At 40.6% G+C, this 144,179-nt stretch overlaps 1 protein-coding gene across 1 annotated transcript; it reads right to left on the reverse strand.

Annotated features, from left to right (window-relative positions):
• Nucleotides 1-93,148: 93,148 nt before the first annotated feature.
• LOC128835219 (SRRM2 protein homolog rsr-2-like) lies at nt 93,149-95,425 on the reverse strand. The gene is made up of 2 exons (XM_054024980.1): nt 94,879-95,425; nt 93,149-93,810 (listed from the first exon to the last, which is right to left on the reverse strand). Exons 1-2 carry the CDS (start codon nt 95,423-95,425, stop codon nt 93,284-93,286), a joined length of 1,074 nt encoding a protein of 357 aa, XP_053880955.1. The 3' UTR covers nt 93,149-93,283.
• Nucleotides 95,426-144,179: the final 48,754 nt, after the last annotated feature.

Raw genomic sequence — 144,179 nt, forward strand, 5'->3', positions numbered from 1 at the left:
GAAGACCAGGGCTAATCTGTTATGTTAACATCTCACTACCACCATTGTAATCAGACATGTAGCTTGGTGAGCAAACATGCTCCCTCTTCCACTTTTTTAACCAAAGCAACTGAATGTGACAACAACTTCTTTAACGGTCAATGCTTCTTTTCACTCAAAAGGCCTAAGATGATTTCTCTAAATTTTGAACAAAGGGTCAGACCTTTAGCTGATATAAGTCAGCATACCTCTATGGTTTCAGTAGAAGCAGGCCAGTTTACACCAGCTGATGATCTGGCCTATATATTTTATATTTCAGAGGAAAAACTCTATCACAATATTCTTCAGCTAGATTACGCCACCAAAAGTAGGAATCTTACATGTAACATCTTTTAAAAGGTTGGGTTTTTTTAGTAATCTAGAGCATTCAGAGCACTTAAAAAAATGTCTTGCATTCTTAACACCACACCGGAAAAACACACCTGTAAAAGACTTCCTTATTTTGGAGTTCCAGGATCCTACAGAAGGGTTAACTCACTGCAGGTGAACCACCTTGTGTCTAAGTGAGGCACAGCAAGTTCTCTCTGTTGGGTAGGAAACTCCCTCAAGACTGTCACTAGATGTGCTGGGAAACCACTGAGAACAACCCCCCTGCCAGAGCAGGTTTCCCTCCACTCCCATCTTGCTGAGCTGGACACACCAGTTGGCTACAGCACAGACCAAGAGGTTGGATCATTCCCCCCACAGTTCACAGAAACTTAGCCCAGGAGCTTCTCAGTTAACCGGGACCCAGTATTTAGTCTTTATGGGAGCCTAAACCCCAAATGAATCTGTTTTACCCTGTATAAAGCTCATAAATTGTTCACCCTCTATAACACTGATAGAGAGATATGCAGAGCTGTTTGCTCCCCCAGGTATTAATTACTAACTCTGGGTTAATTAATAAACAAAAGTGATTTTATTAAGTATAAAAAGTAGGATTTAAGTGTTTTCAAGTAATAACAGACAGAACAAAGTAAGTTACCAAGCAAAATAAAACAAAACACGCGAGTCTAAGCCTAATACAGTAAGAAACTGAATACAGGTAAATCTCACCCTTAGAGATGTTCCAATAAACTTCTTTCACAGACTAGACTCCTTCCTAGTCTGGACCCAATCCTTTTCAGACCAATGTTGTGGTTTATGGCCTGGGTCCAGCAATCACTCACACCCCTATAGTTACAGTCCTTTGTTCCTTTGTTCCAGTTTCTTTCAGGCATCTCTTTGTGGTGGAGAGCCCATCTCTTGAGCCAGCTAAAGACAAAATGGAGAGGCTTCTAGGGCTTTTTATATTCTCTCTCTTATGGGCGGAAACCCTTTTGTTCTTCTGTGCAAAGTCACAGCCACAAGATGGAGTTTGTAGCCACCTGGGCAAGTCACATGTCCATGAATGATTCAGCTTTTTGCAGGTGGATGCCATTGCTTACATGTTAGTTTGAACATTCCAGGAAAGCTCAGATGAGGATTGGCATCTCCCAAAGACCATTGTCAGTTAAGTGTTTCTTGATTGGGCACTTACTCAGAATAGTCCTTTCTCAAGAAGCTGACCAAATGCTTCACTGATGCTACTTGGAATCAAACACATTGAGATACAAGTACATAGCCAATATTCATAACTTCAAATACAAAAATGATACACACATACAGATAGCATAATCATAACTAGCAAATTACAACCTTTCCATAGACACCTTACTTGACCTCCTTTGTACAAGATTTGGTGCAACTATAGGACCTTGGTTGCAACAATGATCTATACGGTCACAGTTCATGTCAATAACATCATACACTCCTCTCTAGGAGCCCTGATGACGGTCACTCAAGTTGTCTGCCTCTTCCCATGATTCAACTTTGTGGCCCGTTCCTGTTTATTCTCACCCCTTCTGTGTCCAACAATGTCCAACAAAAGCATATGCCCTGCCCTTTGTCCACTGAGCTTTCCTTGATTCTGGGTCCAGTGGTCTGTACACATTTTTCTCGGGGTTTCATGGAACCTTATCAGTGGCTAGTAGGAGAAGTCAGGCCCATCTTCTACCCCGGGTTCCAGTACAAGCACTCTAAGACAGGTAGTTAAGGTTCATTCTGCCAGACTCCTTGCTACCACATACCTGGACTTCTTCCTACCAAGCCTATGAGGAAACCTCTAAGTTAATTCTTCTTTCTGAGCCAGGACTCACAGAGCTCTCCCCTGAATCCCCCAATAAATCCCCAACTAAAAGTATAAACTTAAAATCCCGCTTCTGCTCTCTCCAGGCTTAACCTTTCATCTCTCTCTCTCTCTGTTCCTTAACTGACCATCTCTGTGTTCTCTCCCTGGAAGTCCAGATCCTGCCCTATTATCAGGGATCATCACTTGCTTGCTTCACTCCAGTGGCTATTCTGGGTCTCTTCAGATTTTTGCCTGACTTTGCTACTCAGGAGAGGATCCCAGGGGCAACCCTCCCCTGGGCAACCTCTTTGCAATTTCTCATCACTCTGGCTCCAGACAGGGACTACAAATTTTCTCCTTTAGCCCTCTTCTACTCTGGGCTTCCTCTCTTTATAGAAACCATGAAGCTCCTTTCTCAGCTCAGCTTCATCTTTAATTCAACTGGACCCACCTTCCAGGTGCAACCAGGTGGGTTAATTGACCTCTCTAGGCTACATTAATTCCCTATCACAGATATATTTAAGTTAACACCAGTGAGCATGATGCTGTGGAATCCTCTACACTATGTCTGTAGTGGATATATCCATTATAATCCAGTGACTTTCAACATGAGTGGAGTTCTATCATTAAAAAATTCTGATTAACAACTTTAGTCCCGGTGCCAAAGCCCACTAGGGTATAAAATTCAAAATGCCATTCCTGTCTCTGCCTGGATTAAATGCTGTATTTTTCTCATATTCAAGGTAGTAAAGATTTCTCATGTTACTGAACCAGAGTGTCAGGGCCTTTTATGTGTTAGTTTTGCATTAGAACAAAATGATGACATTTTGTTGGGGCAGCAGGAATGGAACTATATGTGGAATTACATTAAATATTCTGTGGTTCCCACTACAGCTGAAGATATTGCAGTGGTGACAATGGCAAGCAGAAACCCTGACTTTCAAGAGCAGATACCTGACCTTTTGCTTTTCTCTCTGGATTTGCAAATTGAGGTCAGTATTACTGACTATGTCACTTGACTTGAGGCTGACAAATTCTCCTCTTCCTCCCCTTTCCCAATGGAATAATCCTAGGAACAGTAACACAAGGGATGTTTACAGGCCCCACACAGGGACAAAGGAAGGTAAGGTATAGTACTAGTGCAAGAGGGCCTCACCTCTCAGCAGCTGTGGCTCATGCTCCAAGTTGAGGATCTGTTCAAAAGGGGAATCTGATAGTGAAACGGGGGAGGGAGGGAGGGAAGGGAAGGGAAGAGGAGACTGTCTGAAGGGATAGAGATAGTTTGCAGCTTTTGGAGGCAAAGCGATCCACAAGACTGGGCATGGACCATGTGTAAAATCCAATTAGGAGGGAAGGGGCCTGACCCTTTTCCCTCCCCCATTCCCTACTGAGGGAAAATAACTGGACACTAGGAAAAGAGCGGAGGAAAGCTTATCTGGCTGACTGAGCTGCTGATTAGGAACCCCTTGCTGGAGTGCAAGGAGCTACAACTGTGCCCCAAACCGAAGAAAGAGTTAAAAGATGGGAGGCTGGTCTAGTGTACAAGGAAAAGGTGACTGAGACACACCATGCATCTCCTCCTTGGACCATGGGCTGGGACCCAGTGAAGTGGGAGGGCCTGGGTCCCCTTACTTCCCCCATACCCATGGAATTCAGGGCGGGTGTTGACCAATAGCTTGCCTACTGCTTACCCCGAGTGAAGCCTGCTACAATTTGGCTGATAATGAGGGCAGTCTGAAGGGAAGATTTCTTTTAAAAAAATAAAATAAAAGGGGAGGAAGCTCTGTGCAAGGCTAGGAAGGTAGGGATTTAAAGATGGACATGGACAAACTGCTTACGTGGGTTGGGTAGCAGCAGTAACAGCAGCAGCAGCAGACCCAACTGCTCCAGCAGCTAGCTGCTCAGCAAGTCTTGCTGCAGAAGCAGTAGCAAATCATTGGAGACTGCAAAAGAGTAGGATCAGAAACAGCAGCTGGTACAATAGAGGGCCACTCTGTTAAAGCCCCAGAGCATGCCATGCAACCTGGCACTGGGGGGGCACCAGTCCAGGACCCACATTGAGTGTCCCACTGAAACTAACAAAAATAGGGCAAGATGATGTCCCCAAGGTGTTCCTGATAACTTCTGAGAGGGTTGCCATGGCAGCCCAGTAGCCCATGTATATAGCTGGGCCACTCTGCTAGCTTCACACATAATAGAAACAGCATAGGTTGTACATCGGAGCCTCAATGTGTGATCTGTACAAGGTTACCCTCAGTTTAAGGTGATCATTTTGGAAACCGTTAATTTTTTGGCTCAGACTTACCGCCAGTGATTTTGATGGGAAAATTTCCCACCTGAGGCACAACCATGTGTAGTGGCCCAAAGTCTAGAACATTGTTGGTAGTGGCTCCAGCCAACCAAGAAAGAAGGAGTCCAAGTATCTAAAAGAGTCATGTTGGAGCAGTTTATCCAATTTCTACCAACCGGAGAACAGGAGTGGGTGGTGCGGCACCATCCTTAAACATTCATAGAGACCATAACATTATCTGATAATTATCTATTCATCATCAGGCCTATAGCACAGAACCAAGGCGTGGCTCGACCCTACTCCAGATGATGCATGTCACAGAAGGTAGGACAAGGAAGGGGGACATGAGAAGGGCATGAAAACTTGACCCTGGTAAGGCCACGGCTGCAGATGAATGGTCCATTCTGAATTGTTCATTTTCAGACTGGAGAGAGGTAAATAGTGGTGTCCCTCAGGGGTCTGTACTGGGCCTAGTCCTATTCAATATATTCATAAACTATCTGGAAAAAGGGGTAAGCAGTGAGGTGCTAAAAATTTATGATACACAACTACGCAAGATAGTTAAGTCCCAGGCAGACTGGGAAGAGTTACAAAAGGATCTCTCAAACCTGGGTGACTGGTCAACAAATTGGCAGATGAAATTCAATGTTGATAAATGCAAAGTAATGCACATTGGAAAACATCCCACCTATACATATAAAATGATGGGGTCTAAATTAGCTGTTACCACTCAAGAAAGAGATCTTAAAGTTATTGTGGATACTTCTCTGAAAACATCCACTCAATGTGCAGCAGCACTCAGAAAAGCAAACAGAATGTTGGGAATCATTAAGAAAGGAATAGATAATAAGACAGAAAATATCACATAAATCCATGGTATGCCCACATCTTGAATACTGCATGCAAATGTGGTCACCTCATCTCAAAAAAATATATTGGAATTGGAAAAGGTTCAGAAAAGGGCAACAAAAATGATTAGGGGTATGGAACGGCTGCCATATTAAAAGAGATTAATAAGACTGGGACTTTTCAGCTTGGAAAAGAGATGACTAAAGGGGGATATGTTAGAGGTCTATAAAATCATGACTGGTGTGGAGAAAGTAAATAAGGAAGTGTTATTTACTCCTTCTCATAACACAAGAACTAGGAGCCACAAAATGAAATCAATAGGCAGCAGGTTTAAAACAAACAAAACCTTTTTTTTCACACAATGCACAGTCAACCTGTGGAACTCCTTGCCAGAGGATGTTATGAAGACCAAGACTATAACCGAGTTCAAAAAAGAACTAGATAAATTCATGGAGGATAAGTCCATCAATGACTATTAGGTAGGATGGGCAGGGATGGTGTCCTCAACCTCTGTTTGCCAGAAGCTGGGAATGGGCTACATGGGATGGATCACTTGATGATTACCTGTTCTGTTCATTCCTCTGGGGCACCTGGCATTGGCCACAGTTGAAAGATAGGATACTGGACTAGATGGATCTTTGGTCTGACCCAGTATGGCCGTTCTTATGTTCTTATGTTCTAAGGGTGGTGGGTGGGGACATGCCCTCACCAGGACTCAGGCAAAGGAAGTATATCTAGTCCTAAGAGCCCCTCCCCAAAGCCAGTAAGTGATGCAGGAGACGAAGATGGGCCCACCGCCCTAAGCAATGGGGGCTTTCTTCATGTGTGAGTAACCAAGTCACTTCTGCCAAGACTGCTTGGAAAGGATTAATAATAGGGCTGTCAAGTGATTAAAAAAGTAATTGCACGATTAAAAAAATTAATCATGATTAATCACATGATTAATTGCACTGTTAATAATAGAATGCCATCTATTTAAATATTTTTGGGTGTTTTCTACATTTTCAAATATATTGATTTCAATTACAACACAGAATACAAAGTGTACAGTGATCGCTTTATATTTATTTTTTATTACAAATATTTGCACTGTAAAAAATAAAAGAAACAGTATTTTTCAATTCCCCCGTTACAAGTACTGTAGTGAAATCTCTTTATCATGAAAGTTGAACTTACAAATATAGAATTATGTACAAAAATAACTTCACTCAAAAACAAAACAAAACAAAAACTTTAGAGTCTACACGTCCACTCAGTCCTACTTGTAGTTCAGGCAATCACTTAGAGAAACAAGTTTGGTTACATTTGCAGGAGATGATGCTGGCTGCTCCTTGTTTACAATGTCACCTGAAAGTCAGAACAGGTGTTTACATGGCACTGTTGTAGCCGACATCACAAGATATTTACATGCCAGATACGCTAAAGATTCATATGTTTCTTCATGCTTCAACCACCCTTCCAGAGGACATGCGTGCATGCTGATGACGGGTTCTGCTCAATAACAATCCAAAGCAGTACAGATCAACGCATGTTCATTTTCATCATCTGAGTCAGATGCCACCAGCAGAAGGTTGATTTTCTTTTTTGGTAGTTTGGGTTCTGTAGTTTCTGCATCAGAGTGTTGCTCTTTTAAGACTTCTGAAAGCATGCTCCACACCTCGTCCCTCTCAGATTTTGGAAAGCACTTCAATTTTTTAAACCTTGGGTCGAGTGCTGCTTTAGAAATTTCACATTGGTAACTTCTTTGTATTTTGTCAAATCTGCAGTGAAAGTATTCTTAGAACAACATGTGCTGGGTCATCACCTGAGACTGCTATAACATGAAATATAGATGGAATGCAGGTAAAACAGAGCAGGAGACATACAATTCTCCCTCCAAAGAATTCAGTAACAAATTTAATTAGCGCATTATTTTTTCAATGAGCGCCATCAGCAGAGAAGCATATCCTCTGGAATGGTGGCCGAAGCATGAAGGGGCATACAAATGTTTGGCATATCTCGCACGTAAATACCTTGCAACACCAGCTACAAAAGTCCCATGTGAATGCCTGTTCTCACTTTCAGGTTGCATTATAAATAAGAAGCAGGCAGCATTATCTCCCATAAATGTAAACAAACTTGTTTGTCTTAGCGATTGACTGAACAAGAAGTCGGACTGAATGGACTTGTATGCTCCAAAGTGAGCAGTGTACGTTTTGTATTCTGTGTTGTAATTAAAATCAATATATTTGAAAATGTAGAAAAGCATCCAAAAATATTTAATATATACTATTGTTTAACAGTGCAATTAAAACTGCGATTAATGGTGATTAATTTTTTTAATCACAATTAATTTTTTGAGTTAATCATGTGAGTTAACTGCGATTAATCAACAGCCTTAATTAATCACTTTCTCGGTTCAATGTTTAAGTCACAAATATCTAGGTTCAGAGATGTAGCAGATATGACGGATGGTTTCCGAACTAGACCTCTCACTGGTTTTCAGTTCAGAAGTCTAATTTTTAATTATCTTTATAGGGAATAAATACATTGGCCAATCTTTTAATTAATAATTATTCTGTCTGTCTATGTAAACTGACCATGTCCCTAGATCCAAATTATTTCTCTGTTTCCCCTCCAAAGGACAACTGTAAAATTAAAGGAAAATGTAAAATCCTCTCCAAATATCTATCCTTATTTAAAGCTTATGGTCTCCCCTTTGTTAAACAGTGAGGAAATAATAAGACCACATGGGAATTCTGACTAGTAGGGAAGACCCACAGTCACTTTAGAATTTGCTTCTGATCTTACAGAAACCTTTTTGCAATGATGGATTTTCTCTGTGCTGCTGGTATAAATAACTCATCTGTGATAATATCCTTAATTAGAACTTTTATTTACATTCAGACTTTTTTTTAAAGTGTCCTTCTTTGTTTTAGCAAAGTAATCAGATGAGGTAGTCCCTGCTGACAGTACCCACACAGACCTGAGGCACTTAGCCTTCTGCTGCTGCTTCTCCCAATTGTGCCCTAGAATTAATCTCCCATTTGACAAGGATAGACTCTGCCTCATGAGGTTTTCTACAAGTCATCATGTTTGCAGCGTTAAAGATCATTAGGGTTGCTGTATACATGAGGGGATATTTCATTCCTTTAGTCCTCAGTTTAACCTTTTCTGCTTTAAAACAAACAAACAAAAACTTTTTTCTCTCTGTGTTTGGTAGGAAAATTTCTGGCAGATTAAACAAAATCCCATCTTCCATTGTACTCCAAACTCGTTTTTCTTTTTCTTTTTTTGGTAGCTTCCATTATCTTCATCTTGTGATCTAAGTTACTTCCTGATTACTGCTTTAGGTTGCTCATCCTTCTCTGGCCTGGTCCCCAGAACTGGTCCTTTATAAGGACGGGATCTTGCAGCTGACTGTGTGTGTCCATGCTTAGTTTTGTTTACAGGTCACAGTATTAAGGATTCTGTAGAAAACTTTTCAAGGACCATATAGGACCCCATTCTTGTTTCACTTATGCTTTAAGAAATACGTCTACGTCCCAAGTGATCGGGGCTCTGCTAACCTGTGCCTGAGCAGATTCCCTTTGCAGGATTTAGGCCTCAAAATCTTCTCTCTCTCTCACCAACAGAAGTTGGAGTAATAAAAGATACAGCCTCACCCACCTTGTCTCTCTACTAAATAACACACATTCAGAAATTAATTTAGATTTAGAAGGGGGTAAAATCAGGCCCTAAATAGCATTTAGGTAACTTTGGTTTTAAAATAAGCAAGTAGTAAACATCCCCGTTTACCCGTCCCTCCCCCAATACAATTGTCTTTCTAGCAGCTACTGAATTTTTTAGAATAGGTACTTTGATCAATCACTGTTTTTCAAAAGATCCACAATTATTAAATTGTACAAAGTTCTGACATAGTGACGTCAATATGGGCCTCATCCACAACCCATTGATGTCACCTCCATGGACATGGCATATAGGATCATGACCATCTATGATGCTTGTAGATTAAATAAAGAAAGACAGAATCTCCTGAAGTCCATTATGTTCCCAGCATACACAGAGAGACTTTACCAGTGGTTCTCAAACTTTTGTACTCATGACCCCTTTCACATAGCAAACCTCTGAGTGTGACCCCTCCTAATAAATTAAAAACACTTTTTTATATATTTAACACCATTATAAATGCTGGAGGCAAAGAGAGGTTTGGGATGGAGGCTGACAGCTCGTGACTTCCCATGTAATTACCTCGTGACCCCCTGAGTGGTCCTGACCCCCAGTTTGAGTTTAGATAAAATCATAAAATACTCTTGCTGGAAGGTTGCAATGTATCATTGCTTTATTTCTAGAAATCAGAATGGTAACACACAGAAAACCCCCAAACAGAGAAATAAAGCAGGCTGCTCCCTAAAACAAAAAGGCACAACTTAACCCATGTCACTACGGGCTGTCTCTCTGCAAAACATACTCTGTGAGGCCCAGATGCAGGGCCGGCTCTGGCTTTTTTGCCACCCCAGGCAAAAAAGCCTCCTGCCGCTCCCTCCATCTGCCCCCCGCACCCCCTGGCAGGGAGCGCAGCAGGGGCGGGCACCAAGCCCGGCTGCGGCCCCGCTCTCCCCGACTGGCCGGAGTGCCAGGGGAGGGTGGCCCCGCTCTTCCCTGCTGGCTGAAGCGCCAGGGGGGAGGGCGGCGAGCCCGGCCACGGCCCCGCTCTTCCCGGCCGGCCAGAGCGCTGGGGGAGGGCGGCCCCGCTCTTCCCTGCGGGCCAGAGCACCGGGGGAGGGCGGCGAGCCCGCCTCCTGGCCCCGCTCTCCCCAGGTGAGCGCCGCCCCCCTCCAGGTGCCGCCCCAAGCACATGCTTGGAGGGCTGGTGCCTGGAGCCGGCCCTGCCCAGATGACAAGCTTCCCTACAGAGTTTGCTAGCCAGCATGCAGGACCTGGAAACCCCTTGAAAATTTAAAGTGATAGCTTACAATTTTAACACAGGTTTCTATATTGCACAGTATTCAATCAAAGAGTTAACAATAGCAATTGGCAATTTCAGAAGAAAATTAATGAAACTCTTAAGTATGTATATTAACCAAATACCCCTATGCCTTTAAATGCTATAACTATTCTATAAAATACCTTCATTTCTCTTTTAGAAAAAAAAAATCTGGTAGATGTGATCTCTATTAGCTTCCTTAATAATATGCTGATTTCACAGACTATTATTTTAAAGTTTCTCTTTTTTTTATTTATTTATTTATTTTTAATTATTTCATACTGTGTGTTTTAATAGGTTTTCAAAGAATTTCTTTTTCCTTCCCTGCAACTGAGCATTTCTGGTTTGTGAAAGGTTTTTTGTTAATGTTTCCAGCTGTGTCATAGTTTTGTAAATTATATCAAAGGTCATTAATTTTTGTTTGTTTTCCCCTATAAGTCTACAGAGATGAGCTTTTAAGACTTGTTTTTGAAAAAATGTTTTCCTTTCTTTATTTCCTGCTGCTTATATGAGCAACTCAATAAACCTTTTAATGAAGGTGGCTGAAATATTTGTTCTCTCTTTTTTAAAAACATTAATTTTACTTTTAATGCTGACAGCTTGTTAAATACTTTTTTCTGTAATTTTGACATTTTGTGAACTTGAATTTGCCCTAATAAACAGTCCTGAAATCTTTACCGTCAGCAACATCTCTTGAACATGCAACTGAATTATTTGGGGAAAACAATAAAACTTTCAGCCTCACATTTTTTACAAGGCAACTGTGGAACCTAGCAGAGATATTGTAATCTTGCTCCAAAGTCTTTTAATTCAGCATAATATTCAGTACATTTCTGGTGTTGAAACATGTAAGTACTTGGCACTTTGAAAAGACAACCAGCATACAATAGGATTTTTCTGTGATCATTTTGCTGGTTGTTGGCTTTTTCTTTTCTTATTGGGGATGATGGGGGACAATCATAAGCTGTTTGTCTGTTCTAAAATTGGAAAGTGACAGAATTTCTTGGCTGGGGTTTTCAAAGTTCCCACGGGAGTTAGGCACCCAATTCCCATTAAAACTCAGGTCGCTTTGAAAATCCCAGTCTTGTGAATGAACATGGGCCCAAAGTAATAATTTATCCCATTATTCACCCTTCCCACCCCGCCCCCCACACACAATTTTTTTTTTTAAATTGGCACTTAGATAAAATGGGGCTCAGATCAGAACAAATTGTAGTGTTTTAAAGCCATACTGAAATTTTGCCCCAAATCAAAATGTACCACTACTCATGCTGGATTGACATCCTTGGAGGTGAAGTCCACCATTATCCTCAGATCTGCTATGATGTGAGCAGCTGCATGACAAGCTCTCCACACTAAATGAATATGCTGCAAACCTGTTCTAATGATGTCACCACCTCACTGTTGGGCATAGTGTAAATTACTGCCAATTTTTTTGAGTTCTGCTATTAGCTTCAATAGGTCTTATAGCCTGAGAAAATTAATAAGCTCTTATATGGTAGTGACTTCTGGTCACTACTGACCTTGCCAGATCCAAGGCAATGTCTTTTGTCTTAAAATTTTCATATCCTGGTACCAATCTCCTGAACTATTCATTTCCCTGTCAATTCCATTTTAAATTTTTGATTGCAAGCTTCTCTTTTCATATAATATTTATGATTACTTCCTTTATAACATTATTAATATGCTTGATGCCAGTAAATATGAAGTTTCCTTGAGTATCTGCCAGTAATACTTTTATATCTTTAGTAACGTGGTTAAATCTATATTTTAATAAGCACTCAGATATAGCTCAGCCTCAACACAAGACATGTACAGTGATTTAAGGCAGAGATAGGTCAGGATTAAAATAATCAAGTATTTGTTAGATAACACTATCATGAAGAATCAACTAGGCCACCATGTGTTGGATGCCAAATCCAGGAAGTATCACCATTCTGAATGACAGTGCAATAATCAATCAGCTTTGACAGATATGGGAGGAGATATCCTTCCATTTGGGGGAGGAAAACACAATATAGGAAACAAAAATCAAAGAAAACATTGGCTAGTTTTTCATTAACTAACAGTTGATTTCCTACCCTTATCAAGGAATGAGAAATCACTCTGTTGAGCCAGGCTCTGAGATTTGCTGCCACAGGTGTTTTTGTTTTTGCAGAATCGACATGTACTCACTCTCCTATGGTCCCTAAAGAACCTGAGTTAAGTGCCATGCAACATCTTTGAGATTGATTTTCTTTGCTTTTGCTCAATTTAGATTCTTAAAGGGTGATCAGATTAGAATTACAAAACTTCCAGCCTATCAAAGCAAACCTAAGTGTCTTTGTGAAATCCTTTTTATTTTAAAAGTAGGTTTGCAACTGAAAGAATCACACAATGTGCCAAATCTAACACAGTGGTATCTGCTTGTACCAGTGCTGAATTTGGTCCATCTTCTCAAAACAGTCCAGCTTTTCTATATGCTTGAAACACAGAACCCAATTTAAACCATTCTTACCATTTTAAAATGCAATCAAATGAAATGAGAAGCAATTGTGAAGGTAACAAAAAAAAAAACAAGTTTTAAATATATCATAGCTTTTTTGCAAATTCATTTCAAGGAGTTTATTTATTATCGTGGATATGATGATATTTGCCCAATGCCTAATGTGTACTACAATGAACATTTAAGAAGTATAATGTATTTAAGGAGTTTAAATCCGATTAAGTATAGTTAGCTCAAAATTTACTATCCATTTTCATTGATGTAAAGCTGGAGTAACTCCACTGATATCAATGGAGTTACACTGTAGTAAAAACAATGCAAGCAAGAAGAAAATAAGGCAATAAAATCATAGAATCACAGGACTGGAAGGCCCCGCGTACTGGTAAGTCCCTTATGTTACTTTCATCCCTGCCCAAAGCAAAGTCTTGGCTACCCTGAGACCCTCTGTCTTACAGCATCACGGACCTCTTCAAATGTTAATTGGGGAACTAACTAATTTACTCTGCTTAGCATGTATACGTTTTGTTCTCAAAGGAGTCACATGTCCCAGAAATATGTCCTGTGGGCATTTCATTACTGGTTTTATAATTAATATTTCAGAAGGAACTGCAAATCGGAGACAGACCAAATATCAGTTGATGTTTACCCTCTCATAAATCATTCACTTGAGCTCCTGGTGTGGTGTCATCCAAAAGGGGTTATCTGCCCCGGGTCAACCTGTACCAAGCCCACTGATCGCATGTTTTTGCATTTTCTTTACTTTGTGAGCTGGTCAATCAGCTGACATGTTTCAGTCTCATGTTGAAACACACACACAGATAGAGCCTCAATTAATCATTCAAGTGCAATTTCAGCACTCTCAATACATTTCCACACCAACTGTCTGATGCTAGAAAAATCCTGCTCCCAGAATCCTTTAGCCTATTCAGACATCCCAAGCCACACCAAACTCATGCTTACAACATTCATTCATATCAGTCACAGAAATTCATAATAATTCAGCACCATCCCAACATTCTCCAGACTAAACAAACCCAATTTTTTCAGTCTTCCTTCATAGGTCATGTTTTCTAGAACTTTAATAATTTTTGTTGCTCTTCTCTCCACTTTCTCCTGAAATGTGGCACCCAGAACTGAACACAATACTCCAGCTGAAGCCTAATCAGCGTGGAGTAGAGCGGAAGAATTACTTCTTGTGTCTTGCTTACAACATCTCAGAATGATGTTTGGTTTTTTTTATTTTTTATTTTATTTTTTGCAACAGTGTTACACTGTTGACTCATATTGACCCCCGATCCGTTTCTGTAGTACTCCTTCCTAGGCAGGCATTTCCCATTTTTTATGTGTGCAACTGATTGTTCCTTCCTAAGTGGAGTATTTTGCATTTGTATTTATTGAATTTCATCCTATTTATTTCAGACCATTTCTCCAGTTTGTCCAGATCATTTTGAATTTTAATCCTATCTCCAAAGCACTTGCAACCCCTCCCAGCTTGGTATCATCTGCAAACTGTATAAGCATACTCTCTATGCCATTATCTACATCATTGATGAAGATATTGAACAGAACCAGGCACAGAACTGATACTTGTGGGACCCCACTCAATATGCTCTTCAGCTTGACTGTGAACCACTAATAAATACTCTCTGGGAATGGTTTTCCAACCAGTTATGCACTCACCTTATAATAGCTCCATCTAGGTTGTATTTCCCTAGTTTGTTCATGGGAAGACAGTATCAGAAGCTTTACTAAAGTCAAGATATACCACATCTACTGCACCACCCCTATCCACAAGGATAGTTATCCTGTCAAAGAAAGCTATCAGGTTGGTTTGACACGATTTGTTATTGACAAATCCATGCTGACTGTTGTTTATCACCTTATTATTTTCTAGGTGTTTGCAAATTGATTGCTTAATTCTTTGGCGAGGTCCACACTACCCGCCTGATTCGGCGGGTAGAGATTGATCTTCTGGGATCGATTTATCGCGTCTCATCTGGACGTGATAAATTGATCCCAGAAGCACTGCCCCGTCGACTGCAGAACTCCTGCTCACCGAGAGGAGGAAGCGCTGTCGACGGGGGAGCTTGCCTGCACCACGAGGACCCGCAGTAAGTAAACTTAGTTCGATCTAGGAAACGTTTCCTAGATCGATCCCCCGCCCCAGTGTGGACCAAGCCTTTGTTCCATTATCTTTCTAGGTACTGAGGTTAAGCTGACTGGTCTATAATTCCCCAAGTTGTCCTTATGTCCATTACGATGCCAAATCACAGTTGAACACTACAATGCAAATGGCTTGGTACTACTAGCCTGGAAGAGTCTTTTGGGGGTGGAGGTCCCCTGTAACATATGGGAAATGGGTTCAGCTGCATGGCTAAGGTTGGGTTCATCTAAATGTTGCAAATTTTATGTATAAATAGCACACAAGCTTTAACTTCCTTGGGTTTCCTCTCGAAAAAGTGGACCCTTCTGACTTGGTTTAAGTAAAAGTTTACCTTTTCAGACAAAAAAATAAAAGAACATGCATATATGCATGCATATTTTCATACATAAGATAAATGAACATGGAAAAGGGTATTTGTTCATGCAATTTCTAATTATGTTTTCAAATATCTGTTTTGCATGCATAGTAGTGAGGTTCTGCATGAAAAACAGATAATTGCAAGAATAATTAGAACTTGCAACCCATACTGATGTAAATGCAAGGATGAAAGTGCTTTTATTACATGTGGTCCTCTGTTTTTAAAATATTTGTCACTTTGTGCTATTTAATGTAGCTTCATTTCCTTGCTTAAATAGGTCTTATCCTTTGCACAACCTTTTAAAAAAATCTGTAGGATGTTTCTTCTTTAATATTGTTTTAGGAGCTATAAGAGTATAAGGACAGTTTCCTCGAAACCACTCATGCATAAAATGAAGTTAAACACAGCCCTGACCCTTTATAATGGATGTCATATAAAAGGAGCAACAAAACACAGTTTAACATAAAGCATTCCTTTATTTTTTCTGTTTCTGAGTAACTGTACTGTATTTGTATAAGAGGCCTAAAACACCCACTATTTTGGCCTACTAACCAATAAAATGGATTATGTTGTAAATCTTTAACTTTCATGTCATGTCATACATTAGAGTGCACTAGTGTTGCTTTTGGTGTCATGGTTAAATAGAACACATTGCACATCTGTGAATTATGTAAAAAGACCCTCATAACTCTCTTTTAGCAACATCACACTGAAATTCTTCACTTCATTTACAGGACAAATGCTTATTACACACCCTATTTATATACCTCTATTATTGATGTGATACATTTTATGCATCAGAATATAATTATTATATAATAATTAAAGGCTTAAATCCTACCCTCAATTTGCACTGCATTTATATTTTTAAAAATAATTTAGTTTATAAAGTCTGTAGTAAGCCAATACGATATGGCTGGGAAATGAATTTGTTCAGTCAAGTAGAATTTTCTGCTGTGCTGAGCCCTTTATTTTTCACGGAGTTAACTTTCCATTAAAATAAAGCATCTGAAAACCAGCCACCTGCTCTATAAGACCAACATCAAACATATTTAGAGAACTTATTTCTACACACAAAAAATCCAAAAAGAAATATTACAGTTCTATATTACTTTCAGTTTCATGTCTAATTGTTAAGCAGTGCACCTGGCAGCTAAGATTTTAAGCACGTCTGAATACTTAACTGGCTGTCTAAAGATGCCTGACATATAATATCAAGCACCCTGTAAAAGTAACTGACATAATAAAAGTGTGGGTAAAACAATGTCTTTAACAGTATGGATATGGCTTTAGGGTTGTTTCCTCTTTTTTTTTAAGCCACTTGTATCCTACGAACCCAATTGTGGAAAAGAAATAGTCCAATTACATATGTTTTGCAAGGATCTAACTAGTGGTTTTGGTGTGATCTCTTAAATCCTCCCTTCCATTCCCCCCCGCAAAATCCCTCATTGCAAGAGTGACTACTAGATAGATCTAGTCTAAAGCATTACCTCCAACAGCCTTCCTGTGTAACATTTATAACATTGTGAGAGAGAAGGAACTGCAGTTAAAAAATCTGTCTGTGGTACAACCTCTTCCTGAATTTCCATTCTCCAAGGCCAAGAAAAGGGTTAGTGGAAACAAAAACTGTAAGAGACTATTATTACCTATCCTATTTCTATAGTACCCATCACTATAGTACCTTAGTGCAACATTTCATATCTTATATTGCTCTTGATAGTGGCCTAGAACACTTAAAGCAGCCAGAGAAAGGCTGTTGTCCTGGTATTTCGGGCAGGATCTCCATACTGGAAATTTAATGTATGTAAATTTTCCTCACAAGATTTACAACTAAGGGCCCCAGTTTTGCAATCAGATCTGTGCAAGTAGAAGGCTTCATATGTATAGAGTTCTACTGAAGTCAATGGGGCTCTAACAAGGGATAGAGGTGAGGTCTTCTCAGGACAATACAATTTCAGAATCAGGGACGAATTTTTCAGTCCTGAGTTTCAGAAAGATTGGATGACATTCCATATTTGTAATACTTACCGTATCTGAGCCAAACCATTGATATTGTTCATCCATCACTTCTATTTACCAAATATATTGGAATCTCTTTTTATCGTAACACAGCAGTGACCTGTAGGTTAGTTGGGGTTTGAGTTATAAAAGCTTCCACCTGTCTAAAGTGCTCCTAGGTGCTACAGTAATTCAAATAATAAAGCCAGGCAGCTAAGTTTAGTTGGACTGAAGGCCCTTAAATGTATCTGTGTGCTTTTGTAATACCGTAAAGCTACCCTGTATTTATAATCATATATCAGAAACTACTGGAACACAGTTTAGATCTGCTTTAGAAGCCCTTTGACAAAAACAAAAACCAAAAAACCCCACAACATGAAGGCATGAAACACTGTGACACAGCCAGAAATGATATAGTGAAAAATGGAACTGTATGTGTATGGGGAAAATATAACAGTTTGCAATGACTTGTTTATGAACACAATACAAAGTAATGTCACAAATGTGTATATAACTAGCATGAGGTTAATGAATGCTTTAAGCTCTCTAAAGCACAGTTTGATAGTCTTTCTTAACGCTGAAAAAAACCCACCATCAACATAATTAATACCAACTAGCAATCCTACTGGCTGTCTAAGCTGAGAATCCAACCAATCCCTCCAGGTTAGATTTGAGGCACATTGCTAGAGCAAGGTGAAGAAATTTTCTGCTACTGTCCCTACAGAAGTTGACCTATGGACCTCTTCACCTCCCTTTGATTTAGATCCAGATCTGGAATGGTGCTAAGCACCTGTAATTTTCATTGGTTTTAATGAGAGCTTCAAGTGCTGAAAATTATTCAGGATATTGTCATAATAAGTCAGTGGGAGTGGAGGGTTGTCAGCACCTTGTAATCTGGCATTGATTATTTAAATTTGGTCCTTCAGCAATCGGGTGCCCAAAATTAAAGGCCACTTTTGAAAACTAGACCATAGGAGCTCTATGCTTCAGGATCCCTGTTAAAATATATCAGAATAATATTATTTCACTACCTTCGGAAAATTCACTGTTATCCTTAGCTGAAAAGCTGCTACATATGTTAAAAGTTATTGTCATAAATTATATTATTATTACAAGACTGGCACAAAGTGGTTTTGTGTAATCATCTGATTTTCTGTTATAAAAGGCAATCTGCATTTCTACCGTTCTCTGTTTTAAAGCCCCTCTTGGGCTTTAATTTTTTTCTGCAACCTCCTCAATAGGAGATGAATGAGCTCAATGGGATATTGTGGGGAGTTTTGTCTTCCTAAAAAAAAAACAGATGATGATGTGTGCAGGAACTGAGCAGAACATTAGAAACATGAGAAATTAATATTTACTCCCCCGATTTCTAAATAAAAATCTTGTAATTATTACAGCTTTTGCTAGGCTATGGCTCTACAACATTGCGTAGAGAGAGATCTCATGGGAGATTTGTGCAGAATCCTCATTCATAAACAGACAAAATATGCCTAAATTATATAAGCTCCAAGGTGAATCAAAGAAAATGGCATGCAGCAAGACTGAGCAGCCCAGATGGCCCATCAACAGTTAATTAAGTGGCAGACCCAGAAGCAGCTCTGATGCTGCCAATACAACTGCCTGCAGAGTCTGCCATGGACTCAGATTTAGACTGCTGGATGAAAATATTCTGCAGATTGGCAATAGTCTTCTGTGATACTCATCTGAAAAACAGATAGCGTACATTTCATAATCTTTGTCTGAGAATAGAAATAAAAGCAGGGAAATGGATGGCTGAGTCGACTTGTAATAATGGGATATGGAGCCATTCACCATCACCAGTGTGAATCCAGCCAGGTCAGTAGGGACCAAAAGTCACTAGCATTTATTAGCTGATGCTCATGTGAAGTGACTTAGTCTCAGACCTGAAGAAAAGCTGTATGTAAGCTTGAAAGCTTGTCTCTCTCACCAGCAGAAGTTGGCCCAATAAAAGATATTACCTCACCCACCTTGTCTCTGAAGCAATCTCATTCTATTTCAATGTTGGACATGTGTTCACATCACAAGAACCCAGCATCCTTTTTTAGCAATCTCAGGATAGAGGCCAAAGGTTTGAATGGGCATGAAGACTCAGTTACCTAGGCATTCCTAGAAATGGACTCTACAGAACAAAAATGAGGCACTTGGGTGAGGCAACTTGTGGAAGCTTGCACTATTGCTGTCTGTGCCATATTAGCTCTGGATGGTGAGTTCTCCAGAGCTGTCAATCAAAAACCTTTAACAAGCAATACAAAACTCTTGCTCTTTTTTGCTGCCCACTGTTTTTGTCTCCTTCCAAATACATCTCCAGGCTTTCTAGCATGAAGCCTTATTTTCCTGGAACCGCTTCACCCTTCCTGGTCCATCTTCCAACCTGATGGGGCACTGGCGGAAGCCCTTGAGGGTTCATTACTAGACTTGTTTAATATTTGGGATGTTGTTTACAAAAGGAAAATATTTTTTTTAAAGCAAGTGACATTTATTTTGGGAGGTTGGACCCAACTCTTCTTCATAGTTTTTTGTCTGTTTGTTTGGAAATATGACTATGTTCCCCATTCATCTCATCCTAGCATGAATTAGAAAATTGCAAACACAAATCACCACACTTCAAAATATGAATGTGCCCACCCTTATTCAATTTAGAACAATTAACAAATTTGTTCTTTGTCTCAAATTCATGGAGAAAAATGTTATATATTACTTCTGTAAGTAGGAAGAAGATGTGTGAATTGGTCCATAAGTGAGTTAGGGATGCCTCCTTTGACAATTTGTTTCACATATAAGAAAAGCCATCATGAATATTTCAAAGGGAAGAACTCTTTTGCTTCTTTTAAATATTAATGCAGCAAAGAAACAACATTAAATAACAGTTAACAACATATAATGTTTCCAGCTATTAAGATATGAAAGTACAAGAAAAAAAAACAAAATCATGAATATGAAGTACCTAGTATTCCTTATGTTTTGGCATTTTTCCCTTGCATTTTTAATAAAATCATTTTTTACCCAGAATTTATGAGAAGGAAGTTGTATGTTCCTTCATGGAGGATTCATTCCATTATGTCATCTGACAGAGGCTAGTCAGAAAGACAAAAAAAGAACAAGACATTGATGATTTGAGACCAATAGCCCTTTATATCTGGTTTTAAACCTAGTCTGTAAAAAAGGAAGAAACAGGCAACCTCTCATTCAAAGAGAGGGGGGGAAGGAGAATGATATTTGATTTTGAGTCTGAATCAAAACTCAGCAGCTCATCTCAAGATTCAAACATGATAAAAAGAGGAAACCACCAAAGAGAAACTATCCCTGTATGTTCTGTAAGAACAACTGACATTCAGATATCAGGGTGGTAAGTGCAGTAACAGTTTAAATAGAAAAAGTTGAATTTGAATTACAGGAATATATTGCCATCTTTCCTACTGCTTCTGTGCCCTGTATAAGAGGGGAACTCTCTAGGCAAAACACACGTCCTGAAGAAAAACATGATACTGGATTTCATCCTAACAAAAACACAGATGCTAACGAACAGTGATTACGGAGAGTATTCCTCTTCCACTGAAAGATCACTTGCACCTGGAGTTTTCAACAATCCCCAAAAGGCAACCTTTTATGTATGGCACCTTTTTCAGCCTTGTTTGGATGATACAGCAAAAGCTATTTGCTGAGTTTACAATAAAAGAGTGAACAGCAACAAGCCTGGAACCTCTGATGGCACATCTGCACTCAGCTTCCATCTGCAAGCAATGCAGACAGTGTAGTATTCTTCTGATTGATACCAATAAGAAAGCTAGCAGTGAAGCCACTAGTATTGTTGCAAAGATCCATTGTACATTTCTTTTCCTCCTCCTCCAAAAAGTAATGGATAACAAATAACAAAAGCAAAATTTGGGTATGGCTCTACTATCTGTGTCATCCGATCCAAAGCCAATCTTCCCAAGGGTCACATGTGGGGGGGGGGGAAGGCAGACACTCTTTTGGGATAAAATTCCCTCCCCATTTAAAGTCCATGTAATTAGGTTCTAACTCATTTGAAATATGAAACGGCAAGGGATGGAATAGCTTTTCTGATATCCAACTAGAGCTGGTCACAAACACTTTGCAAGGCCTACAAAACATTTTCACAAAAATGTCTATAAGCATTAATGAATAAACAAAGTTCTGCCCCACTCTTGACCCTAAAAAACATGGTTATCCACCATGAAAACATCACATTATCCATTAATATACTTAAATTCACAATCTCTAATTTTATAAATTAAATACGGCCCCTTAAAATTAAGGACAGCTGTCTGTTCATGGCCTGTCCTTCACAGAAAACCAGGCTTTGTCCTGGAATTTGTAAACCTCAGCAGAGTGGAGACCTGAAGGATCCACTGTCCAACTGAGTTGGTGAAACTGGCAGCAGGTTCAGTGAACACATATGCACCTCAGGGACCGTTGCCAGGACAGTGTTACCAGTCTGCCCTCCATGAAGCCTTCCAGTGAGCATCTTCCTAATCTCACACAGAATCATATGCATGTGGAATCTGAGATTTTAAGGATGACTGCAAGTGGCACTGCAGTCCATATGCAGGCTGCTGCTACTGACCCAAAGTGGGGCCGGCATCCACGCTTCTGCTTATCCTCCTATACCACAGGTAAACCCTGGATTGCAGCAGGGCATTAGGAGAGGGGGAGGCAGAAAACTAAGGACTGAGAGGGGCTGTAATAGAGAGAATGGAAACATATAGTAAAAAGAGTAAGGAGGAGATATGAAGGTGAGGAGGGAAGCAGGAGAAAACTGAATCAAAATGAAAGGGTAGAGGACAAAGAGGGGGAAAGGGAAAAAAAGAAGAGACAACACATAAAAAACAGGAAAGAGGAATAAACAGGCTTTTTCCCCTTTTCTATCCTTTATCTTGCCAAACCTTTCCTGACCCTAAAGAAATGTGCGGTCTTTTATGAGACCTCATACTCTAGGACAAGTGTTTTGATTTATGCTTCCAAAAGCAGTTCAACCTACTATACATACAAATACACAGTAACATTTCAGTGTGACTCCTGTATCTGCTGGGGAGAGCCAAACAGATGGTTTAGTTGCTCTAAACAGTTTTAATTTCTATGTAGTTAGTAGAGGTACCTGGAAAATAATCCCATTTGTGAAATACTTGGAGGTTTCAAGGGCTGTTTTTGGCCTGCTTTGGAACCAAAATTAGATACTTAAAAAATGTTCATGAACCAGAAGTGGAGGGGGAGAGGAAATAACTACTGTTCTAGAGTCAGTCTCAATTTCTTCTGTTGCAGCTGTTAAATATTCAGCGGGCTGCAGTGAGAGAGACTGACTCTCTAGCACAGTGATTAGGACACTGACCTGGGAGGACCAAGAATTTGAACATGGGTCTCCCACATCTCAGGTGAAGTCTCTAGTTATCAAACTATTATGGCCTCTCTCATCTTTCTTTCCTTCCTCTCCCGCCCCTTCCCCACTCTCCCCTCCTCACCCCCTCCCACGACTACCATCCTGGACTTGAGAAACATTCCAAACAAATTTTTAATTGAACCCGATCTATTTCTGCAAAACATTTACTTTTTGACAAAAAGGCATTTTTCAATGGGAAAGAAATTTCCTGGAATTTTTTTCAACCAGCTTTATTAGATCATTCCCAAAAAAGATTAATTTTCAATTAAAGAAGTGCTCAGGCTTAAGCAATTTTTTTTTCATTCATAACTGATGCAGCAAGCCCAGAGGTACTGGAGCCGTGAATTGCCAAATCCTGGCACAAATTAAGCACTAGTTCCCTAGAATATCTGTGAGGATCCGGGGAGAGCATGTTCTTCTGCTTCTGTTATTGAAGCCAGCACCTCCCCTCCCTAGGCTTCAGAGTTTGAGCTACATCCTGAGCCACAACTTCACAGTGCTATCTACACAGCTATTTTTTGAGTGCCAGCGTGAGCCCTGCAAACTGGAGTCTTGCTGATATGTGTGTAACTTAGGGTGCAGCAGCAGTGTAGGAGCATGCCACAACACCTTCATGATCCGTTTTACTGTTATTTGTTCCACTCTGAACCTTTATATGGATTAAATCACAATTGTGCAGAACTGCCTATGTGCTGCTACTTACAAAACCCCATAAGATTTTACCTAGTCTTTGGTTAGGAATGGTGTATGGGGTTTTTTGAGAGGAAATCTACAGCAAAGGAAAGATACATGGGAAGGATTCTCCATCCAACTATGAACCACATATGCTGCTGTGGCAAAATACAGGGGCTGTTAAAGCCTTTTAGCTGACCAAAAGAGACAGCCTACTGTAGCTTAACACAAGCTCCCTTACAAGCTCCATTGTAGAGAGTGTAGCGGTTGTGTGTGTCCACAGTGCAGCATAGAATCGGATAACCACAAAGCTACTTTTTCCTCTTCTTCCCTTTGACTGCACTTCTCAGCCTATGTGCCTTCCCCACACATAATCACTGTTATTTATCTTCTTGTTTGATCCAGAGACCCCTGCTGCACCAAATGCTCCATGGCTCTTCAGATATTACCAGGAATGTTAAACTGGCTTAGTTTTCTCATCAGTTTAAATTTATGCTCGTGAAGAAATGAGGATAGCTAGACTAGAGATGTAGGGAAGGGAGGAAATGAGGAGCTCAGGTATGTGGGAGGGGTAGGAATCATTGGTACTCTTATCTTCACTCAGCCTTCCTTCTAGGATTGGATTTAAGAAGGGTCCTTCTTTGCTTTTCTAGAAGCTTAAGTTTCTCAGAGGAGTATTTTCTATTCCTTGTTTGCTATTTCATGGAAATACAAATGGTTAGCAAATGCAATCAGTCAATAAGTATAAATGCTAATCTGATTAAAAATGAAATTCAGTAATGGCATAAAAAAGATCAGAAATGACTGGAGTATAAGGAAGCAAATTACGTTTCACTAAAATCTTTCTATTGAGTAGATACTAAGCACAAATAAGTTTTACAAACTCTCCGTCTATACATTTTTCATGGGAAAAAAAAGCCTGAAATAATTTTATACTCATTTTTAATAGAAGAGTATATCTGAAGGGAGATGACTTTAATATACAATTAATTGATTCAGCAAAGGAGAAAAAAAGAATGTGGTTCAGGAAATGAACAAGCATATAAACTATTTGTTTTCTTTTAAAGTCAGCTGTAAAAACTATTCTAGGTTTATGTTTATATGTCAGATGTACTTATGCATCTTCCTGTTTATCTTCTATGTATAATTCAAGTGCAGGTGTGTGATGCTTCTTTTTAATTCAAAGAAATGCACTCTCTCCAAATAAACATCTGACTTGATAGAGATGTGTATAAAGTTTATTTTACTGTTCTCATCTTGTGTGTGCATCTTTGCATGTCTTCATGCAGCATATTAATCCTGAAAGACTTTTAAACTGTCAAGACTAGAGTTCAGGCTTTCAGATTTCTTCTACAACTGTTAAAGAAGTGAACTATTCTTAAAATTTATTTATATAATATAAAAAATAATTATATATTACAGGCAGAACTAGCAATGCCACGTATTCTTAAAGTTGCCCAACACTTCCCATTATAACAGCTTGTTTTCAATTATATATAATTTTGCCAATGGAGATTTGAAAGAGTTTGGCAGCAAAAATCTCTAAAGGTTCTGTCCTCACTGATCATGTCCAAAGCTCTCCCCACATTGTGACTGAGCATGCTTCATTCCCTCACAGCTCCTACATGTGACCAGACTGTGCAGGAACCAGCCCCAGAGAATGATTGAGCATAGTCGAATCTAGGGCTACAAGGGTCTAACAGGGCACCCCCTGCAATTGCATCTCTTGACTGCTGTGGGCTGGGGCAGGGCCAGACACTACCACTAGCACCAGGGATCCTGTCTTCCCTGTGTTTTCAGTGACCTCCCTACAGGCACCTAGACAGTGAAGGAGAAGAATGCAGAGAGGACAAGAGACAGATGTGGGGGATAAGGAGTAAATTGGGACAAGGACCATGGGATGAGTGAAACTGAGAGCTGGGATAGGGGAAGACAGGGACTTGGAGACAGGGAGGGAAACAAATGGGTGGGGAAGGAAGGAGACTGGGAGGCACTTTTGGGGTGTGAAGAAAATAAATCAATTAAAGTTTGTGAAGTATTCAGATACTATAGTGATAAACATCATAGAAAAGCCCGTGAGGAAATTAATAATTCTGTCCTCAGAGCAGGCTTTGAATAGTGCGCAATAAATAAGGCCTAGAGCCGCATACTGCACAATGAGGATAAAACAAAATATTGAATAATTGTTCAATAATTGAGCACTGATCAGCCTGAGCACTGAATGAGGCAGTGGTCCTGAGGAAAAAATACTATGTGATTATGTATTTAAAAGCTATATCATAATGCATAGGCACACAGGAGCTGATTTAAGATGACACATAAGAGTTAAAATGAAATGTTTCGATAACTTCTCATAAAAATAAATAAATGAAATAGATACATTCCCCCAAGACATTTAGATTTTGTCAAATCAGCATTTTTTGACAGGAAACTGTTCAGCCATCTCTAATTTGGGGCAATTTCAGATTTATTTATTACAAAATTTCATTAAATGAATTTTTCACAATAAAAAAATATGTGAAATGTTTGTTTTCATAGCAAATCCACTCTAAATTTCACCCATTTTTGAGTGAAACATCAGGCTTCTTGTCTAAAAGTTAGCCCCCTATTTAATAATTGTAGAAAAGTCAAAAGTCTTCAGTTTTGCAGCCAAATACAAAAAAACAGATTCTGATATTTTCCATTTCATTCATTAGGCCCTAACCCAGAAAAGCACTTCAGCATGTGAGCAGTCCCATTGACTTCAAACAACTCATGAGATTAAAGTTAAGCGTGTATTTAAGTTCTTTGCTGGATCAGTTCCAGACTCCCCATCACCTTTCAGACTCGAGCCCAAAAGCACATGCTTACCTTCAATCATGTGGTTGACACCTATTTACCTCAATAGGACTACCCATATACTTAAAGTTAAACAAGTGTTTTGCTCAATAAGAGCCTTGGTCTGTTAATCTTTTCTGATAGTTTCTGGATTACTTTTCACTAGCAATATGGGTGGGAATGGCAAGCTAAAGAGGATCAACACAGCATCCAAAGGGTTAAGAGTTTTCCTATTATCACAGGCAGTTTTTAAAGTAAATTCACTTGGTTTAATAGTGTAAAATGATTTTATTTCTATTTTTGTTGTCAATAGCTTTTATTTATTTTATTTTATTTTATTTTAATGAGTAATGCAATAGAATACAGCTTTTCGGAAAATGTTTAGTGATGAAAGCTGACGAAAGTCTTAATTAGAATAGAGATCATTTTAAAAATAAATAACTCCTTTTTACCATGGATTTTATGATAGAATGTCTCTTACTTGGCTCTCAAGATGAAAATGATAGGGTAGCCTGTACTACAATATGCACCTTTAACCTCTGTTTTATTGAGCTGGAGGTAGATTTGTGTTTTTCCCTCTCATAGAATACATTTATGAAATAACAAAGCTTAAGAACTGAGCCTTCTTCATGGATGACTCACTCCCCTGCATCATACTTCTCCCAGGTAAATTACATTTTAATAACATTAAAAAAGCATAGAACCAGTCTGACAAGCTGCTTGCATGTATACTTGCAAGAAGATCAAGAATTTCATCTATGTGCTTCTTTTGAAGGTAATGGGCACCACAGTGTTTTACATTATTTCTAATAGCATAGGTCTTAGAATCTATAGTTATGGGGAAAATGTTGCAATCTCATAAAATGCTGATTGGCCAACTCTGGACCTTCTGCATCATCTATAGAACCACTGTTCAAGGCAATGTTTTATGGAATTCTATCAAACTTGTTAATCCCAGAGATTCAAACTTGCACAAGGGTACTTTAAGATTAGTCATTTCTTGTGAAGGCTGATCCCCCAAAAACTGGGTCTAGAGAAGAATTCTAAGGTTTGGATTCTTACCTAGACTTGCCTGCACCTCTGTTGTTGAGAAATTGAGCTCTCTTTCAAGACTTCTTGTGCATTTTTTTCCAGACAGATAGTAATTACTGTGAGTCAGATTCTCTACCCTTCTGGAACTCCATTCAGATGCAGTTTTCCACTACCAGAGAGTTTCTCTGCACAGTAGGAATTCTCCACTGGCCATTTTCCACCAGTGTGTATTTCCTTTGTGTCTCTTGGTTGGCAAAAAATGTGAACTTAGTGGAGTGGAGAATCTGGACCCATTAGCACAGCCTTTGTCCCTGTATTTCACCACTTCAGCTATTGCTTTGAAGAGTAAGGTATGAAAAATAAAAACTAAACAAAAAGATTAACAATTTCTTATTGAAGTCCCCAAAAAGGTTTTATTTCTTGTATTGGATAAAATCTAGACTGACGATGATTTGTCTGTTTCCAAAACTCTGTCTGTTTCCTGTGCGAGGTAAACTCAAATCAATGTGGATTTTCTTAGTGTACAATTGAACAAGCATGTACATGGGACACTATCAAAAATTAGAATAATAATTGACAGCAAAAGGGTCAAAGTAGTGTAAGAAAACAAAATACTGAATCAAGAATGAAAAAAATGGAGAGCAATGTTTAATTAACATGGACTCCTGGCTCTTCAGAATCCAGCTAACTAGTGTAACGAGAATTTATTCAGCAGTTAAAATGTGCAAACATATGCATATTATTTGAAGTTGAATACTTCAGGTCCAAAAGCTACACGTACTGTGGTCAGGAGAGGTATTTGATCTCTGGCTCATGGACTCTGCAACACTGTCTGGAGTGCCTCATGACCATCACTACCTACCTCTGGGCAGAGTGTCAAAAACAGGGCACATACCCCAAACTGGTGGTATGTTCTATAAGTAAATTTCATCAAACCAGTAACAAATGTGAACTCCTGGCTCACTATAACAGAACCATAGGGCTAGAAGGGCATGCAAGGGTCATCTAGTCTAACCCCTGCCAAGATGCAGAATTTGTTCTGTCTAAACCATAGAAGACAGATGGCTATCCAGCCCCCTTTGGAAATCTACAGTGAAGGAGATTCCATGACTTTCCTAGGCAGTTTGTTCCATTGTCCTACTGTTCTTAGAAAGTTTTCCCTGAGATTTGATCTAAAACTGCTATATGTAGTTTGAACCCATTGCCTCCTGTCCTGCCCTCCATGGCAAGAGAGAACATTTTTTCTCCACTTTTTTAATGGCAGCCTTTGAAGATTGCTATCATGTCCCACTTAATCTTCTCTGTCCCAAAGTAAATATACCCAGTTCTTTCAGCCTTTGCTCATATGGTTTGCATTCCATCCCTTTGTCGCTTGCCTCTGTATCTTTTCCAGTCTCTCTACATCCTTTCTATACAGCAGTGACCAAAACTGGACACAGTACTCCAATGGAGGCCTAAACAGCGCCAAGTAGAGCAGCACTATTACCTCCCGTGATTTATATGCTATGCCTCTGTTAATGCAACCTAAAATTGCATTTGCTTTTTTTGCAACAGCATTGTATTGTTGACTCATGTTGAGGCTGTGATCCACCACAATTCCCAGATCCTTTTCAGCAGTGCTGCTGCCAAGCCAGTTATCCCCCATTCTGTATTTGTGCATTTGTTTTTCCTTCCCTAAGTGTAGCACCTTACATTTATCTTTGTTGAATTTCATTTTGTTGTCTATAGCCCAGTTCTCCAATTTATGACGATCCCTTTGAATTGTAGCTCTATCCTTCAAAGTGTGGGCAATCCCCCTTGCTTTCTGTCATCTGCAAATTTGATCAATATGCTCTCTATTCCTAGATCCAGGTCATTAATAAAGATGTTAAATGATATCAGACCCAGAACAGATCCTTGTGTAACCCCACTTGCAACCTCCGTCCAATCTCACACCATTCCATTAATAGTTACTCTTTTTTTGCAGTTATTTAACCAATTATGTATCCACTTAATGGTAGTTCCACCGAGCCCGCATTTCTCCAGCTTACTTATCAGAATGACATGTGGGACTGAATCAAAAGCCTTGCTGAAGTCCAAGTATATTTTGTCCACCACAATTCCCCTTTCCACCAAACTAGTTACTTTGTCAAAGAATGAAATCAAGCTGCTTTGACATTATTTGTTCTTGGTAAATCCATGCTGGCTGCTAATGATCACCCCTTTGTCCTCCAGGTATTTACAAATTGAATATTTTATACATTGCTCTAGTACAGAGGTCAGCAATCCCTTTCAAAAAAGAACAGCCATTTTTTTGTTTTTTTCTTTGACCAAAATATTTCAAGAGCTGCATCACATGCAAAGCTACTTGTAGAATTAGAATTTATCAATGAATAATAATTGAACATATTAAAGTTATTACTACCCACCAATACTTTTAATGTGACTTCTGCCATTTGAATTTGCATATAAACAGGAGGGGGCTCCGGGCTGGGGCAGGCGATTGGGGTGCAGGAAGGGGTGTGGGGTCTGGGAGGGAGTTTGTGTGCAGGAGGGGGTTCTGACCTGGGGCAGAGGGTTGGGATGCAGGAGGGGGTGCGCGGTGCAGGCTCTGACCAAGAGGCACTTACCACAGGTGGCTCCCAGCCAGCAGTGCAGCAGGGCTCAGGCAGTCTGCCTGCCTACCCTGGCCCCACGTCATTCTCAGAAGCGACTATCTACTGGCACATCTCTGTGCACCCCTGGCAGGGGGGAGGCAGCTCCATGTGCTGTCTCCACCCCCAGCACAGCCCTCATAGCTCTCATTGGCTGGGAACCGGCCAATGGGAGCTGTGGGGGCGGTGCTTGCAGGCCCGGGCAGCACACGGAGACCCTCTGTCACCCTCCCCCATGATGCATCGCCGGCTAGGAGCCACCTGTGGTAAGCGCCTCCTGGCCAGAGCCTTCACCTCAGACCCCCTCAAAAAATGGCTGCCCACAAGGGGGCAGCCAAAGAGCCACATGCAGCTCTGGAATCACAGGTTACCAACCCCGGTATAGTAGCTTCCCAGGTGTCGAGGTCATGCTGACTGGTCTATAGTTCCTGGCTCCTTCTTTTTCCCCTTTTTAAAGATGGGCACATCAGCTCTTATCCAGTCTTCCAGGACCTCTCCTGTCATCCATGAGTTTGCAAGTATTATTGTTAGTGGCTCCAAGATTTCTTCAGCTAATTCCTTCAGCAACATGGGTTGAATAACATCAGGTCCTGATGACTTGATTTCATTCAAATTAGTCAGAAGACCTCTGACGTGTTCTTTACTTTTCCTGATCCGCATCCTTTCCCCTTTATTGTCTATGGTAACTTCACCAGTCATCCTCTAACATGTTATTTTTTTGTATGAAGACTGAAGCAAAGTAGACATTGAGCAGCTCTGCCTTCTTATCGTCCATTACCAGCTCAACTTCTCCATTGTGCAGCAGACCCACACTGTCCCCGATCTTTCTTTTGTGTCTGACATATTTATAGAACCCCATCTTGTTGTCCCTAACATTTCTTGCCAGCTGTAACTCAGTCTTAGCATAGAGTCACAGACATTCCCCTCTCCAGTCAATAGTACCACCCAGACAAACTGGACTTAGTGGTAAATGGTCACTTAAACCAAAAATTCACACCATATTCAGGATGGTTCCAGTCGTAAGCTTACCCCAAATCAGTTGATGCCTTAGATCTGACACCAAAGAAAACACCTATATCCCATCCTATAATAAACTATCTAAAAGTTTATTAACTAGGAAAAGAAATAAGAGAGTTATTTGCAGGCTAAAGCAAGGAAACAAATACACACAAATGAGTTACCACCTAAATCCTAAAATGACAGAGTTGTAGTGATCTGTCAATTCAAAGTGTCTTTCAGGGTGGATCCAGGAGGCAGCTCCTGTTGATCTCTGGCTTTAGTTTGGTGTCTCTAAGCCCCACAATTCAAACAGGGAAGAGATGGAAATTTGTCCTGTGATATTTTATTTCCTTCATTCAGCTTCCAAGTCCACAGGACAAGCTTCCTTGCACAAAGCGTTTCCAAAGTGACCAAACCATTGTATTGAAATGTTACTTGATGGCCCATTTGATTTTGATAGTCCTTCTCACTGATTTCTATGCCATGGGTCACAGTTTCAGAGCAAACATTTTCAAAGTTATAGAGCAAAACCTACATATTGTCTGATAGCATGGAATACAGATGTTACATTCAGCAACTTACAAGCATTTTGTAGAGTCTAAACACTAAATACAGTATTATAAGACTAATACCTATTTTGAGCAAAACTAACATGCAGGTGAACTGATCTGATCTCCAGTTATGAGTTTGTCAGTTCTTAGCTAGGGCCTACAGCCTGAGCAAGAGCTGGCATCTGGCCTGCCAGTGTCACAGACTCATTTCTACCAGGGAAGATCAGGATTAATCAGATAGAACTTTCACTCAAGGTATGGGAGACATTTCTCTTACAGTACAGGTCTGAAATTGATGTCCTTTAGGGAAGGGTTCAGGTTCAACAGATTTAGCTGAAACCATTCTTCTGTAGCTTCACTACTCCTATTCATAATGCATAATCTTAATGATCATATACTGTATTTAAAAGGGGGAAAGGAAATCCACTAAAGCAGGTTTAAAATTACTGGCACAAAATGCTACATACTGGTGTTGCTGGATTTATGACAGCAAATAAGGGACAGATATTAGTTTGTAATAAAATATTTAAATACCTTACCGTGGAATCCTAATCCATGTAATGTGTAAGGGTACAGAAGTTGCTGACATTCCAGAAGATGGCAAAGAAGCAAATGTAAGGCAATCTTAACCATAAATGGAAGACTAATACTACATTAAGACAATTCTGCACTTTACTAGAAAATTGTCTTGTTCCTGTCGATTATGTGTTGACACCAGCTGCTTCTCTTCTAATGAATAAGGGATAAGACACATTAATATTCTTTGAATGTGTGGAGGATTTCTGAACTGTGGGAGCAGAATATATTTTAAATGTAATTTCATTACTGAAGACAATTAACAATTGATTTTGGATTAGTGGTAGGACAAACAGATTAAGAAAAGTTTGTGTACCTGGTTATTTGTGGGTTTAAATGGATAAAAGTGTCTAGGGAAGACACCTCTTTTGTCTGTTGTATAAATCCAAATACATAAATACATAGATAAATTTAAAAATTCAGCAATAGAATTTGTAAGTGATGGACCAATTTCAATAGGATTGAAAAAAGTGTTCTACATAACTGGGCTGGAAATTTCACAAGAAAAACCTACCATGATAATTTAACACTTTTATTTCTACTCCGAAACATGAAAGTTATTCCAAATTTTAGTCAAAAGCCTAGATCATTTCCGATCTGTGCCATCTATTCTAGTTGTTGTAGAGCTAGTCATTTTGTGTTTTTTTAATTCTGAATTTTTTAAATGAATAAAGAAGGATGACATTTTTCATAAAATGTTTGTGAAAAAAAAAGTTTTCCAATGAACTCTAATCATTAGTATTTAGTTGACCCTAGACACAAGTATTTATTGTATAACTTATTGTTGAAACAAATAAAATAATAATTCCTGCGGGAATTTTCAGTTGCCTCTTCATAAAGCCAATTCATTGTAATCAGTATTTTGCAGGGAGTGGAAAACTTCTCTGCAGATTTCTACATGAAAAGACAATTTGGAGCTGCCTTTTATTGCTACTTCAGAAATTATGCTCATAACTATTATGGCCAGTACTATTATACATAAAGTATTTTCCAGAAACAGATTCTAAAATTATATTTCCAGGAATGGTGTTATGATCATTTCTAAAGCACTAGGGCTGGCCCGCACATAGTTCTCCAAAATACATTCTGCTGCAATTTTTGAAGTTTCTATTGCCACTTAGCTTGGTGATGAGTACATGGGCTTCTAATTGAATCCAACTTCATGTCTATCTTAGTTGAACATTCAATAGTAGTAGTGTCAAAACTTTAATTTCAATTTGGCCCCTTGGAAGTTTCTTGGGAAGACACATTTTAAACAATTCTCTGTTATAACTAATAATTATTAGTGCCATACTCATTAACACCATAATCCAGCATCAATCTTTAATTATCAGACCAATTTGTTTCGTGTTATTAATATTTACAATTTGTATAGAGTCAGATTGTGATGTCTTTACTCAATCTGAATAGTGCCTACTCCACTGAACCACTAAAGTACAACTCAATGTGAATAAATGCATATTGCTTTCCAATACAAATTTAGACTGATTTTATGCATGAAGAGCTTTCAGTCTCAAAAAATTGATAACAAATAGGTGAAGATGACTAGACAGGGACAGAGAAGAGCATAGGGTGCGGTAGAGAATAATTTTTCAATAGAGTTTAGGATAAATTGGAGAGGTGTTTCAGAATGTTCAGAGAGAAGGAAATTGCAGTAGTCATGAATGAGAAGATCAAAGTTTGTACAAGGGTTTTACTAATGGAGATGAAATTAATAAGTTTTTGATTTTGGAGATATTTCAAAGATTAAACTGCCAACCTGTAGTGACAGAATATGTGAAGTGAGGGGAGGCAGAGGTGAGAAGAATCAAAGATGGATCAAAAGATGCAATTATGTGGGACAGTGAGGATTATGGAATGTTATGGAGAAAATATGGGAGAGTATTTGGGGAGAGAGATAAGATAGTTCTGAACATGCTGAGTTTGAACTGGCAGTGTGTAAACTGTGAGAAGATGTCAGAGAAGCAGTGGGAAATATGAGTCTAAAAGGGAGCTAAGGGAAGGAGGTATACATTCAGAAGTCTTTGGCACAGGTAACTAACTATGATCTAGAGTACCAAGAATACCAGAGGGCCAAGGAAATACCCCTTTGGATCATCTCCAAGCAATACAAGGAAGGAGGAGGAGAGAAAGAGATCCTAAAGGAGTGATGAAGAGCACTTAGGGAAGTAGGGAAGTGTGGAGTCTCTAAAAGCAAGGGGAACATCTAAAATAATTGAGTGATAGACCATGTCAAGTGCTGAGGATGGACTGAGGAAGGTTAGAGTGGAGAATAGGCCTTGAGTGATAACTTAATTATGAGTTTCAGTTGAGGGACTGAATCTAGGTGAGGATCAAGAGGTGTTCAAAGCAGCAAGGGCCAAAGCACATATTCTGACTTGAATTCTTAATGTAAATGTTAGCCATTGTGATAGTAAAAACCACTCACTAGTCCCATAGGAGACATATACTCCAAAACCCATTGGGTTCAGTGAGAGTTGTTCATGTAATTGCAGTGCAGCACTTAAGGATATTGTGGATCTGTGAATTTAAGCTTTACATTCTGGTCTCTCATCTCCTCCATAATGCAAAACTTTTGGGTTCACTTAGAGTTAAAAAAAAGAAAAAAGGACCAATATATATATATATATATATATATAGTGACAGGGTCGGGCCAGATCGCTACAGGAGAGTGATCGAAGGCAGATATATTAGCCCCAGGTTAAGCAGGTCCCTTTTCCCTGGGTAAGGTAACAGGGGCAGTTCCAGAACAATCAGGAACTTGCTGGAACCAATTAAGGCAGACAGGCTAATTAGGACACCTGGAGCCAGTTAAGAAGCTGCTAGAATCAATTAAGACAGGCAGGCTAATCAGGACACCTGGTTTAAAAAGGACCTCACTTCAGTCAGTGAGGGGTGCGTTGTTAGGATATAGATATTCAGGCCTGTCTGCAAAGACCTATACTTTAAGAATTTAGGTGTATTCTTATCACTAAGCTAGTTATAGAGGTATAAAAGAAAGGGCCTTCTCTTACTGTTACAGTCTGAGCCTTGTTCTTAGGCTAAGGCCTTCGGCTAAGCAGCAGGGCAGCCATAAACTGGGAAGTGTCTGGTCACATCCTCACATTCCAAACTAGTCACATTGAAACAAGGTGCTATTGGGCTGTTAGGAATACAATCCTGTCCTGATATTCCTATCACCTCCAGAGAAAGGGAAGAGCCTAGAAGATGTAAAAGGAAACTTAGTTTAAATAATAAATTAATGGAGATATCCTATCTCCTAGAACTGGAAGGGACCTTGAAAGATCATCAAGTCCAGCCCCCTGCCTTCACTAGCAGGACCAAGTACTGATTTTGCCCCAGATCCCTAAGTGGCCCCCTCAAGGATTGAACTCACAACCCTGGGTTTAGCAGGCCAATGCTCAAACCACTGAGCTATCCCTCCCTCCTGGCAAGAACTCACTTATCAATAGCTGGGATGTGCAATCCTCATTTCTGTATTGTTCTATCACTGTAGTCTCCACTTCCCTATTGTTTGTCTGCATAATCTCTGTCTGGTTCCGTGATTGTTTCTGTTTGCTGTATAATTAATTTTGTTGGGTGTAAACCAGTTAAGGTGGTGGGATATAATTGGTTAAATAATTATGTTACAATGTTTAAGGATTGGTTAGTTAAATTTCAGTAAAATGATTGGTTAAGGTATAGCTAAGCAGAACTTAAGTTTTACTATATAGTCTGCAGTCAATTAGGAAGTGGAGGGGATGGGAACAGGGAATGGGGGTGGGGGAATTGGAATCATGTGTTGCTAAGGGGGGGAATGGGAACAGGGAATGGGAACAGGGACACAGGCAAGGCTCTGTGGTGTCAGACCTGGAAAGGGGGACACTGAGGAAGGAAACAGGAATCATGCTTGCTGGAAGTTCAGCCCAATAAACATTGAATTGTTTGCACCTTCAGACTTCGGGTATTGTTGCTCTCTGTTCATGTGAGAAAGACCAGGGAATTGAGAGGGTGAAGGAATAAGCCCCCTAACATGCACAAGGAGCTGTGAGTGAGAGGGTGTGCTGCTGGAGGACTGAGGAGTACAAATGCTATCTGGCATCAGGAGGAAGGTCCTGTGGTGAAGATACAGCAGGTGTTGGGAGGAGGCCCTGGGGAAGTAGCCCAGGGAGTTGTAGCTGTCACACAGGTGTTACCCAAAACACTGCAGACAGCTGTGATCCACAGGGCCCTGGGCTGGAACCCAGAGTAGAGGGCGGGACCGGGTTCCCCCTATCCCCCCAACTCCTTACTGGATACAGGAGGCGTTGACCTGGACTGTGGGTCCCACCAGAAAGGAAGGTCCCTGGCCTGTTCCCCGACCCACTAGGTGGACCAGCAGAGACTGCGGGGATTGTTCTCCTTCCTTTCCCCCATGCTGGCCAGTGATGAGGTTAGCTGAATGAACGTCAGGTTTGAGCCACTAGCAAAAGTGGCCAAACTGAGGGCTGCTGTGAATCTCTGAGGCGAGCAAATCCGCCAATAAGCGTAGGAGCCACCAAGGCAAAGGAGGAACTTTGTCACTATATATATATATAAAGCTCATTTGTAAGTTAGCTACTGCCAGTGCTATTTGTGAACACAAAATTTCCACAACTGAAACAAGTCTGGCACATTTTTTTTTTTGACATTTGGCTCAGAGACTAGTGTATTTAGACAAGTCAGTCAGGGATGGTGAACAGATACCACCACACAGCACTCTTTACACACTTTAAGGATTGAACTGAAGTGGAAATATCTCATTTTATGTAACTGTGCACCCTCAGGTTTTCGGGGAGGGGGGAATAGCTGGAAATCTTGCAAGAGGACTATTCTAGAAATGAGCCTCAATAAAATACCCTGCTATGCCCTATGGCCCCAAGATTATATGATCTGATGGTCTGGGAGGTGGTTAGGATTCCCTCAATTATGTTGCACATGGCAAAAAAGTCCTAGATGCGTATATTTCTTATTTTTCTTGTTGTTTGTTTTTTTGAGCCTCACTCAGATTCACTGGTCTCTGTGAGCTACCCTGCCCTGCACTAAGTTGCCTCTCTGCATTCAGCACTATGACAGAAATGGAGCTGCTATGCAATAATGTTATGAATACTGCGAAGTAACAAATTTAGGAACACCGTATGTGACTTTCCTGTATGAATGCATCAACTAGTTTAATACAGGGCTATGGGAAGAACAAACAGGGAAGCAGCACAATGGCTTTCCAGATAAGAACATCTAGGCATACACTGGAAAGACAATGGGGCAGGCTGTTGGCTTTAAGGATCCTGTCTCCTGTCCTAAACGTTGTTTTCTCAGAGCTGGGAGTTGCCAGATCAAAGGCTATAAATAGTTAAAAACAGTACGGTTTCCTGCAGAGATGGGGGAGGTGAACTGCCAGGGCTGACCAGGGAATGTCATTGAGATTTGACAGGGAGATAACATGACGTAGATGAAGGCTTTGTGCTGGATTCTACTGGGAGTTAGTCCTTCCTGTGGTAGATGGTTAGTCACTTGCCAAGCAGATATGTATATAGGAAGTTTTATTATTTTAAGAGATGTTTTCTCTTAAATGTTTTTGTTCTATATCAATGATACTTTACCTTAAGTAGGCTGTTTGTTCACCAATTACTAGTGTCATTGCAGAATCTGAACATGTCAGACTTGTTGAGGTAATCACAATTGATACACAGAAGACCGCAAACCTGTATCTGCTCTGTGAATGGGAGAATTACATCATCCCATCCTGAGAGATAGGTGATGGCTAGAAGCGTGAGACCTAGAGGAGGTGCTTATGGAGAGACCAGGAGGGGACTGAGTAGTAGCTTGTCCAATAACTGTGATAAGCAACATGTACTTCCCCGACCCCAATAAGCCAACTTCTGCTACGGCTGAATATTGCTCCTATTTCAAATTCTGTTGTGGTTCAGATCATTCATCTAACTTTAAGTATGTATTGGAACTTCTAATATGAGCAAATCCCAAAGCCCAAACTTTTTGAGGTTCATCAGCACTACATTTTTTTTCATTTCCCTGAAAAAGCCCAAGGTTATTATGCAAAGCTGATATATTGCCCTGCAGATTCATATTTGCTGAACATGTACAGTCAAGCTGTGCAGTTAGTTGTACCATTTCTTAACAGGTAACAGACAGAAACCCTTCTTAGATGAGCAATGAGAGCACTTAAGGCTGCTTGGAAGCCACCAAGAGCAGCATCTATTATTAATAAAGACAACAACTTCTTTTCACTCAGAAAAGTTTGGCAAAGATGATACATTGTCTGCATAGCTCATCTAGCCCTCTCACACCATCACAAAAATGACTAAGTGCCTTACTTAAAAATTCTAAGATAGCTGAATTAAAAGTTAAACTAATTTATACAACATGCTTTGATGACTGTGGCTTTCACTTTCCTTTACTTTGTTACTGGCACTTTAATTGCTCGCCTGGCTAGTGATTCAGGGAGTTCTATTAAGGTATGGTGCAGTCGTGGGAAGTTCAACTTTCTAAGTTAATATATCCCACTTTTCCAAAATACATACTATTGCAGAAAAAAATGCAACAACATGCAGAAATTCACAGCCTACCTTCAATCCCAGTTTTTCACAAAAGCAAAGCTAATAGCATCATACTGAGACTGATATTTGAAAAGACATTGTGATGAAAAATTATTCTTTGCTGCTGGCACAAGCTACCATCTGGTAACTGGGACAAATTAATTGGATGTCATGGTTTCCTTTGTAAATAACAAGGACTTGAAGTATTTGTTAGTGCAAGCTTTTTATTGTTACCCTTTTTCCTTAATAAATGTTTATAAATGCCCAGATGATGACAAAAGCTATCCATATTAAAGCTGCTGTTTTAAAGCATCAGCCTCCTTTGCAAGAGAATGGTGCCTCTAGAATAATTTTTCACTTCTACTAGTAATCAAGGAGAAAAGAAAAGCTAGAAAAAGAAGACTCAAGCTAACTTGTCAGTGCAGAAAATAACTCTGGTAACTAACAACCTTTATGCTTTAATGGTCTGAACTTGCACCCATTGAAGCCCGCTACATGACTCATATTGACTTCAAAGATACAGCATAATTTGAGCACTGGCAAATCTTATATATACACAGTATTCCATCTTCCCCTCTTTCTAACCATCTTAGGTTTTTCCATAGGTTTTTCCAACCATCAACTTAGATTAGTATTTGTTTTCCTGAGTTTTGGTTGCAGACGTGATTTGTATTAGGCTGGCATTTTAATTGTTATTGTAAAAATCTGTTTATTATAAATCATTATACAGCAACCCACATTGAGAGGAGGACTAAGAGGGGGGCTTTGTGGTTAACATAAGAACAGTAAGACAGGTTATAGGTACTACATAGATGGAACTCTACCCCACATGGGCATTTAGGGCTAGATTCACACATCAAAATTGTAGGGGTGGTAATGCTGAAGCCTGGACTTAGGCATCTATCTCCATGGGGTGGGGGGTTAAGACAGACAAAGAGCCACCTAGCATGCTTCAGGGAGACACCTTGCTCTGCTTGGGATTCTCAGCAGCAAACAATTTAGGAGTTAGGTACCTATTCCATTAATGAAACAATCTGGGGTAGGAGGAGCTTCCTCATAACTTTTAGTCCAGGGGGTTCGGTTCTCACCTGGGATGTGAGAGGTCTCCCCACCATTGAAGTCCAATCTCCACCCAACAGGGAGAAGGTATTTGAATAGGGAGGTGTTACTTCACAGTAGGGTGCCCTAGTCACTGGGCTGAGGGATATTCTGATGTGGGTCTCCCAGAGTATCTCTTGTTGAATAAATCATATTAAAAAGTCATTGGAGCAAGGGGACTGTATCCTGGGTCTCCCACATGTAGAGGGAACGCAAGAAGGGAGCAAATGCAGTCATGTGCCCCCACCCAGATATTTGCCAGGGTGGGAGTTGGGCTGAGCATGGCTGAGGGGGACATGCCTGGGAAAGGCACCAGCACCTAGCGCTCCCACTGAGCTCCACTAGAAGGCATCTGGAGCATGGAAGAAAGAGATGGCAGTGCAGCTCTGCCAGAGGGGGCAAGAGGAAGCCTTCTGAGTCCCATCCCTTCCTCTTCTACAGCTGCAGTTACCTGCTCAGCTCCAGCCTTTGCCACACCCACAGTGAGGAGGTAATGGGAGAAGTAAGTCGGGAAGGAGTTGGGGGTAAGGTGCTGCCAGCTTGGAGCGGGTGTGGGAGGAACAGGGGATGTGGGAAAGGGACCAGAAGTGATGTATGGGGCAGCCACATGCCCTCCCCGACCCTTTAAAGTGTGTCCCCCCATCATCAAAAGTTATGGGTCATCTCTACCCATAATGTTTTCCCCACCAGGGTGCAGTCATTTACCTGATTGCACTTGTTCTCTCTCTGTCCCAATTATTTTTTTCATTATCTATACACAATGGAACAACTTCTATAGGAGAGATAGAGGGAGACTAACATCAAAATATTCTGTAGCCCCGTGGCTGGTGCACATCCCTGAGAGGTGACCAATACCTGTTCAAATCAGGCAAGCAGAGGGGATGTGCTGTAACTGTGGCGTTAAGAGAATGAATAGAAGCTTCAGAGTCATAGAATATCAGGGTTGGAAGGGACCTCAGAAGGTCATCTAGTCCAACCCCCTGCTCAGAGCAGGACCAATCCCCAGACAGATTTTTGCCCCAGATTCCTAAATGGCCCCCTCAAGGATTGAACTCACAACCCTGGGTTTCGCAGGCCAATGCTCAAACCACTGAGCCATCCCTTCCCCAGTGTGAGAGCTGACACTCAGGTTTAGGATAGACTGACCTGAGTTAAGATGCTGTGTATATGTGTTAACTGTATATCTAATAAAAACTGCTAGGTTACTAGCAATGATTTATTATTAAGACTAGTGGATTTACCTGAATATAAAACAATAGAGGGGTCATCCCACATCCCAGGCAAGTACCCTACCTCCTGGGCTAAAAGTCAGAAGGAAGGTCATCCCGGCCCAGTCTTTTTTTGTAACTTTCTCTATAGTCACCCCATTCTGTAGGCAAGTTCTGACCACATGTACCAGATTGTGCCCCACAAGAGAGTTAGGTGGAGGAATGCCTAACTTCACTTGGTTCGTGCTTTGCACTGGAGCTTAGGTGCCCAAACACCTGGTGTAGGGCTGCAGTGTGCATGTGCACAGGCAGAAATATAGACATCCAGGGACTTTTACTGCATATATTTAGGCCCCGAGCAAGTTTAGGTGTCTACAGGGCTTGGGGGCAGGTGAGCAGGGACATTGTGAATCCCAGTGAGGCCTGATTCTGGGATTTAAGTGCCTATCGTGGCAGTTGGTGCCTGTTGCCCTTACATCCAAATGGGGTCCCATCAAAGCCAATGAAGTCCATGAAGAATAAGGGTCCATACCAATGTGTTACTTTGTAGGAAAATGGTGAACCACTGTATTATTGTCCAATGTATCTATTAATGGAACGGGCTGCTGCCTACCTCTGTACTCCAAGGTTATCTTTTTTTGTCCCATTAATCAATCCTGTCAGGATCAGCAAGAGAAAGAACCCCACTCCTGCAACTATTCTGATAGGACCCAAAGGCTAAAGACAGCAGATACTTAAGTACTGAGTGCACTCAGAACCCTGCGATTCTTACCCTGTCCTTTCCCCATAAACTTAGCTGGAGCACCTCAGTCTTCACTAGAACAAGGTTAAAGTAATTAACCAAAAACTTTAATTGTGTGGTTGCACAGAACAAACTGTTATCTCAAGAGCTCATCTTAAACAAAAAAAATCTTTCATCTCCTGACCTAACATAGCTGTGAGATCACTCTAAAATACACAAATACATTTTTAAAAGTTAAAATAGCATTAGCCATCTTATTGAAGTACACAGAGCAGTTTCCTATCAGAGAGGCCCTAAACACTGAGTGATCTTAGTGTGCATCCCTCACTCATCCATCTCTCCCCCCGGGCCTAGATTTTTCAGCTCAATGTTTTTTTTTACTTTTTTTAAATTTAAATGCCTTTGTTTTTTTAATAGTACTGTAGCTTATCTTCTGTAGACAGAACTCTCTGCTCTTATCTCACAAGATGCAGGAGCAGCTACCATATTATTCTTCCCGCACAGTAACTTTCCACTGAATCTTAGAAACGATAATGCAGTATTTCTATTAGCCAATACACAAAGTCCTTTTAAAATAATTTGTCCAAGCATGGCATTAATTTTAGTGAAGATTTGCATAGTAAAACTAACACAGTAATGGAGCTTAAGAGACTGTTAAAATGTTTCATCTCAGCAAAAGTTGCCTGGAGAAATTTATCATTTAGGCCCCAATCCTGCAATGCATTCTGTGTGGGTGAAAACCAGCACCCACACTGAGCCCTACTGAAGTCAGGACCCAAATTATAAATTTCACTGGTTTCAGTAGGACATTGTGTAGAGGTAGGGGTCTTCCTGCATTACAGAACTGTGGTCTTCTCTGACTTCTCACAAGGATGAACAATATATCTTTTTTCAGGAGTTAGAAGTTAATCAATACCTGCAGGGTCACTTGCAGTCATGGGGTAGAATCCTGACCCCAAAGAAGTCAATAGGAGTGTTCCTGTTGACTTCTATAGGACAAGGATTCCAGCCATAAGTTCTAACTTCAATCTTCTGTAATTAGAGCTGGTCATTTTTGTTTTAATTTCAATGAAATCTCATTTCAAAATTTCCTTCTATAATAAATTGCAATGTATTAATGCTTATTCTCTCCAGTTACCCAATGGAAAACTAAGGCACAGAATGGTTAAATGACTTGCTCAAGGTCACAAAACCTAGATTAGAAACCAGATCTCCTTATTCCAGGTCCCATATTCTAGCTCAGAGGTGGGCAAACTATGGCCCGCGGGCCACATCCAGCCTGCGGGACCCTCCTGCCAGTCCCCTGAGCTACTGGCCTGGGAAGCTAGCCCTCGGTCCCTCCTCTGCTGTTCCCCCTCCCCCGCAGCATCAGCTCACTGTGCGCTGCCGGTGCAATGCTCTGGGCAGCGGGGCTGCGAGCTCCTGCTCCTGGGGCAGTACAGGAGGCCTGACCTGGTGCTCTGTGCTGCACGGTGGTGTGGCTGACTCCAGCCGAGCGGCGCAGCTCTAGCACCACCAGCCACCAGTGCTCCAGGCAGCACGGTAAGGGGAGGGAGTTGGATAGAGGGCAGGGGAGTTTGCGGTGGTGGTCAGGGGGCAGGGTGTGGATAAGGGATGGGGCAGTCAGAGGGCAGGGAACAGGGGTTGAATGGGGGCAGGGGTCCCAGGGGGGCAGTCGGGAAGGAGAGGAGGGGTTGGATGGGGCAGCGGGGGGCAGTCAGGGGTGGGGGTTCTGGGGGCTGTCAGGAGAAAGGGAGCAGGGGGGGTGGATGGGGCAGGGGTCCCGGGGGGCTGTCAGGGAACGGGGGGTTGGATGGAGCAGGAGTCCGGGGGGGGCCATCAGGGGGCGAGAAGCAGGCTAGGGTCAGATAGGGGGCGGGGGCGGGCCATACCTGGCTGTTTGGGGAGGCACAGCCTCCCCTAACCGGCCCTCCATACAATTTCCGAAACCCGATGTGGCCCTCAGGCCAAAAAGTTTGCCCGTCCCTGCTCTAGACATTACATAATACTGCATGAAGGAACAGCAAAAAGGACAGTCATTCACAAGCTTTGTAGCAGCATGAACAGCCCTCATCCATGGAGGTTTTTCTAAATAGTGACTGCCAATCAGTCCAGATTTTGTGGTGGTTTTATGCTGTAGACACATATCATTAGAGTATAAACAGACATTGCTGATTTTACTTTTACTTGTGATTTACATCTTTGAACCCATGAGAGTCAAGCTGATTGCATTAGAACTAGACTACTTAGCCCCTTTGCTATTTAATTCTTACTCTGTTCTCTACCCTATGCACCTTAATTCAGGTTTATAAGATCCATATGAGAATTAGGCAATGCTCACACAATGTTTTTAAGTAATCCTGGCATCTAATTTTCAATACACTTCCATCTAACAGCTTTAGAAGCTTTATGAACTTGCTATGAAGAAAATGGATTGTCATTAACTTACTTGTGTTGTTAACTTAATAAAATTTAACATCCAACAAGCTTCATTGGAAACAGAATGCTTGACAAATAAAATTATGACTTGAAAATGACACATATCTCCTCTTTGGGTGGTTAAACAAGTTGAGTTGAAACAATCTCTGGCTCAGATTGTATATTTTCAGGAGAGAAATTCAATTTTTGTTTATTTGGGCTGACAGCAAAGTACTTTCAAATGTTATATCTTTAAGCAAGAGATTATAATCTCGAAGGCTTTTATGTGTTTCTGAATTGCCTCACAAAATGTGCAGTGCATGAGCCAATCTAATGTGGTTACTGTGGTCATGGACTTTTCCAAGGATCCAAGCAATAAGCATTATGAGTGAGGTTTCTCCCAAATATCACATCACTGTTATAGCCACTGTACAAAGGCCAAGGAACTTTTGCAGAGAATAAGGATACTGGAGGATATATGCAATCCATTTTCAGGACAGATAAATTATATGGTTCTTATACATGGTACTCATAATATTCACTAGGAAAATTCATACAGGGTATTAAATAGCTAAAATGATGGCATGCAGTAACCAGTATGGAAGAATTTGTTTGTTTTATTTTTAAATTTAACATTGGGTTATATTACTTTATTAGCAATAGCATCCGTTATTATAGCCAGTTGGGTTGTCATAGAATCATAGAATCATAGAAGATTAGGGTTGGAAGAGACCTCAAGAGGTCATCTAGTCCAATCCCCTGCTCAAAGTTGTGTTTGTTTTCTTTGGAGAAATATGTATAGGAATGTGATTTGACTTTGTGAGGTGGGTGGACTGAAAGGGAGTGACTAGCAAAAGGAAATTGAAAATATCGGATGTTGCCTAAAAGTTTAATGCTATTTGATGAAAAACCAGCTTAAAAGAACTGTCAGTTTTATATTGGAACCTCTAGTGACTAAGTGAAGAGAAATAAGACATTTTAATGACAGCCAAAGGGCATGCCTATGGCAGAAAGTCTGAATATCACAATTTACCTGCACATCTTCCATTTATGTATTTCTGCAACTCAAGTGAAGAGATGCCAAATAGCCCAGCACTATGGGCCAAATTTATTCCTGCTGTAACTCCATTAACTTGAACTTCCCATTTTATATATTTCATAAAATAATACAAATGCAACCCATCATATGAGTTGCAGGCTTAACTAGTTACAGTAATAGATTCTATTGCTAATTTTGTCAGAAGAGCCCTGCCAAGCTGTTGCAGTGCTCTGAAGTGGTTTGGGTTTTGTTGGTAACCTGGAGTCTGGATTTTTTGGTCATTGGCTCCCCGTGCTGGCAGCTTTCTAGATTACTGTGAGTGGAATCCAGACTCTGGATCCGTCAGTGTTTTAAGCCTCCAGAGTTTGAACAGAGTCCAGGCACTGTCTTAGTCTTGGGGTCCCAAGGCATACTATCGGAGTTCACACCCTTGGTCTAGAACCCCTTCCGGGAGCTGTGACCACACAGCCCAGCTGCCTAGCCTCTGGAACCAGTACTGACATTTCAGACTCCTCCCTGTAGCTTAAACACACTAGATCCCAGAATCCCACTGATGGTGTGAGGCTTCTGGGTTATTGCTTACTTCTTTCAGGAGTCAGGTGGTAATTGTGGCATATAAAATGCATAGACAGTTTGCATAGATTTCTGCAACACTGTTGCACTTTACTCAATCACATAAGAATCCACATACAAAATAATGAAACTACAAACATACCCACTCACTATAGTTAACGCTTCCTTACGGAGTCTTTAGGAGGAACATCTGTGTTCAGGTGGGCATGGTTCCTCTTTTGCCTCATTTGAATCTTTCAGCAGCGTCTCCTATCTTAAGTGGGTAAAAATGGCTGGAAAGAGAGAATCAAATAGAATAACTTCTGCCCTTCCAGTCCCCCAGTCAGGGGACTCCCTGGTCATCCTCCACAGTTGATCAGAGTCCTGTGAGGTGTCTTTGTTACTAGGTCCCCTGTCCCCTGCGAAATCAATTCCTCTGGGAAGGGGTCAGCCTTTTGGCTAAAGTGATTACATTCCAATGAAGAACCATTCAGATTAGACAACCCTCTATTGTCAGCCCTGTATCTGACTGGAGTTTCACTCCAGTAAAGAGGCAACAAAAGGTAAAGAGACTGACATCCGAGGCTGAGGCTTAGTAAAGATACATAGAGAGAGTTCATAATCTCACACAGAACTGATATTTTTTTGCAGATAGAGTCCCCAAATTTTCACAATGCCAAATTCAATCGTACTCTAATTCCTTGGAATAGAGTTACATTCATTGCTTTCACTAGCGCTATGGCAATTTACACCAGCTGGAATACTGGCTGAATAATAGAGTTTTTGCCACAGTACCACGTTAGCTTTTTCAGGGTAAGTCTATACTTACCTCCGGGTTTGGCGGTAAGCAATTGATCTTCTGGGATCAATTTATCGCGTCTTGTCTAGACGCGATAAATCGATCCCGGAAGGGCTCACTGTCGACTCCGGTACTCCTGCTCTGCGAGAGGAGTACGCGCAGTCGACGGGGGAGCCTGCCTGCCACGTGTGGACCTGCAGTAAGTACCTTGTATTTTCAACTAAGGTACTTCAACTTCAGCTACGTTAGTCACGTAGCTGAAGTTGCATATCTTAATTCGAACTGGGGGGTTAGTGTGGACCAGCCCTCAGAAAAGTGCTATTCAAAACAGAGTAAACTTGTTGAGTGCCCATCATTTGAACTGGGGAATACAGTGGAAAAGTAATTAAAAGTCATTAACATTTCCAAAATCCAATAGAATATCAAACTGCTAAATGCAATTTAAACTACCTGTACCACAAACTATACTACAATGATATGCTATGAATGTTATTCGGTGGGGAAGAAGTTAGCAGCTTTAGAAGACCTTTTTTTTTTTTTTTTTGAGAAAGAGAGAGAGAGAGAATTCAAACAATGAAGATTAGTTTATCAAATAAATGCAGGAATGAGAGCATGGGTTGGAGTAACTCTTGACAAAACCCATATATTAAAAATAGTATGTACCCAAACACGAGGGAATAGGGTATTCAGCGTGGAAGGCCTGATTATCCTCTCATTTACACATGTAAATATGGAGTAACTTCACTGGAGTTAAGGAAGCTGCACAAGTGTAAAACCGCTATTAGAGCAGAATCACACGCGTAGTTTACAAATCCTTTTGTCTATGACTCCATGCTTATGTTTAGGGAAAACAAAAATTAAATAACTGATTTCTAATTCTCCAAATACTTCCTTATACTAATAGAAGAAATTTAATACAAAAAGTATAATGTGAAAAAGGTTGACAATTTCTCCAAATGATTCTTCTTGACCGTCAGTGGGTGTGACTGCTGTGTTCTGTGAAAGAAAGAAAGAAAGAAAGGAAGAAAGAAAGAAAGAAAGAAAGAAAGAAAGAAAGAAAGAAAGAAAGAAAGAAAGAAAGAAGCTTCCTGAGAGATTTGAGGCAAATTTCAGGTAATTTACTATAAAGGAAATTAAAGTAACATGCACAAAATAGTTGACAGAGCAAAGATTAACACTGTCACTTTACCGATCTCTATTTTTAGAAGATGATGGAATGAAACAGAAGGAAAAGTATTTGGATAAATAAATGAGACACTCTTTCTGACAAGCATAATTCTTTTTTACTTATTGAACAAGAATAAAAACTCCAACAGAGTTTGGCAGGAACTATGCAGAAGAAAGCCAAGAGTAAGAGATGTGTTATTTATGCTATGATCAAATCATTTTTCCTGAATGTCTTGCCGTATAAAAGGCAGAACATTTTACAATTGAATATTATCCAATTTAAATGTAATTGCTTGTTCATGTGGAGAAGCTACAGCTGAAGTGGATACCAAGAGTGTTATTTATGAGATCTCAATAGCAATCCATTAAGAACATAAGAACGACCATATTAGGTTACATCAAAGGTCCATCTAGCCCAGTATCCTGTCTTCCAACAGTGGCTAATGCCAGGTGCCCCAGAGGGAATGAACAGAACCAGGTAATCATCAAGTAATCCATCCCCTGTTGCCCATTCCTAGCTTCTGGCAAACAGAGTCTAGAGACACTGTCCCTGCCCAAGCTTGCTAAAAGCCATTGATGGACTTATCCTCCATGAACTTATCTAGTTCTTTTTTCAACCCTGTGATAGTCTTGGCCTTCACAACATCCTCGGGCAAGGAGTTCTACAGACTGACTGTGTGTTGTGTGAAGAAATATTTCTTTTGTTTGTTTTAAACCTGCTGCCTATTAATTTAATTTGGTGACCCCTAGTTCTTGTGTTATGAGTAGGAGTAAATAACACTTCCTTATTTACTTTCACCACACCAGTCATGATTTTATAGACCTCAATCTTATCCCCGCTTAGTCATCTCTTTTCCAAGCTGAAAAGTCCCAGTCTTATTAATCTCTTCTCATATGGCAGCTGTTCCATATCCCTAATCATGTTTGTTGCCCTTTTCTGAACCTTTTCCAATTCCAATATATCTTTTTTGAGATGGGGCGACCACATTTGCATGCAGTATTCAAGATGTGGGCATATCATGGATTTATATAGAGCCCATGGATTTATATAGAGGCAATATGATATTTTCTGTCTTATTATTTATCCCTTTTTTAATGATTCCCAACATTCTGTTCTCTTTTTTGACTGCCATTGCACATTGAGTGGATGTTTTCAGAGACCTATCCACAATGACTCCAAGATCTCTTTCTTGAGTAGTAACAGTTAATTTAGACCCCATCCTTTTTATATGTATAGTTGTGAATAGAATGTATATGTATATGTATAGTATGTATGTAGAGAACAAGTAGGAGCAAAAACTGCCATACCTTCTCATCCCCCAAATTTGCTATCAATCCACAATCCACAATACAGCTGAAAGGTAAAACTATCACTCTGATATTATACAGTATGTGTATTAGACAAAAACATTTTTGCCTTCCCCCCTCCTCCCACTACCTCATTTCTACTTCTATTACACAGTTAAATTAAAGGAGTCAGTCTGGAGAGCTCTCAGAAGAGTGCTTTTCAACTTTCCAAGGCCCAAATGTGAAACACAATGTGTGGTAAATATGCAAAATACATAACACAAATAATGTATTTGTGTGGAAAACTTAAATGGAGATGGGATTGACTCCTTTAGTTTCAATAACCTCTGTTTTGATAACCTCTGTTTCATGACTTTATTTTTCATGTAAATGGCTTTTATTAAAAAAAGTAAGGGGACACCCAATTGGGGTGGAATGTAGCTAAAATGAATGAAGTCCCTTAAGATTCAGGAATTTGAGAGGCATGTTCAGAGGTTACTTGAACACAGAATCAGAGGGGTAGCCATGTTAGTCTGAATCTTGAAGAAGAATCTTGCATCTGAAGAAGTGAGGTTCTTACCCATGAAAGCTTATGCTCCCAATACTTCTGTTAGTCTTAAAAGTGCCACAGGACCCTCTGTTGCTTTGAACACAGAAGTGATCAAATTCAAAAAGGTCTATCATTTTTATTGTTTTTCAGAGAAGTTTTAGTCTTAGCTTTAAGACTACATAGACTTCCCAATAGCTCTAAAAATAAAATAAAATAAAATAAAAAAATCATGGTATGCTGCGTAAAGATTCTATTCTTTGTAAAACAATTTAAATAGCACATGGTTATGTTTTGCAGTTAATAAGAAAGCTATTTATTCAAAGGAATTTGTTCTTAAACAGGTGATTGTAATACTGTATTTCAAATATATGCTCATCATACACTTGTTAATTTTTGTTTACTGCACAATTATTACAGCTTTTAAAAAAAACATTATGAATGTCTAGAATCATAGAATCATAGAATCATAGAATATCAGAGTTGGAAGGGACCTCAAGAGGTCATCTAGTCCAACCCCCTGCTCAAAGCAGGACCAATTCCCAGCTAAATCATCCCAGCCAGGGCTTTGTCAAGCCGGGCCTTAAAAACCTCCAAGGAAGGAGACTCCACCACCTCCCTAGGTAACGCATTCCAGTGTTTCACCACCCTCCTAGTGAAATAGTTTTTCCTGATATCCAACCTGGACCTCCCCCACTGCAACTTGAGACCATTGCTCCTTGTTCTGTCGTCTGCCACCACTGAGAACAGCCGAGCTCCATCCTCTTTGGAACCCCCCTTCAGGTAGTTGAAGGCTGCTATCAAATCCCCCCTCATTCTTCTCTTCTGGAGACTAAACAATCCCAGTTCCCTCAGCCTCTCCTCATAAGTCATGTGCTCCAGACCCCTAATCATTTTTGTTGCCCTCCGCTGGACTCTTTCCAATTTTTCCACATCCTTCTTGTAGTGTGGGGCCCAAAACTGGACACAGTATTCCAGATGAGGCCTCACCAATGTCGAATAAAGGGGAACGATCACGTCCCTCGATCTGCTGGCAATGCCCCTACTTATACAGCCCAAAATGCCGTTAGCCTTCTTGGCAACAAGAGCACACTGTTGACTCATATCCAGCTTCTCGTCCACTGTGACCCCTAGGTCCTTTTCTGCAGAACTGCTACCTAGCCATTCGGTCCCTAGTCTGTAGCAGTGCATGGGATTCTTCCGTCCTAAGTGCAGGACTCTGCACTTGTCCTTGTTGAACCTCATCAGGTTTTTTTTCGGCCCAATCTTCTAATTTGTCTAGGTCCCTCTGTATCCGATCCCTACCCTCTAGTGTATCTGCCACGCCTCCTAGTTTAGTATCATCTGCAAACTTGCTGAGAGTGCAGTCCACACCATCCTCCAGATCATTAATAAAGATATTAAACAAAACCGGCCCCAGGACCGACCCTTGGGGCACTCCGCTTGAAACCGGCTGCCAACTAGACATAGAGCCATTGATCACTACCCGTTGAGCCCGACGATCTAGCCAGCTTTCTATCCACCTTACAGTCCATTCATCCAGCCCATACTTCTTTAACTTGGCGGCAAGAATACTGTGGGAGACCGTATCAAAAGCTTTGCTAAAGTCAAGGAATAACACATCCACTGCTTTCCCCTCATCCACAGAGCCAGTTATCTCATCATAGAAGGCAATTAGGTTAGTCAGGCACGACTTCCCCTTCGTGAATCCATGCTGACTGTTCCTGATCACTTTCCTCTCCTCTAAATGTTTCATAATTGATTCCTTGAGGACCTGCTCCATGATTTTTCCAGGGACTGAGGTGAGGCTGACTGGCCTATAGTTCCCCGGATCCTCCTTCTTCCCTTTTTTAAAGATGGGCACTCCATTAGCCTTTTTCCAGTCATCTGGGACCTCCCCCGATCGCCATGAGTTTTCAAAAATAATGGCTAATGGCTCTGCAATCTCACCCGCCAACTCCTTTAGCACCCTCGGATGCAGCGCATCCGGCCCCATGGACTTGTGCACGTCCAGTTTTTCTAAATAGTCCCGAACCACTTCTTTCTCCACAGAGGGTTGGTCACCTTCTCCCCATGCTGTACTGCCCAGTGCAGCAGTCTGGGAGCTGACCTTGTTCGTGAAGACAGAGGCAAAAAAATCATTGAGTACATTAGCTTTTTCCACATTCTCGGTCACTAGGTTGCCTCCCTCATTCACTAGATTTGCATACTGTGTCTATTTCTTTGTATATTAAATAATTTTGTTCAGAAATCAGCTTGTTTCCATGGCTGTGTTGTTCTGGTGTCAATTCCTCCTCTCTGGTATTTTTCAGCTTTTCTGAATTTTCCACAATTGAAAATTCAATAAATAGTGGTGGGGTGGAGGAGGAAGGTTGTTTGTCTGCTGTTGCTATCAAGCTAAGGAACTGAAGTTATCAGAAGCAGTAAGGACAATATAGCTACTTTTTCTTGTGTTAGTGCTATCTCTCACAATGTGCAAGCATGCACTAGAGAGTAAAACAGATAAATCCATCAAAGTGCAAATCACAGTATTTTGTTTTTTATTTTCCACTGGCAAAGATACTGGCAGAGAATGATGGCATTATATATCAAATGCATATGTATGTGTGTATATATAATCCATATATGGGAAGAAATCCTGGCTCACTCAAGGCAATACCAAAACTCCCAACTACTTCAATGTGGATCAGGATTTCATCCATATAATATATAAATGCACACCTATATATATATAATACATACAAATGTCTACCTGTAACGTGGAGATGTGTGTGCATGTATTACATACAAAATAATACTTGCTGATTCATAACCCCACTGGTTGGATGCGGCATAACTGTGTAGGTTCCTGAACTCACTTGGTGCCTAAATTTCTGCTATGAAACTTCCCTGTGCACTGAGGTTTCTGCATCTGGACACATGCACTACTTCATGCCTAAGCACAAACATAATACCCAAATCAAGTGAAGACAGGCTTTGTCTAGGGTGACCATACATCCCGTTTTGGCTGGGATAGCCCCTTTTTTAAGCCCTGTCCCGGCCGTCCTGACTTTTTTTGGCAAAAGTGGGCATTTGTCCCATTCCTTCTTGCCAACTTGATCAGCTGACAAGAGCAAATGGGATAAATGCCCACTTCTGTCAAAAAAGTAGGGTATGGAGGAACGTGTAGGGGCGGCAAACGGCAATGCCAACCTTGCACAGGGGGAGAGACAGGGCTCGGGTGAGCAGCGATGCCAGTCCCGCGCAGGGGATAGGGGGCCTTGGGCGAGTGGCTTGGACCAGCCCAGGATGGGTGTGCACGGGCCAGTGGCTGGGGCCAGCCCTGCTTGGGGGAGGGGCGGGGGAGGCTCAGGCTAGCCCCACACAGAGTTCCCATTTCCCTTTGGGAAATATGGTCACCTTACCTTTGTCCCACCTACCTTGCCTATAGGGCCTGATCTAGTACGTATGCTCAGAGCACACCTAACTCCATACAAAATGGCCTGGGGGACGGAGAGAGGAGAAGACTGCCCCTCTTACAACCTTCAGCCCAGTGGTTAGCACACTCACTTCGGATGTACAGACTCAAGTTAAATTCCCCTACCTACCTGATGAGAAGGGATTTGAACCTCACAGATGAGTTCCACAACCACTGGGATGTTTTGACATGGGTCTCACTCAGTCTTTGTTGAAGCCACTCTATTTTGTGTAAAGTAAATATTATTTGAGCCAAAGGAAGAGCTAGAATGACTGTGTTGTCCAGAGTTTAGATCACTCAACTTAGCAGTGGAAGACCCCTGTTCAAATCCCTTTTCCTTATTAGGCTAAGGGGGAAATTGAAAAGGGGACTCCCAGAGCATGGGTAAGTGATCTAGCCAGTGGACTAAAGATTATAAGAGAAGAGGCCACTTCCTCCTGCCTAGCAGCCGTTTTGTGTGGAGTTTGGCATGAAAAGACTTAGTTACCTAAGCTTCCTGATTCCAGGAGAGGGGCTCCCCACTGTGGATCACAAGCAGACATTGGTGCCCAAATCCAGGCTTCAGGGAGGTGCTTAATCCTATGAGGGGGCAGGTTTTAGGACACATCTCACCTATTGTCTTGGCTAATTGGCTACCTTAGGTGGCTCTCTACCTAGTGTTCTGGCTTTTGTGTCTCCTTTTCTCAAGCACCTATCTTTCCCCATGTATAGTATAAAGTACCTAGACAGCTAACTCAGGCTTTGTGGATTCCAGTGATTTTCAAGGCATCTAAATGTTAGGTGTTGCAGCGATCAGTGTCACAAGGGCCTTTTGTGGATCTGGGACAGGGTTGCTTTCTACTGTTTTTACTCTGAAGGTCCCTTCCCCCTGCTGACTGATTCTTGGTTACAATGTTCTGCCTCAGTATCTTTACTCCTATTACTCTTCCTGTTCCTCTTTTTCCCTCCACAACTCTTCTCCACTCCCCTTTCCATTTTTCTCTTCAATATCTCCCTCTCCCTCCCTTTTTTCCTGTATAGCCATTCTATAGTAAGGTCCTCCCCACCCCAAAAAAGAAAAAAACACAGAGATCCCTTTCTCCAAATTGTGGCACTAACACAATGTTTGCAAACCATCAGACTGTTTGCTTTGCTTATATGTTCTATTTGTAGAACTAGCTTGTAAGGGGTTAAGTGCCTGCTATTCCCACTTAAATGTGAGTACAAAGGCACTCTTTATCTTTTCATACCTTTTCAGCAGCACCTTGCAGGATTGAGTCCTTAACAACTTTTCATAGTAAAGCATCAATAGTGTTAAAATACCCAGAAACATATGTAATCCCTTATAATAGCTCATTATTATGTTTCTTGCATATGGAATACTTCCACATACTCTATAATATTTCATTTCATTTACTTTGTTCAATTAATTCAGCATTAAAATGTAAAGGCTGTTAGTAGTTTAATTGTATTTTCTCATACAAGGAAACAAGATAAATCCCACAACAACTGCTCTCCACATAACATTGTCTTTGGCATTAAAGGTTGTACCACAAGGGCAGGCTGTGGAAGCCCTTGTTGGTATCACTCCAAAAGTCTCAATGGCTCTTCCATCTTGATCTCAACAACATCTTTGGAGAAAGATTGTATTTACAAGATTACCAAGGGAAATTGTGTATGAACTCAGGAGATTTCACTGGAATTATAATAGTGACGCCATGTACTTAACTGGGATCAGCAGTGCAAAGGTTTTTTTTTATTAAAAATAAGTTAAACAAGAAAATATAATACAGGCAATAAGGACTGTGAGCTTCTTTTCAGAGAGCAAACAATTTTGGACAAATCTGCTGAAAAATTGTGAATAAGGTGTAAATTATATTAATTTGGAGGGTAACATATGGGACTGAAGTTGGGGAGTGGGGGTTCTTATGCAACATAGGGGATATCAAACTTCTCATATCCACAAATATAGCTACATTCAATTTTCATCAGAAATTGTTCATGTGAATTCAAATTTCAATTCATACAAAGGAGTTTAACATTAACATTCTGAGGTCATGACATATGGATCTTTAATGCCTGTTGGTTGGCTTACTACATTATCATGTGTGGAAAAGTTAACTGTGATAGTGCTACAATCTCTTGCCAACATATCATTAGTAAGGAGGTTAGTAGGAATACTTTCACTCCAATTATCATTCCAGCTGCTTGTCAATGTCAGTTGCATTAACACAGCTGAGTCTTAGACTAAACCCTCAGATGTAATGAGATGATTATTTGGTGTTTTCACTACAATCAATGACTGGTTCATCCACCTAGAAATAATATGAATTCTATTTATTCTTTTCTTAAGAAAAAATATCTCTTTATATAAGTATATGTATAAATATGGGGTTCCATCGTTTTTTGACATCATGTATTTGAAATAGACATGACATTTGAATTATGAAATAGACAAGACAATATTATTAATATTATTTCCAGTTAATTCAGCACTAGGTAATGAGAAGAAAACATGGCAGTGTTCCTAAAAAAAACCCTGCCTCTCTCTATAGTCCATTCTGTTACTATAGCATTGCATCACAACCTATGGCCCTTAAAGAATATGTTAAACCTATTAATGCACTTATGGCTTCAACCTCCAGAAACATGTTTGCTAACTTATTAATAGTTGCTTAATTTATTTTAATACATCATAAAAATAAAGTGGAGGCAAGTAAAATAACAATACAGCACCAAATGTAGTTAGTCATTGGTAAAATATGTTCTACTATATATAGCATAAGACATTTGTTTCCAACACTTTGGCTCAAATGTATGATACTTTAAGGAAAGCATATTAAAAATATATTGCCCTCTGTGTGACTATCTAGATTAGTAACCTGAACGGCAGATATTGACAGAGGTGAAGTCAAGATCAGTATTCACCTCATGCAACAACAGTTCCTCATACTTATTAAAACAAGAAAGTGTGTATTATTATTACAGATATGTATTGTTACAAGGCTAGAATTTCATCTAAACGGAACTCCTTCCTCATCCCTGAGCCCTTTTTAAATTAGTGTTCCAAAGAGAATATGAAGTTAGAAATTGAGAAACAAAACCAAACAACAAACAACAACAACCACACTCTGGAGATGAATAATAGTTTTATCAGAAATCACCATAACCTGTTAGACTATATTTGCTTGCAAATGTGACCTAATGGGTAAAATTATTATGAACTTTAACATTAGTGATCCCTGAGAAGGCAAGCAATGGTCTTTACTAATTCATAACATATTTTTCTAACCAAACATTCCAGCATTTTACTCATGTGAGTAAACAGAATTTAGAATATGTGCCTATTTAATAAAAAATGAAGGTAGTGTGATTTAAATCCATAGATTTTAATTGATTTAGGTCCTATTTTCACAGCCCTTGCTGTAGCACACCTTAAAGTTGTTTGAGAATTGAGTTATATTTTAACATAGTTTAGACATCATTAAATTGTCATAACTTGTGTTCGAGGATTCTGACAGCCTAGAGAAGAGTTTCTGAATCCTTATCCACACTAGCTCCCCAAACTGTATTAGGATCTGATGCAGTGACGATCAAATTGAAGACAGGTGAGGTTGAACTGATTTTATATATAAGGAGTGAAATAGCTGCTATTTTTTATGGGTTTACTTGAAGTAGTTAACTAATACAACCATGACCTAAAAAAAAAAAAACAGGGATAGAGGTAAGAAAAATGAAGGGGAGTTTATCAAAAATATTGAGATAGGAATTTCTTTAGACATTGCTATCAAGTGAGATAGTGTGAAGAGGGGTTTCCAAATTAGTGCCAACGAATTTGGCTTTTATTCTGCTTCTTTGTTTTGTTTTGTTTTATGTCTTTGTATAAAGTAATTTAATTAAACCACTCAGGAAATATTAGCTTCACCATATATTGTCATTTATTATAATTCTCTGGGTTACTCTGCTAAAGAAGTCTATTAACAATTAATGTGTGTGGCTTTCCCTATAGGTAAGAAACTTAAATATAGAATTACTGTCTCAGAAGAAAAATAATTGTTATTTCAAGATTTAGGAGGATGACAATAAAATCACAGATTTAAAAAAAATCTATTTTTTTTTAAATCTAAATCCAAAAGTGAAAATATTTTTTGGAAATAACTTGAAAATCTTCCACAGTTAAGTCTAGCAGTATGAAGATGAATGACATCTGTGATAAAATGGAGGAGCAAATTATTATTCATTAATATTGCTATAAACTGGGAGCAATTTTGTTATGGAATGAGTTAAAACCTCATTGAGATTGATAGGTGTGCACTCAGTCTTCATTTAACATAACTGTAAGGATAAGCCCCCACCTAAGACAAAAGGAATATGGGAACCCACCTAAGAACTTTTGCTGAGTATTGTTTGTTTGTTTGTTTTGGGGGGGGAGGCACAACAGACAAAAACAGGGATAGACTGTGAGACAGACAGGAGCAGCTGAAAGCATGGTGTCTGGTAGAAAACTGGGGAGAGGTTTTTGGGTCGGGGTGAAGGCTGAAAAGCATGTTATTGGTGCTATGAGTGAAAAAGCTGTTTCCTGCTGTATGAGACAGGACTTTATACATTGTAAATAAACAAAACTATAATCAAAATTATACCTATCACCAATTTCTTCACCCAGCTGGAACATCCCCAGGACCCCATACTTTAACTAGCCACTTAGGTTGAAAAGTGGCAACATTATTAACAGTTATAGCATTTAGAGCTCTCAGCCAGTTTGGGACTGCATTGGTAAGGCACCATATGAGCATAAAACAGGAAATGACAAGCATTGCCATAAAGAGCTTAAAATCTATTGGACAAGACATAACAGGTGAATGAGACAAACAGGTGGGTGGGAGAAGTGGAAAGTGGTAGAGGGATTGAATGAAAGAAAGGGCAGGGTAACAAAAGCAATAGGATGTTTAAGCACAGGCTAGCAGTATGATCAGTTCTTAGTTGGACACAATCACGATCTGCCTAGCTCTTATCAGATGGAAGTTTTCTGTAGATATTACAGTGAGGTGATTTTTAAGGAGCATCTGGAAGGAGGATAAACTGGTGGCTTTATGGAGCTTTTCCCATGCAGAAGAGTTAGCAAGGGACAAAGTGTGAAGGTGCTTATGGAAGAAGCAGGACAATTAATGGCTGCAGGCAGAGGAGAAGTGGTTATTAACATAAAGATACAGTAATTGGATGAATAGAGAAGATAGGTCTAAACTGTGGAAGCTTTTAGGATGATGACAATACATTTTTGTTAATACAGTGGAAGAGCAGGAGCCAACAAAAATACCTTGGTCCTGATCCAGCAAAGCATTTGGGTACATGCTTAGCTTTAAGCATATGAGGAATCCCATTGGAATTAATGAAGCTACCCATGTGTGTTAAGTTAAGCAAGTGGTTTTCTGGATCAGAGCCTTAGAGGATGTCTACCCTAGAAGCACTACAGCAGCACAGCTGCAGCTTTACCTTTGTAGAGTAGACCTTTGAAACAGTGATGGAAAGTTGTTGTTTTTTCTGTCAGTGTAGTAAATCCATTCCCTTGCGAGGCTGTAGCTAGGTTGATGGAAGAATTTTTCTGTCCACACCTAGTGGTGTCCACACTGAAGCTTAGGTTGACTTAACGACATCTCTCAGAGGGTTGATTGTTTTCATACCCTTGAGCAACATAGCTAACTGAAGCTAAGTTTTAGGTGCAGACCAGGCCTTAGGAATGGTGTAGTCAGAGAGATAATCAGGAATGAGGGCAAGATTGCAAGCATCAAAGCCAGAGAGGAGAAGAACAGGTATCTGTACTATTGTGCATCCCCTCCATATAGTTTTCTACTGTGACAGGTTAGTAGTCAAGTAATTCAATATTCAAGTTATTTTCCTAATTCCTTTCAACAGTACTCTAAAGTAGATAAATATCCTGTTCTAAGAGATTTGAAAATTCCTGATGCAACGTGTTCACTTTTTCCTTTCTCTTGACAGGTAATAATAAAATCAGTCTCTAAAGTGATACTATTTGAAACGTACTACACACATATACACACCTTTTTTAATGTCAAGTATGTGAAAAAATGTGCAGGTTTGCACATTATTTAATGACATTTTAAAAGGTTGTAGAAGGTAGTCATTTGCTTTGATGTCTTTATTACATCATTTTGACCATATAAATTCCTTTCCTTCCCCCCACCCTTAAATAGCAACTGTAAATAAGAGAGTGCAGCTTATGGCAGGAGATTCTGTTTATGATTTTATCCTGTCACCAAAGACTGGATTGTCCAGTCCCCTAAGGTAATTTTGTGCTTTTTACGCCTATGCATCACACAATGGTCTTTACTTGACCAAAGATTCAAGTAGAGAATTCCTCCTGTGCAGTGAGATTCTTTGTTGGTTTAGAATAGGTGGAGGTGGGAGATCTGCCTTCTATGCCAGCTGTTCCCATATTCCTGTGTACACACAGAAGAGGGAGCATATCAGGGGCAGGAGTAGGTGTTGCAGAATTGAACTCTACTATACCCAGTCCTGCTCTGGCAAAAGGGACTTTTCATGAGCAGCCTAATTAGAACAGGAGTCCCCCTGCTCTAACTTATGCTGGGGCAGGGCAGCTTTGAATCATGGAGCTGCGAGTGGTTCCCTACAGACACCATTCACCATTACATTTTAACATTGTAGAGAATTATCACGGAGTGAGGATCCTCCATGCAGTAGAGAAGTGGGGCCCAAGTATAATAACGTCCTTGGTTGCTTCACTGTTTCTAGCAAGCAGGTGTTCCAAACTGAGACGGAGGGCCTAGCCACAAAATGCCTTGTTTCTTTATAAAACTTAAAAAAAATATATTAGGGAAGTTTACTCCTCCTTGTTCATGATTTAACAACAACTTATTTAAATTATTGGCCCTTTTGTTCCAAAGGAATTTTCTGGTGTATTTCCCTTAGTTTGTTTAGAAGAGAAGAGGCAAATAGGTTGTAACTTTTATGCCAGACAGTGATCATTTTGATGTAGTCTAGTTGCCTACTCTTCCCTACAATGGTAGGTTTGAAGTGTAGTTGCACCCTCTGAAGCTTTTATAATTGGGAGGCTTTTGGCGAGTGAAACAGTATTAAAAAAAGCATTAAAATATTTTATTTCCAAGTTTCCCCAATAGGAGGCTCTATTTCAAGGTTACTGAGCCCCCTACTAGTAGCTAGGGATGACTAGATGACTGATTTCAGGACTGCACACTCTATTCATAAAGGGCCCTGAATAATCAGGTTCTGTGTGGGTGTGGTTGAATTTTTCCTTCAGTCCAGATATAAATCAGCAAGTGCAGTGCTGTGCAAAAATAAAAGATAACAGGGAAAGCAGTTAACCCATACTTTTTAAACACCAAGTCAATGCTATTGCTGATTTATCTGAAATGGTTTGTTCCTCTAAAATCAGTCTTAATTGATTAAGACCTTGGAGGTGGAGGAGTAACAGAAACATTTGCTATCTGGGAGAGGTATTAAAATAGAGTGGAATCAAAGATGGGGTGTCTAGCAGATTAACACTATTCCTTTCCCTCCACAAAAAAAGAGGGCATGGGCAACCTCACATCGACTGGAGTGCATCTATAATGTATGTTATGATATTCCCCAGGAAGGTGAGGCTGGATCACAGATCCCCTAAATGTCTCATATGGGAATGGAGGAACTGGGATGAGCAGCAGAAAGTCCTCCAGTCAGAGTGAGTAGATTCTGCAGGTGAACTGAGATGGATTGGAATCAGGAGGTGGCCCCACCTGAGATTCAAATTATATTATAAAGGACTGGTTGAAACATGCCCATCCTCTTGTTCCCAAATGATGTACCATAAACAGGTTGTGAAGTTAAGCATTTGTTGGTTCCCTCCCTCTCTAGAAAGGAATTGAAGACTACAATATGATAAAAAGGAGTTAACCAGTGTAACGGAAGCAAGGGAGAGAGTTAGAATTAATAATTAAGACACTGAAAAGTAATTTAGCTGGAGAGGGGAAACATAGGGATAGGGAAGTTAAATGAGCCAAAGGGAATGAGCTACAGACAAATAACCAGCTGGATTTAAATAAGGAAATGACCTTTCAAGTAATTAGAAGCTTTTCATGTTTATAGTCTTCAGTTGAGGAAGGGCAAGAGCAAGAGGAAAGAAACTAATTCAGCAAATCAACAATTAGACACCTTTGATGGGTAGAATTCCTATTGGAAGCAGTAGTACATTTTATTTCCATTTGACTTGGTTGCAGTAAAGATAATTATTGGAGGTTTATTTGCATTGGGTATTGTTTTGGAAGGAAGAATTATGGAGAGGGAAAGATGATGTGTGCCATGGAACTGATGTGAACTGTTCAGTGGCAGGAAGGATGAAGTATCTTTGATTGCACAAAAATGGTAGACAGCATAATGATATACTCATTCCCAGTTCTAAAATCTGACCACTTCAGATTCCACCTGACATCCAGCAGATTCCAAATTGGATTGTTACCATATAAGCTTGCCTATTGTTTTAAAATGCTTTTTTAAAATCTCTATGATACTGATGACCAACTGCATAACTCTGATATGGAAAGGTAAGACACTTGTGCAGCATAAAGATAGCCATATAATGTGTTGACTTGTCAAGTTTCCTAAAGAAGCCAAAGGCTTTTAACAAAATAAGTTCCACCCTATTCTTAATTGGTTCTAAATGATCCAGGAAATCTTACCCTTCCAATCATCTGATTTCTTCTATCTGAAGATTTCATGCTATAGGTTTTTTATTTTTAGTATCACAACACTGATTCACCTAATAGTTCTGTATAGTAATAAATTAAAAACCATGACATCAAATTAAGCTTTCTGCAGACAACTGCTGAAGAGAGGAAGCTCATAGTTTAAATATGGAAGGCAGCACTCAACAAGGCATGAATGGATATGAAATTCTATTTAATCCGGTAATTGTTTTGAAGTTTCCTTGACAATATAGGCTGCTATTCTTAGGACGATTCTGAACCAGGCTGCCCACTCATGTAGAGACATGAGGAGGTACAATCCAGAGAACTCACCAAACATCAGATCCCTTCATGGGTGGGGTGGTATTGCAGCAATTCTGCCTCAGTTTCCCCTGCCAGACAGATGTTTGATCCGATGATGATCAGCCTCTTCTCATGATTCCATCTCTCTGGCCAGGTCCTTCATAATCTGGCCCTTCCTGGGGTAATAAAGGGTCTCACAGGTCAAAAGTTCCTGACCCTGTATCAGGTCATCAGTCTCAACCTGGGCTCTACAGTTCTTGACCTTCTTCCTCAGGAAGGGTTTCCTATTCCCCTTTCTGGGGATGGTAGGGGAACCCAAACCTACCTTCTACTCTGCATTCCAGCCCAGGGAGCCCTCTGTCTAAGCAATTAAAGCAGGGGTGGGCAAACTATGCTAGCAGCCAGATCCAGCCCACCAGCCATTTTAATCCGGGCCTCGAGCTCTCTCTGGGGATCGGGGTTTGGGGCTTGCCCTGCTCTGGCACTCCAGCCACTCCATGAAGCTCCCAGAAGCAGTGGCCTCCCCCCCCCTCCAGTTCCTATGCATAGGGGCAGCCAGGGGGCTCCACTCTTCATGCTGCCCCCACCATTCCCATTGGCCGGGAACCATAGCCAATGGGAGCTGCAGGGGCGGTGCCTGCGGATGGGGCAGCGAGTAGAGCCACCTGACCATGCCTCCACATAGGAGCTGGAGAAGGGACATGCTGCTGCTTCTGGGAGCCATTTGAGGTAAGTGCCGCCTGGAGCCTGCACCCTTGAGCCTCCCCCCGTGCCCCAACCGTCTGCCCCAGCCCTGATCCCCCTCCTGCCATCCGAACCCCTCGGTCCCATCCCAGAGCATCCTCCTACACCCAAAACCCCTCATCCCCAGCCCCACCCCAGAGCCCTCATCCCCAGCTGAACCACTGCTGGGTGAGTAGAGGGCAATACGATTATCTACTACTGCATGGGACAGGCACAGAATACAGCCCCAATTTGGAGCAGGGAAGGAATTATGCTAAGCACTAGGGCTGGTCAGAAACTGGGATTTCCATGCCAGGGAAAATGTTGGTATTTCATTTTTTTTTGTTTGTTTTGAATCAGAACCAAGAGTCAACATTACAAAGTTTCTCACAGAATAAAAGCTTTATAAAAATCAGTTCAGGACCATTGAATCATTTTGTTTTGATAATGTCAGAGCACAAGAATGTAATACTACATATTATATATATACTGTATATGTTATTTATACAGTAAAAGCTTTGTTATCCAGCATGTTGGGGAAATGGGGGGTGCCAGTTAGTCAAAAAATCCAGTTAACTAAGAGTTATACTTATCAGTGGAATACCAATTTTCAAAGAATTGGAATACAATAAAATGAATAAACATTCCTATTCTTTCCCATTTCAAGACGTGTACAAATATCTATTTTCTGTTTTAATGCTAACACAACTCTCTTGCACTTCTCTCCTTTGCTTTTCGCTGGTATTTTGGATGCCATAATAGTAAGTTGGCGTTGATATTTTTACGATAAACACAGGACAATACACTGAGTAATAAACCAACCTATCACAATGGCGGATACAAACAGAACAGCATTAGGCTCTTCTCGGCTAACTCGAGCGTAGTCCAACGGCTCTCGGAAATACTCGGGTCTCGAATAGCTTTGGCGTTGATTCCAGTTAGCTTCGGCATCGGTCCCAGTTACTAGATTGAAGATTGGTATTGGGAAATATCAGAAATGCCAGTTTCTAGAGCTTTCCAGTTGGTAAAGTGCTGGGTAATTCAGCTTTTACTGTATAAAGCTGTTTGGCAGAACTCAACTTTTTGTTCTATGTTGTACAATGCCTAGCACAATAGGGTCCTGCTCCATGACTGGGGCTCCTAGGAGCCATGATAATACAAACATAAAACAAAAAATAATATTTTAATATAATGTGAGTCAAATTAAATGAATTGATGTAAGACTGTTGAATCTAAAAAACTGACATTCTTGAAACAAAAATGAAATCATTTTAAAAAATATCAAAATTGACATGTTCCTGCTAAATGTTTAGATTTTGATCAAACTGCATTGTCTGACAGAAAACTGTTTCATGGAAAAAAATTGACTGGCTTTCCTATGCACCACTCCTGGGTTTGGATAGATTTTTTTTAACCAGTCTAGCCCTCAACTTTAGCTTTGAATGAAGTGGTAGAAAGAGAAGAGGAGGAAAGGAAATAGGATTTCAACCATACTTCATACCTGAACATACAATGACAAGTCAAAGACACTACTAAAAACAGTGAGTGAAAGCTATGCACTGTAGCTTTCACTGTTGCAGCTTAGCTTGTGCATTCTGTCAGAGACATGTGTCTTAATCTGTGTTGTATTGTCATGTCAATGCAATTATATGAGACACAAGAGGTGGTTTACACACTATGAAAGAAATGTCAACAGACCTTTCCTTGTAGCATTCAAGTTTAAAAGGTGACCAACTCTAGATTGTATCAGTGAGAATTGGACATAATCCCAGAAATACATGGTTTTGCACCAAGTCATGAGAAGGAGAATGGCAGGTTATTATCTACATTCATTGATGCTGTGTCTTGCTTTAGCAAAGATAAATTAGAAGAATTATTGGAAGTTCTTTTCTTTTAGTAAGTCACCATGTAGCTATACCACCTCAGGCACTTATCTCTTTAGCACTAGCAAGCTATGCAAGGTTTGATTGGTTCAGTACTTATCTGACCTCCAATGACATCTAGGTGATACAGGAGGTAGTGCTAATAATACAGGTTGCTGAAGAAATGCATAAGCAATAATGCTTTAAATATATAAGAGCACTGTAAAACAATAATCTAAACTCAAGTATAGCATAAATGGTATTGTATTGCTGGAGGTTCTGTTTTTTTTTTTTTTTTATGCGCCATAAAAGCTGCTGAGAATCTGTGGTTATTAAAAATACTGTGGCACATTTTTGCAAGTATAGAAGTGTAAATGTGTAATTATAGTCAGCTTACATTTCCCCTATAGTTTTGTTTAGATACAGTATTTTTACTGCTTCCCTTCCCAATAATATTGTTGTGGGCTGTTAAACCATTGCTATGTTAGCCCTGAGATGGCTGCATTTCAGTAATGGATAAATAAGCCCTAATGTATATTATACTTGAAAATTGCTTTGTGATTAAAGATGCTATATACAGAATTCCCAATCAATTATCACTAAGTCTGCCTACTTAGAGCTGTTATTTGGGAAGTGCTAACAGTGCATCATTGAAGTAGCCTTTCATGTCTAAAGACTCTGGGCCAATTTCAGTGTTCAGTGTAAGCAAAGGTGAATTTGGGCTGATGCATTTACATTCTAGATGGTCATTTCCAAAGATATTTGGTTTTTTGGTGGACACAAATCCACGTCACAGAACCATGCCCTAGGTTGACATGATCTCAGTGACCTTGAAGAGGAATACCATGAATGCTTAGGTCAGAAGTGAGGTGCAAACTTGGAAACGCCTGCTTGAATTATGCTTGGCTGTAGTAAGCTGTATTAATTCTTCATTTTCATGAGCACTAAATTCACATAAATTGTTTTAATTGTTATTTTAACATTTCAAAATAAAGACATGAAGTAAGAGCCCATTTCTAGAATCTGCCAGACTGAAACTATACCCACTTGGCTTTAAAATAAGATTCCAAGAAACCTCAAAATCTACTCCAATTTAGTCCTACAAGTGGATGCAATTTATCTAGCCCTTTTCCTTTCCCTTACAGAGTGAAATATGAATCATGGGTATTCATTGTATTACACTTGGGAAGGAAAAGCTGTTGCAAGATTGACAAAATAATTATGTAAATAACTGTCAGATTCAAAGAAAGAGTAATAGATGGAAATACTGCATAACATTAGAAAGTTGATATATTTAATGTTAACCTCTGCAGATTTATGTAATATTTCACATATTGCAGAATGGTTGTGGAAAGCGGAACAAATCTGGCAGAAAATGTGTGTGGTTGAGTCTTTTTTTAAAAATGGTAACCAGCTAGTAGGTGGTTCCACTGCATCAAATTCTCTGGTGATGTAAATCAGTGCAACTAGTGACAAAAAAGGAGCTGTTCAAATGTACAGCAGTAGAGGATTTGTCCCCATGTTTCTTTGGCAGACTATCTAAAGTGTGTGGCAAAGCAGCCACTTTTCAAATTTGCATAGATTTCAAGAGAAACACAAATGTCTGATTTTGCCCACACACCCAAATTATTTTCCCTTAGTTTCCCTATTCTTCCAGTGGGGCAGATAACCTTTTATTGTCCTATGGAACACAACCTTTCTCTTTCTCTTCACTTTGGCAACCAGGTGGTTCAGTATTCCTAGCTATCTGACTGACAGAATTGGGAATAAGTGTTCTGCTACTTCTGCCTGAATTTACACAGAGCCAGTGGAGGAAAAGGAGAGTGAGCTAAGCAGCTGTCAGTATGTTTTCTCCTGATCTGCACAGTGAGAAGAGGAGGGAAATAATATATAAGACTATGATGGAGTGTCTGCCACACACAATGCCTAACTAGGTAAAAAGGGTCAATTAACCCAGTGACAGGGAGAGTCAGGGCTGATAAGGCCTAATGGCTGATGAAGGTCATATAAAATGAGGTCTAAATTAGCTGTTAGCACTCAAGAGATAGATCTTGGAATCATTGTGGATAGTTCTTTGAAAACGTCCATTCAATGTGCAGTGGCAGTCAAAAAAGCTAACAATGTTGGGAATCATTAGGAAGGGGCTAGATAATAGGACAGAAAATATCATATTGCCTCTATATAAATGCATGGTACGCCTATATCTTGAATTCTGCATGCAGATGTGGTCACCTCATCTCAAGAAAAGAGATATTGGAATTGGAAAAGGTTCAGAAAAGGGCAACAAAAATGATCAGGATTATGGAACAGCTTTCATATGAGGAGAGATGAATAAGATTGGGACTTTTCAGCTTGGAAAAAGGGAGGATATGATACAGGTCTATAAAATCATGACTGTTATGGAGAAAGTAAATTAGGACGTGTTATTTACTCTCTCATAACACAAGAACTAGGCATCACCAAATAAAATTAATAGGCAGCAGGTTTAAAACAAACACAAGGAAGTATTTCTTCACACAACACACAGTCAACCTGTTGAACTCCTTGCCAGAGAATATTGTGAAGGCCGTGCCTATAAGAGGGTTAAATAAAGAACTAGATAAATTCATGGAGGATAGGTCCATCAATGACTATTAGCCACGATGGACATAGATGGTGTCCCTAGCCTCTGTTTGGCAGAAGCTGGGAATGGGCTACAGGGGATGGATCACTTGATGATTACCTGTTCTGTTCAGTCCCTCTAGGGCAGTGGTTCTCAAAACCGGTCTGCCACTTGTTCAGGGAAAACCCCTGGCGGGCTGGGCTGGTTTGTTTACCTGCTGCGTCCGCAGGTTCGGCCAATCGTGGCTCCCACTGGCTGCGGTTCACTGCTCCAAGCCAATGGGAGCTGCGGGAAGTGGTGCGGACTGAGGGATGTGCTGGCCGCCGCTTCCCACGGCCCCCATTGTCCTGGAGCGGCGAACCGCAACTAGTGGGAGCCGTGATTAGCTGAACCTGTGGATGCAGCAGTAAACAGACCGGCCCAGCCCACCAGGGGCTTTCCCTGAACAAGCAGCAGACCAACTTTGAGAACCACTGCTCTAGAGTACTTGGCATTGGCCACGGTCAGATATATCAGGATACTGGGCTAGATGGACCTTTGGTCTGACCCAGTATGGCCATTCTTGTGTTCATAAAGAGAAGAAGTTGGTGGTAAGAGGGTGCTGCCTGAAGGAACTCTGCAGTCATTCCCTAGAGAGGATGAGAGTTGGTAAGACAAGGAGTCCTAGAGGGTAGCAAAACATGGGATCCTGCCTAGGAATACAGACTCAGGCAAGAACCTGAGAGAGGGTGAAGAAGCCCCTGGAAACAAAGGAGGCTCCAGTGGTAACCACCGGGTGGGCCAGAAGACTGAGAAAAGGAGGGTGGGAAAGACTGACTGGGTATGAGATTGGGTAGACCATAGTCACTGAGGCATAAGGTCCCTGAACTAAAACCCAGAGTAGAAGACAGGCCTGGGTTTCCTTGCCAGCTACTGGGGAAGTGGCATAGTCTGAGCAGTGGAACAGAAGACTGCCTGAGATAGATTTTCCAGTGGGACTTTGATACCCCAGAAAGAGAAAGCCATAGTGATCTGTCCCAAGGGCCAAGCCACAGAGAGGAAGCAATCGACCAGAGAGAGTGAGAGAGAGAGAGAGAGAGAGAGAGAGAGAAAGGACATGCGCACATGGGGTAGAGCAACCGAAGGAGGGGGCATCAGACTGTTTGGTAGCTAATCCCCAGATGAACCACAATATAAATTTAGGTTGCTAGTGTCAGCAATTAAGGCCTCACATCATAAGAAGGTCTTGGAGAGAAAACCACAGGAATGATGAAGGAGAAGATGTGGACTGGAGCTGATTAAGGTGACAAAGCCAATAGACCTGGATAACACAAGTGGAGTGGGACTTATTGCACCTATGTATTTCTACCATGCTGCCAGTGTGCCAAGCACTTTTCAGACCGGTACTGTCCGTAGAGCTATAAGGGAACACAGACCATGTTCGTGTTTTAAAAATAACCCAGAAAGTGCTTCTATTCCTCACCCAGATCACCTTGCTATATTTATGCTTGCTCAGTCTTTCTCTATATGAATATCATGCATTTTTGTATTCCTTATCTCCCTGACATCATAGGTGCTGGAACTAGAAGTGCTGGGGATGCTGCCGCAATCTCTGGCTTAAAGTGGTTTCCATCATATACAGAGTTTACAAATTGGTTCAATGGTTCTCAGCACCCGCACTATACAAATTGTTCCAGCATCCATGTCTGACATAATAAACAAATGCCAAATGTTATCTTCCTGAATGCACTGGGCAAAGGGAGCTGGGAAACAGTTCTGCTCCCACGGCAGCATCTCAGAAGTTGACTATACATGGGCAGCAACAGAGAATTCTTCAGCTTTCTAGAAGAAATGTCTCAGTCCCTAATGTGCCAATGTTAGGGAATCTCTGTGAGTTTTCCAGTTACATAACACTATAGGGATCAACCCACCCTACTCAGTTACAGGTCAGTGAAGCCAGGACAAGTTCTGGTGCACTGACTGGGAGATAAGTATTTCCTGTCCTGAGAGGAAGTGGCTCTTCTTGATGACCTCTTGAGGACTTGCAGAGGGGAAGGAGAAACCACCATGCCAAAGGTGAGCATCTTGCTTTGAAACAGAAGATAGAGGTTTCTTAGCGAAAGACCTAGGGTAACATTTTCAAAGGTACCTAATTAATTTAGGAGCTTAAGTATTGTCTACATGAACAACTAGATCTTGGCAACCTGGGGTGTGAGTCTACCATATGCTAGCCTGCCACTGTCTAATTGTCCATATACACTGTGCTAACGCTCTTTAACAATTCATTAATGTGCTTTGAACTGTTTCAAAAAGGACTCAATCAAAGTGCTCTAACCAACTGTTAACATGCGTCAGCAGGGTGCACATGGACAATTAGATTTCTGGGATAGATTCAGACCCCAGCTTGCCATGATTTAATTGTTCATGTAGACAAGCCTCAAGTCTCATTCAAAGTCAATGGAACTTAGGGCACGTCTTCACTACCCACCAGATCAGCGGGTAGCAATCGATCTATTGGGGATTGACTTATCGCGTCTAGTGAAGACGCGATAAAATCGATCCCCAATGGCTCTGCCGTCGACTCCAGAAATCCACCGCGGCAAGAGGTGGAAGTGGAGTCGACGGCGGTGCGGCAGCGGTCGACTCGCCGCCATCCTCACAGCCAGGTAAGTCGACCTAAAATACGCAACTTCAGCTATGCTATTCATGTAGTGTAGACCTAGCCTTAGACTCCAAAGTGCCTAAGTTGTTTTTAAAAATGGGACTTGGACACATGTAAAAATATTACCCTTATCTGCAAAAACAGCATCAGCCTATGACCTTAGAATGGATTTGAAGTGATGTTCACAGTTTTGGATAGCCTATCTTGATTTTTTCCATGGATTCTGGATTTCACCAAAAATACTCACGCAACTTTAATTATTACATTATTAAATTAAAGGAAAAGCCCACTGATTTATATCTAAACTTTGAATAGATGAATATATACTCAGTGTATAACAGAACACGTGAAACCTTTGGTTAAAAAGAAATAAATCAAGGGGTTGGATAGTTTAGATTTTCCTATTTATAAAGACCTGGATAACTTCCTCAAGGCCAACTGTCTTTCTCTTGCTGCAAATTTGCTGTTATTTGGGAGCTCAGCAAGACTGAGTATCTGCGATTGGGTCCTGATCTAAACCTTGCAAAGTCAATGGAAAGCCTCCCATTGATTTCCGTGGGCTTTGCATCAAGCAATAGCAGATATTAGGAGTTCCACAGGAGTAGAATTGTATCAGTGCAACCCCAGGTTGAGAAATGACAGCCTTGTGTTTAAAGTGTTGGACTGAGGCTCAGGAGATTTGCTCAGATTCCCATTTTTTCCATAGACTTCCTATGTGTCCCTAAGTGTGTCACTTTAATCTCTCTGTGCTGCAGTTTCCCCATCTGTAAAATGGGGATAACATTTCTTTTCTCCCACCCTTTGTCTGTCTTGTCTATAGACTGTAAATTCTGAGTAAGAGATAGTGCATGTGTTTACATGGTGCCTAGTACAGTTTTCAATTTAAGGGACTTATTATTACTATAATATGAATAACTACTAACAGGAGAGAGAACCGACCTTCAGTTGCATGGGAGTTTTTGACAATGAGGGAATTTGGAATTCTGGGGTTTCAATGTATTCTAAAATACATTTTTTTTTCAGATTTCACAAATAGTAAAGATATTTTGAGAAATACCTATAGCAATTTTATTATTTATGTAGTACAAAGGCTCTGACCTTACTTCATTAAGGCTACTATTTCATGCAAAATATGTCAGTGGTTATTTCTGTTAACAAACAAGATATGACAGATCTTTAATCTTTGCTTTCATGTTCTATTTGTGTCTGTTACCTCAGACTAGTTCCCAAAAACCATTTGTTACCATACCCTTCCTTAATCCTAAGAAAACACTCTTATTCCTCCTTGGAATAGCAATGTATGTGCCTTAAATTATAAATATTTACCTGACAGACATGCTTTTGTTTTGTTTTATAAACAGTACAAACCCAACAATAGTTTTGTTTTTGACTCTTACATTGAGAACATTACAACAAAAGTGCCGCAACATTTAAATAGAATGGAGCAGGTATTTCTTCAAATGGTTTCCATGAAAATAGACATACCCTGATATATTCTTACCCTGAATCTATATCAGGTTTTACGTTCTCTTCATTTTTCTATTTGTGGGCTTTCAACGAATACAGGATGAATAGCAGAAGAGTATTTTATTGTATTCACAAAATAGATACAACACAGGCAGTAGCAAAGGAAGCTTTCCAACACTATTAACATGCCTGAAGCCTGACGTTGAAGGAAGCACCTCTCAGGTACGAGGTGGTAGTTCAGAAACTTATTTTGTGGCCCAGACATGTTCAGAGTAGCTATTTTATAGGATTTAATTTTATTTTTGAGTTCCTCTGAGAGTTCTAATTTTGCTAAAGGGGACAGTAACCGTTTAAATTGTCAGTTGAGATCAGGACTACAGTGCATGCATGTCAGTGGGGTAATTATGTTGAAAACAGTGAGTTACTCTGTATGAAGTTGCAGGTACAGAATACACTCACACGTAGCTTAAGCTGCTGCATTGTCACTCACTAGAATGATTGGAAATATAGATATTTACCATACAAGATACATTTGAGCCACTCCTGTTAAATAAGAGTTGTTCTGTATTCTTGCAGCATATATTAGATACATTATGGAAAATATCAACAATGTACACTTCTGATATGAGAGTCATACTTACTCTTGGTCTTTCATTGCCAGGCCTGTGACTGTAACGAAGATATTTAAAGTGATGAAGAGAAATAAGGAGTCTTGAAAAAGAACTGTGGGGGAAGGAAGCAGTTCTTGAAAATAAAAGTGAGCAAGAAGGTAGCAGGGTCTCGTTAGATTCCCAGTTCTTCATTTTTTCTGTTGGAATGAGACTATGGTAGAAAAAAACAGTTTTTCTCTCAGTATTTCTTCTTTCAATACCATCCAAAAGGGTGTGAGAGGGAACAACTTCCCTCTTCACTTGCATCAAACAATTTTTCTTTCCACCTCAAAATCCCTTTTCAGACTCATTAGCCAAGATTTTCAAAAGGGACTAGTGATTTTGGATGACTCACTGACCCCTTAAAGGAGCCTGATTTCTCCTCTTTTCCAAGCTGAAGAGTCCTAGCCTCTTTAATCTCTCCTCATATGGGACCCGTTCCAAACCCTTAATCATTTTAGTTGCCCTTTTCTGAACCTTTTCTAGTGCCAGTATATCTTTTTTTAGATGAGGAGACCACATCTGTATGCAGTATTAGAGATGTGGGCGTACCATCCATTTATATAAGGGCAATAATATATTCTCAGTCTTATTCTCTATCCCCTTTTTAATGATCCCTAACATCCTGTTTGCTTTTTTGACCACCTCTGCACACTGCACGGACATCTTCAGAGAACTATCCACAATGACTCCAAGATCTTTTTCCTGACTTGTTATAGCTAAATTAGCCCCCATCATATTGTATGTATAGTTGGGGTTATTTTTTCCAATGTGCATTACTTTACATTTATCCACATTAAATTTAATTTGCCATTTTGTTGCCCAATCACTTAGTTTTGTGAGATCTTTTTGAAGTTCATCACAGTCTGCTTTGGTCTTAACTATCTTGAGCAGTTTAGTATCATCTGCAAACTTTGCCACCTCACTGTTTACCCCTAAATTAATTTAGTTAGCTTTCCATCACTGACCTCAGCTCTAGTGTTGTGTCTTTCTTGCCCTTCAACGCAAACAAAATTAATGAATACTTTAAAATATATAAATAAACATAAATGATCTGTCTTTGTAAAAAAAAAGTCTCTCCCAACAGCATTTTTCCATTCCTTTTGTTTACTGTGGTTCTACTTCCCACAATTTCCTGTTATGTTTTCTATCTTCTTTGGATTTTAAGCTCTTCCTAACAAGGAACTGCATCTTTCTGGCTGCTTGTGAAGCACCCCAATGGTGCCATATAAATAATATTACCTAGCTCTTTTCATCAGCAGAATTATCCCTGTTTTACACATGGGGAAACTGAAGCACAGAGCAGGGAAGTGATTTGTCCAAGATCATCCAGCAGGCCAGCAGCAAAGCCAGGATCATAACGCACGTCACCCAATGCCCAGTCTAGTGCTCAACATACTAGACCACGCTGTCTCTCAGTGATGGTGTTTATAGGTCAAATAACCATGTACATAAGGAAGGTTCACCACTTAACAGTGAGGAAGAGCAAATTACAGATGACAAGAAGGCAGTAATATTTAATAACTGCTTTGCATCATTTTAATGCAATAATAGTTAACAAGGAGAGGAGAGGTTACATGGCAAGAGCAGGAAAGAACAAAGTAAACTGACAATATAGGCATATTCAAACCCAATGTCTTAAAGAAATGAGCAGAAGTAGTATCAGAACCACTGGCAATTATTTCTGAGTACTTGTGGAGTGCAAGTGATGAGGGCCTCAAAGATTGGAGAATGACTAACTCTGCCAATTGTTGAGAAGGAGAAACATGAGTACTTCATATTTACAAGCTAATGCATTTAATTTCAATATCTAGTACATTGCGATAGTAGTTAGTTAAGTAGCCAATTTATAAGCAGCTACACAAGAATAGAGTGTTTAAAAAGTTTTAATAAATCCACTTTGCCTTCTAACAAATAGCAGATTATCGTCTACTTACTTTTGTTTGATAACAACTAACTCCACAGATAGTCCTGCTGATTACTTGTGGAGTAAGGGGCTATTCTACAAGCATTGCAATTAGAATCAGGCTCTTAATATTTTTTTCATTCATAGAGGTGAAATGACAAGTTTAGTGCATAAAGAGAATACAACAGGACCTTGATTCTTATGGCTGGTCTATACTACCACTTAAGTCAATGTTACATTGATCTAAGTGGTGTACATACTAAGAGAGTGCAGGTGGAAGGGGCAGAACGGGACAGGGCCACAGGCGGAAGGGATGGGGCGGAACCACGATTCCAGCTCTGGGGCCCCCCACTTGCTCTGGCCCAGGGACCCAGGAGACCTTAATCTGTCTCAGGACAGGGGACAAGTAATTGGAAGCCCCAGGAATCATGCCTTGACTTCCTTTGATGGGAAAGAAATTCTAGTCTCCCGCATTCTACAGATCATAGGCAGGATTCTTCTTCTCCCTCTGCTCTCCCTGCTCATGGAAGATAATAAGAGTGTAGCATTGCAGCTCAGGTCTGGTTTGGATTATGTGCAAATTTGTGGCTTGATTCTAACTAGTTTTCTCATCTCTGATCCTCACTGGCAAGCCTCAGAACCCAGCCAAATCTATATTCCTGAAGATAATTAAAGCATCTGTACAAACAGTGAAGAAAAATCCTCCAAATAAACTAAATCACTTCTACACAAACCTCTAAACCTCCCTCAGTGTTTAACACTTGCAAAACTTCACTGCTGACAAACCAAAAATTAATCCTGCTCCTGTTGCTTTTCAGTAAAGAAAGCACTTGTAGACCCACAGCATCCTGCCTGCAAATTAAAAAAAAAAATCAGCCATTTCAGCAAGTCTGAGCTAGTTGGAGATTCACACTCCCAACTCTCCTCCTCCTCCCACCAGCCAATTGCACAATAACAAACAAAACCATAAGTGATCAAAAGCCAAGGTTTTTTCTGCCCCCCTGGCAATTATTTCTAAACACAAACATGAGATCAATGTGTAATACACTAAGAACTGACACTCACCCAAGCTTCTTAAAAATGTGGTACATGGAAAAAATACAGATTAGCTTGTTGCTTGCCCATCTGTGGGTGAAAAAGGTGGGGAGAGGCCACAAGGTGAATCCCTCATTGTCTGCTTACTTTATCATGCTCCTCTCACATCTTCATGCTCTCTGTTATCTTGAACCTCCCAGTTCCACTGTTGATATATAGTAGGAGGACCTTGCAATCAATACAGAAGCCCCTGCCATCCCCACGGAGAGCTTGGAATCTTCACAGTTGTGATCTCTATACCTGGTAATCACTGGGATCTGCAGAACTTGGAGGATATGCCCAGTCCCATTCCACACAGATGTAAACTTTCTGGATGGGAGTTTTTAGAGGAAACTGAAAAAGCTTTGCTGGATCAGAGAAGTGAGTGGAAGAGCATCAGTCCAAGGTAGCTGTGAAATTATTGTTTTCCTATTAAAAACAAATATTTTCATCAATATTTTTTCTTTCTTTTTTTAATTATTTGTGAAAAACTGTTCAGCTTTCAGTTCCCCAAAACTGGGGTAAAATCATTTTTTCAATTAAAACCCCACTAACATTCTATATAAATGGATTTATTGCGGGGGAGGGAGGGCAGATTCTGTTTTGCTGAAAATCCAGTTTTCGCTGGAAAAAGTTTTCACAGATTTTTTTTTTTTTTACCAATTTTAAATATGAGGCTGGGAGAATGCACAATCCTGCACAGAACTGTTGGGGACAGTTAATAACAGTAGCTTAGAATGTAGGCCATAAATTAGTGCTAGAAATGGGAAGTTCACAACTTCAGGCGATGAAGTGACTATACATTGCTTAACATGGGCTGACTGGATATAAGTGGGGATACAGAGGGAGAAGCAGTGAGAGAATTAGGAGCAGCAATGCTGTGGTAAAAGATATGACTGGGAATGATGAAACATGACTGATCATAGAACAGAAAGGAGATCTGATAGATCAAGACCAGAGAGCAGGATAGATCAGGTGTCAACAGGCTGATGATGTTTCAAATGTGGGAGGTCCCCGTGTATTTTAACAAACAACCAGTTGCCTAAACCACTGCCAACTATTGTGATGGACTATCAATTATTTTGTTTATTGCTAGGAAAAGTTAGTTAGTAGATCTTTGCAGTAACTTATCTTAGTGAAGGCAAAGCCAGAAGGGAGGAAAGGTGAACCTGACCCTCTGTGCCCTTTTTCTTGGAGTGTGGGGGTGAAAGTCTGTGAAAAACAGGCAGTCTGGAAATGTGTACACCTCCCAGACTAACGACCCAAAAACCACAAAACTGCATCCTGGTTTTGGCATGGCTTGTAACCTTTGCTTTTGCTCCATTTGATCAGCTCTGTAATACCTTTGATTGACATGTCTCTGTAACTTTGGGGTATAAAAGGGGAATTGGGAGTCTGGGTCAAGCAGATCACTTTGCGGACACATCAAGAAGATCTTCAGCCGCAGACGGACCGTTGGCCACTGGAACTCTATGGCTGAAATCACCCCGAAGAGTGCTGCAAACTCCTGAGGAGTATTTTGCAGTTTGGGGTGATCTATAGCCTATTGTGTTTGTGACTTTGAGTAAAGGTGTTCTAATGGGAATATTGGAGACAAATAAAGTACTGGCTTTAAGAGAAAGCAGGTGGTTTTGATTTGTTTGTGCCAGCCATATAGCAGATGGAGTTGCTGCATCTCCCTTGGTCTGTCCTGATACCGACTCGCAAAGAGTAAAGTTACTGTGAGCTTGGGGTTCAGAGGAACCTAGGATAACAAGGGTTACCAAGAGGTTTGGGTTCAAGGGGAACCCCGAGTAACACCCAGGACAGTGTCAGTCAAGTCATAGAAGATGGAGCAAAAAAAATTTAGTTTAGTCTGAAATTAAATGGCTTTTGTCCAAGTCATCACTGTCCAGGCAATTTATGGATATCTTAAGTGGATTTGACTGTATATAATTTCAGGGTGTTGAGTAAGAACCATGGTGTTGAGTGTTTTTCTTGGCTTCGACTGCTACAAGGACAATATTGATGCCAAGAAAAACACTCAACAATACATTGTTTATGTATACACAAACATATACATTACACAGATGTGCACGCGTGCACATACCCACACACATCCTACACACTACTCCATGGTAAATAGAGACTTTCTAGTATTTTCCTGAAAACTGTAATATGAAAATGTACATTCCATTTCACAAGACACATACACTTTCATACTGCTAAAAACTGTCAGTCATTTCAAACACTCATCAAAAGCATAACAGAGATAATACTAACTGGCAGCTTGTCCACATTCCAAGGCTGTCATCTCACTAATACCTGCACAGGGTTCAGTCAGACCACTTTTGCAAACTGCATACCTTGGAAACCTCATCAAATGAATGTCTGTTCCCTGCCCCCTCCACTCACACCCTTTCTTATAAAAGAAAGTGCTACCAGAGTTTTATAAAAGGAAAAACATACATTAAATTGCACAACCATGCACCTGTTAAATGGACATATAATACTAAACAGATATTATAGTAAATCAAAATATCACCAAAATGAAACTATTCTGAGAAAAAAAACAGAAGAGAAAAGAGCTGGAGAAGTGTAGCAGAAGTAGGAGTTAAAATATGTTACATTGTTTGCTTCCTTCTGTACCTTTTCTCTGGCTCTCTACATAATTCTACCATCATTGTCTTACAGACTTTCTCCTTCTGTAGTTTTACTTTAAAAGTTTTATATTGGACAAGAGATAGAGAATAATTCAAATTAGAATAAAATAGTTTATTGTCAAAATGGGAAAAGAAAAAGAAATGAAATGCAAATTTAAAATATTGAGCAAGGCATAAAATGGGTATAGTGTAGTACAAACAGAATATTCTTATGCATGGGCAGCAAAAAGGAGTATACCACTGAATTTCACTAATTAGGAATATACTAGCAGAAATCACTCATAATTTCCCCACTCAACTGGTAGGTAATGATGCTGAACTTGTGCAGAAAGGGCATAATCACTGTGCATATGTTAAATATCTTCTCTTTCCATGATACATACAGAATTGTCCCCCTCCCGATTAGCTGCCTTGCAAATGAGCAGCCAGGCAGAACTAGAGCTCTGATATATATATATATATATGATATGATACAATATGACATATGCATTTTCTCTGCAAATAAGAATAAGTAAAAGCCTCTGAGGAACTTATTTTTTAAATAGCTGTTTAAAATGAATAGTATTGAAATTCTACACATCTCTGGCCATATCCCTTTCCTACCGATCCAACTACATCACTTCACTGACTTCTCGTTTTCTGTATAAAGTTACAGCTTCTTCTCACTTTTCAAGCAATATTGTACATATACCCCCTGTACATCTCTGCTCCCATCTCCTTCTACACATCTCCCAGCTCCCATTTGCTCCACCGAAACATCTCCCCTAGACTGCTCTCTTTATCACCTTTGCTGACTTTTGACTTTGTGCCATCTCTTACCACACAACTTGGAACAACCTCTCAACTACTATATATCATGTTCTCTCGCTCTCCTCCTGTAAATATCTACTCTATAATGTGATTGCTGTTTGTGGCAGGGTCTGCAACTTTAAGATATTCAAAAAAAAATCTATTCAGAAACATCAAAATGTTTAGAGTCAATAATCTCAAATGGTTTTCTTTGATCAGTGAGAAACATTTCATTTCAATAATATAGAAATGAAAATTAGATTTAAAATAGGGCTGTCAATTAATCACAGTTAACTCATGCGATTAACTCAAAAATTAATTGCGATTAAGAAAATTAATTGTGATTAATTGCAGTTTTAATCGCACGGGTAAACAATAGAATACCAATTGAAATTTATTAAATATTTTAGATGTTTTTCTACGTTTTCAAATATATTGATTTCAAATATAACACAGAATACAAAGTGTACAGCACTCACTTTATATTATTATTTTTTATTATCATTTTTACAGTTCAAATATTTGTAAACAAAAGAAATAGTATTTTTCAATTAACATCATACAAGTACGGTAGTGCAATCCCTTTATTGTGAAAGTGCAATTTACAAATGTAGGGGTTTTTTTGTTACACAACTGCACTCAAAAACAAAACAATGTAAAACTTTAGCACCTACAAGTCCACACAATCCTACTTCTTGTTCAGCCAATCGCTAAGACAAACAAGTTTATTTACATTTACGGGAGATACTTCTGCCTGCTTCTTATTTACAATGTCACCTGAAAGTGAGAACAGGCATTCACAGGGCTCTTTTCTAGCTGGCATTGCTAGTTATTTACGTGCCAGAAAGGCACACTAACATATAATCAAAATCATAATCCACATCATCACAAAATCAGCAATGGAAGGCCCACAACAAAGTAACCAGTCATAAACAAAATAAAAAATAAAATAAATCAAATCTAACTTTCCATCCCAGACATTACAGATGTGCTAGATTCTACAGGAAGCACTAAATTTCAAGAGAAGCTGTTGCTAGCTCTTCCTTCTAGAAGAGAAGATTATCTCTCTGGCATGTACCCCTCCCCTGCCATTCTATACAAGAGAAAATGAATCAAAATTTTGTTTTGTTTGAACTAAATTTCTGTCTTTCTTTTTGAAAGACCTTATTGTATTAAGTTTATATATTATTGTGGTCTGGTCTTGTACATAACCTCTCTAGAGGGGAGATGTGACAGATGTGAGACCTGAGAATTCAGAAGACTATATTGAACATGTACCAGAGAAGCATGGACTTTTGGGACAATAAGTAAGTTGTTTTCCTGGGGCATCCCTAAGGAGAAGTTAATGCAAATTTCCCAACTCCAGTTGTGCAAAACCCCAGCCTTTTAAAGCTGCTCCCTGAGGAGAGGGTAATTGTTAGCTGATTACCTGTTAGAGCAGGCCAATATCAAAGGCCTGAGCTGTAAAAAGAAATGGCTGATCTTCCCACTCTTTGTTTTATATCTAAGGCAGATTAACATGTAACCCTGGGGAAAACCCAGTTGTGGGTTTTTTACCTATCAGAGCCCTAGGTTGGAGGTGGGGGTGACCTCTAGTAAGCTATTTTTAGTACATGTGTAGGTTCTTTTATTTTAATATGTTTTGTCTGTAATGATTCTACCTTAAGAATAAACATGCTTGCTTGGGAGGAGCTGTGAGGTAACTTATAACTGCAGGCAATACACTGATCATAGCTTTTGGAGAGAAGGCAAAACACAGGTGCTGGACTTTTAGGCTGTCTGAGTACATGTAAAGCAGTGGTTCCCAAACTTGGTTCGCGGCTTGTTCAGGGTAAGCACCTGGTGGGCCGCGAGATGTTTTGTTTACCTGGAGCGTCCGCAGGTCTGGCCACTCGCAGTTCCCAGTGGCCGCAGTTTGCCATTCCCAGCCTATGGGAGCTGTGGGAAGTGGCGCAGGCTGACCAGGAATGGTGAACCGCAGCCACTGGGAGCTGCGAGCAGCTGCACCTGCAAATGCTCCAGGGGCTTACCCTGAACAGGCTGCGAACCAAGTTTGGGAACCACTGATGTAAAGGCACACTCACCTCTTGAGCACCTCTGAGCAGCAGGGGGCAGTAGCACTGTCCTTTTCTCACCCCTGCTACCCCTGCTACCCTCTGCAGGCTGCTGGACAACTTCATCAGGTAGTCAGTAGCTTCACACTCTGACCACATCAAAAAGTCCAAATGAACACTTTCTAGGGTAGCAAAGAGTCCAATAACCAATTAGTCTCTTTTCCCTCACTACAGTCTACAGTCCCAACTCTGAGCCTTTGAAATTCAGTCCTTTGTTTGGGCTCCCAAATAAGCTATGTCCCCTTTTGGGTGACCACTTTACCTGTGGCTGGTAGGGGAACCCAGGCCTGCTCACTGCTCTGGATTGCAGCCTACAGACTACACACAGCAGCCACCTACTGCTTATTCCAATACTGTGCTGCTATTTCCCTGGGCCTCTTCCTACTTGGCCCTTTTATTTCCAGCCCTATCTCAGGGCCAGCATCATCAGGTCCTTCTCTATCTGCAATTCCAGCTATACCAGTTCGTCAGCCATAAACTCTGTCTGAGTGTTGGACTCCTGTAACCAGAGAGGAGCCCCCTTCTTTACTCTTCTGGTCCCAGCCTTGAACTGATCTGCTAAGGCCCTGCAGCTCCTTTTACCTGGACCAGCAGGAACCTGACTGGCTGTTGCTATCCCCTCTAGCCCTTGAAGAACCAGATCTCTGGGGTTTCTAAAATGGTAGCCTCTCAAGTTCAAACCCACCTTTGCTGCTTCTTTATGCCAAAATTGCTATTTCCTGGGGTAGGGTGTAGTAGGATTGCAAGGCCTCCTGTAGCCTTAAAATCTCTGGTCAGAAGAGAGTGAGATACAGGTTTCCACCCAAGAGAGATGACAATTGGGAGCTGGAAGCATAATGTGGGTGCCCTTGGTGGACCACATAGGGGAACACAGGTGCAGTTGCCCTTAAACTGTGACTGACTGTATTCCATGGTATTGTAAGCAAACTTATTTTAAACGTAGTGGAAGTGATTTTTATCAAATGATGGGGCACATTCTGTCCCCCATGCCAGCCTCTATATGCTGCTCCAGGATTCAGAATTTATCCAAAATTGGCTGAAAGAGTATAGGTGCAGTGTAGGATAGCTGTAAGCAGTTACCCTCTGCCCCCACGCCCAATTTGTGGGCTGCTCTGATTCATGCCGGGGTAGTTTTGGACCCCACAGCAGGTCAGAATCTCAAGGGCATAAAGTTGGTGTCCTGCCACCTAGCCTCTCTCCCTACGTCCCCCAGCGGTGTAAGTAAGTGAAGGTGCAGAACAGAATCTCAACCTACATGTTCTGATGGGAAAACAAACCTCAAAAAGTCAGAAGTTCAGAAAGCATCTGAAATCTAGGTGATGAATCCTCCCTCCCATTATGATCCTGGCCACTGCTGCAGATAGTTAGCCAGGTAGAGGTTACTTCTCCTAGCAAAGTCACTATGTAGCACAATTTGGAAGGCTGTCAGTGCAAAATTTCACCAACAGAAACTATCCAACATCAGAAAACATTATGACAATATATCTGTGTGTAACCCTCCTGGGTGTGGTCTTCTGTCCAATCTAGTGGCAAAGAGAGAGAGAGAGAGAGAGAGAGAGAGAGAGAGAGAGAGAGAGATATCGCCCAATGACATCCAGGGTCTGTCGGTGTTACAAGTGGGGGCTCATCTGGGATTTCAACTGGGAAGTCTCTGAAACTCGTGACACACTTTCTCAGCTAGGGGAAGTATGTAACCCACACACCTCCTGGCTGTGTTGTTCTGTCCCATCTGGTGGCACTAAGACTACTTAGAGAGAGAGAAATAGATTAATGAGTCCGCTCTAGCACCTGAGCTAAGAGGCAGTTGGCTTTTAGCTCATGCTGTAGAGGCTCAGGCACTAAGCTCCAGAGGCCCCAGGTTCAATCCCACCCGCTGACAACTGGGGTATGTCAGTGTTACATATGCACAACACAAATTCAGTTTTTTCTGCCAGTGCAACATATTAACATATTCACTGGTGCATTTGTAATTCAGTCTGATTATGTTAGTGCATGTTGAATACATCACACAAAAATGGCTAATATAAAAGTACCAAGATCATCTTGTGTCTACCACTTTTATGTTGCGCTAGCAAAATACAAATAAAATAAAGTCTAGGCCTTGATCCTGTAAGTTGCTTCACACAGATTTCCATGGAAGCCATTCATCTACAGGAATGTGGCCTTAGACCAGGTCTACACTATATGCCTTTATCAATATGGTAATGTCAGTTAGGAGAATTTGGGGATTTTTTGTTAATGACATTTCTATATCAGCAAAAACCCTTGTATAGATACAGTTATGCCAGATTAAAAGTGCATTTGCCAGGATAGCTTATTTTCTTCAGGGAACTAGTATAATTATACAGGAAAGCACTCTTGTCAGAATAAGCTTCATCTCCACTAGAAGGATACATTAGGCCTATGAGCGTGCTACAATTTGGACCCTGATCCTGCAAACACTCGTGCATACATATTTTCAAGATTGGGGCTTTCGTGATGTAAAAGAAAATAAACAATTTCATTTCCTCTATACATTTTAAGAGCTTCCCAAATTATGGAAAGAGAAGTGTCCAAGGCACAGCTCTTAACATGAGTTCTAATGGATAAAATAGTTTGGATGTGCACACCAGTAAGACCAAAGGAGCTGTGCAGGAAGAAAAATACACAGTATCAAGAAATAACTCAATTTTTCTTTGTTTCTTTTCTTTTTTTTCCTTTTCTCCATTAGTGTGAATAAAAGAGAGAACATAAATTCTAAGCTCTTTATTTCTAGAAGTAACTAATTATATCACAACTTGTCTTCTTAGCAAAATAAGTTCTGAGATCGAGCCTCCTCAACAGCGTAATTGCAGGGGTCAGTTCATGTCACCATTGCTGTTCGATGTCTATATATGGAGAGCTGGTAATATAACAAGCTGTTCTGTAACTATTTATTCAAACATAAATTGAATTTCTGTTGCCCTTACCATGTGGTTCACCTCTTTGAAACCATTCTGACAATTCCAATTAATACATGGATAGACTTCAGATGGTGTCTCCTTACTAGAGCTGGTCAAATTATTTGTTGCTTGTTATATTCGTTACAAATGTAGATCCCCTTTTTGGTTAGTTAGTTATTTTCAAACAGGTTTCCTTGCTGAATACTCTAGACATATCTTTTTCAGACTGTAGGGTATTTGTGAACTGTTTTCTTTATCCAATTGCTATTTGTTATTTTTGCCAGGTGCTTGGTCATCTAAGTCACATGGTATTGTTTCTGCTCCCTGACTGCTGACAAACATTCGAAGCAGGAGGATCATGAATAACAATTAGTAAGTAGCCAACTTCCCATATGATGTTGTCAGATGAGCAATTATTCACGCTGAAATTGGCAAATATTTTCTCAAATAACCAGTAGCTGTCCAATTATAATCATCAACAAGTAATTAGATGATAATGGCAAATGAACCTTGCGGGTTGGATTCACAAATCGGGTTATTCACTTTCAACCAGCTCTGGTCCCTATTTTCAAACTACCTATAGTTGTCCAAGAGATGGAGCAAGGAACAAAAGCTACTGAAGGGGGGAAGGGATAGCTCAGTGGTTTGAGCATTGGCCTATTAAACCCCACTTTGTAAGTTCAATCCCTGAAGGGGGCCATTTGGGGCAGAAATCTGTCTGGGGATTGGCCCTGCGTTGAGCAGGGGGTTGGACTAGATGACCTTCTGAGGTCCCTTCTAACCCTGATATTCTATGATCAGAGAAGAAACTGTCTATGAAAAGGAGATCTGTGCAGACAGATCAACTACTGTATATTAATCAGAGTTGCATCAATAATTAAATAGTATTACAGTGCTTAGGTTAGATCTTCTGGTATAGTTAACATATACTATTGGAGGAACTTATCCACAACTCCAGACAATGGAGGATATCATTTCGTAAAAAAGAATTTGTTCCAAATACATATGGAGAATTTTATTTTCCTTATTTCTTATATATGGTTTCCTTTTCATGGCAATTTTTCTGCTCTCTTCCTTATGATTTCCTTGTTGCTGCTACATGTTTGCTAGCTAGGAAAATAGAATTAATTTGCTTTTACCTGAAAGGCCCTGATAATTTCTGATGTGCATTTCTTCCCCTTTTCCACAATATACTGGCATTGCAGCAGCCTATAACTGAAATTAAACAAACATGTTGAGATACCTGAGTAAAAAATTTTTGGAAGGGATTCTGAAAGGAAGGCCAAATACAAAATTTCAAATTCACACAGAGAAACCACAGCAATAACATGAATATATATGCAATTTAATCACATTGTAATAACTACATTGCAAATTAAAAAAAAAAAACTTTGATGTACTAGATAATAGACAATTACCTTATAGAATAATCAGTCCTGTTGTGTTTGTCTAAGTCTGTACAGTGCTTCACATTTATTTTTGCACAGCAGTGTTTTATTCAGTGTACATTAAGAAAATACTCACATACTCTATTTGTTGAGGTAAGTTGTTTTTGCCTGAGGTTTTTCATTGCAGTCTGCCTCAAAAGACAAGAATGTCCAGTTTTAGAAAACAAATCAACAGGATTGTTCAAAACATACTTGTGTGTGACTAACAGGGTCTCTAGCTGTTACCAGTCTTTGTAGCCCTACCACTTTTAAAGAATCTATAGCATAGAGCTTTACTAGTCCTCAGTGACTTCTGTTCGCTTTGCACTATGCAAAGTGGATTAACCTGCAATACAGGACAGACTATGGATCATATGAAATCTTAACCTTGTGCCAGGGCCACCAAATGGCTCTTCATGGTTCACAGTCATGTTAGTCAACTAACCTTGGCCAAGAGGACTAATTTCAAGTAAACTTAACCTGACTCATGGTTTCTGGTGGAACTGAAACAAAAGTTGATATTTTCACATCTAAAATAAAGCAAAATCTAGTTGAAATTCAGATGATTTGGGACGTACATTTGAACACAATAATTCAAAGCTGAACTCCGGGAAAGCATCTTCTTTAGCTTCTGTAGAACCTTATGCAAATTAAACTCCGGCAGCTTCTCTGTAACTTACATAGTACATCTCAATGTAAGAGAGTTTGGCAAATAAGCAAGTCAGGCTTGCTTGTCACTTATTTAAATAATTTATAATGCATCTATCAAAGACAGCCATGTACCATACATAAGCCACAGTACTTTAAATATCTGAAAGAAAAGCCAACCAAACGAGATACATAATCTGACTATGTCAAATATCTAGCAAATGAACTAACCTAACCTCAGACAAGCCACCCCACCTCAGCTAGGAAAGTGTGCATGCCAACCCCAATAAGTATATCAACAACTTCCTTGATCTCCTATCTATCTCTCATCTGAACTAACTTCCTTACAGCAAGGAAGCATCAACTGACCCTTTGGGGGATAAAAAGGTTAGATTAAAGTGGGAAGAAGGTGGGGGAGGAGAATAGAAAAGTAAAGTTTCCCAACTTTGGATACCTCCTAACTCTAGATATCCCCATCCATTTTATTTTACGTCTCTCTTCTAAATTCCAAGATCTCCAGGACAAAGATTATCTTGATATTTGGGTATTATATAGGACCAAGGATATTTTCAGTGCTAACCCAAATAATAGCAAATATATAATAAATCCTTTGGATCTGAAATAAATGCTTTTGCCCATCTGAGTATAGTTATCTGAAAGTATTTTGGGATTTTATTGCTACATGATCATGTGATGTTTTAATATGGCTTCTAGGAATCTACAGAAAAAAATATGCTGCGTGATTGTTTTTTCATTGACTTTTTCATTATTTGTGATTTTAATGCTGTCTGCACAATCATCATAGCAACAGTGTGAAACAGAAGAGTTTAACATTGTAGATGAGTTTCTGAAAATTTAGATGTGTTTACACTGGCATTTTATGAAGATCAAATATTTAAATCCATTATTTTAGGTCTCATTTTATTTTAGACAGAAGTTAAGAAGGATTCCATGAAAGATATTTAATACAATAACAGAAAGCAAAAGATAAAACAGACGAGTGACTGACTCCTCCCAATGTCAGTTTATGCAGGCTTTTCATTACTCAGAACAATCTACTTTATTAGAATGCACTGACAACCTTTGTTTTCAGCTAAATCTACACGCTGCCTTCAAACAACACATTTACTCTTTCTCAGAGGCATCTGGATTCCAAAGCTTGGGTTGAGGACACCAGAGTCCAAGGTCTAAAATTATCCAAAGGGCAGGTATAGTGGAGGTAGACACAAAGCAGATTTTCATTAACTGCTCTTGTCTGTGCACCTCAGCCCTCCAGTGGGGTGACAGTGTATTTTTCTGTTCAGGCTCAGGCTCATTTAGGTTTGTGTCTCTTCTAAGCAAAGCCTGCCAACTCACAAATTGTGCCAAACCTCAATATAGTTCTAGGAGGTACAGTGGTCTTTAGCCCTCTAAGAAATGAAGCCAACTAACTTTGCATGTATTACATCTCTTTGATTAGAATAATTGTCGTTGGCCTCACCAAGCATTGATTTGTAGTCTCAGAGGTGTAAAGTCAGGGACTAAAAGATAATTATACCCAACTCCCGTGTGAATAGTTACATTAAACGAAAGTAATGAATTAAATTACTAATGTGTTGAAGGAACATTAATATTATACAGCTATTCAGAGCTAGCTTAAAGCTAGCTTTCCACTCATGCAAAATAATATCTTAAACATTTACTCCATGGAATAACATGTCCATAAAACCAAGTGTCACTAAAAGCTAAAGCAGATTGTCAGCAGAAGTTAAATATGAAACATTCCACAACATTCATTTTTAGACCAGTTTTGAAATGTTAAGTTACCCCCTAAAAAAAGACTCCATAATTTCCTGATGATGCTCCTTTTTGACAGTGAAAATGCCTTACCTATCACTTCAAGTCTTCTGATCCTCTAGGTGGCCTTTAGGGGGAATCCTGCCCACCTTGCTGAGAGTCACTGCAGGTTTTTAAGTTTGTACTGCTACACCGCACAGCCTAAAGCTTAGTGCAAAGAATATGATGACAGATTCCTTAATCAGTTTATGATGAATCAATGTGTATTGGAATGGGACCACCAGAATACTTATTTTACCACCATGGTGAAAGAAGTTTTTTACTTTTTTAACTTGGGGCAAGATGGTGGTCAGTCATCTGCTGGCAGATAGGCGAACGGCTTCCATGAAGACACTTAAAAGTTCCTCCCCATATGTATAAGTGGGGAATTTGCAGGAGGAGGTGGAAATGGGCAGAGTCTTTGCAGCTGTACCTGTTGTGCCCGGTATTGGGCAGACACAGAGTGTCATTCATAAATCATGGGGTGGAACCAGGAGGCAAACTCTGACTCTGCTTCCTACTGTGCTCCTCGGGCAGTGTAATAACTCACTGCCCGATATGCAGAGTTTGTGGCAAAGCCACAATTCAGCCTATATGGCCTTGTTTTGACAGTATTTACTGTTCTACTTTGGTTTCCTACATTTTTATTTGCCATTAACTTCCACACAATCTTTCCACTACCTATCTCTCTTTTTTACATTTGATTCTGCACAGCTCTTGCTTCTCTCTCTCTTTTTTTTAATCCTGATGCCAGCAGTTCTACTCATTGACATCAGTTTCAGTTCAGAATTAGTGAACGGCCGGTCACCTTTAAAAACATTTCTATAATATAACACATCATTATGTGTCCCTGATTCACTGTCTCCTTTTTCCTTTCTGTTCACAATGGGAAGTCCTGTGTCCTCACACTTCCCAGGTAGAGTCTTTCTTGTATCATCTGATTCAGTCAAAAGGGAGTAGCAATGGCTGCCCGAAGAGGCTGCAGCATCTAAGGAACGAAAAAAAAAAAAAAAAATCTGGTGCAGTTTAGGAGGAACTGGCACAAAAAGGGGAGATAACAGATGGTCTGGGTAGGAGCTTCAGCCTGTAGGAAAGAAGAAAAGAGAAAGGGTCAGTTAAGGAGGTGGAGCTACAAATATTATTTTAACTTTTTTTTAAAGATTCAATTTTAACACCTTTGTAAATCATAGCTGTTTACTAGCACTAGCCATCTCCTTTATGGAAACAAAGCAGGTTTTTTTAGAAGAGGAAAGAGCCACTGAAAAGGGAACCCAGTTGTTATCCTTCTAAGCCCCTCAAAATATATTCTCAAGTGTTTACTCTTTGCTTGTAAAGCCTTGCAAAGTGAAATCTGTGCATGTTGGCCAGCTCATACCCAGCACCAGGCCTATTTTTAGAATAATTTTAGCTCACTATGGAAAACAGTTGAGTGCATTTTCATTAAGTCTTTTAGTTTCCATGGCAAATGGGGCAATTATTTCTGCTGAAACTGATGGCTTTTACTTACACTTTCAAAATGCTTTTCATATTATGCTGATATTATGGTCCAGAAACAAATGCACTAGAGGTCTATTGTTCACAGCAGGTTCTCAAACTGAAAGGTATACCAGGTCAATATGACCTTGCAGTTAGGTTCATGGAAACAGTGCATGACGTATTGACGTCAAATGACAGACATTCTTCTTAGCTTGAAACAAAGGCAAAGATCTTGATTATTAATCACTAAGAAAAGGAAAACCTGAAACAGGAAAGCTGGGGATTTAACTTTGATTTTTTGAGACCCAGTCCAGTGTCTTAACCACAAGGCCATATTCTCTAAAATAGTGAAACCATAATTATAACATAAAAAAAATCAATACATAAGGACCTATGAGTGCACAGGTACCGACTTCCCAAAGTGCTGTGTGGGGGGGTGCTTGACCCCCCAGCTCTGCCCCAGACCCCACTCCCACTCCACCCCTTTCCCAAAGACCCCACCCTTTCCCACCTCTTCCTGTGCCACTCCATCCCCACCCTGCCTATTCCTGCCCATTCCACCCCGCCTTTTCCTGTCCAGTTCTGCCCCCTCCCCCGAGTGTGCCATCTCCCCAAGTACCTATCCTGCCCCACCTCCTCCTGCCCCCACTCCACCCCCACCTCACCTTTTCCTGCCCCCGCTCCACTCACACCCCACTTCTTCCCACCCAGTTCTGCCACCTCCTCCGAATGTGCCACATCCCCCCATATAAAGCCATGAATAGTCCTTGACTAGAATAGCATTCTCCCACCAACTTTGCGGGGCACTGGGATGACCTGATCATTGCAAACGGACCTGTAGCCCCTTCTCCTGGCTTGGCTGACCCTACTGTTTGGGGATCCTTTCCCTGGCCTAAAGGGGCAAGCAACACCCCCATAATGGTCACTCCACCAGCAGACACCCCATGCAGCCCAAAGTAGACCTTAAACCATGTGGAAGAGTCATAGGTGAATTTCTCCCATGAAAGAACTCAAAACTGCATTTATGACTTATGATTTCTTTCTTTGTGCAGTGGATTTATTCTCCCATGGAACAATTAAGGAGGCTTCATGCCCTGAATGCCTCAAGAGACCTGGCAGTGGCTCGGTGCTTCCATCCTACTTCCTGGGTGATTCTAGCACCCTTGCTAGCATGTCTCCCTTTAGGGGAAAGTTATATGGAATGTAAAGGAAAATAAACAGGTTTCTAAAAGAAATTGTTCTAAAAACATGTAGAATTAAATAGACAATGAAATCTTTGCTGTACAATTCTGTTGGTTGGTTTAAAAATTCTACAGAACATTTATCATTCTTTACTAAATTATACAGGACTTTGCCATCAGGGTCCTGTAGGAGCCACATGAGCAGATATGTCTTATGGCTATGGTCTCCAAAACCCCACGCATGTGAGGGAATCAGCATAAGTTAGCATTAACTTAGCGATGGATATCTGCGGTGATGAAGGGAGAAACAATTTTTCAAATAGCACCATCCCACAGTCTTTCTGCCCTCTTCCCTTTGCCCCCCCCCAAAAACCCATGCCATATGGAAGGCCCTTCATTAATCTGAAACAAGTGGGCAGCATGCTGTGGAATGGGTTCTACTCCTTTCCTCACTCCACAAGACATATCTTCATACCTTCCACTTGGGCTTAATTGGGCCAAAAAATCATCACCTAGCTCTCAAAGACTCCATCACTTAAAAAATAACAAGTTTGAGTCTTCTTCCACTGAAGTCAATGGGATCAGGACCCATATATTTGTAAAGAAACTGAGTTTTGTAGACATTCTTTTTTTGGTTACTTCCATCAATGTTTCTGTACGGTGTATTTGATAGTATAACATGTTAGAAAATGCAAAGACCTATGTGCAGTAAGCAACCCTTTAACTGAACAGTAATGGTATTTAATGAGCCTTACAAGGGGCAGTGCAAATTATTTGAAATGGAGTTTAATATACCTCTATTTTGGTGCATGATTCACATAGTCATATGCCAGCCTTCAAAATTACAGTCAGACTCTGGGCCATTATTATAAGGAAGTTGTGGGAGATATTTTGAAATTTGATGTGTGTATTAGGAATAAAGATCCAGCTCTCCCATTTCTCCTTTTCTTCCTCCCACACACACTTATTCATTATCCAGCTTAGCTGCATTGTGTTGCAGTACAAAGTCCACCTTGCTATCGCTAGAATAAATTATGCTTATTGTCAGATAACATGGACCCTAGAATAAGGCAGATCCCCTGGCTGGCACTGCATTTTTACAATATATAAACATCTGTCCAGCAAAGATCCACCACAAGCAGAAAGCTGCAGCAAACTTATGATGATTGGGGTCAGTTTCTATAACATAAATACAAATATTCTCTAATGCCTCCATTTCACGATTCATCATTCATGATTTAAATAATCTACATCAATCACAATGAAGAAACATAGGTGTAGGATGGAAGTATATTTTGGTCTAAAATGGCAGACGACATTCCTAATTAATGCCAGCTGAAAAGTATAATCAAGACTAGAGGCATTTTGTCTTTCAGACTCTTTCTATTTTTATTTCTCTGTCTCTCTCGTTGTTGACAGGCAATAGAGGCAGAAAAGACATTTTAAACAAATTTGGTTTTATCTGAACTTCTGATATACAGATTTACTACTTTTATTGTTTTAGATTATTTTTTATTTCATTTTATGTTACATAGAAAGGACTAAGGGTATGTCTACACTACGGGATTAATCCGAATTTATATAATTCGGATTTGAAAAACAGGTTGTATAAAGTCGAAATGTATGCGGCCACACTAAGCACATTAATTCGGTGGTGTGCGTCCAAGTACCGGGGCTAGCGTCGATTTCTGCACCGTTGCACTGTGGGTAGCTATCCCATAGCTATCCCATAGTTCCCGCAGTCTCCCGCGCCCATTGGGATTGTGGGTTAAGATCCCAGTGCCTGATGGGACAAAAAACATTGTCGCAGGTGGTTCTGGGTACAGCCTCACCTCCTCCCTCCCTCCTCCCTCCCTGCATGAAAGCAACGGACAGCAGACAACCATTTTCGCGCCTTTTTTCCTGGGTGAGTGAACACTGCAGACTCCATACCACGGCAAGCATGGAGCCCGCTGAGCTCAAGACAGCAGTCATGAACATTGTAAACACCTCGCGCGTTCTCGTGGAGTTTATGCTCAGCCAGGACCAGAAAAACGAGGCGAGGAGGCAGCGGCGGCGGCAACGCAGCGACAAGCATGATGAGGACATTGACATGGACATGGACACGGACACGGATACAGAATTCTGTGAAACCACGGGCCCCGGTGCTTTGGAGATCATGTTGTTAATGGGGCAGATTCTATCCATGGAACGCCGATTCTGGGCAAGGGAAACAAGCACAGATTGGTGGGACCGCATAGTGTTGCAGGTCTGGGACGATTCCCAGTGGCTGCGGAACTTTCGCATGCGTAAGGGCACTTTCATGGAACTTTGTGACTTGCTGTCCCCTGCCCTGAAACGCCAGAATACCAAGATGAGAGCAGCCCTCACAGTTGAGAAGCGCGTGGCGATAGCCCTGTGGAAGCTTGCAACGCCAGACAGCTACCGGTCAGTCGGGAATCAATTTGGAGTGGGCAAATCTACGGTGGGGGCTGCTGTGATGCAAGTAGCCAAAGCAATCACTCAGGTGCTGCTACGACAGTTAGTGACTCTGGGAAATGTGCAGGCTATAGTGGATGGTTTTGCTGCAATGGGATTCCCTAACTGTGGTGGGGTGATAGACGGAACCCATATCCCTATCTTGGCACCGGAGCACCAAGCCACCGAGTACATAAACCGCAAGGGGTACTTTTCAATGGTGCTGCAAGCACTTGTGGATCACAAGGGACGTTTCACTAACATCAACGCAGGCTGGGCGGGAAGGGTTCATGACGCTCGCATTTTCAGGAACACTACTCTGTTTAAAGGGCTGCAGCAAGGGACTTACTTTCTGGACCAGAAAATAACCGTTGGGGATGTTGAAATGCCAATAGTTATTCTTGGGGACCCCGCCTACCCCTTAATGCCATGGCTCATGAAGCCGTACACAGGCAGCCTGGACAGGAGTCAGGAGCTGTTTAACTACAGGCTAAGCAAGTGCAGAATGGTGGTAGAATGTGCATTTGGCCGTTTAAAAGGTCGCTGGCGATCATTATTGACTCGCTCTGACCTCAGCCAAAGAAATCTCCCCATTGTTATTTCTGCTTGCTGTGTGCTCCACAATCTCTGTGAAAGTAAGGGGGAGACCTTTATGGCGGGGTGGGAGGCTGAGGCAAATCGCCTGGCTGCTGATTACGCGCAGCCAGATACCAGGGCGATTAGAAGAGCACACCAGGAAGCGCTGTGCATCAGAGAAGCTTTAAAAACCAGTTTCATGACTGGCCAGGCTACAGTGTGAAATATCTGTTTGTTTCTCCTTCATGAAAACCCGCCCCCTTTATTGACTCATTTTCTGTAAGGAACCCACCCTCCCCCTTCCCCCATCTTTCTTTCAAACCAAATAAAGTCACTATCATTTAAAAATAATTTATTCTTTATTAATAGATTAGAAAAAGAGGGAGGGAACCCGGGTGGTATTTGGGAGGAGGATTGCTGGGAAGGAAAAAGCCACAAAGAAAAGGTTAAAAAAATGACAGCCTTTTGCTTGGGCTGTCTACTGGGGTGGAATGGGAAGGTGTACGGAGCCTCCCCCCCCCCGTGTTCTTACACGTCTGGGTGAGGAGGATACGGAACATGGGGAGGGGGGAGGGTGGAACAGGGGCTGAAGCGGCAGTCTGTTTTCCAGCAGCCGTTCCTGAAGCTCCACCAGACGCCGGAGCATGTCTGTTTGCTCACGCAGCAGCCCCAGCGTTGCATCCTGCCTCCTCTGGTCTTCCTGCCGCCACCTCTCATCTCGAGCGTCTCTCCTCTCCTCACGTTGGTCCCTCCTGTCCTCACGTTGGTCCCTCATGTCCTCACGTTGGTCCCTCATGTCCTCACGTTGGTCCCTCCTGTCCTCACGTTCACTGGCTTCTTTCCTATACTTTGAAACTGTTTCCTTCCACTCATTCAGATGAGCTCTGTCACTGCGGCTGGATTCCATAATTTCAGAAAACATCTCGTCTCGCGTTCTCTTCTTACGACGCCTTATCTGTGATAACCTTCGGGATGGAGGAGGGAGGCTTGAGGAATTTGCAGCTGCTGTAGGGAGGGGAAAAAAGAGAGAATTGTTTAAAAAGATACATTTTGCAGAACAATGCTTATACTCTTTCACGGTGACCAACACTATTCACATTACATAGCACATGTGATTTCTGTGCAAGGTCGCATTTTGCCTCTTAATGCTGAGTGCCTGTGGCTTTGCTGCTAGAGATCACAGGTCTGGGCAACAGAATTCGGCTTGCATGCGGCCATGGTAAGCCATTGTCTTACAGCTTCTGCGCCCTCCTTTCCCACATACCAAGCATAGCCTGTAGAGTGCTGCGGTTTTTCTGTTAACATTCAGCAGCAGCAGCAGAAAACAAACTAACCACCCCCCCTCTCGCCATGAATTCTCTGGGATGATCGCTGTACCCCTCCCCCCCACCGCGTGGCTGGTATCAGGGAAGATCCCTGCAGGCACCAAACTAACCACCCCCCCCCCCCGCCGCCGCCCTCCCGCCATGAATTCTCTGGGATGATCACGGTACCCCCCCCCACCGCGTGGCTGGTAACAGGGAAGATCCCTGCTAGCCAAACGCGAAAAACTCAGGGCCAATTTCCCATCTGCGCTTGGCTAACTGCAGGGAAGGATTTATTTTCCGCCACAGGCAAACAGCCCAGTAGGAACGGCCACCTCTGTCCCCTTAATTAAGTTCCCGTATTTCAACCAGGTTACCAGGAGTGATATCACTCTCCTGAGGATTACACAACAAGATAAAGAACGGATGTTGCTTGAATGCCAGCAAACACCGGGACCATACGCTGCCAGGCTTTGTCAGGCAATGATACCAGATTACTTGCTGCAAGCATGGCGTGGTCAAGTGTCCTACCATGGAGGAGGGAATAAGGATGCACTGCCCAGAAACCTTCTGGCAAGGCTTTCGGAGTACCTCCAGGAGAGCTTCATGGAGATGTCCCTGGAGGATTTCCGCTCCATCCCCAGACACGTTAACAGACTTTTCCAGTAGCTGAACTGACCGCGAATGCATCCCAAGTCCTCAGGGCAAAGTAATCATTAAAAACCGTTTGCTTTTACAACAAGTTTTATATTTTAAAAGGTAAACTCACCTGAGGTCCCTTCCATGGGGTCAGAGTCTTGGGTACTGGCTTGGGAGGCTTGGGAGGGTACTTCAGTCAGGGTGAGAAAAAGATCCTGGCTGTTGGGGAGAACGGAGTGCTGTGTGCTCTCTGCAAGCTCATCCTCATCCTCATCCTCCTCCTCTCCCCCATTGGCAGAATCCTCAGGCGTCGCTGATGAGACTATCCCCGACCCAGAATCCACGATCACAGGTGGGGTAGTGGTGGCAGCCCCCCCTAGAATTGCATGCAGCTCGGCGTAGAAGCGGCATGTCCGCGGCTCTGACCCGGAGCGACCGTTTGCCTCCTTTGTTTTTTGATACGCTTGTCTGAGCTCCTTGACTTTCACGCGGCACTGCTCAGAGTCCCTATTGTGGCCTCTCTCCATCATGCCCTTGGAGATTTTTTCAAAAGTTTTTGCATTTCGTCTTTTAGAACGAAGTTCTGCAAGCACTGAATCCTCTCCCCATACAGCGATCAGATCCAGTACCTCCCTCACGGTCCATGCTGGTGCTCTTTTTCGATTATCAGCCTGCATGGTTACCTGTGCTGATGAGCTATCTGTGGTCACCTGTGCTCTCCACGCTGGGCAAACAGGAAATGAAATTCAAATGTTCGCGGGGCTTTTCCTGTCTACCTGGCCAGTGCATCCGAGTTTAGATTGCTGTCCAGAGCGGTCACAATGATGCACTGTGGGATAGCTCCCGGAGGCCAATACCATCGAATTGCGGCCACGCTATCCCTAATTCGAAATGTTAAAATCGATTTTGGCGCTACTCCGCTCGTCGGGGTGGAGTACAGAAATCGATTTAAAGGGCCCTTTACATCGAAATAAATAGCGTCGTTGTGTGGACGGTTACAGGGTAAATTCGAATTAAAGCTGATAAATCCGAATTAAAGTCGTAATGTAGACCAGGCCTTAATCTTGCAACTATATAAAATCCCTTTTCAGGCAAATTCCCATTAAAAACTAGTGTGAAATTTTGCCTGAGTAAGGACTGAAATCCATATTCCACCCTCATTGGGAGCACTGCACACTGAACAATGGTAAAATGTGACCTGAGCAAAGACTGTAGGAATTGACCCAAACTATGTAAAGATAAAACGGAATATTATCATTCCATCTACTGAATAGCTACATGCCCCTCACACTCTCTGTAGAAGACAAATGCAATTCAGTCTCTGTGTTATTATAATAAGGTTACATTCTTGTCTCATTCATTGTGTTGAACATTTATTGTTGTGAATGGAAGTACTCTGTAGAGATGAAGAAAAAATATTGCCTTATGAGCCAAATTCTCCTTTCAGTAGCACCAGGTGCAACATCACTGAAGTCAATGGCGTTACACGAGGGTAACTGGAGAAGAGAATTTAGCCCAATAGATAGATAGATAGATAGATAGATCTTGTCTTAAATAGGTATTGTCAAACGTGACAGAACTATAGTTCTAAAATGTCTCTCTTATGAGAAAATCTAATGTGTAATGTCATTCATTAGAATGTAATAGGGCGTAAACCAAAAGGGTTTTATAGAAATTTAATTACTACACAAACTCAAAGCATTTAATAGAGAATGATGTCCTTTCCATAGTTTTGATTTTTTTTTTAAAACAATTATATATCAGGGATATAATTTCCTATTAACTTCTGTATGATGGCCCAAAAAGCCAATAGAAAATGTTCAACTTCACTGAAATTCTTCAGCCTTTTCTGTAAGGGACTCCAGACTGGCATCTGTTAGGAACCAAGATCACCAAACCTGCCTCTCTTCCGATTCCTTGCTCAAACTTAAAACATGAAAAAATGGCCAAAGACTGGAGTATGCACTGAGACTCACTTGTTGCTATCCCCCTGACCTCTTACTTTATGTATGTTTGAGGAGCCCAATATGTTCTGTAATATAACTAGTATAGACCCAACCTTACAGAAGTCGTTTTGCAGCCAAAACTCCCACTTCATTTTTAGCTTTGCCTGAGTGTGAAACAAGTGAAAACTGCAGTACTTGACTCCAAAAAGTTGAGGAGATTTTGTTCTTCATTTTGATTAAGACTCTTGCACCATATGTTCCAAATCCTGCAAAGTACAGCACAGCTCATAAAGTCAATTTATTTAATGATTCTGCATTAGATAAAAGGATCAAATTAACATCAATTGAGCAATTTGCAATCATTTTAAATAGGACCCTAAAAAGTAAACTGAAAACTTACTCAGGTTACCTAAACTAACACCACTTACTAATTTGTTCACGTTACTGGGTTATACTTTATAATCTAAAAAGCCAATTAATACAGCTGTCATGCAAAAATAAAATATTGAAGTTTCACATATACTTAACTTTCAGCTTAATGATAAATTGTATTAATATTTTCCTCTCAATAAATCTAATCGAAAAAAAATACTTAGTTTAAGATAATTTTATTTCTCTGTTATCAGCTAAAGCAGTCTTACTTCAGGTTTCCGCTTTCCAGTTTTACTAACAGTGGGAGGGAATTTCCTCCAACTCCTTATCAGCTTGAACCACAACCCCTGCACTGATTTCTGGTTCACTGACAAATTACACTCCCTTAATCCCCATCCAGGAAAGTTTTAATGAGTGCACTTTTTTTATTTTGTACTCAGGACTTTGAAATGATACGGCATATGACAATTTTTACATTTATCCAAAAAGTGAAACACAAACTTGCAGCCACAGACTAAACTTCTTGCTAAAACTCAGGGGACACTTGCAGCTTAATATCTGTCAGAAGCATCTAAACTTCTTTTCCTTTCACATATCCAGTCTGGCTTTACTATTATTATTTATATGATGGTTCAAAAATATTATCTCAGTAAATTATTCAGTAGTTCTCAGGGGCATTTAACTAACTTCTAAGAAGGATAGACAGGTATTCAGCTTAAGAAGCAAAATTAAAGAAACTATGTATTAAATATACCCGAGGGAACATTACACTCTGGTAATTTTACTGAGGGGTTCAAAATTGCAAGGCCAAAGGAGAAGTGGTTTGATTCTATAATAGGAGTCTATGACATGAAAGCCTTCGTTAAGCTCCACTTTGATATCCTGTCCCTATATATAGTTCTTTCTCACTGCTGTCAGAGGCAAGAAATGCTGTAAAGCATATTTTTAATGATTTGTTATTTTATGCTGGTTACTTATTGCAGCTGACCTTCATGTCTGGTCATTTAATAATGTTGATTTGCAGGATTTAAAGATCCATCATGTATATTTCAATTTACTGTCAGCATACCATGACTCCACAACCTTCCTTACCCAGACTCAAAAATTAAAAATATTTAATGTACCTACCCCGTTAAGTAAAAGCTACTACAAATAAGCTAATACTAAATGTTGTATATTTCATGAATTAACATAATTCCCTCCCCATTATCATAAAAAATATATGATTTGGTTTCCATGCCCAGCACAGGCAGTATTCATGCAAGTCCCAACTTCAAATGGCACTGTTTGTCCAGCTGTGTATGACTTCCTACAAGGCCTATAGCCTCTTCAATTCACAGTCTATTAGATGCTTCACCATTTCTTACACAAAGATACAATATCCACCATTGTTAACTGTACCATGGTTGCATTCCTTTAAGTCTTCCAAATGCACACTCCTACTACCATCATGAACCTACTGAATTTGTCTGCATTTGCATAGTCAGGGTGTGGCTTCATGAAATGGAGGAAGAGTGGGTAAAACTCAGCAAAAACTATGGGAGGAATGGAGAATCCATTACTATCAATATTGTGGGCTGGGAAGAATTTGTTTTTGTCCCCTCAGTTTTTGAAAAATTCTTGCATTATGCCTTTGCTGGCCAGCTAGTGACAATATCTCAGAATTGTCCATGATGACCCACAAAGTCTTGAATCACTGTGGAATGGTAGCGTTTTCTGTTAATAAACAGGTAGTGTCCTGGGCTTCTCTGAGGTGAGCACAGAATGGGTATGTGCATATCCTCTATAACTCCAGTGGAGTTCAAAAAGACTACTGTTCAAATGTAATGTAATTAATGCAAAACAATATGTGTTTATGGAAAATAGATCCTGTCACACTAACCTGATATCTTTTTTGATGAAGTTACACATCTGGTTGACAAAGGTAAAGGTAATAGTGTTAATGTCATATGCTTAGACATCTGTAAAGCATTTGATTTGATAATGCATGACATTTTGATTAAAAAACTAGAATTATATACAATTAACATGGCACACATTAACGGCTGGCTAACAGATAGGTTTTGATATGTAGTTACAAATGGGGAATAGTCACCTAACTAGTGTGTTTCCAGTGGGATCCCACAGGGATTGGTTCTTGACCCTAGACTATTAACATTTTTATCTATGACCTTGAAGAAAACATAAAATCATCACTGGTACTGTTTTCAGATGACACAAAGAATGGGGGACTGGTAAATAATTAAGAGGACAAGTCACGGATTCAGAGCCATCTGGACAGCTTGGTAAGCTTGGCAAAAGCAAACAATAAGTGTTTTAATATAGCTAAATGTACGTGTATACATCTAGGAATAAGGGATGTAGATCATATGTACAGGATGGGGGACTGTATCCTGGGAAGCAGTGATTCTGAAAAAGGTTTGGGGGGGTCAAGCCAGATAATCAGCTGAACATGGGCTCCCAGTGTGATGCTGTGTCCAAAAGAGCTAATGAGATCCCGGGATGCAAAAACAGGGGAATCTCAAGTAGGAGTTTAGAGGTTATTATACCTCTATATTTGGCACTGATATGACCACAGGCTGGAATACTGTGTACTGCTCTTGTACCCAAATTTTAAGAAGGATGTTGATAAATTTTAGAGGCTTCAGAGAAGATCCACAAGAATGATTAAAGGATTAGAAAACCTGCCTTATTGTGATAGACTCAAAGGGTACGTCTATACTTACCTCCGGGTGCGGTGGTAAGCAATCGATCTTCTGGGATCGATTTATCGCGTCTTCTCTATATGCGATAAATCGATCCCGGATCAATCCCGGAAGTGCTTGCCTTCGACGCCGGTACTCCTGCTCCACGAGAGGAGTACGCGGAGTTGACGGGGGAGCCTGCCTGCCGCGTGTGGACCCACAGTAAGTTTAAACTAAGATACTTCGACTTCAGCTACATTATTCAAGTAGCTGAAGTTGTGTATCTTAGTTCAGAGTGGGGGGGTTAGTGTGGACCAGCCCAAAGAGCTCAATAAATTCAGCTTAAGGAATAGAAGGTTAATTGGTGACTTGGTTACAATCTAAAAGTAGCTACTTGGGGAACAAATATTTAATAATGGCTCTTCAATCTAACAGAGAAAGGTATGATGCTCCCATGGCTGGAAGCTGAAACTAGAAAATCCAAACTGTAAATAAGGTGTACATTTTTAATAGTGAGAGTAATTAACCATTGGAACAATTTATTAAGGGTCTTGGTGGATTCTCCATCACTGACAATTTTTAAATCAAGAGTGGATTTTTTTAAAAGATATGTTATAGGAATTATTTTGGGGAAAGTTTTATGGCCTGTATTATGCAGGAGGTCAGACTAGATCAGGGGTCGGTAACGTTGGCACGCGGCTCGCCAGGGTAAGCACCCTGGCGGGCCGGGCCAGTTTTATTTAACTGCTGACGTGGCAGGTTCGGCCAATCGCGGCCCCCACTGGCCGCGGTTCGCTGTCCCGGGCCAATGGGGGCGGCGAGAAGCGGCGCGGACGAGCGATGTGCTGGCCGCGGCTTCTCGCGGCCCCCATTGGCCAGGGACGGCGAACCGTGGCCAGTGGGGGCCGCGATCAGCCGAACCTGCCGCATCAGCAGGTAAATAAAATTGGTCCGGCCCGCCAGGGTGCTTACCCTGGCGAGCCGCGTGCCGAACATTGCCAACCCCTGGACAAGATGATCACAACTATCCCTTCTGGCACTGGAATCTATGAATCTATAAAATCCCTAAGTAACCTTGCACATATTTTCTATCTTAATCACATGTCATATTTCACCTGTGCTTATCTCATCACAAGGAAATTCTGAAGGAGGAAGGGAATTTGTTACTGATTTAAAGAACCATAACAAGTAACAGAGATAAACAGCACTACGTGCCATAAAAACAGGAACACATGGATCCTGTCACCAATTCCAATTATTATATACACAACAAAGAACGGTTGCTTCCAAAAGCAGCAGAACAACTAAATTGTATATAAAGGTGCTAATAAATATATTTCCAAGTAGAAAAAATATTAAAAATATTCCCTGCTTCCAAAAACATTCAAAAGAAAAGTCTTAAGATATAACTACAGCATCCAACTCACCTGTTACCAGCTCTTCAGAAAGGAATAATACGGAGTTCTGCATTACTGGATAATACAGTTCAACACTGCCAGGTGACAGTTAATGGATAGTCAGAGACACAGTAACCTTTGATACCAGAGTTCAGGATTTCCTGCTGGTCAGCACAAGCAGATGCAGTCAATTCCCTCTCTCCCCCACTCCATCTCCTTAAATAAGCTTGGTCTTTCAAGAAAGACACATTACTTGGAAATATGTAATGAATGCTTTGTAGGGCTAGAAAGGGTAGTTAGGCACAGTACCTGGAACCCCCTTGTCCATTTTAGGTAACAGAACTGGTCATCAGAGGTGGAGTGAGCAATACATATGTCCGTTTTTCATGTCCTAAGAGAAATGGGTACTGAAGTTATTGGGGCTTTGTAGTTTAGCCCTTGTATAAAGACCAGGCAATCTACATTACTGCAGATATTTTCCAGGAAAGTTTATTCTTGTACGGTAAAAGGTAAGAGTTGTTTCCCTCAGCACATTGTCTGCCTAAATTGTTGGAGTTAAAAATAAGGAAAACTACTGTGTGGAAATCCATCTCAGTCTCTTTCTTTGACTTTATTATGCATCCAAAGAAGTGGGCTGTAGTCCACGAAAGCTTATGCTCTAATAAATTTGTTAGTCTCTAAGGTGCCACAAGTACTCCTGTTCTTTTTATTATTACAGGTAGACTGAGCATATGGTGGCCAGATTTACAGGTGTGGAAACCTTGTGTCAAGATTGGTGTGGAAACTGTAATTGAGAATTTCCTGACTTTTTTGCTTTTAAATTCTAAACCTTAACTTTGAATCAATATTTTTTCACTGTTGCTTACCTTGTTTTGTTTTAAAATCTGTTGCACCATCACAGGTACATAAAGAAAGAACACTTTCATGTGCTTGTGTAGTACAGTGGTTGGTATTACAGTGAGGCTTTGCTTCACAGACTCAGTGACACGTTTGCAGTTCTCTTTGACACTCTTGCCAAACTACACTGTGTTATTGCAGATTCAGCAGTGAAGATCTACTTCTTTTACACGGTGGTTCTACTGCATAGCCAGTAATTATTCAGGCTCACTGTCACATACCATGGCCTTTTCATTTTTGCTGAACCATAAACATTTCTCTGTTTGTTATGTATAAGCAATCGGTTTGCAGTGAAACTTTCATTAAATACTTTGTGATTGTCTAGCACCTCTCATCAAAGGAGCACACAGTACATTACAGAAATGTGTGTTTATTCACCCCACTTCACAGATAGGGAAGTCAAGGTACAAATCGGTTAAGAGGCCACCCTATTGAACCCATCTCAGGGCTCAGCATAGGTCAAACGCAAAATGGAGTTTTGCCTTTTTAATGCATGGCTCCAGAATTTCATGCCAAATCTTCTGATTCCAAGTGCTTTGTTCCAACTAAATTAATGTTGCCTTTCACGTATACTGGAGCAATAACTTGGTTCAGCAAATCACATCCTAGATTTTTATTTCCAGCAGCACATTCTGCGGTTTCATTTCTAATACTAGAATTTATAAATCCCTGAAGTTGTTTTAATGTATCAATTGTATTGATAAGGAAAATAATTATATTTGTTGAATGCTCATCCTTTTAAAAAGCTGGATCTCACAATGATTCAAATCCAGTTTATCCAATTAACTTATTTCCAGTCACATTTAAGTAAGCCTTATTTACTTTTTAATATAAATCTGCTTCTGAAGAAGGAATAAGCACATAAGAACATAAGAATTGTCATACTGGGTCAGACCATCTAGCTAAATGTCCTGTCTTCTGACAGTGGCCAATGCTAGGTATCCCAGAGGGAATGAACAGAACAGGTAATCATCAAGTGATCCATCCCCTATCACCCATTCCTAGCTTCTGCCAAACAGAGCTAGGGACGCCATCCCTGCCCATCCTGGCTAATAGCCATTGATGGACCTATCCTCCATGAACCTATCTAGTTCTTTTTTGAACCCTGTTATAGTCTTGGCCTTAACAACATCCTCTGGTAAGGAGTTCCACAAGTTGAATGTGTGTTGTGTGAAGAAATACTTCTTTTGTTTGTTTTAAACTTGCTGCCTATTAATTTCATTTGGTGACCCCTAGTTCTTGTGTTATGAGGAGTAAATAACACTTCCTTATTTACTTTCACCACACCAGACATAATTTTATAGACCTCTATCATATCCCCCCTTAGTCATCTATTTTCCAAGCTGAAAAGTTCCAGTCTTATTAATCTCTCTTCATATGGCAGCCGTTCCATATGCCTAATCATTTTTGTTGCCCTTTTCTGAACCTTTTCCAATTCCAATATATCTTTTTTGAGATGAGACGACCACATCTGCATGCAGTATTCAAGCTGCAGGCATACCATGGATTTATATAAAGGCAATATGATATTTATTTTCTTTCTTATTATCTATTCCTTTCTTAATGATTCCCAACGTTCTGTTCTCTTTTTTGACTGCCGCTGCACATTGAGTGGATGTTTTCAGAGAACCATCCACAATGACTCCAAGATCTCTTTCTTGAGTGGTAACAGTTAATTTTGACCCCGTCATTTTATATTTATAGTTGGGATTATGTTTTCCAATGTGCATTATTTTGCATTTATCAACACTGAATTTCATCTGCCATTTTGTTGCCCGGTCACTCAGTTTTGTGAGATCCTTTTGTACCTCTTCTCAGTCTGCTTGGGACTTAATTTGTGAGATGTGAAATTTTAATAGCCTGTTGATTTTAAAATGTGACAAAAAAAGTAGACTTTTTTCAAAAAACAAACCAAAAACATTCATTTTTCTGACCCAGATGGCTTGCCTTATTTACTTTGCTCTAATTTGAGACAAACCTTGAGCATCTTCAGACTACAAAGGGATCAGAAATGGTCTTAGAATGACATGGGTCTTTCAACCTTAACTATGCAGTCAACATGACAGTGACTCCATTATCTATGCTTTTATGAGAAATGGATGCAAACAGATATTGTTTCCTCAGAATTATAGAAGACCTTGGAACCTTTTCAAAGTTATATTTATTCCTGGATAGAATTAAAGAAAACAAGTTTTTGTCACCAGCTGACAACTCCAAGACAACCAAATGCAAACCGGTTGTATTTGGTGTTTGAACTGTCTTTTTACTGAGAAGTCTTATTTTATTATCACATCCAAAGTTAAGAGCCGCTGCACATGCACTTCAGTGCACACAGGCTTGGAAGAGACTCGGGACTCACATTTTTCAGTCTGGTGGATACTGCAGCTCGTGTGACATTTAAAGAGTTTTCTCTGTGGGAGGGAAGGGATTGTTTGGATTGCTTAGAACATGCTCTTGCTGGCTTATTCTCAGCACAGTGTTTGTATAGCTGGAGGTGGGGTAATTATTTCTCCTGGCAAACAAAGACAGTCTATATTTATTTGGTTTCTTTATTCTTTTGACTGAAAACTACAATGGCTACTGGCTAGAAGACTAGTGATCTCTCTCTCTCCCCCTTCCTGTCATTCTCACATGTCTTCATAGTAGAGTTAAGAACTATAACTAAATCAGTCTTCTCACAGTTTGGTGGGTGCTTATGATCTAATGCTGAAAAATGTACCTCTTTCCCCCCATGCTTCACTCACCCACAAATACTGATACATTTTATTCTCTCCCTTTCTGCAAGGAGTCTACTGAAGTATAAGATACGAGTCATTACCAGTAATCACATTGTTCCTGTCAGATAGTTGCAGACATTCTTGTCCAGTAATCCATTTGTCTCTGTTGCACTATGGTAGGAGTAGGTATAATATCATTTGCCACTACTCAGTGATAGTTGGAGTGCAACAAATATAATGGAGACAAGAGGCTAGATATTGTTTGAAAACTGATTGACAAGTATCTTTTTGTACTTTTTTTTTTAACCTGGCTTTCATCTACTGCTGTACAATACATGTCCCTGTAGTACCTTTTTCAACACTATGAACTAATCATCTTAGAATCTCCCATAACTATTCTCTGTGCTCTTTTTTTGTCCCATTATTAATCTCTTTATGCATATAATCTTGTTCTTCCCTTCCCAGCTCATCTTTCATCAGGGAAATGTTCTTTACTATTCAATCTCTATGTATATATCAGGTAGCGAACGCTCCTATTCCTACAGTTCCCTTCTCTGCTTTTTAATTTAAAAGACACCTGTGTTTCTTTGTGATGCATAACATCATATGTCAAGTTACTTTGTTAACTATCATAGATGTAAATACTCTAGAGAATATCAAATAACCCCCTTTCTTGTTTTCAGTGCATATTAGCTGTAAAAGCAGATGTGAGAAATATGACAATATATTTGGGAGATATTATTGAATTAGTTTTAAGGAGTCCATTGTATTAAATGAAAAGTTTATGTATTATTTTGGGCCTAGATGAACAAAGATTATATTGAACAATGTGGCAAACAAGAATGAACTTTTGGGACAATACGTGTGAAGTGGATTTCCTGGGAAATATCTAGGGGGATATGTAGATTCTCCATGCCCCGTCACCTCCAATTATGCAACAGCCCAGCCACTTGAAGCAATGCCCTGAGGAGAGGGTAGTTGTCTGCTGATTACCTGTTCCCAAGATCAAAGGTCCAAACTGTCCAAAGGATGGCCCCCCAGATTCATGGGGTGCTTGTTCTGAGCTACAGCTGTTATGAACTTGTAACTACAGAAAAAAACCTTTGTGCCATTTGAAGGACTGATCACCTCCCGTAACCCTCATAAAAGCTGGGGGTGATCTCTGGTAAGCTTATTAGCATGTGTGTAATGCTTTCACCTTAAAAATAAATGTGCTGGATGAGAATGGGTTGTCTGGTAATTTAACTGGGAGTTACATTTTATAGCTTTTTGAGCAGAGAGAAAAGCTAGCCTGCTTAGGCAGTCTGATTTGCTGCGAAACTCACAGTATAGGCACGGAACTGTGCAGCCTGAAAACCCCCTGGTCAGGTGGGAGAAAGACATGGGTCTTCTCCCAAGCCAGGTGATGGCTGAGGAGCTGGGAGACTAAAAGTGGGTGCCATTTCTGGACAGCTGCAGTTGACCTGAACTGTGAAAGCAGATATCCGTTTTCACCTAAGGATATACTATATTATCTGTTGGTTTATGGCCCCAGTCCAGAAAAGCACTTACACATAACTTTATGCATGTGAGTAGGCCCACTGAAGACAATAGGCCTACTCATGTGCTTAAAGTTATGCACATGCTTTAATGTGCTGCTGGATAACAGGATATTCCTGGAACATGACACATTCTATTTTTGATGTTGCTGGTTATATTTAAAAACAGTTTTAGTTTTTCTAAAGTACTTTTAAAATAACCAACATATTTTCTTGTCAGCACCTAGCATTATTTAGCATGTGCATTTCTTTCTATTAGAAAAAGCCACTGTCTGCTTGAAATGCAACAAGTCTGGTCTGAAAACAATCAAGTGAAAGTCTTTTTTTAAAGAAACAAAACAACCATGGATACAAATTGTTAATGTCATTCGTAACTTCATGCTGCTGGTTGCTTTGCAAAACAAAGAAGTTTAATACAAAGGACCCCTGAGGCTGTTGAGATGCCAACTCTAAAATATGGTAATATTGTCTATATTTTGATATTGGTTTGCTAGGAAAATCCCTTTTAGATGATGGCTTTGGCAGAACAATGACACAATAATTTGTAGCAAACTATCTCCTGGTATGAGGAAAAATGAATGTCTGTGTAGCAGGTAATGAGATTAAACGAGAACACAGGGACTTCCTTGAAACAAAAAATCAAAATGTCACCATGAAGTGTCAGAAGAAATTCAGGGAGTACAGATTTACAGCGGATTTCATGTCAAAAAGCAGCTTTTAAATTTAAACAGTTTGAGGATTAATAAAGTCTGGGACAACAAGTTGTGACTATATCCATATAGTTTATATTCTGACAGATTTTTAAAGCTGACAGTAATGCCTTTGGGCTAGGGTGGGGAACTCTCAGCAGATACAACTAAATCTTACTTGTTAAATGAGTTGATAAATCACCCAGCTAGCACAATTGAGCTGAAGGTTTCATTTATGCTGTAGCTCTCTCTTCTCCCCCACCTCCACCCCCACCCCCACCCTCCTTCACACACACATTCAAAGGGGGAAAAAACTGACCATTTAAAAATATGAAGTTCTGCCATTTCTAACAAAAAATACCTACATCTATCTTTATATATTATGACAGTAGAAGATTAAACCACATATAAATAATTAAAACATATAGTATGGTTAGAACTACTGATCATGTGACAATCATATCTATAGACCAGGGGTTCTCAAACTGGGGGTTGTGACCCCTCAGGGGGGTCACGAGATTATTACCTGAGGGTCGTGAGCTGTTAGCCTCCACCCCAAACCCTGCTTCGCCTCCAGCCTTTATAATAGTGTTAAATATGTTTAAAAAAATTATAAGGGGGGGGTCGCACTCAGAGGCTTGCTATGTTAAAGGGGTCACCAATACAAAAGTTTGAGAACTACTGCTACAGACAACTTTTCCAGTTCCCACTGTTGTTCAGCTGATCACAACTGGAGTCAAAGGAAGATAAAATATCATATTGTGTGATGGCATAATGCTTTTGCTCTGACAATGTTTGAATCAATCAATTGAGTTTAAAAGAAAACTAATTTGTGTAAGCTCCTTTCTTTCTTTATTCAGGTTTTTTTTACAGAACGTCAAGAATAATTACTATAAAAAAACACCGTCAATTTAGTACCATATGCAATATCTTTCCTCCTCCTCAAAAAAGGTGATAGGATTTTTTTTTTAAGAAATCAATTATTTGGGCTTATGTAATGTCAGCCATATATAAAAAGGAAAATAAAACAGCTTTATTTTCTTAAAAACACTACTCCGTGCATTATAAGCCAAGCCCTACAAAATTTTCTTAGACAAAATTCCCACTAAGTATAAGCACTTAAGTTTAAATTTGAAAGAGACATTACCTGTACAATACAGTGCAGATGAAGATATGAATTTTGGCAATAAATATCCAAATTGCATTACATTAACATTTTGGAAGATATTATCCTTTTGATATACAGAGAATAGTATGAAGCACATAAATCCTTGTATCGTTAGGAAAATATATATCCCTTCTTAGTCAGTGGAGTATTTGCATTACTGAATCTTCCACTTAATGGTAAAGTTTGAAAAGCACATCCAATTTTTTTGCATCCACAATACAGAGCACACAATTTGAATATTTTTTTTCACATAACCACAAGTACCCAAGTTGCATATGATAACTGGGTAACTATATACCTAACTTCTTTATTTGCATATGCCAATAATCCTTTTGGCACAAAAATATGAGTTTTGCACATGTAAATGGATACATGCATCCAAAATCAGAGGCTCTCTATATCTTCAGTTATATATCAAGTTATTTGAGAATGGGTAGGCCAAGTATAGTGGGGAATCAGATATTTAAAAGACCTCGTATCGCATTTCACTGATCCTATACATAATCAGGGAACTGTTAGTATACAGTTTTTCCTAAGCAGTCATTAAATATTAGCGAAAGGATTTTCAAAGGCACTTGAAGACATCAAATGTCCACCTTGCACTGGGTTTCAGTGGGTCTTAGGTGCCTAACTCCGAACATCCCAGCCTAGGCACAGAAATCCAGATACATTTCTGGCTTTCAGTTCTTTTACTGCTTTTCATTTCTGTTGATGATAATGGAATTGCCTGATGAACATCAAGAAGTCAAGTAACGCAATGGAGTTCCATGTCTGGACACCATTTATAATATGAGCTGATACAAAGCATTAAAAAAAAAGCAAATGAATATTACTTACTTTGGAATGCTCTCCTAGGAAGTTAGCCAGATGTCTGTTGCTACAGTAGATTGGAATTCTGGCCTTAGGAAAGAAGGGAAGGTAATTATCTCTCAAAGTAGTAGCTCTTACTGATTCTGTTTTGACTTTACTCTTTTGAGTCTGGCATTGAGCCAGTCTGTCTGTCTGTCTCTGTTATGTGTTTTACTTTACTCAATGGATAATCTTGGCTGTTTTATGAAAATCCAGGTATCAGAAGGAAGATTAGAATTTTCTCCCATCATTGATTTCAACAATTTCATAGGAGCTCATTTTGAGGACTTTTTTTTTTTTTTTTTTTTAACTGAGCCCTTCTGTGAAGTAAGAACTACAGCTTCTTGGACTCTGCATATCAGGATGAGCCACATTAAACCCCTTCTTTTCAGGGCAATAACTTAGTACAAATTATAAAAATTCTCTGTGCTATTCACTGATATATGAGAGAGAATTTTTTTTGCCTCAGAAACAAATGTGTTTGTGTTTTGAAGCTTTTTAAATTACAGAGGGAATGACATTCTCAGATTCTCTCCTGAAATCTAAGCAGAGAAGAAAACAGTGGGTTGATAGTCTTCTCTGATGTAGAACTCCAAGCACCAGAGCTGTAGTAAGAAAAATGATGTGCACTGTCAGGATGTATGTGCGGCAACCTTACTTTCAAAGGTCATGGAAATCTAGGAATCTCTTGGATACAATCAACATTTCACTCCCATAACAAAGTCTCCCTTTAATCTTAGGCTCTCCTTACCTTTTGCTTCATTCAATGTTTTAGCTTTGTTCAATTTTATGCTACTTTTCTGTTTGGTACATATGGAAACCAACACTGGGAATAAAATAAATGTAATGATTTGCTATGCATATAAATTCACACACACAAGAGGCATATTTCAGGCTTTTATGCCTACTCTCTGAAAGCTTAGCACTGAGACATATTTTGATTTATAGCTTAGAAAAAGCCAGCAGAGCTAACCAGTCCAGTATACTTGGATGTTATACTTAAAGTATGTTTGACAAGTGGGAGGGATGATGGGAAAGTTGTTTTATTCATGGAAATATGCATCTCCTGTTCATGCAGTTTCCTTCTGGAGACACACCAATTCCAGAAGCCCAGATAGGTAATCACATGGGATTTTTTTGCCCCCTCTCTCCCCGCCACCCCAATTTTTTTTTACATGGGCATCATCAGTCATATTTTAGATAGAAAATGACCAAATCAGCTTAGACAGCTGATTTAAGAAACATAGTTTCATTCAATATAAACGTGTATGGAAATAGCTTTTTTTTTTTTTCTAATTATGGTACACTGTGTTAAGAAGGCAATGTTTTAAAATATTGGATCAGCTCATCAGTGTAAATCAGCACAGCTTCACTGAAGAGATGAAAGTTAAGGGAATTATGCCACACAATGCAGGTAATGGGGGGCATATAAATAATTATGATGTTACACCAGATGAGGATTTGGCCTTTTATCTTTATAATGCTTTATAATATCTTTATAATACTTCTAGTATTATAAAGATACATTTAATGGACTTCTATATAGATAAATTTAGTAGATATCAAAGTAGTTAACACTGTAGCTTTTGATCTAATATGGACTGAAGTTCTGAGCATGATGTAAACGATATTTATTTGATAGGTTCTTTGGAGAAGGTTGAGGTTATGTTTCTGAAAAGGGGGAGTTAAGGGGCTGTTTTGCTGTGTGACAAAGTTCCTCCTTTATCTTGGTGGGTTCTGTGCCTATTGGCAGATTTTCTTGCCTCAGAGATTCACCATGTGGGTTGGGGAACAGCCCAGAGACCTTCCCCTCTGAAAGAACCCACAGTCCAGATCAATTGGGAGGTTTGGGGGGAACCCGGGCCCACCCTCTACTCCGGGTTCCAGTCCAGGGCCCTGTGGACTGCAGCTGTCTATAGTGCCTCCTGTAACAGCTGCATGACAGCTACAACTCCCTGGGCTACTTCCCCATGGCCTCCTCCAAACACCTTCCTTATTCTCACCACAGGACCTTCCTCCTGGTGTCTGATAACGTTTGTGCTCCTCAGTCCTCCAGCAGCACTCACTCTCAGCTCCTTGCGCCTCTTGCTCCCAGCTCCTCACACTCGCACCACAAACTGAAGTGAGCTCCTTTTAAAACCCAGGTGCCCTGATTAGCCTGCCTTAATTGATTCTAGCAGCTTCTTCTTAATTGGCTCCAGCTGTCCTAATTAGCCTGTCTGTCTTAACTGGTTCTAGCAGGTTCCTGCTTACTCTAGTGCAGCCCCTGCTCAGGTCGCTCAGGGAACAGAAAACTACTCATTCAGTGACCAGTATATTTGCCCTCTACCAGACTCCTGTACCCCACTGGTCTGGGTCTGTCACATATCCTTCCCCCCTGCTCAATGCCAAGGTGTTGGGCAGCTTGGGACGCCAGACAGTGCACATGTGACAAGCCATCGGCGTTGCCATGACGGCTCCCTGCTCTGTGTTGCACACGGAACTGGAAAGGTTGAAGAGATAAGAACCATCTAGTCACCCTTGTGTTCCTCTCCTTGTTCCTCTGCATCCATTGAAGAGGGGCATGGTCAGTCACGAGGACAAATCTGCGCCCGAGCAGGTAGTAACGCAATGTTTCCCTGGCCCATTTTACAGCGAGGCATTCTCTCTCCACCACTGCATATTTTTGTTCCCTTGGAAGGAATTTCCGACTGAGGTATAGAATTGGGTGTTCCTCCTCCCCGACCATCTGTGATAGAACGGTCCCCAACCCTACTTCCAATGCATCCATCTGCAGGATAAACTCCTTGGTGAAATCAGAGGCTATCAGTACGGGGTTACTGCAGAGGGCAGTCCGTAGGTCTGTGAATGCTTCCTCTGCTGAGTCAGACCATCTCACCAGATCAGGTCCACGGGCTTTGACTAGGTCTGTCAGGGGACTTGCCCTTGTGGCAAAGTGGGGGATAAATCGTCCGTAATACCCCACCACACCTAGGAATGCCCGGACTTGTTTCTTGCGACTTGGTAGGGGCCAAGTTTGGATGGCCTCTAACTTGTTCACTTGGGATTTTACCAGACCTTTTCCCATAATGTAGCCAAGATATTTGGCCTTGTAAACCCTACAGCGCACTTGGCAGGGTTTGTTGTAAGGCCAGCTCACCTGAAGGTATCGAGGACTGCCTCCACCTTCTCCAGGTGGGTTTCCCAGTCTGGGGCATGAATGACCACATCGTCCAAGTAGGCAGCAGCATAACTGTTATGCGGGCATAATAGCTTGTCCATGAGGTGCTGGAAGGTAGCTGGGGCCCCATGTAGTCCAAAAGGGAGGACAGTATATTGAAAAAGACCCTCTGGTGTAGAGAACGCAGTCTTTTCCTTTGCGTCTTCTGCAAGGGGAATCTGCCAGTACCCCTTTGTCACGTCTAGGGTAGTCAAGTACCGGGCATTACCCAGATGGTCCACTAGCTCATCTATGCGAGGTTTGGGGTACGCGTCAAACTGGGATACTTCGTTTAGTCGCCGGAAGTCGTTGCAAAATCTTGTGGTGCCATCAGGTTTGGGCACCAGCACGATTGGGCTGGACCACTGACTGTGGGATTCTTCGATGATCCCCAACTCCAGCATTTTTTTTACTTCTGCTTTTATTTCCTCCCTTTTTGCCGCTGGCACCCGATAGGGCCTCATTGTTACTCTGGCCCCAGGGTTCGTGACGATGTGGTGATATGTCTCGGTTGTTCGACCCGGTTTTGTCGAGAACACATCTTGCTTCCGGAAGATCATCTCAGACACCTCATTCTTCTGGTCTGATGTTAAATTGGGAGACACTCTCACCTGTTTGGAAGGCTTGTTTTCCTGGGTTAGGTCTTTTTGGACCGTTGTGCATGCCTCTTGTGCATGCCAGGGTTTCAGAAGGTTAACGGGATAAATCTGTTCTTGTTTTCTGCGTCCTGGCTGCCGCACCTTCCCCCACGGGTTCAATCATCTCATAGGACCCCTGCCATTGGGCCAGAAGCTTGCTTTCTGCCGTGGGTACCAACACCATAACCCAATCCCCTGAGCAAGACTTAATACAGCGTTCTGGTGATTTTGAGGTACTAGGATCTGCTGTACCTTCTGCCCCTATACTGGTGCAACTCGGTATAAGAGATCCTTCTTCATTATGAAGTAGGGTCCTGGGTCCCTGGGTTTTCCCTTCCATGGGGACCCCATCTATTTCAGTGACCTCCTTCCTAATGTTGTCGTACCTTGGGCTTCTGCCTGGTCCCATCCAAAAGTTCCTCTCCTGGGGTTAATCTGCCCAAGATCTAGGGGCCCAGTCTCTGTTGCCTCTACTGGTTCAGAAGCATTAGGGTGGGGGTCAGACTCAGGTGCTTCTCCCTCCTGTGTGGCTTCCTTTTCAGCTGTGCGGGTCCACCTACCTACAAGAGTGACCCTTTGGCTTTGGGTCAGTATTCGGGTTTCCAAGGCCTTAGCTGTCCTTCTTTCCCTTTTTGTCTTTCTACCCTGTCTGGGAGTGGAGAACAAATCTGGGGATATTTCAGAGAAGATTGGGGGTTGACAGTCTGCTGTGGATGCCTCACCAATTTTAGGGTCCCCATCTTTCTCCAATCCCCCTATTGGGAGTAAGTTTCCAAACCCTGGGAAGTCCCTCCCTATGAGCACCGGGTATGGAAGTTTAGGGACTACACCTGCTGCTACCTCAGTAGTGTTCCCTTGGATCTTGATTTTTACTGGGTTGGTGGGGTAGTAACTAACTGTCCCATGGACACATGTTATCCCTGTACGTTTAGCCTGCAGCAGCTGACTGCACTTCACGAGCTTCCCTGAGATAAGCGTGATAGCACTCCCCAAATCAACCAGTGCCGTGGTCCCTACCCCATTTAGTTTCACTGGTCTGGTATACATATGTGGGGTTAGTGAGACCCCCACAAGGTGGATTAGGGAGCATGGATCTGTCCAGTTCCCCAGGTTACACTGCCTAGGCTCCTCAGCATTGGGACACTGTGCAGCTATGTGTCCCCACTCCCCGCAGGCATAACATCTGTATGGAGCCCTAGGCATTCCCCGGTCTCTTGGTTTGGGCAGTCTAACATCACAATCCTCTTCTCCCTCAGTGCTCCGACTCTTTGTGGCCTCTGATGGGCCTTCAGCCTCTCTCTTTTTCCACCTGGGCCCTCCTGGTGGCCCCGTCACCCGAACTTTAGGGCTTGGTGCTGCTAGTTTAACCCGGTGTGCCTCTTCCTTAACTGGTCGGGTCAGCTCCCTCGCTGTCCTTCACCTCTCTACCAGGGCGACAACCTCGTCATAGGTGGAGGGTTCGTTCTGGCTTACCCAGGCACGAAGGTCTGGTGGTAGTCCCCTGATGTATTGGTCAATGACCAGAACTGCTAGTATCTCTTCCGGACTCCGGGACTCTGTTTGCAACCACTTTCATGCGAGATGGATGAGGTCATACAATTGGGACCGTGGGGTTTTGTCTTCCTGGTACTGCTGGGCCCGCACTGCTGTCGTTACCCCAGATCTGGCCAGGATCTCTGCTTTCAGCTGGGGGTAGTCTGCTGCAGCCTCTTCAGGCAGATCATGGTAGGCCTTCTGGACCTCCCCACACAGGAATGGGGCAAGGATGCCAGACCACTGATCTCGAGGACAGGCCTCCCGTAGGGCTGTCCTCTCAAAGGCCAGAAGGTATGCCTCTACATCATCCTCCCGTGTCATTTTCTGCAGCCAATGGCTGGCTTGTATGAGCCGCGTCCCATCTTGGCCGCGATTCAGCTCTGTAAGGGATTTTACCTGGTTTACCAGTTCCCGCAACATAGCTCAGTCTTGAACAGCCTGGTGCATCAGCAGGTGATTAGTCTCTTGCTGCAGCCGTACTGCCTCCTGTTGGGCGGCTGCCTGGACACGGGTAGCCTCCTGCTGGGCCGCCGTAGCTTGTATCAGTGCCCGCGCTACGTCATCCATTGTGGTGAAAACAATAAACCCTCTCCTTTTGTTTTTGTTTTGTTTTGTTTTTAAATCACCCTTCTTCTTCTGCCGCACTGTGCACCTCAAGATCCCACTCCTGACACCAGTGTGACAAAGTTCCTCCTCTATCTTGGTGGGTCCTGTACTTATTGGCGGATTTTCTTGCCTCAAAGATTCACCATGTGGGTTGGGGAACAGCCCAGAGAACCTACAGTCCAGGTCAATTGGGAGGTTTGGGGGGAACCCTAGCCTGCCCTCTACTCCGGGTTCCAGCCCAGGGCCCTGTGGACTGCAGCTGTCTATAGTGCCTCCTGTAACAGCTGCATGACAGCTACAACTCCCTGGGCTACTTCCCCATGGCCTCCTCCAAACACCTTCCTTATTCTCACCACAGGACCTTCCTCCTGGTGTCTAATAACTCTTGTGCTCCTTAGTCCTCCAGCAGCAAACCCTCTCCCTCTCAGCTCCTTGCGCCTCTTGCTCCCAGCTCCTCACACTTGCATCACAAACTGAAGTGAGCTCCTTTTAAAACCCAGGTGCCCTGATTAACCTGCCTTAATTGATTCTAGCAGCTTCTTCTTAATTGGCTCCAGTTGTCCTAATTAGCCTGCCTGCCTTAACTGGTTCTAGCAGGTTCCTGATTACTCTAGTGCAGCCCCTGCTCTGGTCACTCAAGGAACAAAAAACTACTCATCCAGTGACCAGTGTATTTGCCCTCTACTAGACTTCTGTACCCCACTGGTCTGGGTCTGTCACAGCTGCTTTGATTTATTGGCTGGTTAAGTCAATTCATCTTTTGTGTATGATTACTTTTCGGTGTTGGGTGGTGTTTATATTTGCAATTGTAAGTTCAATGGATTGTTAGGGCACCTGTAGCTTTTAAACATTATTTTAAATCTAAATAGGTAAATAAATATAAGCAAGAAAATTCTGTACAGTTTCCTTTTGCAGTAGTAGACAATACTGATTTAAATCTCCCTCCAGACTTGGTAGTGTGATTCTCATTCCAACCACTCCTTGTGTCGAAATTATTATTCTGAAAGGTTTGTGTACTAGCTCCCTCCTCCACTGCAATCCATAGTTGTCTCTTTGTAAATTGCTTGCTAAATTCCAGGGCAGAGATTTTCAAAGGGATCTAAGAGAGTTAAGTGTCAAACTACCATTGAAAGTCAATAAGCATTGGGGTTAGCTTTTCAAATGCCTCTAAGCAATTTAGGAGCACAGGGTCCCATTGATTTTCCTAAATTACTTAGGCACTTTTGAGTGCCTAAATTTCTTCTGCCCCTTTGAAAATCTCATTTAACTTGTGATGTAGATTATGTTTCTGTGTAAAAGAGTAAGAACCATCCATTGGTAAATGGACTGCCCAGATTTTGAGTCAGGGTGTGACTATTCACTGATGTTCATAGTGACAATTCATAATCATTCATAATAACAATGAATAGTAACCGGATCAGGGAAAGACTGACTTTATAGCCTGATATTTAGGCACTTACCACCTGGGATGTGAGTTCAAGTTCCTTCTCTAACGAATGTTTAATTATGTATATATAGAGAGACCTGCCCCAAAATAACCCATAGCCCAATGGCCATGAAATCTTCTGCAATGTGGGAAACCCATGTTTAAATCCTTACTCCACATCAAGCCAAAAGGGAAAATTGATCCCTGGCCTCCTACCTGCCAGGAGACTGCCCTACTGGGTTAAAGGTTGTAAGGGAGGCCCTGTTTCCTCCTCGGCCATGGCAATATTTCATGTCAAATTATATATGTTTTCTTCAACCAAAAAACAGATCTTCTCAACTCTCTCTCTTTTTTCACAATTTTTGGATTTAAGAACATATGAATGGACAAACTGAATCAGACCAATGTTCCATCTAGCCCAGTATTCTGTTTTCCTACAGTGGCCAGTGCCAGGTATTTCAGAGGAAGTGAACAGAATAGATCAATTTATTGAGTGATCCATCCCTATCACCCAGTCCCAGCTTCTAGCAGTCAGAGGTTTAAGGATGCTCAAGAGCATAGACGCCAACTCTGTGGGTGCGCCACCGGCAGCCACGCTCCCCTCCCACCCCCGCTCCTGCCCACTGGCAGCCCATGATGATCAACTCCTTCCCCTCCCTCCCAGTGCCTCCTGCATGCCACAGAACAGCTGTACCACAGTGTGTAGGAGGTGCTGGGAGGGAGGGGGCAGAGCAGGGATGGGGTGCACTCAGGGGAGGGGGCAGAAAGAGGCGGGTCAGGGCAGGGGTGGGAAGAGGAAGAGCGGGGTGGGATCTTGGGGGGAAGGGGTGGAGTTGGGGCAGGGCCTGGGGATGAGCAGGTGTTGAGCACCCCCAGGGAAAATTAGAAGCTGGCACCTGTGCTCAAGAGCATGGGATTGCATGCCCTGACCATCTTGGCTAATATATCCATCAATGGCTATCCTCCATGAACATATCTAATTCTTTTTTGAACCCTGTTATCCTTTTGGCCTTCACAATAACCTCTGGCAAAGATTTCCACAATTTGACTATTCATTATGTGAAGTAGTACTTCCTTTTGTTTGTTTTAAACCTGCTGCCTATTAATTTCCTTGGGTGGTTCCTGGTTCATGGGTTAAGTGAAGAAGTAAAAAAAAACCACTTCCTTATTCACTTTCTGTACAACACTCGTGATTTTATAGATCTCTATCATATCCTCCCTTAGTCATCTCTTTTCCAGGTTAAACAGTCCCAGTTTTTTTTCTCTCTCCTCATATGGAAGTTGTTCCACCCCTACTCATCTTTGTTACCCTTCACTGTACTTTTTCCAATTCTAATATATCTTTTTTGAGATGGAGTGACCAGAACTGCATCCAGTATTCAAGGTGTGGGTGTACCATGGGTTTATATAGTAGCATTATGATATTTTCTGTCATATTATCTAGCCCTTTCCTAATAGTTCCTAGCATTGTTAGCTTTTTTGACTGCTTCTGCTGCACATAGAGAAGATGTTTTCAGAGAATTGTCCATGATGACTCTAAGATCTCTTTCTTGAGGGGTAACAGCTAATTTAGACCCCGACATTTTGTATGTGAGTTGGGATTATGTTTTCCAATGTGCCTTACTTTGCACTTACCAATATTGAATTCCATCTGCCATTTTGTTGTCCAGTCACTCAATTTAATTTTGTGAGATCCCTTTGTTACTCTCACAGTCTGCTTGGACTTAACTATCTTGAGTAATTTCGTATTGTCTGCTAACTTTGCCACCTCACTCATTACACTGTTTCCTTTATCATTTATGAATATGTTGAACAGGATTGGCCCCAGTTCAGATCCTTGGAGGACCCCATTATTTACCGTTTTCCTCTGTGAAAATTGATCATTTATTTCTACCCTTTGTTTCCTTTCTTTTAATCATGAGATCCATGAGAGGACCTTCCCTCTTATCCAATGACTATTTACTTTGCTTAAGAGCATTTGGTCAGGGACCTTGTCAAGGCATTCTGAAAGACCAAGTACACTATGTCCCTTGTCCACATGGTTGTTGATCCCCTTAAAGAATTTTAATAGACTGGTGAGACATGATTTCCCTTTACAAAAGACGTTTTGACTCTTCCACAAGAAATCACGTTTTTCTATATGTCTGATAATTCTGTTATTTACTATAGTTTCAACTATTTTGCTTTGTACTGAATTTAGGCTTACTGGCCTTTAATTGTCAAGATTACCTCTGGAGCCTTTTTTAAAAATTGGAATCTGCAATTTCATGTTTGAGTTCCTTCAGAACACTTGGTTGAATATCATCCAATACCATTTGGATCAACCTGAATTAATATTTTTCTGGAACTGCCAGCAAACAAGAACAAAATAGTCATTCACTGAGCTCTAATTATAACTCTGGATATTCTTGTTATCCATACTTACATCCAATCCCTCTTTGAATCTTGCTAAATTCTTGACCTTAATAGCAACCTGTTCCAATGAGTTGCGGTCGTCTAAACGCTCATTATGTGAAGGAGTACCTCTTTTTAACAGTTGTGAATTTGCTCCCTGTCAATTTCATTGACTGTTCCTTATCCTTATGTTGTGAGGCAGGGAGAACAAATGCTTCTGAATTGCCTTCTTTGTAATGCTTGTCATTTTATACACTTTTATCATGAGGATATGACCTTGTTTCTTTGTGAAACCTGTTTCAGGCCAGACCCTCTTTGAGATTTCAAACTCATCTTCCCAGAGAACAAAATGTAAAGGACATTTCAGTTTCCAATAGACTTTGTTCTCTCTCATTGCATTTCCCTCGCAGGAGAGCTGCAGTTAGTCCATATCTGGCTAAATTTGCTTGGCCACTCAAAGGCTACATCTCCCCAAATTGTTTTGGGTAGCCTCTACTACAGCTTTTCAGTTTCAACAATGGCCTCCTTATAATGTTAATTCACACTTTTTCTTGTCAGGGCCAGAAAGCCTTTTGTCTGCTATACAATACTCCATACCTATCTTGTTCTACACTTACATGGCCTGATTCTGACCACACTAAAACCAGAGCAAGGAATTACTCAGATTCAGGTCTGCAGTGTCTCTAGATTAGAAAGCGTTCTGTAATATTCTACAGTTTTGTTCACAAGAGATTCTCAAGAGCTGCTTTTTTTTTTTTTTTTTTTTTTGGTAATCTAAGTGGATTTGCAGAGCCCCTGGAGTTTGCTTTGTTCTTGGATGGATTAAAAAAATCTCAAAATGAGATACAATCAAAGTTTCACTGTGATTCCACATCAAAACTGAAGTTCATGGTATTTTACTTCAAATTGATGAACTGGACTTGTACTATTTGAAATTGGGTCATGGTTCACTCAAAAGAGCTTATATTTGTCCAAAGGTTTGTGAATCTTAGTGATTATTTTTAACATGATCCAAGTTTGTATTGAAACATGAAACCAGGCACATTTTACAAGATTTTGGGTTACATGTTGAACATTTCTCACAGCTCTAATTCCATTTAAGCTGTTCTACCATTTTGATACAAATTATTTAGCAATTCATATTATTTTATTCTGGGGAAGACCGAGAGGCTCCTGAAGCCTCACTTGCATGGAGTTCTGCTGACTTCTCTTCTATCATTCCTCCTATTCAGTGTATTATATATGAGGCTGGATGAAATGAAGTGAAGTGCTATCACTGTTTCTTCTGACGTAAATTGTATAGTCACTCTGTTTTCCCAGTGTGTGGTGTTTAGATGCTGCTTGTAATTATTAGAACTGGGAGCACTGGCTGTTGGGAGTCTGAAAGGACAGGAAACAGGAAGGAGGGGGGAGGAGTTGAGGAGGCTGGGGGAGTTACAGAGTGTGCAGCTACAGCTTGGGAAAGAGACTTCCACTGTAAATAAAGTTCTGTTGAAGTTGTTAATTCTTTGCCTGGTAGATACAACATTCTGGCGACGAGGATGGATCTTCTGCCTGAACCCACCTGCACCCTTTCTGCAAAGCCCAGGTGAGCCTCCAATTGCTTTTACTGCCTGGATCCGTATGTTTGAGACTTATCTGCTTGCAATCAGTGTTACAGAGATTTCTGAAGTAAGAAAGCGTGCTCTGTTAATCCACTGCCTTGGAGCAGAAGGGCAGTGTATATTTTACACTTTTCCCCTTGCAGATGATAAATCTGAGACTGCACTCACTGCATTAAAGAACTTTTTTGTGCCAAAAGTTAATGTAGTAGCTAATTGCTACAGATTTCGCCAGCATGAGCAGAAACCAGGGGAGACTATAATGCAGTATATGGCTTCCCCGAGGAGTCTGATTGTAACTTGTGACTTTGGGAATATGGCAGATGAGATGATTAGAGACCAGCTCATTGAGAAAACAACAATGCTTCATGTAAGAGAACACTTACTTCTAGAACCACAACTTACACTAGAAAAAGCAATAACCATTGCTACTCAGATTGAGTCAGCTACAGCTGAAGCCAAAATAATGAGCCAGGGTACAAGAGGCCCAGTCCAGGCTGTGACTCCTTTGCACAAAAGTTCACTATCACTGCAGACAAACAATTGCAAAAGGAAAACTAATGAAAAGCCACTGAATCAGCGAATGCAAAATACAGTAAAAGCATGCTTTCGCTGTGGATCCCCACAACATCTTGCAAGCTACACAGGATGTCCAGCAAAAGTAGCTCAGTGCAATCATTGCAAAAAGATTGGGCATTTTGCTAAAGTATGTCACAGTAGCCAGTTCAATCAACAGGTGCATGCAGTTACAATACCAGATGTTACTGTGCTGAGTGTAGACAAAATCACTACTGCACATATTCCAGAATAGATAAAGTGCACTGTAAATGTTTCTGCCATACCCTCAGGCAAATCACACTCTATTCAGCTAATGTTGGACACTGGCTCAGCAGTATCTATACTACCTGATTCCATCTATTTGCATTACTTTAAAGATGTGCCTCTTACTGAACCCAAACTTCACTTGGTGTGCTATTTGAAAAACCATATTCCAGTACATGGCTGCCTGCCAGCAATACTTACTTTTGGTGATCGCTGCGTAACTGCAGAGTTCCACATTGTCCACAAAGGCACTGCTATCCTTGGCAGAGATTTATTAGCTGCTTTAAATCTCAGGGTAGTTAATGGACGAATCGATCTTCCTCAGCAAAGCACTCTTGCGGTACACACACCAGTTTCAGCTGGGACCCAACTCCAGGTTGAGGAGAAAGTCGGCTGTGCTAATGGGTTTCTGCAGAAAGTTAAAATACGGAATAATGTGTTGCCTGTACGACAGAAATTACGGTGCTTACCATTTTCAGTCAGGGAAGCTGTTTCAGAGGAACTTAGAAAACTTGTTCAAAAGGACATTATTGAAGAGATTAACTCCTCGGAATGGGTTTCACCTATATTAGTGACGCAGAAGAAGGGTGGAGATATTCACCTTTATGTGGACTTAAGGGAGCCAAATAAAGCTATTGTGATTGACAGCCATCCTCTTCCTCACATAGAGGAAGTATTTGCAGAACTCCGTGGAGCAAAGATGTTTTCTACTCTTGATTTGCAGAGCGCATACCACCAGGTTATGTTGCATGAAGATAGCAGAGACCTCACAGCATTTATTACACATGAGGGACTATTTCATTTTAAATGTGTTCCATACGGTCTCGCATCAGCCCCAAGTGCCTTTCAAAAAATGTCATTGATTCTGAAGAATCAACATGGAGTTCAGTGCTATTTGGATGATATTATTGTGTTTGGAAATACTACTGAGGAGCATGACAATAACCTGCAGTCTGTACTAAGCTGCATCAGCAAAGCAGGCCTCAAGCTCAATAGGTCCAAATGCAAATTTAGACAAACTGAACTCTCCTTTCTGGGGCATAAAATTTCACAGGCTGCACTAAAACCTGATCAAGATCATATCCTGGCAATTTCAAATGCTCCTCCTCCAACAGATTTGCAAACCTTACGTTCCTTCTTGGGTCTTACCTCCTGGTATGCTAAATTCATTCCCAATTATGCTTCTGTCATTGAACCGTTACGAGAATTACTACGGAGAAGTTCAACCTTAGTGTGGACAACGGATGCACAAGTTAGTTTCGAAAGGGTGAAAGACTTGATTGTACATAGTCCAGTACTTGCATTATTCAGTCCCGCATTGCCCACAATTGTAACTACTGATGCTTCTGATTATGGACTTGAGGCTGTCCTCACACAACTTCATGAGGACAACACTGAGAGGACTGTTGCATTTGCTTCAAGGATACTAAGTAATGCTGAGAGAAAATATTCTACAGTTGAAAAAGAAGCACTTGCTTGTGTCTGGGCTACTGAAAAATGGAGAGCTTACCTGTGGGGCTGCACGTTCAAGTTGCACACAGACCATAGCCCTTTGACAACGTTGCTCACCACAAAAGGACTGGGAAGAGCAGGATATTGTATTGCTAGATGGTCTGCAAGACTACTCTCTTTCAATTATGAACTGGAATATAAGCCTGGAAATGAAAATGTGGTAGCTGATTGCCTTTCTCGCCTGCCTTTGCCTTCACCAGATGGTCCACCAGAGGGTGAGGATGTAGTAGTTGCGCTTATTACAAGCACTCTTACTGCAGTTACATGAGAACAATTTCAAGCTGCTTGTTCAGCGTGTCCAATTCAACAAAAACTATGGGAATTTCTGACAAAGAGTTGGCCCAGTAACCCTAAAAACCTTGACCCAGTTTTGCTGCCTTATTTTAGAGTTCAGGATGAACTTCCTTTGCTCGATGGCTGTGTGCTACGAGGTACACACTGGCTACTTGTGCCAGAAGAATTACCATCAAAACTCATACACCTGGCACACGATACTCATTAAGGAATTGTCAGAACCAAACAATGACTATGGGATCTGTATTGGTGGCCAGGGATGGACTCTCAAATTGAAGCACTCATAAAATCCTGTGTCACTTGCCAAATGCATGATAAGACAGCAGTGACATGTAACCCTCCATTACAGCCTGTTCCTCTTCCTGAATCTGCATGGGAAAAAGTGGTGATTGACATTGTAGGACCCTTTGACACTGCTCCAATTGCTTTCACAGACAAACAGCGGGGTCCTAAGGAACCAAAGTTTGAGTGTGATTCCTTTGTTAGAATACGAAAACCTGGAATCTTATGCAAAGGGGACCATAAATTCACAGCTCCTCTTAAAATTATAGAGAAAAAGGGACCTTACACCTATCGACTTTCTGATGGGCGGGTATGGAATGCTTCTTATCTTGCACCTGCCTATGCACCAAGAGGAGATTATGCCAATACCCAGTCTGCATTGGATGACTTCACTGTAGAACCAACACAACAAGACATTGCACTGGAACCGGGGCTTGAGAGACGGCCTGTCAGACTCAGACGACCACCTGCCTGGACTAAAGACTATGTAGTATCTACAGTGTTTTCAGTGTAATATTCCTGCCAACAGTATAGTGTCTTGTTTCATATTTGTTCCTGGGGTTAGAACAACAATGTTTATTTTAATTTGGAAAGTTTCTTAAGAGAGGAGGGAATGTGGTGTTTAGATGCTGCCTGTAATTATTAGAACTGGGAGCACTGGCTGTTGGGAGTCTGAAATGACTGGAAACAGGAAGGACAGGGGAGGAGTTGAGGAGGCTGGGAGAGTTACAGAGTGTGCAGCTACAGTTTGGAAAAGAGACTTCCACTGTAAATAAAGTTCAGTTGAAGTTGTTAATACTTTGCCTGGTAGATACAACACAGTGCCTGGCCAAAATTGCATCTGGGATGAGAGCTAACTGGATGAAGCTCAATTTAAATTGATCTATCATAATACTGTATTAGAAGAAACAAACGAAGAAAATAGATGGGGTCCTATTGTTACTTACCTTCACACTCTTCAGTTCTACTGGCTTCTTGGAAGCTTCTTCATGTTTAAGTAGTAGCAATGGCCAAGACTGCTTTTTAAGAACATTTTTGTAGAGCTACAATCTTTCCTACCAGATGTAGAGCTCACCACTGATAACCAAACATTTGCCACCACCAGAGAGGGTTGTTTCTATGTAGGCTATACAGAACAACCCTTAAGGGCCATTTGGGAACTTAATACACTTGCAGAATGCAGCTGCCCACTTACTCAAGAGGTGATTCACACACAGAGAATGCTACGCCTGTGTTCTAGAAACCACACTGACTCCCACGTTGATTCCAGGTGCAGTTTAAACTTTTATCTATAAAGCTGCTTAGTGGTTTGGGGCTCTGGTTGTCTTAGAAACTGCCACCTCTGTTTGTGTGCATTAATATTAACTGGGATGCTCAAAACTAGAGCTTGACAGAACATTTTTTGAATCTTGGGAAAAAATGAAAAGTTTGAGATTTTTTCCATCTGATTTCTTTCCCAATAATCAAAAGCTATACTCAAGCTGACAGCTCTTAGACATGTGTGTGTCTGGAATTCTCCTCAGAATTTTCTTCTCATCTACTATTGACCCAGTCCAAGTTTCTTAGACTGCTGAACATTTTGTAAGGCCTATATTTTCTCGTGCTTTTACTTAGGCACTGGAGTGGATGGGGAGGACCTTTAGTTGTTTTGGATATTTTTACTGTATTACATTAAATTTAGATTATTAACATTGGCCAAGTTCTTTTTTAAATGGGTGCCTAACTTTAGGAGTCTAAGTCCATATTTAGCCATCTAAATAAGTGGCTTGATGTTCAAGAGTAAAAAGCACCCAGCTTAGTTTCCTATTTTTGGAGGGGAAAAATAAATAAATGGAGTTCTAAAAATATACGTGTTGAAGCAATAACAAATGCATTTTTCCTGCTACAAAATAACATGAATAACGGTGGATTCAGTTGCATGTTGGGTTTTCAACGAGGTTACATCAAGACTGTAGGAAAACTCTAGAGCTATGAAAGAGCATTTTCTTTTTATTTATAAATTAGACTAGCTACAGTTATAACTGGCACATGTCATTTTCTTTGAAATAGAAATATATGTATGCATATGTTGCACCATTTTACAAACTGTTTCAATGAATTGCATTGGTGAAGAATACACATTCTTGAAGAAAAGGGAAACAACTTTAGTTTAAAAAACACATTAAGGGAAATCAGAATCATTACCTTTATAGAGCAGTTATCTGTGGTACTTACAAAAAAGAGACATTGATCCTGAACAATGGGGGGAGGGATAGTTCAGTGGTTTAAGCATTGTCCTGCTAAACCCAGTGTTGTGAGTTCAATCCTTGAGCGGGCCACTTAGGGATCTGGGACAAAATTGGTACTTGGTCCTGCTAGTGAAGGTATGGTGCTGGACTCAATGACCTTCCAGTTCTAGGAGATAGGATATCTCCATTATTTTTAAAAAAAATTATGTAATTTAATTTTAATTAAAAAAAAATAATTTAAACACTTGTGAGGGACCACAGTTGAAAGTTATGCCTTAATAACAAGAACAGAATTGGACCTATACACATCGAGGAGGAAGGTTTGAACTCCAGATTTCCAGGCCATGTTGTCCCATGTATTTGTATGCTTGCTTTCAATAAGAACTTCTACTTAAATCTATCCTTTACCACTTTATGACTATGCACACTTTTAAAAGATATTATTAACTGTCTTTGCACTATAGTACAGTGACTCATGTGAGAATGAGTACAACATAGCTAAATGTAGAAAGTACAGGTAATGCATAGGTGGCACTGATTGTTCATTGTTCAGATTTATAGACAGCAGGATGTGTATAATCATGGTTCTGAGTCATATGTTTTCTTACCTGAGTCAGGCAACCTGATGATAGATAATCTACTAAGGCTTATTTTGGCAACGAACCACATGATTCTGTGGGTTACGTGCTGGAGAATGTAGCAGCTACAAACCCTGACTCCACCATCTATGCCAAACTAAAATGCCCTACTTGGTACACTACACTCATTTACAAAACAATAGCCCTACACTTAAGATCAGCAAGCGCTAAAAAGATAGTATGATCTAAGGTCAGGACGGGTAGGAGTCACATACCCTACCTTGGGAAAAAACATAAATTAGAAACAGAAAACTATATTCTGATGTGGTTGGCTATATACTTTTCAGTGGGTGCTAAGCATAAAAGTGAAATTGTAAAAAGTTGGAAATGTAATCTTAATTTCAAACTGCAAGTACTGTAGTTTGGAAAAGCTCAATGTACATTTCCATGAGCCATGGTACCCTCATACAAATGTTGGGATAGTACTGTTTTATCTCCCACCATGGTACCCATAGATTTTTAAACCCTTTCAATGAGAATTTATAACAATGTGCATGGCAAAGTTTGTTTTCTCTTGAATCATCATAAATTGATTAATATATAAACGTATACAGCTCAGTTCTGTAGTAAACATGAACAAATGTCAACCTTTCTCAATACCTTATTTAATACAAACTGTATTGTATAACTCTAGTACTGAGGGGGGGGAAGTGATTGAACTTACTGTAGACTAGATTTAAAACACCAAGAAATTAAAGGTTTCAGAGTAGCAGCTGTGTTAGTCTATATCTGCAAAAAGAACATGAGTACTTGTGGCACCTTAGAGAAATTTGTTAGTCTCTAAGGTGCCACAAGTACTCCTGTTCTTTTTTCAAGAAATTAAAGACTCAAAAATCCAAGCTTTAGGGCAGAGGTGATCCACCTTGTTTTGGACTGAAAGTGGTGCTGTCAAGTGTCTCAGCCACAAAGAGCCATTGATTTACTGTGATGTGATTGACACTTTCAAGGCAGAAATTGCTTGAAATTCTTATGGAAATCTAAAATGTAGAAAACGTAAACTCTCAAAATAAAGAGAAAAACTCAGAAATAGAAAATTAAAACATCACATAGAATCCAAGTAATTTAATTTCTGTTTTAAACCCATAACTTGCATTTGAGCTATACTTCAATCTTATTCTATATGCTATCACTCTATATTTTAGAAAGATGTCAAGTCTTGATTTAAAGTGATGAAGAATCCACTGAGAATCCAGTTAATATATTACACTGAAAAGAGAGTAGGAAAAAAATGGCACTATCTGGATCTCTTTTTACTGTGCCTCGATACAAACTTTGCTCAGTTCACAATGAAACAATATTCATTTAAGTAAAAAGTCTGTGAACTAACCTTGGAATTTTAAAGTCAAGCTGAATTCTCTTTTCCTCAATGTATCATCATCAGTAATAAAGTTCCTGCAGGACAAATTATATTCTCACTGACACTTATGCAGCCCCTAACTGGGATATTAAGATCTCTTTATTTACCTATGATTATATACATGGGTTCCCAAGATGCCATTTTTATAGTTACATTTGAGATCTGAATCATAATTCAAGCTGTGGAATGTCAATTTCTTCTTTGGGTTTATTAGTTTCTGGGAAAGTATCTGATAGGGCAAAATAGCTTTGAAACCTGAATACATGACTTAAAAGGATCCTGGGGAGATACTGTTATGGGACACCAGAAAACACAGTGGAAAGAAGCATGACAGGAGACAAAACATTAGAAGGTACTATTAGAGATAAAGATGAATAATGCATAATTCATTGATTGTATTTGAGGAGTGGAGTAGCGAAAGACAGCAAATTAGAGCTTGAACAAAGTTCAGTTTGGTAAAGAAAAATGTTGCATTTAGATGGACTATTTGGGCCCAAAGAGTCAAAAGTGTTAACAAGATCCAACATTAAACAGTGTTATTAAACCTGCTTAGTACCATGGCAAACACACCATTAAACATCATTTTATTATTTTATTAAATATACAGAAAAGGAAAGACAGTTAAAGCATTTGAAGTGTAAAGTATTAAGTAAGGCTTTCATTTTAACAACATCCCTTGTTCCCTTTTCCTTTAGCTTGAGAATTTTTAGATGAAAAAGCCCCTTGATAGTCTCTGAGATGGTATTAAAGATGTCCTTTTTGAGGAAAAGAGAAGAAGTTAGTTGAACTGGGCTGGAGCAGTTGTTGAAGTCTGATCCAGTTTCCTAGAAGACAAAGCAAGACACACACACGCACACACACACACACACAAAGGGGGTTGGGTGACAAAGATAGAAAATGGACTTTCTGTTTATGGTGCTGATTCATGTGCAACCTCACTCCTGGAAAACTATAGGCACAGCACATAGTATGATCAGCCACTCTAACACCTGACACACTTGTACCACCATTGGGCTCTTTAGAGCATTGCCTCATTTTGGTCACAGGCTTACAGCAGTATTGCCAAATAAACAGTCTTGGCTAGTTAAGCTAGCCTCTTATTATACAGAAGGCAAAAAAAGAGAGAGAAGAAATAAAATAGGGAAGGATAAGGGGTGGACAGAGACAAAGTCTCACATCCCAGGTGGAGTTTGGGATATAGCCAAAACTGGTGAAGGTAGTAATGTCATCTGGCTCCCTCTCTTTGGCCTAATCTGGTCAGGACATCTTTTACAATGATAATCATAAAGGCGTGGGGTCTCGAGTGATGGAGGGGGTGGCAACCATGATGGTGAAGCTCACTCCAGTAGTCACTGTTTCTCCCAAAGTATTTTTCTTTAAGGACCCCAAAAGGGAGCAATGGATGGAATAGCCTGTCCTCTCATTATTTAGACCACAAATTAGGCCTAGTTTCCAACACACCCATTTTGCTTCACTGATTTCTGGTTACACATTTCTCTCGTTTACCTAGCATGATCTTAACATCTTCACTAGCCTCTGTATATCCTTTTTAATTCCCAGGTTAGCTTTTCCTGCATCCACTTCCTTACTTCTCGGAGAGGCACTAATGATCTGCCAGTTGGGACCCACTCAAACAGCTCCCACAATAGTCCAGGTTGAAACTATACCTCTGATTTTAACTTTCCCTTGGAACAAGACTCTCATTGTAACATTGTCTTAAATATGAACCTAGGAAATGAATATCACTATCGATTACAATAGACACCATTACCAAAAATATGTCCTCATTCTTCCATGGCTGTATATCACAAAGATGAAGGTTTGCCTTAGTATGCCACCTTGGTACGGTTCTTGAATTTAATCACAGATTCCCTGGTCATTTAACCTCTCTGTGCCTTGGTTTCCCATGTATAAAGTTAAGAAAAGATTTATCTTTTAGGAAATTTACATGTTTATGCATTCCTCTCTTTAATATGGTTTGAAATCCTTGGAAAATACTATATATACATATGCAAAAGGGGAAGCAGAGATCGTAGTTTCCCTAGATTTATAATTAATAGAAAATTAAAGTTCAAGAAAAAAAAGATAACATTCATCTATAAAAGCTGAACTTTCAAATAGATGAAAGAGCCATAGGTAGGGGGATGTGCAGTACATTTTGCATCACCCAACATATTGATGAGAATGTGCAGAATAATTTGCTGAAGTAAAATGTTGGCTCTTGGCAAAAGTAATTGAAACCTTTAATATAAGGTGATGGACTCTGAACACAAGAACTAAAGAACAAGGCCGAGAAGTCACTGGTTGACTGGTTTGCTGCTGGTTCTGGTGAAGTGTTCCCGCAGGTTCCTGTTCATGTAGCATAAACAAACCTGTAGGGTGCCTTCAGCTGTAACTATCCTGTTATTATGCAATCATCTGGGATTACGAGATCCATTTTGGCCAATTAACCTCAAGTAAGATATATGGGAGAGTGAAAAGTTACTGGAAAAGGACAAGAAAGTCTGCAGCATAACAAGATTTACATGATTGCAACAACTAAGGCTAATTAACATGGGATGGAGAAGCGTTATAGGGGTTTTGGTTGAAGTGTTTTAAAATTCACATAATTAGTTATGACTGGTCCAATCTACTTAGCACTTTTTTGGTCTTGTCAATTAAGGACAAAAAGACAATCCTTATGAAATGGAAAAATTGGATTTGTACCTGTAGAGTCAATATCTTTCTCCCCTACTGATAGATTGTCTCACATGTGTATTAAAGAAGTTAAATACTCTAGAAGTGTATGCAGAAAATTGCATACTCAGAAAGAGCAGCCAGGCTGAAATCCTTTGATATTTCCCCTTTCTAAGGTTGTTAAAGCTCTGTTGGGCCAGAGCTTTGAGAGGACCAATGGCAAATTGCTCCCAACATTGGATAGCCATGTCAGAAAAGGAGAGGAAGGGATGCCTAGGAATATTCCAATGCAGGAAGCATTAATCATTTTATCCACAAGCAGATGTGACTTCATGTGCTGGGAGGAGCATGAAATTTTGCTAATGAGATGCCCAGACAGTGGAGGCTGGTGACATACAAGCAAACTGTATTTCAAAATCATTTTAGCTTAAAAGGCTAGTTTCTTTCCTCCCCCCATATATTCTTACTACCTGGTAAATTTCTAGCAATATTCACCAAATGTAGAGTGAGCTGCATATAACCATTTTTTCATTAAATTCTGAGATAGGAGGAAAAGTAAGGGTGTAAAATACCAATTAAAAATAGAAAATGAAACATGTTAATGTTTCAGGTTTTGATTATGACTTCTCTCTCCAGAAGAGCCATTTATCCCAATGTGATCTTCTGTTAAATACTCCATCATAATTTCCAGTTGAAACCACGTCACTTTGTAATGAGGACAAACTAATGAGCTGTGATTTCTTTGCTAATCGACCTTAGACAATACTTAAACTTTGATATACAGTAGCATCCTGTTTCAAAGTTACAAATGTAACACATCAGGAAATGTCAATTAATCTAATTTAAACAAATATTTAAGCCCTGATTCTACCCTAACAAGTTTAGTGCTGGTCTAACTCTACTGACTTTAGAGTTATTCCTTACTTGCACTGGGGCAGGAATGAAAAATCAGGCCTAATTATTCCACAGTACTAATATGTGCTCTCCAGACAGAACATCTCTGTGTATGCCTCTCATTATTAAAGAAAATTGCTAGCTACAGTAAAAGTGATTTAATATGCTCAGAGTTACACTGCAGTTCGATTCTCAATTAACCGCAAACTGATGAAACTTTTTGCAATGTGGTTCATTTTGATTTTAAATCCAAGACAGCACATATACATGCATATATAAATGGTGCTGAGAATGACTCAATATGTAAAAGCATACTTTTAAATCTCTGGAGAGTTGCATGTATACACATTAGCTTTGATTAGAATAGCTTGAGAACCTAAAAGAGATAATTTTAGGTTCTTGGTAATTAAACTAAATTGTGCATAGTAGAAAAATAGAATTCTAGACATGAAGAATCAGCTGTTTATAAACTCAACATTTTAAGATACGGCTGATTTGTGTCTGCTCCTCTGCCATGTACATTGGCCATGTACATTGGCCAAACTGGACAGTCTCTATGCAAAAGAATAAATGGACACAAATCAGGCATCAAGAATTATAACATTAAAAAACCAGTGTGAGAACACTTCAATCTGCCTGGACACTCAATATCAGACTTAAAAGTGGCAATTATTAAAAAAAAAAAAAAAAAAAAAAAAAAGCTTCAAAAACAGACTCCAACGAGAAACTGCAGAACTGGAATTAATTTGCAAATTGGACACCATCAAGTTAGGCCTGAATAAAGACTGGAAGTGGATGGGTCACTACAAAAAGTAATTTCCCTCTGCTGATACTCACACCTTCTTGTCAGCTGTTTGAAATGGGCCACCTTGATTGCATTGACCTCATTAGCACTACAAAAGTGATTTTCCATCCCTTCGTATTCACCCTTCTTGTTAACTGTTGAGAATAATATGCATCCGAAGAAGTGGGCTGTAGTCCACGAAAGCTTATGCTCTAATAAATCTGTTAGTCTCTAAGGTGCCACAAGTACTCCTGTTCTTCTTTTTGTTGAGAATAGGTCACTTCCACCTTAATTGAATTGGCTCATTAGCACTGACTCCCCACTTGGTAAGGCAACTCCCATCTTTTCATATGCTGTGTATTTATACCTGCCTACTGTATTTTCCACTCCATGCATCTGATGAAGTGGGTTTTAGCCCACGAAATTTGTTAGTCTTTAAGGTGCCACAAGGACCCCTTGTTGTTTTGACTTCACATAAGAGTTTATAAAGATATAGAGAGGAGAAAAATTGGAGAACTGCAGCTGCCCCAGGAGAGTGGTCTCTTATATGAAAGGTGTTGGAAACTTCTATTGGCCTGAGAGCAAAGGCAATTCAATTAATTTATTTTAAATTTCAAATGGTGCCCAGATCCACCATCTCCATATCCTACATTGTTTTCCCCAATCAAGTTACAAAATAGCTAAGTAGTCTTTTAGTAGCAATGCCTCTCTACCAATGCACATACATACAAACTCCTCATAACATAAACATAATTAATTTCTATTAAGCTAAACCAAAGTTCTTTCTGCCAAAAGCTCAAACAAACATAAGTCCTAGATTGTCCTAAAGTTAATTAAACTTGGATTCTGGTGGGCCATTGGCAGAAGCAAATTTTAGAGAGATATGCCCTCTCCTGAGAACAACCACAGAAAGTTTAACTTAAAGAATCAACAAGATGAATGGCACAGTAGATCCTAATTCCCTTAGAAACATAGGGAGAAAGGTGATCTCCTAGGTCAGGGATCGGCAAGCTTTGGCACGCAGCCCATCAGAGAAATCTGCTGGTGGGCCGGGACAGTTTGTTTACCTGCAGCGTCCACAAGTTCAGCCGATCGCAGCTCCCGCTGGCTGCGGTTTGCCATTCCAGGTCAATGGGCGCTGCAGGAAGCGGCGGCTAGCACAACTCGCGGCCTGCGCCACTTCCCACAGCCCCCATTGACCTGGAACGGCGAACTGCTGCCAGTGGGAGCCGCGATCGGTCAAACCTGTGGATGCTGCAGGTAAACAAACCATCGTGGCCCGCCAGAGGATTTCCCTGACGGGCCACATGCCAAAGGTTGCTGATCGCTGTCCTAGCTAACTGTACAAACTCACAACCTGTATAAACAGATAAGGAAAGGTACTGTGCTACTGTGATATAGAAGAATCAAGGAATAGTGATGGATCCAATGTGACCATCAGTTACCCAACCATGTTGGCAAAGCTAGGTCATATATCAAGATACACTCTCAACACCCTTACACAGATGTTTCCACCTTCCTATCAGACCATCTTATCTGTATTTACTCTGACTCAGTCTGCTCTCTTTCACTTCCCCTTTAGTGAAAAAGAGAAGTTGAAGCATAGTATGGACACTGAGCAAAGTGCAGCTCAGGATTTACAGGTTGGAAAAGAGACGACAAAGGGGGATATGACAGAAGTATATGAAATCATGAATGAGGTGCTGAAAGTCAATAAGTGTTATTTACACCTTCACACAACACAAGAATCAGGTGATCACCCAATGAAATTAATAGACAGCAGGTTTAAAACAAACAAAAGTAGTACTTCTTCACGCAACGCAGAGTCAACCTGTGGAACTCATTGCCACGATATGTTGTGAAGCCCACAACTATAAATGGATTAAAAAAAAGAATTAGATAAGTTCATGGAGAATAGGTCCATCAATGGCTATGAACCAAGATGGTCAGGGATGCAACCTCATGTTCTGGGTGTACCTAAGTTTCTGACTGCCAGATTCTGGGACTGGACAACAGGTGTGGATCACTTGATGATTGACCTGTTCTGTTGTTTCCATTTCAAACATCGGGCAGCGACCACTGTTGGAAGAGAGAATACTGGGCTAGATAGACCATTGTCTAATCCAGTATGGCCATTCTTATATTCTTATGTTTATGTTCCTTTAATCATAGAATAATAGAACCATGGGCTTAGCGGAGACCACAAGGGTCATCTAGTCTAACCCCCTGCCAAGATGCAGGATTTGTTGTGTCTAAACAGCCTCCTTTTGAAAACCGCCAGTGAAGGAGCTTCCACAACCTCCCTAAAAAAGCGACAAAGAGTCCTGTGGCACCTTATAGACTAACGGACGTATTGGAGCATAAGCTTTCATGGGTGAATATCCACTTTGTCAGATGCATGTAGTGAAAATTTCCAGAGGCAGGTATAAATATGTAGGCAAGAATCAGTCTAGAGATAACGAGGTTAGTTCAATCAGGGAGGATGAGGCCCTCTTCTAGCAGTTGAGGTGTGAACACCAAGGGAGGAGAAACTGCTTTTGTAGTTGGCTAGCCATTCACAGTCTTTGTTTAATCCTGAGCTGATGGTGTCAAATTTGCAAATGAACTGAAGCTCAGCAGTTTCTCTTTGAAGTCTGGTCCTGAAGTTTTTGTTTCTTTGTTTGTTTGTTTTTGTTTTTGTTTTAGCAAAAAAGAGGGCCTATAAGAGGGCCTCATCCTCCCTGATTGAATTAACCTCGTTATCTCTAGACTGATTCTTGCCTATATATTTATACCTGCCTCTGGAAATTTCTACTACATGCATCTGACGAAGTGGGTATTCACCCACGAAAGCTTATGCTCCAACATGTCTGTTAGTCTATAAGGTGCCACAGGACTCTTTGTCACTTTTTACAGATCCAGACTAACATGGCTACCCCTCTGATACTTGACACGACCTCCCTAGGCAGTCTGTTCCATTGTCCAACAGTTTTTACAGTTAGGAAATTTTTCCTGAGATTTAATCTAAATCTGTTACACTGTAGTTTGAACCCATTGCCTGTTGCCTTGCCCTCTGTGGCAAAAGAGAACAACTTTTCTTCATATTTTTATGGCAGACTTCAAATATTTGAAGACTGCTATCATGTCCCCCCTTAATCTCCTCTTTTACAAACTAAACCCCGTTACTTCAGCCTTTGCATATGGCTTGCATTCCATCCCTTTGATCATCTTTGTCACTTGCTGCTGAATGCTTTCCAGCTTCTCTACTTTCTCCTTTCTATACATTGGTGACCAAAACTGGACACAGTACACCAGCGCTGAGGCCTAACCAGTGCTGAGTAGAGCGGTACTATCACTTCCTGTGACTTGCATGCTATGCCTCTGTTAATGCAACTAAAATTGCATATTTTGTTTGCAACAGCATCACATTATTGACTCATGTTAATGTTGTGATCCACCACAACTCCCAACTCCTTCTAAGGCAGTTGTCCCCCATTCTGTATTTGTGCATTTGGTATTTCTTTTTTAAGCGTAGCCCTTACATTTGTCTTTGTTGAATTTCATTTTGTTCTCCCATTGGAACCCCATTCTCCAATTTATCAAAATCCCTTTGAATTTTAGGTCTATCCTCCAAAGTATTGGCAACCCCCTCTAGCTTTGTGCCATCTGCATATTTGATCAGTATGCTCACTGTACCTACATTCAGGTCATTAATAAATATCTCAAGTGGGGTTCCACAGGGATCTGTTCTGGGTCAGACCCAGAACAGATCCCTGTGGAACCCCACTTGAGATGTCCTTCCAATCTCACATTCCATTAACAGCTACTCTTTGTTTGTGGGTGGTTTAACTCATTATGTACCCACTTCATGGTAGTTCTCTCGAGCCCACACCTCTCCAGCTTACTTATCAGAATGTCATGTAGGACTGTGTCAAAAGCCTTGCTAAAGTTCAGGTATATTATATCCACTGCACTCTCCCTATACACCAAACCAGTTACTCTGTCAAAGAAGTATCAGAGGGGTAGCCATGTTAGTCTGGATCTGTAAAAAGCAACAGACAGTCCTGTGGCACCTTTAAGACTAACAGATGTATTAGAGCATAAGCTTTCGTGGGTGAATGCCCACTTCGTCGGATGCATGCACCTGATTAAGTGGGCATTCACCCACGAAAGCTTATGCTCCAATACATCTGTTAGTCTTAAAGGTGCCACAGGACTCTCTGTTGCTTCTGTCAAAGAAGGAAATCAAGCTGTCTTGGCACGATTTGTTCTTAGTAAGTCCATGCTGGCTCCAGGTATTCGCCAATTGAATGTTTTATACCTTGCGCTAGGAGCTTCCCAGGTACTAAGTTCAGGCTGATTGGTCTATAGTTCCTCAGCAACTACATTTCCCCCCTTTTTAAAGATGAGCACTATGTTAGCCCTTCTCCAGTCTTCCGGGACCTTTCCTGTCATCCATGAGTTTGCAATCTGGGAATGAAGAATGAAAGAAAAAGAGTCAATTTGAACTTGAATATTGCACTGCTCTCCTATCATCCAGAACCCTACAAGTGTGCAGAAGATCAAACAGTTGAGTGATCTCATCAGTAAACATAAGACTAATAAAACAATAGTGACAGTGGTTTTAGGAGGGAGATGTAATATACAATTGATTTAAGGAAGTTTTAATTTTGATCTAAATAGGAATTTAGAATACCAGGGCCTTTCAAAGTTTTGTCCTAGGGAGATAGAGAGGCTGAAAGATGCTTTTGGCGAGACAGTATTTTGGCAATTACTGGATAGTCTGAGGGAAGGGGTGAAATCTTGGGTGAGGTCTAGCATATAAAGGCATGTGATGGAGAAAGTGACTTTCTGAAGGTGGAAAAGGTTGCAGACATCCGGATCCTAGATGGCTAAAGCTTCTGTAATTATCTAGGAAAGTCTGACAAAAATCACTGCTGATCAGTGTTTCAACATTTCTTTTCCTTTCTACATTTTTTTTATTCATTAATTCTCATTTTCATCTCTGTAATAGCTTAAGGGCAAATAAGAATATGTTTTCTTCTAGAACTATTTATTTATGCAAATCCTTAATGTCTGGTTTGTCAGCTATTTCATAAACTGCACATAAGTTTTATTCTAGCCCAAGATAATATAATCTCATCAAGTCATACAAGCAAATCAACAGTCAACCAAAGTGAATGATATCTTAAATGGGGGAACATCCAAATTAGAGGGAGAAAGAGAGTGAGGAACCTAGAGAAAACGTTAATTCAGAGCAAGATTGAGACTTTACATCCTGCCTTGAGAAAGGGGTTGAATGTAGGTATGCAGTGCCAGGAGCATAGGGAAAACATGTGACTGTGTATGTCCATATCCCTGCTTAAACTATGTACAGTATAAAATATTGCTTATCTTTTTATATGCTATTATTGAAACCTGCACTTTGCATTCAAATATATTAGGAGTAGCATTACATGGTTCACTTTTCCAGAAAGTGATTACTCACAGCTATGGTTTAAATAAATGAAACAAAGTATTGGTTTTAAAGTCAGTTTGCCATTGAGTTATGATTGATGGATAGTGATACCATGGTAATGGGTGTAAGAACCTGAAAAGGAGAAAAGAAAAGAAAAGAAAAGAAAAGAAAAGAAAAGAAAAGAAAAGAAAAGAAAAGAAATACATGTTTCTGTTAATAAAATTGTAAAACACATGAAGTCCTAAATCATTTAGGGGTCTTTATAGCAGAAAATGTATGCTGCCTTCTACACTGCAGAAGCCCCAGAAGGTTTCACGCTCATTTTATCTATTCAACAAGAAATACAACCAGACCAAAACCAACTTTCACCAAGATTTAAAGTATGGAGTTCCAAACAAGTCTTGTGATGGAGACTATGTTTTTGTTTTGTTTTCTTAAGATTCTGCCCGGTCCACAAATTATCACTGACTGAGGAGAAATGTATTACTTTATAACGTTTAAATTCAAGATTAAAGGGGGAATATATTGATGAGACACTTAAATATCCACTTCCGTATATCATTAGGAATAAACTGCATCTGTACTGGACTAGTAAATTATTTCCTTACCCTTAGGAGTCTTCTTCTATCAGACAGAGGACACCATCTTCCTTAGAATTTTTCCTGTAGATCTTAATTTTTTTTCTTTTCTTCTTAAAGAAGGCTTTTGTCAGATTAGCAATGGCTCTTGCTTTCAATCAATCATAAAGGGCTTCGTTCTAGGGTAGATGTCAGTGATACATTTATGTCAACCGCTTTAGTGATACTCATCTCATGTTACTGATAATGGTTAACAAGGGCTGATCCTATGAACACTGTTATGCATAGCGTTTATTACCAGAAATCAGTGCTTACCTGTCAACTTCTTAAAATAAAACAGAAGAATTTAAATGTACATATTTTTAAGGCCTGCCTGATGGTGCAGTGGATTCTAACTCCTCTCTCTTGATGTGGGAGGAGGGTCTCCCTGCTCCCACCCCCCCAAAAAAACCAACTACGCTATTTGGCTCTGTCTCCCCAGCACTTGAATTAGAAAACCCCCACACACACATAAAACAATTCTCCCAACATGTCTCTTTGAAGGGTGGTATCTATTGATGATAGACATTCTGTTTTCTCCTGAGACAGCATCATGGGCTCATCACACACATGTCCCATGCCTGGGAATGACATCTCCATAAGGATCCTTTTCCCTTTCTCCCAGGCTTAGGGGAAAAAAGAGCAAGAGTGTAGGACTTCCCCTTCTCTCAGGATTGGAGGACAACAGCAGCAGGGGGGGTTCTGCTTGTCCCTCTGAGGCTTTAGCGGGGTAGGGTGGGGACAGGAAGCAGCAGCGGTTACAGAACTAGTAGAAGTAGCAGGTCCCCAGTTTACACTCTCTGCACAGGGCTGAGTGCTTTAGGAGGGAGTAGTGACTGCTACACATACTGGTGGACCAAACTGTCCTCAGCCCATACAGCAGCTCTGACTGGCAGCCCTTGAAGGCATGGAAATGCAGGAGGGCAGCCAAGCAAGAGGGGGATTTATCTGTACACTAGCGTTTGCCCACCATAGACACCAAAAAGGGTTGAAAAGTCTGTAGTCTGTGCAGTAAACCTGTGGAGTTGTTAGGTTTGCAATAGGATATTGCCTGGTAGAAGGCACCACACCTGGCAGTGTTTTCAGGATCAGGCTCTTACATTGTAAGGAACTATTCTCCTATGAAACACGAATTTATTAATAAAATTGCTTGTTTCTATTCATTCTGACAAATATCTAGCATTATTCTTTGTTATGGCCATAGCCACAGGTGTGCATGGCACTTTACAGACAAAGATGACAGGGCTGCTGTTTTAGTCCACATTTCATGACTGTGATTTCTTATTTATACTTCTTCTTTCCCCTTACACAATTATTCACCTTTTAAACCCATCCTTTACTACTTGATCTGAATAGCTTTTGCAGTTATCAAATGCTAGTTTCACCGTGGCATTTAATTACCTGCAAAAGCCATTTATTGCCACATATATAATCCTGAGCCATGAACATTATCCCTTAATTAAAGCCAACAACATCCAACATGTTGGCTGGCATATATAACACTCCTTAGGCACATGATTCACAACTCACTAGGACTGAAAATTTAAACTTTCAATGCCAACAAGAAATACATTTTTGTCACAGGATTCCCTCTACTGTCATCTAATCTTGCTATTAAAGGAATTGCTTCCCATTTCCTTTGTATTCACAACACACCATCTTTGCCTAATTATAACACTGCCTGTTTTTAGGGAGAAGTCCTGCTCTATTATTCTGTGGCCAGAGAAGGCCCTGAAATACAGCAGAAGCTTAAGTCAGAATATGCAGTAATGCCAATACCTCTTAATAATCATCATGAATAGTAAAATTTCATTTTATTTTTTGTTTTTAAAAATGATTTTAGAAAGAGCTGGATGTGATGTTTAACAGGAGTCTGAATGTCTCGAAAAAAACACAAAATGAAAACTGCAATTGAATAAGCATTTCAACACAACTGAATATCAGTATTACAGCATACGGGAGAATAAAATATCAGAACGTAACAGTACTCCCACACTGAGTTACACAACATAGACAGTGTTTCTACCTGGCAAAATCAGTTAGGTGGGAGTTTAATCTTTATCTCATTTCACTATGCCCAATTTTATCAGCTACTTAAGGGAAAAGGCAAAATTAAAAATAATTTCTGGAGACATTATTGTGGGAATAATTTGAACATTGATTCTTTTTTCTGATTAAGTTCCATAGTCTCAGTGAATATGTTATTCTGCTGTCAATATAGCAGAGAATCAGCCAGGTCTACTAACATTGTGAATGAAGTCTTTCCCCTATAAAGTCATGTTCCTAATTAATTATGCCCCTCAGCCACCATTAAAAGAACTGGGTTGTCAGTCTAACTGAAGGCCTCTGGAGGGCCAGCGTAGCACACTTTAGTGGCCAGAACTTCTGCTCCATTCCTACCATGTGAATGTATATTAGCTGCCTTGTCCTCTAAACGAGAGATGATCCAAAACTGGAATCTCAAATCTGAATCCAAAGAAATGTCAGAGGCTGAACGGATACCAATGGGGAATCTGTTGGTCCAAACCTGACCCTACAATTTTAATTCTAGTTTGTTTCCAAATACAGAAAGGGCACACTTTCCAATTTCACTTTAGATACAGATGAAGTTTCACAACATCACCCCATGATATCAGATGTCTCGAAGGTCAGCTGATGGTAAGGCTGTGTCTACACTACCACTTACGTCAGCAAAATTTATGTCATTCAAGGGTGTTCATATTCTACCCCCTGAGCGACATAAGTTATGACAGCATAAGCGCTAGTGTGCACAACACTATGTCGGCAGGAGAGCTTCTCCCACCATCATAGCTTTGGCTGATCACGGGAGTGGTTTTTTTATGCTGTCGGCATAGAGCATGTTCACCATACCTGCTGGTACAGCTGCGCAGCTGCAGCACTGTAAATGTAGGCATGCCCTTAGCCTTCCACCATTCAGTATAGTATAATCATTATGAGATCATCTAATCTCATACAATTTCCACCATTTTGTTTTGAAATTTCTCAAGAACTATTCATGAGATGGCAGAATGACTCCTGATGCTTCTCCTGGAGGGTTTGGCTCTGCCCATTTCCCTGACACAGCACTGCCAAGCAGGTACTACTGAGACCCTGATAATTATTCCATATAATAGTTATATAATGAATTATCTATTGTTATAATGCACTTACTTATTATTTGTATTAGCACATTGTGGGAACTAGTGTAAGTGCTGTACAACACTCAGAGAGACAGAAGAACATACATTCCAGGATATTCTGGGCCTATAGATTATGTGAGCAATTTGTTGTAAGAATTCAATCACAGATATTAAAAATCCGAGTTCTGTTGGTTAGTTTTGATAGGACACAATCACATGTTGTGGTTTTGTTTCCTGATTGGACAAGATTTCGCTGGTTGCTGCTCTGACAAATTTTCCAAAAATACTTGATTAACTTTAGGAAGAACAAATAAATATGTACATATACATGCCCAAATCATTGTAATTTATTTATGTAGGGTATTTATTTTTGAAGACTCAATAATAAAAATAATGTACAGTTGTATTTTGGTGCCCCGGGCCCTGCTGCTTCCCCCACATTGCCCTGAGCTCCTTTCCGCAACCTCAACCCCAGGCTTAACCTGCTCCTTGCCTCTTGACCATGGCACCTGGTAAGGCTGGCCATCCTGAAGCCTGGCTGGAGCAGTGGGGAGGGCTGAAGCCCATAGCCCCACCACCCTGAGGGCTGGAAACCCAGAGCCCTCTGCCAGAGCTCCAAGGCTGAATCCCGCCACCGGAGTTCCTCAGCTGAAGCCCGTCACCGGAGCCTCTGGCTGAATCAGGAGAGCGGGGCTAATGCCTACCCATGAAGTCCCACAAGTAAAGCTGGGATGGGGGGGCTGAAGCCCTCCTCCAGAGCCTCTGGGTGCTGCAGGGAGGGCCCGCTGCTTTGCCTCTCCACCCCCCATCTCAGCCCAGGAGGCTGTCGTGGCCACAGGAAAAACCCCTGGTGGCTGCATATGGCCACAGTGGCTGCATTTGAGAAACATGGCACTAGATGGTCATGGTCATCCCTTCTGAATCCCCCTGTTCATTGTCTTCCTTCTTGGGTCATGTAGAATACACTAAGCTCTATATTGCTCTCAATTTGCGCATAACAGTTTCAGCTCTGGATTATGACAGTGACTACAATCATGACTACAATCAAATCTCACCCTTCAGGACTTCAGACGGTCACCTACAAGTTCCAGGAAGGATTTTTTTCTCCAATGCACAAGTGGCCAGATGTATTTCTCTTCTTGCCTTCCTCTGAAGCACCTAAGGATGGCCATAATTGGAAGACTAGTGCTCCAAGGTAATACAGAGCATCCTCTTTTCTAGAAGCTTGGCTCATGCATCTTGCTTACATATTCAGGGTCAAATTGATCACCAGATTTAAAGTTGGGAAGAACTTTTCTCCAGATCAGATTAGCAGAGACCATGTAGCAATTTATTCACCTGAGGACTGAAATGTGTTAGTCTAACTCAAGTTATTGGACCCACTATAGCAGCATCTGGGTGAGATTTAATGGTCTGTGATATGCAGGAAATGAGATTGGAGGACTTAAGAATCCCTTCTGGCATTAAATTCTATGAAAATAACAAATATTACTTAAGTTTCTGGTGTGGATTTTTGAGTGTGAGTTATTAGTTCAAATTTTGCTTTCTGAGAAAGATCTTTCTGTTGCTGTGAATGTTTGTGCCAATAAACACATTTACTAGAATATTTGTGAGAAGCAAAGAGATAAAAGACATAAATACATCTGAAACAAATTCAAATGTTTATGTAATCATATAATCATGGATTTTTTATTTAGGAGGCACTCAATTCCATCCTGATCCTGAAATTAGGGGAATCTATCATTTTCTAACACCTACCTGTAATTTTTGATTCCATAGTAAAAATTCCTCTGTTTGCTTAAATTCTGGTGTTGTTAAGTTTTACATAATAATCATGCTTAAGTCTATTTATTCAAAAGGCAAAAACAGTCAGAAATGTTTCTTACAAACTGTGTCACAGGTGTAATAAATGTATCGGCTTATGCCCGCATTACATCTTTTTAAATATTTTTAATTTATTGATGCATTCTCACGAGTAATTATTTCAAAATAAACTCAACCTTAAACTGAGATGTCACTCTCAACTACAAAAAAAGTTTCTACAATTAAAAATTTGAACCTAATTAATCTTCAGCATAATTTCAATATGGTTCCTATGTACTTTATTCAGCAAAGGAATTTTAGGAGATGACATCATGTCTGAGAAATTGTCACACTATGCAGCAAAGATTCCTTGGCCAATTAAAGTAGCTCTTTGAGGTGCTACCAGCACAGTCAGGCTGACAGAAAGTATAGTTGTCTACACATGGACATAATTTTTTTTATTTTCCTTAGATGTAAAAACATTAAAGGAAACAGTTTGATAAACAGAGTAATGTAGACTACTATGTTATGAAAACAGTCTGATTCCCGATGCGCATATGGTACTCTTTGGTGGATTAGGAAAGAACAGTCTTATTGATACATTCACTGTGGTAGTCTGGCTGTTAGAGACTAAAAAAAAGGATAGTAGAAGATTAGCAACATGTATGATGGTGAAAATAAAATTTAACAAAAGGGTTGTTATGGCTGTCAGAAAAGACCAAACAATTCTTGATCCACACTGGTTAAAAGAGGTCTGCAAACAAAGTAGGATCATCCTTCATTTCAAACAGTCTTGTGATCAGACCGAAGTAAGATAGCAGCTGCTTAAATAGAGTTAACAAGCCAGACACTTCAATCCCAATAAAAAGCTACAGTACAGTATGTTGTGGCAGTTCATTTTTAAATGAAAGTCAGCTTTCCAGCTGCAAACAATTTATACCATCAAAACTTCCACAAAACCACTGAAATGTTAATGCTCACTTCAATGCGTGTGAAGAAACTAAGTACATATTTTTAGGTTACATTTAATAATTAAAAACTCTTTATGAACTTAGTTTTGCTCAGGCACATTTGTGCCAAGTAATGTTTTTAGGTGATCACATTAATTTTTATTTGAAATCTGGTCAAATGCATGTTGAGTCACTGTGGGTTAAATGTTTTATATATATATACACACACATCAAGATCTGATATAAATTACAGTTGTTTTCAAAAGTTAACCAGACCTGTCAAGACTCCCATCTGCAACAGAAATATCCTATATTAGGGATTCAGCCTCTGTTTTTCACC

This window comes from Malaclemys terrapin, chromosome 1 (genome assembly GCF_027887155.1).
Source record: "Malaclemys terrapin pileata isolate rMalTer1 chromosome 1, rMalTer1.hap1, whole genome shotgun sequence".
NCBI lineage: Eukaryota > Metazoa > Chordata > Testudines > Emydidae > Malaclemys > Malaclemys terrapin.

Excerpts from the sequence above, each read along its gene's own strand:
- LOC128835219 (XM_054024980.1), bottom strand. The coding sequence starts at position 95,425 with ATGCAGGCTGATAATCGAAAAAGAGCACCAGCATGGACCGTGAGGGAG. Across the intron at positions 93,811-94,878 it reads CCCCATGGAAGGGACCTCAG|CAGCTGCAAATTCCTCAAGC; the intron begins GTGAGTTTACCT and ends CCCTCCCTACAG.